Below are 144,179 nucleotides of genomic sequence, written 5' to 3'. Positions count from 1 at the left end.
GAGGCCAATTGTCAATTCCAAAGTTGGATGATATTGGTCTTCAGGTACAACAAGTGCGTCAATTCTAGCTACAGTGACTTCATGCGGATCTAAAACAAAGACAAGATCTAATTGTCTATTTAATGAATTTCGTATAAAGCTTACTTGCTGTAACGATAATTCTAAAAGGCCATCCACAAAATCATGGGCGGATAAAGGAGTGGCGACAAGTGAGTCAGTGGGAAGAGACCAAGAGATATTTGGGAGATTAAAGTCACCCAAAACAATCAAAAGGTCTCTGTTGGAAAGAAAGGATAGAACAGATTTTATAGCAGACAGATGGTGCTCATAAATTATTAAATCAGAGCCAGGAGGAATATAAGAGCAAATTACAAAAATAGATAAGGATTGAATGGAAACTTTGACACTAACAAATTCAATATCGTTAGGGATATGAATGTTAAGCCTCTCCGATATTAAACTAGAGGTAACGGCAATCAGAACACCACCCCCCCTACGCGGGGAGCGATCGGTCCTGTAGGTGTTAAAGTTCATTGACAAAACTTCAGAGTCAGATATCTCTGGTTTCAGCCAAGTCTCCGTAAAAGCCAAAATATCTTCAGTAAATGCAGAGGAGTCAGCATAAAGCTTTGGTAGCTTCATATTTAGTCCTCTAACATTTTGATAAGCCAAAAATAAACCTGTTAGTTTTTTGGCACAGTGGAAGGCCTATTATTAGGCACAGTGGAAAGCCGATTATTAGGCACAGTGGGAGGCCTGTTATTTGTTCTCGGTTTATTGGGAACAAATTCTTTTATTACCAAATCATCATTAAGCCAAAAGCTTTCAGAAAGTAGTACATTAAACACATCAGGCGGAGCAAATATTTTAAAAGAAGATATCCTACGGGCGTACGAAAATCGGAATTGTTCAACTTCAATGTCCTCGGATGGGAATTTTTCACGTATGAATTCCATAACATCCTCAGATTTGGTATCCGGGGTAAATCTAGAAACAAACAATTGCTTCCTATGTGGAACAACTGAAAGTTTCTTACGCCCCCCAGCAGCAGTCTGAACCTCACTCGGCTGGGACCCAGAAGCGGTTCCTACTGTATCTACGGTCAGCACCGAGATCTGTGGCTCAGGTTGGCATCCAGAAACAGGGACACCTCCGGAACTGGCTGTTACCATAGGCACAGGTGGCTCGCTTACCCCTGTGCCGACCGGAACTGCTGCAGCTACCGAGTTCAATGTTTTGGTTTGTTTCACGGTCTTATTAACCGCCCCCGAGCTGGCTTTTTTCCGTTTAGGCGACTCGGTTAATAATAATTTCTTATTATTAAATTGGTCGCAAACTGAGTTGATCCCGTCATTGAGCTGTGTGAAAACTCGTGAAAGGTTTAATAGTCCGTCTCGAGTCTGCCTCATAAAGCTGCTCATTTCGACTGTCATTTCCTTGCAGGACTCACATGCCCACATGAGACCGGTACGCATTTCAATGAAGTCTTTAACTCTGCCAGTAAATCCTGCACATTTGACGTGCATGACCGAATCGCAGAGCCAGCAGATAATAAAATAATCTTTGGTTGACATCGGAAAAGCACAACTCTTCTTTATACAGATAAGGGCCATTTTATAGGAAAAAAAGATTATTCAAAGAAATAGAAAATAAAATGTGGAAAATATACCTCGAGTAAATTTGGCACTGGGATCAAATTCCAAAACCGCAAAAAACACAAAACACAAAAGTATAAGAGCGCGAGATCGCGAATTAAGTCGAGAGCAAGAGAGCGCGAGAGCAAAAGGGTTCAAATCGACTGAGCGTGGCTTGTGGGGCACCAACAACAAAACGAACGAACAGTTACAACGTAAAGCGAGAGAGAGAGAGACTATGAGAAAAGCACCCAAGAGTCTACAAGAAATTTGGCAGGTTCCGAGAGAGCGAAATTACAGTTATAATAGGGCGGAATAGAGAGAAAGAAAAAGAGAGAGAATACATGAGCAAATTTAGAGAGTGCAAAATAACACCAACAAAGCCAAGATATTAAACAAATCTAATGGAAATTGTTAAAATAACTAAAACCACATACCCGTTAAGCAGGGAGATCTATTTAAAACACTAACGCGATTGTTAGGCAAACTTTGTTAGTAAGCTAAACACAAAACACTTGCGAAAAAATCACAAAAATAAATCAAAAACTCAGGGCACAGGTAAACACAACCGTTCACAAGCGACGCTAAATCAATATCAAGATCAAGATCAAGCGTACCATTTTTGTTGACGTCCTATATTTGTTGCTGCTGCCGGTAGTCTGTTCGTTAGCCAGCTCGTCAAATAAAAAAATATGTATTTTAAATAGGTGCGAATTTACCCTAAGCATAGGGTGGCGAAATTTCCCCAGACAGTAATTTTTTAGAAATAATTATTTTTCTTCCGAAATTAGGCGCGAAGTTAAAAATCACTAACGCAGAAATGCACATTATAAATCTGTGTATTATATAAAAAATCGTGTATCTTATTCCTTTTGAATTGTGGCATACAGAAAAAATTTCGTGGAGAACTAAATGTAGCTTTTGAAGTGTTAAAACACATTTAATATATATAATTATAGCTTAATTATCTTGGCCTTCTGTGCAAAAAAAATGCATTGGTTGTGTCATGCCGTCTTGAGGGACTAAAACAAAAAAAATTATATATTTTTAAGACTTATGGATTCCGAGATATTGCAGGTGACGAAATTGCCCCTGTGACGAAATTACCCCACTCTCCCCTACTGCAAGTACTTTTTAGAAAATTTCTGCACTCATGTGACTTTCAACTCCTGCCTGTCAACCACACAAGAATCTTATTCGGCCGCACTCGCCTGATCTGGGCCTATAACCTAAGGAAGATTGTGTTCCAAACAAACGCAGAATAAGGGTGAAGTTAAAGTTTTATTTGTGTCAATGCGACCAGACATAGCTAAACTCGAGAAGTGGTTCACAATGGGGACTATTTTTTAAAAATTCCGTGATGTATCATGGCTGATGGAACCTAAGTTTGTACGGGACTTTTACTCAGTAGCACCCAAATATAATGGAAAACTAGATATGGTTCGTCGACATTTTTGGCTGTGTACCCTTGGAATTGAAGCGTACTAAGCCTTTTTACTACTTCGTTTCCTATATATATTCAAACTCTAGACTATTCTAAAAATAGGTAGTAACTGTATCTTGATAAAGTTTTGATTACATTTTTTTAAAACGTTATGGTTTTTTTTGTTAATTACTGCTTATGTAAACAGTTTAGGATATCAAAAAAGAAACAGGCAATTTTTAAAGCATACTGATGCTCCAATCAACACAAGAAGTGTTCCAAAAATCGATGTTACAATAACAGCAATAAGATGAGCGTCGCTGATTACAGTCTCAACGCGTGGCAGCTCTGCGCGATTAATTTCATTAATATTTTCAAGGAACTTCAATGTATTAAAATAAAATACTTCATTTGTTGATCCAGCATTGTTGTGAGCCGTAACGCGTAAGTTGTATGAAGCTCCTGAATCTAAATCGCCAATTGTGTACTATGCCTGACAATATAAAAAATGATTAGGATTTAATTAAAAATGTTGTATATCAATATATCGTACATTTGACTCGATCTTGTTAGACACCATTATCCATATTCCGTTGTAGGTCCAAGAAATCTATATTCTGTGCTGAAGTATGTTATAGAGCACCCACCGTCTAGCAAGAAGATAAGTCCAATGAAATTGATGTTACATTTAAACGAATAAAATTCTGTTTCGTTGAAGCAATCAGTTTCATGCCTTATAAGAGCAAATATAATTAAAGTTAAACATTTTGGTTGTGTCGGTAATCATACCTTTGGTTATTATTATTTTCATATCACTTGATGCACTTCTAAAAATTTTATTAAATGCGTTTATTGTATATTTTCTAGTACATACGAGTTAAGGCGCCGATCTAATGTTAGGCTTTCCCACTGTGATGAATCCTGTCGAAACGTCAATGTGAAGCCTTGTAATACAGCACCCCCGATGTCAATTACTTTCCATTGTATAGAGACTGAGTATTTGTAAATCGAAATAATGAAAACCATTGGAAATTGAAATTACATGTCTCTTACGTTATAGATAATTTTACCTTGTACAAATAGCTGATACGTAATGTGGTCATTTCCAATGGGATTTCTAACTAAGCAAGAATAATTTCCTTCATTTTCTCGCTGAATGTTTCGAAGACTTAGTGTATTGTTATTGCTTACGTCCGTACGTAAATAATTCTTAAATCGGGTATTTGACACCTTCCACTCCGCAGTTGCTTTTGGATACCCCACAAACGCACACGATAATTTAATATCTGCTCTCCAACCGACCCAAAGCGTTTAACTAAATGAAAATATTGCTGCTGGTATAAAAGAGCTAGGCTTCAGTTTAATAACGGGTGTACTGGAACCTTGTCCAATTTTCGTACATGCAGTTACCCAAGCCTCATAGGATTCTTTCGAATTTAATTCCTTAGCTTCAAAATAGCGGTGATGTGCTTGTAAAACTTCCTTAAGTATGTTAAGCTCTAGTCCCTTTTAAGCACTCTTATGTATACATTATACTTAGTTATGAAGCCATTTGGGCGTTGAGGCGGGAGCCAGCTTACAATTACTGATGATTCTGTGCTAACAACAGTTTTGACGTTTTCTGGAGCATCTAGAACCGCTTCCTCAGTAGTGCACATTACAGCAGCACTTAATGCTGCCTCCCCAACACTGAAAAAAGCCAAAATTTGAAAGCTGTAATTGGTAAAGCGTTGCAGACCATGAATCACAGTGCTGAGGGCTGACGTTATTTTTGTTTCATGCTCTATATATCAGAGCTCGTAAAAAAGTGCTCAATCATTTTTCTGTACCCTGTCGGGCTCCGATCAGAAAGTCTGTCTTGACACTTTGTTTTGTTTTACTCGTATCAGGTGTCCCCACCTTAATAGATGGGAAACACATGAAAGTGTCTCAAAATAACAGATGGAGATAGTATAAGTTATGAGAGGAGTTGAATAACTCTCCACAAAAAGCAGCAACCAGAATAACGGATCGCCGGCCGCATACCAGTTACGGCGAACTAGCGTAGTAGCGGCGCGGCGAAGAGAGAGTGGAGACTTCAAGGTGAAGAGAGAGTGGAGACTTCATGGTGGAGAGAGAGATCTCTGATGGAGAGAGTTTGGAGAGTGAGAGTCGGTAGAACAAGGGTGCAGAGAGAGAGAGAGAGTGGAGACTTCTCTGGCAGGGCGAGAGTGCCGGGTGCAAAAGGAATTAACGGAACAGGCACCGGACTTTGGACTCTGCCGTGGACTTTGGACTAGGAGGTCAAGTGCCACATCTCGGCGACCAAGCGGCACACCGGCATGCCACATGCACCCTTGGAATCAGCGGGACAACAACAAGAAAAACAACAACTGCAGGCCGAGTGCGAAGTGCAAGGGAGTCAATCAGGAACCCTGGACTTTGGACCTGCATTGGAGAGTTGCCGCGGGCAGAGCGCAAAATAAAATAACGGAACTGCGCCGGACTTTGGACTCTGCAGTGGACGTTGGACAAGGGCCACATCTCCACAACGGAGCAACACACAAGCGTGCCTCATGCACCGTCGGAACCAGCGGGATGGCAGCAACACGCAGAACCAAAAGCGAAGGCCATGCGTGAAGGACAAGTGGGCCAAACGGAAACCACGGACTTTGGACCCGGAGTGGAGAAATGCCGCGGACAGAGCGCAAAGGGGAAATAACGGTACCCGGAGGCCCTATATAAAGCCGCCGGGCGCTGGCAGCAGGATCAGTCGATCACGATCAAGATCAGTCCAGATAACACAGTGAGCAAGTACAGTGAACTACAAGTAAACAACAAAAAGTCGAATCGCCGGAAGCAGCGCCGTAGGAGCCTACAAGGAGCAAGATCGCTACGTCGGGATTGGATCACCAGGAATCTCCGAATTGAGACACAGGTAGCTGAGGTCCAGAGGGCGTCACACGGCTAGCTCAAGGCGATCCGTTTCATTCCTGTCTCGCATCTAGCCTGGAGCGTCGAACAGAGTTTGAGTGGTGAAAGCCTGCGACAAGAAATAGTGAGCTTGGGGAGAAACCTATCAGCCAGAAAGGAGATCGGTCAATCGGCTATGGTCTCGAGCAGAGAACTCCAGGAGAGCCCTACGGTTTGAGTCGTGTGGTCCCGGAGAGGCGTGTGTCTGAACCCCGAGTATAATGAGCCAGAAGGTAGATTGGTCAATCGTCTGTGGTCTCGAGTGGAGAACTCCAGAAGAGCCCTACGGTTGAGACCAATACCCCGAGTACCAGAAGCCATGCTACGTCAAGCCATACACCACGACAGATCGAGCTACGAAGAAACGTCACGGACGATAAGCCAAAGGGTGAAGCTAGGGCGGAACGTTCGTCTGAACTAGGCGTAGAAGCGAAGTGAAGCGCTCGGCAGTATCCATGCGTAACTTGGGCTGCCAGCGCGATCTGAGTGAAACACTAGTGGGACCATCCGGGACAGAGCAAGGGACAGGCGGTGGTGTATCGACAGGAGATATTCCTGGAGGGCGCGGCCTCTGTTCACCCTAATCTGGGAACGGTGACGCTTCCCTAAACCCACGCAGCTGATCTCTACGCAGCCGAGACGAGCAGCGACGAGCATCTTCAGGAAGCGTCGAGCATCTTCAGGAAGCGTCGAGCATCTTCAGGGAGCGTCGAGCATCTTCAGGGAGCTTTAAGGATCTTCAGGAAGCTTCAGGGATCGTCGAGGAAGCTACAGAACGCTACAGCTACAGAACAGAACCCAGAACGCAAATTCACGAGGAGAGCACAGAGTCCTCAAGGTGACCAGGAGTCACCGACGGCCACCAGCGCACACCAAGGCCAGCCGAGCCTACAAGAACACTGTACTATCACACCCGCAATAAACCCACTAAAAACCCGTGAATTCTGTGCTTTCTCACTGATCTACTGGGCGGTCACGTTTATATAAATTTGGTGCGACGAACACACAACCTTACTAAGCTAGCCACACGAATCTCGTAGCGAGCAGACCTAAATATTCAGTTCGTTACATCTGGCGCCCAAAACGCGATTGTCCCAACAGTGAAAGGGACTTAAAGCAGAATGGGGAAGAAGTGGATTTACCGCCTCAAGACAGAGGATTTTGCCTACGTCGCAGAGAGGCTAAGCCCGGACAAATGCCAATTCTTCAAGAAGGAACTATTGTATCTAGGTCATCGAGTGACTAGCGAAGGAATAGGCATGGATTCGGAAAAGGTAGCAGCCATCGCCGAACTTAAACCACCATGCACAGTAAGAGAACTCCGACAGTACCTGGGCGTAGCATCATGGTACCGCCGATTCGTACTTGATTTCGCAAAAATAGTCAAACCACTCAATAATTTGCTACGCAAAGGCAACAAGTGGGTATGGACACCGGAACATCAGATGGCGTTCGAAGAGGTTAAGGCAAGACTCGTTGCAGACCCCGTACTAGCGTGCCCGGACTTCGACAAACCGTTCACCCTGCAAACGGACGCGAGCGACTACGGCATCGGGGCAATACTAACCCAGGAAACGGAAAATGTGAAATGCGAAAAGGTATTCTCTTACCCAAGCCGAACGCTCAACGGCAACAGCATTGAAACTGCAAGGATACTACAAAAAACTCCAAGGATACTACGAAACTCCAAGGATACTACAGAAATTCCAAGGATACTATAAAACTCCAAGGATACTACGAAACTCCAAGGATACTACAGAAACTCCAATGATACTACGAAACTCCAAGGATACTATAAAACTCCAAGGATGCTACAGAAACTATGAAACTCCAAGGACACTACAAGATAAATCCAAGGATGCTACAAGAAATTCCCAATGGGAAACTCGTCGAAAACGAACTAAAGCATCCAAAGACTCGGTTGGAACTGACTAGAACACGCGTTTAAATGTCTGCCGAAGGAAGGGAGAAGACGGCACAGAGAACTGAACCGTATTGGTCGCGAAGAAAGAAGGAAGGCGAAGGAAATAGCGGTACCGAAGGAAAAGTAAGACGCGAAACCGAGGTATCGTTAAAGAGCTTGGCTCCAGCGGGACAATCGAAATTAGCAAGCAACATAAGCATACGTATTACCCGCAGCGAAGCGCGTCAGATCCTGGCGACCAATAACCTCTCCGAAGGATCCAGTCCGGGGCAAGGACGGTCGACATCCCTGCCCACCCGAACTCTGAAGAGAGGTGTCCCCGATCCGGTCGTCAGTTCGGACAGCGACGTACAGGTGGTGGACGACGAGGTCGAGGAGCGGAGGAAATGGTGGATCCGGGGGCCGTCCAGTTCGGCGATGGACGAATCCCGACGGGCTCGGCAGAGGTGGAATGGGCAAGCGTGGAGCCGACCCAGGACTCGGCGACACCCAAGGACCAGGAGACGGTAGAGAAGCCGTCCCAAACCACTCCGGCGACCGGCGAGGGTGAGGCCGTAGGCAAGCCGCCTCGGGAACCGCCAAATCCCAGCAGCTATGCGGACTACATAATAGCGGCGACACTAAGAAACCACCATTGGTGCAAGGACCGGCGCAGGAGCGAGGAGCGGCGCAGGAGCGAATAAACAGCGGCGGCAGCAGATGGAGGAGTCGCCGGAGTGGCAGGCCCAGTTGCGGAGGTGGGAGGAAGAGATGCAGCAAGTTTGGGAAAATCCAGGGTACCCGCCCACGCCGAGGTACATTCCCGAGCCCCACACCCCGTCGGTCGAAGTGGCAATGGAATGGGCACCATCGCCGCCGCGGTGGCTGCCTGAGATCCCGCCAACGCCGCGGTACGAGAAGTCACCCAAGTGGAGGCCCGCACGACCACTCACGCCTCGTTTTGAACCGACGCAGCAGCAGCAGCAGCCCGAGCCGTCGCAGCAACAGCACCCCGAACCAACGCATCAGCAGCAGCCCGAGATGCCGCCGCCGTCACAGCTCGAGCCACCACAACCACAACGGTCGAATCTGGGGGAGCACCACGTCCGCACGGACATCCCAGCAGTGCACGTGAGCCATAGCTCGCGAACATTTGTGGTCGAGGGTGTGCGCTGGCGGCAGCAAACCATGACGTGCATCAGCAGCAGCCCGAGATGCCGCCGCCGTCACAGCCCGAGCCACCACAACCACAACGGTCGAATCTGGGGGAGCACCACGTCCGCACGGACATTCCAGCAGTGCACGTGAGCCATAGCTCGCGAACATTTGTGGTCGAGGGTGTGCGCTGGCGGCAGCAAACCATGACGTGGACGTGGCCAGAGGGACCCGCGGAGGACGAAGCCGCAGCCGAGGAACCGCGGATTTGGGAGGAGGAGGAGCCACGCGTGAGCCCGAGGGACCCAAGGGTCCGCAGCAGACCCGAGGCATCGACGACGCCAGCACCAACAGCCAAGGAGCCCTGAACTCCGCCGACGCCAAGCACCGGGCCGGGAACACCCGCGTCATCGAGCCCAGGAGCAGCAACGGACGACGACCCAAGGATCCGCGGCAAACCCGAGGAATCGACGACGCCAACACCAGCAGCCAAGGAGCCTTGGACTCCGCCGACGCCCAGCACCGGGCCAGGAACACCAGCGTCATCGAGCCCAGGAGCAGCAACGGACGAAGCGACGAGGAGAGCCGTTAGAGAGGGGTCCGTGGGTGTGGCCGGAACCGCTGGCCTGCCGACGGCCACCGTTGAAACAACAACATTCCGCGCCGGAGGTCGCGAGGCCGAAACAAGTGCGGCAGATGTCGGCGTCAAAAGGGCAGCGGTGGCGCGAGATTGGCAAGGGAGAATGGCCCGAAGGTATCGCCGACATGCAGGCGGTAAAGGAGGCCCGTATCCTGGGAGGCAGGCGAAGTGTGCGCATAAGGATGGACCGGCGCGCGTTCCGCGTTAGGTTGGGACCCGCGGGCATGAGTGTGTTGGAGGAGCAGCGTTGAGTAAATAAACACGTTAAAAAAAGGGGGGAAAAAAACACGAAGATCGGCATAGAGCTGGGAGCAACACGGCTAAAAGCAAAGAAAGATTAAAGGGGCATACATGGTTTAATCAGCATCTGAGACGGAAAAGAAAAGGAGTTAGCTGGGGAAGAATGAACGTAAACACACCAATACTCACCTGCCGCTTCGGTTGGCGAAGCAGATTCGAATTCCGATCTGAACTCGTTGTCAATGTTGCCAACCAAGAGCAACTAGACGAGGGCGAATGAAGGGCGAAGGAGCGCTGGAAAGGAGAAAGAAAGATAAGAGAAAAAAGGATTGAGAAAGTTGAAGAAACTTACCTAGAAATCTGCAGAATCACCATGAACTAGGGACGGAGGCGCCTCGATAAGGAGGTCGATTGGCACGGGACGATAGTGCGATCGATGGGCACACGAAAATGGAAATATCATGGTGAATATCGCTGCGATCAGGTGGCAATGCTACACCTGCAATATCGATAGCTGATGATATCGATAGATGATGAATATCAGTTCCGAGTGGAACCAGATCAGAGATCGTCGCGGGAAATTCAAAACTGCCGGCCCGCTGGCATACCAATAGCCGATGGTTATCGATGCCCAGTGTGGCCAGATGGAGGATCGGCGCGGGAAGTTCAAAATTGCTGGGGAGATGCCGACTTGCGCCGTAGAAACTCTCGGAGTTGAAAGCGTCGAGGGAGCAACGATGGAGCAACGAGGGAGCGCCGAGGGAATTAACAAGATCATCGCAAGGACTCAATGGCTAGGATACACTAGCAAACGCCAGAGAGTAGAAACGAGTTTTCTTAAAAACTTCCCGTAGTAAGGGGGGAATGTGAGGAGTTGAATAACTCTCCACAAATAGCAGCAACCAGAATAACGGATCGCCGGCCGCATACCAGTTACGGCGAACTAGCGTAGTAGCGGCGCGGCGAAGAGAGAGTGGAGACTTCAAGGTGAAGAGAGAGTGGAGACTTCATGGTGGAGAGAGAGATCTCTGATGGAGAGAGTTTGGAGAGTGAGAGTCGGGAGAACAAGGGTGCAGAGAGAGAGAGAGAGTGGAGACTTCTCTGGCAGGGCGAGAGTGCCGGGTGCAAAAGGAATTAACGGAACAGGCACCGGACTTTGGACTCTGCCGTGGACTTTGGACTAGGAGGTCAAGTGCCACATCTCGGCGACCAAGCGGCACACCGGCATGCCACATGCACCCTTGGAATCAGCGGGACAACAACAAGAAAAACAACAACTGCAGGCCGTGTGCGAAGTGCAAGGGAGTCAATCAGGAACCCTGGACTTTGGACCTGCATTGGAGAGTTGCCGCGGGCAGAGCGCAAAATAAAATAACGGAACTGCGCCGGACTTTGGACTCTGCAGTGGACGTTGGACAAGGGCCACATCTCCACAACGGAGCAACACACAAGCGTGCCTCATGCACCGTCGGAACCAGCGGGATGGCAGCAACACGCAGAACCAAAAGCGAAGGCCATGCGTGAAGGACAAGTGGGCCAAACGGAAACCACGGACTTTGGACCCGGAGTGGAGAAATGCCGCGGACAGAGCGCAAAGGGGAAATAACGGTACCCGGAGGCCCTATATAAAGCCGCCGGGCGCTGGCAGCAGGATCAGTCGATCACGATCAAGATCAGTCCAGATAACACAGTGAGCAAGTACAGTGAACTACAAGTAAACAACAGAAAGTCGAATCGCCGGAAGCAGCGCCGTAGGAGCCTACAAGGAGCAAGATCGCTACGTCGGGATTGGATCACCAGGAATCTCCGAATTGAGACACAGGTAGCTGAGGTCCAGAGGGCGTCACACGGCTAGCTCAAGGCGATCCGTTTCATTCCTGTCTCGCATCTAGCCTGGAGCGTCGAACAGAGTTTGAGTGGTGAAAGCCTGCGACAAGAAATAGTGAGCTTGGGGAGAAACCTATCAGCCAGAAAGGAGATCGGTCAATCGGCTATGGTCTCGAGTAGAGAACTCCAGGAGAGCCCTACGGTTTGAGTCGTGTGGTCCCGGAGAGGCGTGTGTCTGAACCCCGAGTATAATGAGCCAGAAGGTAGATTGGTCAATCGTCTGTGGTCTCGAGTGGAGAACTCCAGAAGAGCCCTACGGTTGAGACCAATACCCCGAGTACCAGAAGCCATGCTACGTCAAGTCATACACCACGACAGATCGAGCTACGAAGAAACGTCACGGACGATAATCCAAAGGGTGAAGCTAGGGCGGAACGTTCGTCTGAACTAGGCGTAGAAGCGAAGTGAAGCGCTCGGCAGTATCCATGCGTAACTTGGGCTGCCAGCGCGATCTAAGTGAAACACTAGTGGGACCATCCGGGACAGAGCAAGGGACAGGCGGTGGTGTATCGACAGGAGATATTCCTGGAGGGCGCGGCCTCTGTTCACCCTAATCTGGGAACGGTGACGCTTCCCTAAACCCACGCAGCTGATCTCTACGCAGCCGAGACGAGCAGCGACGAGCATCTTCAGGAAGCGTCGAGCATCTTCAGGAAGCGTCGAGCATCTTCAGGGAGCGTCGAGCATCTTCAGGGAGCTTTAAGGATCTTCAGGAAGCTTCAGGGATCGTCGAGGAAGCTACAGAACGCTACAGCTACAGAACAGAACCCAGAACGCAAATTCACGAGGAGAGCACAGAGTCCTCAAGGTGACCAGGAGTCACCGACGGCCACCAGCGCACACCAAGGCCAGCCGAGCCTACAAGAACACTGTACTATCACACCCGCAATAAACCCACTAAAAACCCGTGAATTCTGTGCTTTCTCACTGATCTACTGGGCGGTCACGTTTATATAAATTTGGTGCGACGAACACACAACCTTACTGAGCTAGCCGCACGAATCTCGTAGCGAGCAGACCTAAATATTCAGTTCGTTACATCTGGCGCCCAAAACGCGATTGTCCCAACAGTGAAAGGGACTTAAAGCAGAATGGGGAAGAAGTGGATTTACCGCCTCAAGACAGAGGATTTTGCCTACGTCGCAGAGAGGCTAAGCCCGGACAAATGCCAATTCTTCAAGAAGGAACTATTGTATCTAGGTCATCGAGTGACTAGCGAAGGAATAGGCATGGATTCGGAAAAGGTAGCAGCCATCGCCGAACTTAAACCACCATGCACAGTAAGAGAACTCCGACAGTACCTGGGCGTAGCATCATGGTACCGCCGATTCGTACTTGATTTCGCAAAAATAGTCAAACCACTCAATAATTTGCTACGCAAAGGCAACAAGTGGGTATGGACACCGGAACATCAGATGGCGTTCGAAGAGGTTAAGGCAAGACTCGTTGCAGACCCCGTACTAGCGTGCCCGGACTTCGACAAACCGTTCACCCTGCAAACGGACGCGAGCGACTACGGCATCGGGGCAATACTAACCCAGGAAACGGAAAATGTGAAATGCGAAAAGGTATTCTCTTACCCAAGCCGAACGCTCAACGGCAACAGCATTGAAACTGCAAGGATACTACAAAAAACTCCAAGGTTACTACGAAACTCCAAGGATACTACAGAAATTCCAAGGATACTATAAAACTCCAAGGATACTACGAAACTCCAAGGATACTACAGAAACTCAAATGATACTACGAAACTCCAAGGATACTATAAAACTCCAAGGATGCTACAGAAACTATGAAACTCCAAGGACACTACAAGATAAATCCAAGGATGCTACAAGAAATTCCCAATGGGAAACTCGTCGAAAACGAACTAAAGCATCCAAAGACTGGGTTGGAACTGACTAGAACACGCGTTTAAATGTCTGCCGAAGGAAGGGAGAAGACGGCACAGAGAACTGAACCGTATTGGTCGCGAAGAAAGAAGGAAGGCGAAGGAAATAGCGGTACCGAAGGAAAAGTAAGACGCGAAACCGAGGTATCGTTAAAGAGCTTGGCTCCAGCGGGACAATCGAAATTAGCAAGCAACATAAGCATACGTATTACCCGCAGCGAAGCGCGTCAGATCCTGGCGACCAATAACCTCTCCGAAGGATCCAGTCCGGGGCAAGGACGGTCGACATCCCTGCCCACCCGAACTCTGAAGAGAGGTGTCCCCGATCCGGTCGTCAGTTCGGACAGCGACGTACAGGTGGTGGACGACGAGGTCGAGGAGCAAAGGAAATGGTGGATCCGGGGGCCGTCCAGTTCGGCGATGGACGAATCCCGACGGGCTCGGCAGAGGTGGAATGGGCAAGCGTGGAGCCGACCCAGGACTCGGCGACACCCAAGGACCAGGAGACGGTAGAGAAGCCGTCCCAAACCACTCCGGCGACCGGCGAGGGTGAGGCCGTAGGCAAGCCGCCTCGGGAACCGCCAAATCCCAGCAGCTATGCGGACTACATAATAGCGGCGACACTAAGAAACCACCATTGGTGCAAGGACCGGCGCAGGAGCGAGGAGCGGTGCAGGAGCGAATAAACAGCGGCGGCAGCAGATGGAGGAGTCGCCGGAGTGGCAGGCCCAGTTGCGGAGGTGGGAGGAAGAGATGCAGCAAGTTTGGGAAAATCCAGGGTACCCGCCCACGCCGAGGTACATTCCCGAGCCCCACACCCCGTCGGTCGAAGTGGCAATGGAATGGGCACCATCGCCGCCGCGGTGGCTGCCTGAGATCCCGCCAACGCCGCGGTACGAGAAGTCACCCAAGTGGAGGCCCGCACGACCACCCACGCCTCGTTTTGAACCGACGCAGCAGCAGCAGCAGCCCGAGCCGTCGCAGCAACAGCACCCCGAACCAACGCATCAGCAGCAGCCCGAGATGCCGCCGCCGTCACAGCTCGAGCCACCACAACCACAACGGTCGAATCTGGGGGAGCACCACGTCCGCACGGACATCCCAGCAGTGCACGTGAGCCATAGCTCGCGAACATTTGTGGTCGAGGGTGTGCGCTGGCGGCAGCAAACCATGACGTGGACGTGGCCAGAGGGACCCGCGGAGGACGAAGCCGCAGCCGAGGAACCGCGGATTTGGGAGGAGGAGGAGCCACGCGTGAGCCCGAGGGACCCAAGGGTCCGCAGCAGACCCGAGGCATCGACGACGCCAGCACCAACAGCCAAGGAGCCCTGAACTCCGCCGACGCCAAGCACCGGGCCGGGAACACCCGCGTCATCGAGCCCAGGAGCAGCAACGGACGACGACCCAAGGATCCGCGGCAAACCCGAGGAATCGACGACGCCAACACCAGCAGCCAAGGAGCCTTGGACTCCGCCGACGCCCAGCACCGGCCCAGGAACACCAGCGTCATCGAGCCCAGGAGCAGCAACGGACGAAGCGACGAGGAGAGCCGTTAGAGAGGGGTCCGTGGGTGTGGCCGGAACCGCTGGCCTGCCGACGGCCACCGTTGAAACAACAACATTCCGCGCCGGAGGTCGCGAGGCCGAAACAAGTGCGGCAGATGTCGGCGTCAAAAGGGCAGCGGTGGCGCGAGATTGGCAAGGGAGAATGGCCCGAAGGTATCGTATCCGTATCCTGGGAGGCCCGTATCCTGGGAGGCAGGCGAAGTGTGCGCATAAGGATGGACCGGCGCGCGTTCCGCGTTAGGTTGGGACCCGCGGGCATGAGTGTGTTGGAGGAGCAGCGTTGAGTAAATAAACACGTTAAAAAAAGGGGGGAAAAAAAACACGAAGATCGGCATAGAGCTGGGAGCAACACGGCTAAAAGCAAAGAAAGATTAAAGGGGCATACATGGTTTAATCAGCATCTGAGACGGAAAAGAAAAGGAGTTAGCTGGGGAAGAATGAACGTAAACACACCAATACTCACCTGCCGCTTCGGTTGGCGAAGCAGATTCGAATTCCGATCTGAACTCGTTGTCAATGTTGCCAACCAAGAGCAACTAGACGAGGGCGAATGAAGGGCGAAGGAGCGCTGGAAAGGAGAAAGAAAGATAAGAGAAAAAAGGATTGAGAAAGTTGAAGAAACTTACCTAGAAATCTGCAGAATCACCATGAACTAGGGACGGAGGCGCCTCGATAAGGAGGTCGATTGGCACGGGACGATAGTGCGATCGATGGGCACACGAAAATGGAAATATCATGGTGAATATCGCTGCGATCAGGTGGCAATGCTACACCTGCAATATCGATAGCTGATGATATCGATAGATGATGAATATCAGTTCCGAGTGGAACCAGATCAGAGATCGTCGCGGGAAATTCAAAACTGCCGGCCCGCTGGCATACCAATAGCCGATGGTTATCGATGCCCAGTGTGGCCAGATGGAGGATCGGCGCGGGAAGTTCAAAATTGCTGGGGAGATGCCGACTTGCGCCGTAGAAACTCTCGGAGTTGAAAGCGTCGAGGGAGCAACGATGGAGCAACGAGGGAGCGCCGAGGGAATTAACAAGATCATCGCAAGGACTCAATGGCTAGGATACACTAGCAAACGCCAGAGAGTAGAAACGAGTTTTCTTAAAAACTTCCCGTAGTAAGGGGGGAATGTGAGGAGTTGAATAACTCTCCACAAATAGCAGCAACCAGAATAACGGATCGCCGGCCGCATACCAGTTACGGCGAACTAGCGTAGTAGCGGCGTGGCGAAGAGAGAGTGGAGACTTCAAGGTGAAGAGAGAGTGGAGACTTCATGGTGGAGAGAGAGATCTCTGATGGAGAGAGTTTGGAGAGTGAGAGTCGGGAGAACAAGGGTGCAGAGAAAGAGAGAGTGGAGACTTCTCTGGCAGGGCGAGAGTGGCGGGTGCAAATGGAATTAAAGGAACAGGCACCGGACTTTGGACTCTGCCGTGGACTTTGGACTAGGAGGTCAAGTGCCACATCTCGGCGACCAAGCGGCACGCCGGCATGCCACATGCACCCTTGGAATCAGCGGGACGACAACAACAAGAAAAACAACAACTGCAGGCCGTGTGCGAAGTGCAAGGGAGTCAATCAGGAACCCTGGACTTTGGACCTGCATTGGAGAGTTGCCGCGGGCAGAGCGAAAAATAAAATAACGAAACGGACTTTGGACTCAGCAGTGGACGTTGGACAAGGGCCACATCTCCACAACGGAGCAACACACAAGCGTGCCTCATGCACCGTCGGAACCAGCGGGATGGCAGCAACACGCATAAACAAAAGCGAAGGCCATGCGTGAAGGACAAGTGGGCCATACGGAAACCACGGACTTTGGACCCGGAGTGGAGAAATGCCTCGGACAGAGCGCAAAGGGGAAATAACGGTAGCCGGAGGCCCTATATAAAGCCGCCGGGCGCTGGCAGCAGGATCAGTCGATCACGATCAGTCCGTCTATCAAGATCAGTCCAGATAACAAAGTGAGCAAGCCAACCGAATTCCGCCCGAAGAGATTTTTGTGTCACCCCTATGCTGGAAAATCACATTTAATATGGAAAGACACTTTCGTTATATTCTGAAAGGCAAGGTGTCTTAGGAAAACAGGTTCCGAAACAGAGCAAACCGAAATGCTCAGTGAGCAAGACACTTTGAAACAAAAAACACTTTGAGAGTGTCTCTCTATTTTTTTCCATAGTGTCCTAAATTAACAGATATTTTTCTGACAGCCAGTTAAATGGGGACACGTTTGGGGAGCTCTGCTATATATATTGGCTCATACGTTAGATTAAATCCTTGAATAATTCCATTGCAAAATTCTTTTGGAGGAGACTCCCAAGATATTTTAATACTTTGTGCTGTTAGGCCAATACAAAGCACTGACTGAGGACTGCCGTAAGGGGTGTCTTCTAAGGTGCGACCTAAAGCTACTTCGCTAGGTGGTCCATCTCCTTTTACATTATAGGCTGATATTATGATTGCGTATACTTTTCAAGTCCAACTAGCCGAAAATCATTATTATTCTTCGTTTTGTGAACTGCATACTTTAGTTTGATTTTTAATGTCATTCAAAGAACTCAGATATCGATATGTAATTTTGTAACCCAATATCTCTATATTTTAAGTATCACGAGCGGGTGGCTGCCAGGTAATTAATAACTATAAAGAAACAAAAATATTTTATAATTAAATAATCTGGAAAATACTCATAATTCTCGTCAGATTTTTTCAACGCAGCGAAGGAGGCATTTCGATCTTTAAGTGTATCTTTTTGGTTCAGCCCTAAGCGCATTTAAAGAGAATCTGTTATCCCTTTATCGAACTCCATATAGTTCTGTCGTATTCTCCGAAGCCTGAGCAAGTACTGAATTTATTTTTCGTCCGATACCGGACCGATATTTGTTTTTGCTTTTCGTCAATTGCCCTTTTTTAATCTGTCATTTCATTTGTTATACCCGTTTATAGTAAAGTAAAAGGGTATATTGTATTCGTTGGAAAGTATTGAACAGGTAGAAGAAAGTGTTACCGAACCTATAAAGTATAAAATTAAGGTATTCACCAGTCCTGGCAGGTGTGGCTAATGGCAGATGTAGCAAGTCTGACAAACGGTAACATGAAGTTTGCCACGTTTGATATTAATAATATAAGCCCAGGTCGACCTACGGCAGGTGTAGAATTTTTTATTTTATGTGTTTTCATGTTGGATATGCGAAATGTTCACCTGCCACATCTTCCATTTGCCAGGACTGGTGAATACCCTAAAAGTTTAAATTAACTACGCAGATCACATGGAAACCCTAATTCAACCCTAATATATCTAACAAAATGTAAAAGAAATTTCCAAAATATGACCCCTCCTTTCCTTTAGTTTCTCCAACTACAATGAGTTGTTTTCGTAACTGTGACTTTAATAAACTTAACGATATAATATCTCAATATAATTGGACAATGTTGTACAATTGTATTTTTTTTTTGTTTGGGCTGGGGGGAAAATGACTTCTGCATCTCACACTACCGTGGTATGTGGGGCTTGCACCCACTAAAAACCCGTCCTCATCAGGCCTGTATCCACTTCGGAAAAGCTTTCGCATTACTTCAAAGTGGAGACTCTGGCGAGCAGTGCGCGTTCATCTACTCATACAAAGCTCTAAGGCTCGTCTCTACTTAGGTGCCAATGTATAGCACAGTAGATATCCATTGGTACCCAAGGAGAGGCGATCACCAGAGCACGTCTGATGTCTGCGTCCAGACTGCCCTTTTTATATCCTTTCATCAACGTCCCTTTTCTTCGATCGCAGAATGTCTCCGATAAAAGCAGCTGCTGTCCTCCAGTTCTTTTCGCTTTCGCACATCTTGGCGACTATTGTATTCGGCGTAATCTGTCCGATCACTCGTGTAAGATTATTTCGTGCCTGCGAGAATTTCGTACAATAAAACATTGTATGTTCTGCGTTGTCGGCTTCAGCATCAGCGTATAAACAGCTGGTTTGCGTGCTTTTGGCCATCTTGTTAAGAAAGGAACTGAAGTAACCGTGGCCTGTGAGCACTTGGGTAACGTAGTAGTCTTCATCACCGTGTCGTCTATCCACCCAGCTTTTAAGGTCGGGGATAAGTCTTCTTGTCCATCTTCCAGTACCTTCGCGTTCCCATCTTTCTTGCCAGGTCTTGAGGGTTTCTCTTTTTAGGTCCAATATCGATTGCTTAGATGCTCCTGCTGGTCGGAGATCGTAGAGGCTGCTGGACCCGAAACCGTGCGATATGCGCTTATTATGCGTAAGGCAGAGGTTCTTTGTATAGCCATCAAAGTTTTTAGTCTTCAATTTGTTTTTAGCGTGTCAGCCCACACTTCACATCCATATAGAAGAATTGTTCATTAACAACTTTCGTCTGGATGGTATTGGCCTCCCGATGTTTGCCATAAGTCCGCTAAGATACCTTGCTGTCTCTGCAGCCTTGGCTCTAACGTAATCAATTTGTGGCCCAAAGGTCATTCTTGAGTCCAGCCTGAACCCGAGGTACTTTATTGACTTCTGTGTCCGATTAGTTGTCTCGGTGAGCCTTAATTCTATCTCTAGTGGCATCTGCTTTCTGGTGACTAGCAATAGCTCAGTTTTTTCGGAAGCCAGCTGTAAGCCACGAGAGTTCATCCACGCGTTTACACGAATCATAACTTGGTTTAGTGTCCGTCGGGCGTGCTCAGTATTGCGTTCTGAAATAACTGCGACTAGGTCATCCGCATAACCTACGAGAAATGTGTTGTCGGGTATTTCTGTTCTGAGGATATTGTCGTAACTGATGTTAAACAGTTCCGGTCCCAGTATGGAACCTTGGGCTGCTCCCGAGGTGATGTCTATTTGTTTTTCGCCTCCTCTTGTCTGATAAATCAGTTTTCGGTTCTTAAGATAGCTGTCTATTAGCCGCATCAGATATTCTGGGATATGGAATCGTCTGTTTAGCGAATCGATCATGTCCGACCATCTGACACTATTAAACGCGTTTTTGACGTCTAGTGTCGCCAAAAGCACTATGGGTCTGGTTGCATGGTTGCTCCCTTGACTTGCCAGTGCTGCATTTACGACTTCCTGGTCGGAAACCGTGTTGTCTGCGAGAGAGGCCACCGGGTACTTCGACAGCAGAAGCTAGTCGGAGCTTGATCAGCTTTTCCAGTAGCTTTCCAGTCGTGTTAAGCATGCAGAGCGGTCGATAAGCTGATGGGGTTTTCGGGTCTCCTTTTCCTTTGCTTATCAAGACCAGCTTCTGTATCTTCCACGGATCGGGGAATATTCCATTCTGCAGGCACTTGTTATACATATTTAATAGTACATCAGGTCTGCTCTCTTCGATGAACTTCGGTTGGTATATTGTCGGGTCCTGGTGCTTTCCTATTCTTCATGCTGCGTCTTGCCTTAGTTAGTTCATCCTCGGAGAACAATTCAAAGTGCTGCTCGTGCGGCTGCGGTGCTGTGTAAGCTGGTCTGATCGGATGGAGGGGGAAAAGAGTTTTGACAATGTTATCCATAGTCCTTCATCTATATCTGGCTGAGTACTTCTTGACCTAAGCTTCTTCATAATGGGACCTTGTTAACGTTTCAGAGGGATTTCCATTTATCTCGTTTACTTATGCGAATGGCAATGTTAAGAAGCTTTTTTGCCTTCTTGTACTCCTTCTCCTGTGTAGTGAAACTTCCGCTTCTCCTAGCTCGTGTGAGATGACGCCTACAGCGAAAGTTAGGAGAAGCGGAAATCATTTATCTCCTCCGTCCACCAGTATACCTCTGCTCCTCGTCTGTGGGGATTTCCAGACTTTGGCATAGCAGCATAACAAGCCCTTTTTATGGTGGACATAGTGCTGCTAACAACGCTCTCCACGCTAGCTCTCTCATTGCTTTCAGTTTTGATCCGGTCAATTTCTCGTATTAAGAGGGTCTTGTTTAGTCGGTTAACATTCTATCGGTGACAAGTTCGTGATTGATTCCCTACATGCTGAACAGTGCTTCTTTCAGTACTGAATGATATGTTTTCGTGGTCGCTTCCATTGTAAATGTCTAGGACTTTCCAGTCTAGTATTCTGTGCGCAAAGTTCTCTGATACTAGCGTTATATCCGGTATTGTGCTCATTTGACCCATTCGCTGAAACGTCGGAGTTATGCCCACGTTAGCGGTGGTGTTGGTTGTTCGCATGCCCCAGTCTTCTGCTCTAGAGTTAAAGTCGCCAGCTACTATAAGGCTTCCCTGCATTTGCTGAGCTATGTCTTCAATGTCATTGATTTTCTGTTGGAAAGCTTCTATTGTATCGTTAGGGGTTGGATAACAGCTAAATATGGTGAATTCCTCAAGTTGTACATACACGTAACAGCTACCTCTGCCGTCACCGAGACATCGTATGTCACCCGCAGCTGGGATCCATATAGCTTATCGTCGTTTTCCAGCCAGATTACTCGGCGTTTCACTCTATATTGCTCTCAAATTATAACCAAATCCGCGTGCTGTTCTAGTACTATTTGGGACAGCAGGTCATCTGCTATACGGCTTCAGTGAACTTCTGTGACCAAGTGACCGATTCTAAACACTCTCATTTGTCAATTTCATCATCATCAACTATTTCTTAAGAAAAGAGGTATATATCTGTGTGATTCGTAAATAACTTAACTAAAGATATTCGGCTAGGCCATTTATTCCTATCATTCAGATGTTGTTGTACTATATAGGGGAGAGGTCTGTATGTTGGGACGGTTTGTAAGTTGAGACACTCAATTTTCCCAAAACTTTTCCACTAAAAAAAAATTGTTTTTATTTTTTTTTTTAGTCCTTTTTAGTGACAAAACTTTTGGGGAAAACATTATAAGCCAGGCTCTAGCCAGATTTAAGCTGTAAGAGTCGTGTACCATTTTTCACCAAAAAAGTTTTTTTCTACTTTTTTCAAAATTCCATTTAAATTTCATAACGTCCTTAAATTAACTTGGTAATAGATTTAAAACATTAGTATATTAACTGTTAACAAATTAAAAAAAGGATCAGCTTAATAAGACAGTCAAAAAAAAGTTATTAATTTTTTCCCGAAACATTCCATTTTGTGTAAGTTGGGATACTTTGGGCGTGTAAGTTGAGACACCCGTTTTTCATACAAAAAGGCCTTAGCCCGACAGAGGTCGCTTTCTGCCTAGTACATTTCTTTGATATTAGGGGAAAAGTAAATGTTTAATGAGGCTTTTCCATAATATTTGGGTGCTCCTGAGTAAAAGTCCCATACAAAATTATTTTCCATCACCTACAGGTTCCGCGGTATAGCTAAGAATACAAAAAACCGGTGTTGGTCGACATTTTGAATTACGTGGCCTATATAATTGGACTAACCTTTATTATTTTCGGTAGGACCTACTCTTAATACATCACGGCATTCCTAAAAAATAGTCCCCATTGTGAACCATTGCCCACGTCTTTGGAATTCGAGGCCAAAGTTGAAAATCCCAAAATTGTAGAGATTTTTCTGATGTAAAAACAATTCTGAGGATTAAATCTTGAATGAAAGTAATTTTAACTTTTCATTGTATCTATTGTTTATTGTATGCTTTAATTTCGGTTTAAAGCGTTTTTATGAGAATATTTTTTATTGGATCACTATGGACGGCAGTCCATGTACTGACGAAGCGCACCAGGAGAGTGTGCGAACTACTATATATACACGAAGAAATGAAAATCTACTGTGATGGTCCGATCATAATGAATGATACACCTATCGAAAGGTATTGCAAAAACTAACAGGATTGCATACCAAGACTCTAAGAAAATCAATTGGCTTGGAAGAGAGAGCGGTGAAAGTGAAAAAGTGAAAATTTCGAAATTTGGAGCTGTTGGGGCCGGTGGGGATAATTGCCCCCTCGCAATATTTTACTTGTATTCCTTTTGAAAATACCCGTCGAATGAGGGGTCGTTTGTCAAAATCCGACGCTCCGTTCAAAAGTTATAGCCAAAATAAGATTTTCTTCGTCTTCCCAAAATGAAAATTTAATTCTGTTTGTCAGTTTGTCAGTTTGTCAGTTTGTCCAAAACATGTTTTTTAAGTTTTGAAAATTTAATATGACGTTCATCACATCGATATAAAAAACTTTTGTTCTACCACTTTTGGAAAAACTCGCTAGTTTAGCGGGAAAACAGCTATAAATAGCTAAAATTCGGAATTCCGTAACTTCTATACTACTAAAGCTACAGACTTGTGCTGCATCTCGTTTGATAGGTATTTTTAAATGCTATAAACGCCCTCTATATGCAATTTGTGTAAATGTAATAGTTAAAAAGATATGAACAAAAGAATTTTTTTTTTAACTTTCTTTTTAGATTTTTTTTAATTTTTTCAAAAACGGCTCTAACAATTTTCTTAAAACCTTTAAACTGTATAGCCCTTGAGATTCCTTAAATTTAGGTATATAACACATTACTGTAAAAAGTCACGTTTAAAAGTTATTTTTATACGACAATAGCCACTTTTGCCAGCTCGAACAACTAAAGCTTCCTGAGTATTGAATTTTGTGTGAGGGTATCCGAACTGTATTTTAGGGCCATGGAATCAGTAAATTTGCACTTAAGAGTTCCATATAGGAATCTTTTGTTCTACGACTTTTGGAAAAAGCCGCTACTTTAGCGGGAAAAAAGCTAAAAATGGCTAAATTTCGTTAGTTTGTAAGTTCTACACTACTAAAGGTACCGACATGTGCTATACCTCGTTTAAAAGGCATTTTGAAATACTTAAACGCCTTTTTAACTTAATTTGTTTAAATACAATGGCTTACAAATTATGATTGACCAATTTAAATTTAAATGTATATATTAGCTCCTATGAGAGCAAATGTAAACAAACAAAAACTTCTGATATCAAATAAAAACACCTCTTAACGAGGTAAAAAAATAGTGACGATCGCACCTTCAACATACAAAAGTTTTGATATCAACATTTGTGACGAAAAATTATTACACTCGTCATTAAAAAGACTTTCTAATATTTTTCATTCGGCACGCTGCAATAGAAAATGCCTGTGAAGGGAAAAAGGCTGGAATAGTCTGCTAGGGCGGGCCGAATGAGAAAATATTAGAAAGTCTATTTAATGACGAGTGTAATAATTTTTCGTCACAAATGTTGATATCAAAACTTTTGTATGTTGAAGGTGCGATCGTCACTATTTTTTTACCTCGTTAAGAGGTGTTTTTATTTGATTTATTATACTAATAAAACCGATTTTTTTATGTTGTCAAATTTTAAAAAAGTCAAGGCATCCTACAGAATGGGAGTAAACATTTACATTTTTCTATGTATGTTCAGTGAACGTATTTTAGTTTCTTAGTTCTAGAGGTTGCCATGACTTATTCAAAATTTGACAACATTTAGGAGTAGATAATGAAATCAAAAAATAGCTTTTATTAGTATAAGAAATCCAATAAAATGTCCTCATGAAAACGCTTTAAACCGAAATTAAAGCATACAATGAACAATAGATACAATGAATAGTTAAAATTACTTCCATTCATGATTTAATCCTCAGAATTGTTTTTACATCAGAAAAATCTCTACAATTTTGAGATTTTCAACTTTGGCGTCGAATTCCAAAGACATGGGCAATGGTTCACAATGGGGACTATTTTTTAGGAATGCCGTGATGTATTGAGAGTAGGTCCTACCGAAAATAATAAAGGTTAGTCCAATTATATAGGCCACGTAATTCAAAATGTCGACCAACACCGGTTTTTTGTATTCTTAGCTATACCGCGGAACCTGTAGGTGATGGAAAATAATTTTGTATGGGACTTTTACTCAGGAGCACCCAAATATCATGGAAAACTTGAAATGGTTCGTGGAAATTTTTGGCTGTGTACCTGTGTTGTTATTTGGTCTAAGATCTTAAAAAATGGATGGGAAATAATTTAATACGAACTAAAATTGATTAAATTAACATAAATAAATAGTTTTTAAAAATTAAAAGTACTTTTGGTGTGAGTATTATTGACTTTTAAAAGTGTCCCAACTTACAGACCTCTTTTTCAAAATGTCGTTTTTTGACACTTTTCAAAAAAAATTATTTTTTAGTTTTCCCTAAGGAAAAAAAATTGTTTTTTTTCGTTTTTTAAAACTAATAGACTAACCTTTCAATCAGTACCAAATGCGTAAAGTTTCATTAGTGAAAGTCGAAATGGCAAATTAAAAACAAAAGGTGTACCAACCTACAGACCTCTCCCCCACATAATTGAATGGTGACGTCATATTACAAAAACGTCTATGGTAACTAAATGATGTTGATTCTGTTCGCGAGATATATGGTAAAGACTTTTATTTTCGGAGTGTCAGAATAAAAGTCTTTAAGAGACTTTTATTTTTGACTTTTATTAATAAAAATCAGATATAACTGTTATTGTATGAGTAAAAAAATAAAAGTTAAAAGTAACTGTTATATTTTAGAGATAATTTAAACATTAAAAAATAATAATTTTTATTTTAAAACGCATTGTTAACCGTTAAATTTTATTTAAATTTTAAAAGTTAAGAAATAATAATAACGGGTGATTATTTGATATTAGTTTTTGAAATTAACAGTTATTTTCGGGCCCTGCTTATAATCATTACGGTCCCTGTCATAAATTTTTTTGTGTCCAATCAAAGCTGCTATTGGTAACCTTTTCCTTATGTATCAAGCAGTTTGGATAGCTTTTGACCACAAAAACTCTCCTAGATCGGCAAGTACGAATGTACTTGCTCATTCAGAAATTGTCAAAAGACTTAAAATGTAATATTTTGTAATTAAAAATTGTTAAAAGGCGTTTAAGCGATAAGAAAACGTATATTCCATTAGGTTCCGATATGTGTGAGCGAGTAGCTCTACTTGCTGAAACGTGTTTTTACAGAGAAAAGCCACACTTTTTACAAAAACCGATTGTAACTAACTAACTGGCGCATATATTAATTTAAAAAATAAAAAAATGTCGTGGCGGCAATGCTTAAATAATTTTAAAAAATCTGAACCAGAATGACTTAGGGATGTGATGCTTCTCCGTTTTTTTCCATATTGTTGACTTTGCATTACCTCTTGTAATTCAGAAATGCCTGTTGCTTGTTATCCTTCTTCTAACAAATTGATCTTTAGCCGCTCCAGTTTTTATGGCGATGATAAAGTTCTTATATTATTTGGGTAGACTAGAAATCAAGATTATTACACAGATTATTAATGCTTGTCCACAGGTGAAGAAAATGTATTGACGAACTCGCACATACCGGCCTTACCTGTCACTCGCATGCTATTGTATATCCTTCAGCAAGGTCCAAGCATCCGTTGCTGCTGTGCATGCACCAGCACGCTTCGCATTTGAATTGACCAATTATCATAATTCTTTTAATCGAACGAACTTATTTACTGCAAGTGCTTTTTAGAAAATTTCTGCACTCATGTGACTTTCAACCCCTGCCTGTCAACCACACAAGAATCTTATTCGGCCGCACTCGCCTGATCTGGGTCCATAACCTAAGGAAGATTGTGTTCCAAATGTTGGGCAAACAAACGCAGAATAAGGGTGAAGTTAAAGTTTTATTTGTGTCAATGCGACCAGACATAGCTAAACTCGAGAAGTGGTTCACAATGGGGACTATTTTTTAAAAATGCCGTGATGTTTTGAAAGTAGATTTCAGCGAAAATAATTAGAGTTTTTTTTGTGGCCTATATAAGGCCACAAAATTCTAAGTATCGGCAAACATCCGTTTTTTGAATTCATAGCTATACCGCGTATCATGGCTGATGGAACCTAAGTTTGTACGGGACTTTTACTCAGTAGCACCCAAATTTAATGGAAAACTAGATATGGTTCGTCGACATTTTTGGCTGTGTACCCTTGGAATTGAAGCGTCCTAAGCCTTTTTACTACTTCGTTTCTTATATATATTAAAACTCTAGACTATTTTAAAAATAGGTAGTAACTGTATCTTGATAAAGTTTTGATTACATTTTTTTAAAACGTTATGGTTTTTTTTGTTAATTACTGCTTATGTAAACAGTTTAGGATATCAAAAAAGAAACAGGCAATTTTTAAAGCATACTGATGCTCCAATCAACACAAGAAGTGTTCCAAAAATCGATGTTACAATAACAGCAATAAGATGAGCGTCGCTGATTACAGTCTCAACGCGTGGCAGCTCTGCGCGATTAATTTCATTAATATTTTCAAGGAACTTCAATGTATTAAAATAAAATACTTCATTTGTTGATCCAGCATTGTTGTGAGCCGTAACGCGTAAGTTGTATGAAGCTCCTGAATCTAAATCGCCAATTGTGTACCATGCCTGACAATATAAAAAATGATTAGGATTTAATAAAAAATGTTGTATATTAATATATCGTACATTTGACTCGATCTTGTTAGACACCATTATCCATTCCGTTGTAGGTCCAAGAAATCTATATTCTATGCTGAAGTATGTTATAGAGCACCCACCGTCTAGCCAAGAAGATAAGTCCAATGAAATTGATGTTACATTTAAAAGAATAAAATTCTGTTTCGTTGGAGCAATCGGTTTCATGCCTTATAAGGGAAAATATAATTAATGTTAAACAATTTTGTTGTGTCGGTCATCATACCTTTGGTTTTTATTATTTTTATATCACTTGAAGCACTTCTACCAATTTTATTAAATGCGTTCATTGTAAATTGGTAACGTGTTCCGCATTGTAGATTTTCTAGTACATAAGAGTTAAGGCGCCGATCTAATGTTAGGCTTTCCCACTGTGATGATTCCTGTCGAAACGTCAATGTGAAGCCTTTTAAAACAGCACCCCCGATGTCAATTACTTTCCATTGTATAGAGACTGAGTATTTGTAAATCGAAATAATAAAAACCATTGGAGCTGAGGGTGGCACTAGCGAATAAATAAAAAATAACTTTTAATTGAAATTACATGTCTCTTACGTTTTAGATAATTTTACCTTGTACAAATAGCTGATACGTAATGTGGTCATTTCCAATGGGATTTCTAACTAAGCAAGAATAATTTCCTTCATTTTCTCGCTGAATGTTTCGAAGACTTAGTGTATTGTTATTGCTCACGTCCGTACGTAAATAATTCTTAAATCGGGTATTTGACACTTTCCACTCCGCAGTTGCTTTTGGATACCCCACAAACGCACACGATAATTTAATATCTGCTCTCCAAACGACCCAAAGCGTTTGACTAAATGAAAATATTGCTGCTGGTATAAAAGAGCTAGGCTTCAGTTTAATAACGGGTGTACTGGGACCTTGTCCAATTTTTGTACATGCAGTTACCCAAGCCTCATAGGATTCTTTCGAATTTAATTCCTTAGCTTCAAAATAGCGGTGATGTGCTTGTAAAACTTCCTTAAGTATGTTAAGCTCTAGTCCCTTTTCAAGCACCCTTATGTATACATTATACTTAGTTATGAAGCCATTTGGACGTTGAGGCGGGAGCCAGCTTATAATTACTGATGATTCTGTGCTAACAACAGTTTTGACGTTTTCTGGAGCATCTGGAACCGCTTCCTCAGTAGTGCACATTACAGCAGCACTTAATGCTCCCTCCCCAACACTGGTAAAAGCCAAAATTTGAAAGCTGTAATTGGTAAAGGGTTGCAGACCATGAATCACAGTGCTGAGGGCTGACGTTATTTTTGTTTCGGGCGCCATATATTCATGCTCTATATATATTGGCTCATACGTTAGTTTAAATCCTTGAATAATTCCATTGCAAAATTCTTTTGGAGGAGACTGCCAAGATATTTGAATACTTTGTGCTGTTAGGCCAATACAAAGCACTGACTGAGGACTTGCGGACGGGATGTCTTCTAAGGTGCGACCAAAAGCTACTTCGCTAGGTGGTCCATCTCCTTTTACATTATAGGCTGATATTATGATTGCATATTGCGTATACTTTTCTAGTCCAACTAGCCGAAAATCATTATTATTCTCCGTTTGTGAGCTGCATACTTTAGTTTGATTTTTAATGTCGTTCAAAGAATTCAGATTTCGATATGTAATTTTGTAACCCAATATCTCTCCATTCCAACTATCACGAGCGGGTGGCTGCCAGGTAATTAATAACTATAAAGAAACAAAAATATTTTATAATTAACATAAAAGCCGATAAAAAAGTTCAATAGTACACTCAGAAAAAAAAAATTCCTAGATTTAAGGAAACATGGACTACATTGCCTAAAATGGTGATTTAAGGCCATTGTGGACTTAAAAATAGTAAAAATGGACATAAATGTTCAATTTTAGGCCATAGATTTTAAGGAATTAAAATCGTGAAATATAGTCCACTACCTAAAAAATAGCACATGCCCATAAACAACACAAAAAAACTTTTTTTTTAACAAAAAATAAAAACAAATCATTTTTTATTATTCGGGAGGAAATTACGATCTTGGTACTTATCAAAATTTTACCCATATATGAGTATATTTAAAAAAAATAGTCTATAAACAATAATATATGTATTTGTTTTTATATTTTCAAGAAAATGTTTAATTAATTTTATTGTGTTGATTTTTTATATAGCGAAAATGTATAAAACTATACATTTAGTTTTTTTTTGCCATACAGTAATCATTTGCTAATTACTTAATGTATGGACAGCCACAAGTTTGATGATTTGGCTTCAATGTATTTTTAGGAAAAGTATCCCTAAAAGGAAAATAATATGCAATTAAAGACGCTCTAAATCCTTCGTTCAAGGACTAGCTATTGTTATAATAAATAAGTGGTCAATTTTGTGTCGATCGGATTAATAGTTTTACGATTTACACGATTACTAGTGTCCACCGCAAAGGTAATTTCGAAAAAACAAGATTCTGAGATAATCGCGTTTAAAGTTTCAAGTTTGTAACGGCCGATGTGCAGGTAGTGGTAGTGCGCTATAAATAGCTACAACTTCGGTTCTAATGCTCCGATCGTTCTGAATTTTTGTAAGAGTATTCCCAACAGTATATATCAGTATATTTTCATCTATCACAACTGTATATAAAAAATAGTCATAATATGCTAGCATATGTTAGCTATGCTGTTAAATTAACAATGTTTATCTTATCCATATGAGATGTTAGCTTAGTAAGAGAGTGCGGCGTACACATAATATTTTAATAATTTTTATCTAATAAAAAATTTTAAAAATGACTTTATGTGTCGCTTAGACACATGTACTTAACAGTGTCTGATGGTGTGACTGGTAAGGTGTCTGCCCCTGAAGCGAGAGGACCCCGGTTCGAATCCCACTGGTGCAAATGAGTTGAAAGTTTTTTTCAGTTGTAAAATTCATTTACTAATAACAATAAAAAATAAATACAACAATAAAATTAAAAAATAAATGTAAAAAAAAAAAAATAAAACATGTCTTGTACTGGACTCGAACCCGGTTCAAAATAACCGGGAACTGGCATAGTTTCCTCTGGGCTACGCCCTTATTAAATTTTCGAGTGGCTAACTGCTTTTGTAAGTTTAGATGAATATCTAAATGCTTAAATTTTTCATGGCCTTAAAACAAGTCAGTGTGTTAGGACTTAAAACAAGTCTAAGATTCCTTAGGTCCAAAATTAGTCCATATTACCTTAGTTTAAGTCCATTTTTTGGGTTTTAAGTCCATATTTTTTTCTGGGTGTAGTATTTGGAAAAATTCTCATAATTCTCGTTAGATTTTTTCAATGCAGCGAAGGAGGCATTTCGATCTTTAAGGGCAGTTTTCTCGTTCGTCCTGCAAAGTAAAATTTAGCTAATGGAAGGATAAATTTATCCCGGTGTGAAATCGGTTTTCGTTTTCTCGTCCGTCATTTAAAACTCCAAATAAAAGGCGCACTAATTTGAGACTATGTGGCAGCCCCACAACAGAAAAGTTAACTAATTGTCAAAAATTAATCGAAAAACAAAATTTCTAACTAATAAAAAAACAATGTTGGCAGAAAAAAAGTTTCGCCGTAAAAATTATACCGATGAACAGGAGACAATTCTTGTAGAACCGGTGTCTTCGGAATCGCGTCCGGGAGATTAAATTCTTACATGCGTGTAATCTATGGCTCCAAAGTGAAGATCTTCAATACGCGGGTACTTCATAAATTGTTTTGAAAGGACGTTATAGCAAAAGAAACTTGCTTAACAATCGCCAACTGACTATATTGTCGTTTCCCTGTAATAATGGTTTTTGCCTATATGGAATTAGTAAAATCAAATGAATACTTCCTTACTTTAGATTCAAGTTGCAAAACAATTTTTTGCAAAACAAATAGCACCGCTTTTTCTCAAGCGAAGCCTTTTAACAAATTCTTCACCACTGTAATGTTGGAAGTAATTTCTTTGGTCTTGATATCTGCGCCGATGGCAACATAAGGACGAGTAAACCATTTTTTGTTTATCGCTCCGTTGTCCCGGCAGGCAAATTAAAGTACGGACGAGAAAACGGCCCTAAGTGTATCGTTTTGGTCCAGCCTTAAGCGCATCTGTTATCCCTTTATCGTACTCCATATAGTTCTTTCGTATTCTCCGAAGCCTGAGCAGGAGCAGAATTTATTTTTCGTCCGATACCGGACCGATATTTGTTTTTGCTTTTCGTCAATTGCCCTTTTTTAATCTGTCATTTCATTTGTTATACCCGTTACTAGTAAAGTAAAAGGGTATATTGTATTCGTTGGAAAGTATTGAACAGGTAGAAGAAAGTGTTACCGAACCTATAAAGTATAAAATTAAGGTATTCACCAGTCCTGGCAGGTGTGGCTAATGGCAGATGTAGCAAGTCTGACAAACGGTTACATGAAGTTTGATATTAATAATATAAGCTCAGGTCGACCTACTGCAGGTGTAGAATTTTATTATTTTAAGTGTTTTCTTGTTGGATATACGAAATTTTCACCTGCCACATCTGCCATTTGCCAAGACTGGTGAATACCCTAAAAGTTTCTAGTGAATCAATTTGACACATTAAAATGCAGGCGAAACAGTAATTTCAATAAAACGTTTGGTATTACGTTCTAAGGTTAGATAATGATGGTACGTATATTAAAAGTATTTTACTAGAGTAGATTGGTAGTATTAGGCTTGTATCCCAGTTAAGTCCCCGTAAGGCAAATATTAAGAATTTTTTGGCACAGACTCAATCCGGTCAAAAAATGGTCGGACTAATGAAATAAACAAGGTATTTGTTACTTAGGGATCATCAAATTCCTTCGCCCACCTTTTGATAAAAGCAAGCCGGGAGCGTGGCTTTATTTACCATTGTAGTAATGTGGTCAGAAAATGTAAGTCCCCGTAAGGCTAATATTAAGAACTTTTTTGGCACAGACTCAATCCGGTCATAAATTGGTCGGACTAATGAAATAAACAAGGTATTTGTGACTTAGAGATCATCAAATTCCTTCGACCACCTTTTGATAAAAGCAAGCCGGTAGCGTAGCTTTATTTACCATTGTAGTAATGTGGTCAGAAAATGTAAGTTTAGGATCCATATAAGCTTCAACACATCATTGTTAAGACTAGAGGGAGACCGTTAATGAATAATATAAATAGAAGCGGTCCAAGGTGACTTTTTTGGAAACCCTAATTAAACCCTAACAAAATGTAAAAGAAATTTCCAAAATAGGACCCCTTCTTTCCTTTAGTTTCTCAAACTAAAATGAGTTGTTTTCGTAACTCAATATAATTGGACAATGTTGTACAATTGTATTTTTTTTTTGTTTGGGCTGGGGGGGAAAATGACTTCTGCATCTCACACTACCGTGGTGTGTGGGGCTTGCACCCAATATTTGTCTTGATTAAAAAACGGTCAGTAGCAAATTCCACCCAGAACGGATTGACCTAAAAATCTAGAAGAATCACAGTAAGTACAAAAATAATTAGGAGCCGCGTAAGGGGTACTTTTTAGAACAAAAAACGACCCCAAAGTTCCCCAAAATTCGATTTGTTTTTTTTTTAATCCTTTCTTCTGCCATTTCTCTGTTATAAATGTTGTTAAAATGGTTTAAAAATGTGATGTTCATAATATTATGGCATACCCGCAAATAACTGCATTTAAATTTCTTGGAGATTCAGCATCCTTAACCAAGTCCCCAATATTTTCAAATTTGGCTAACCTGATGTGACGTCACGCGTCCCCATATGTTTGTATGTATGTTCTGCTGGCGCATGTATGTATGTACGTATGTATGTCCTGCTGTCGCAATTTAAGTGTGACCGCGCAAGGGGAAAATGAAAATACCACAGCCAAAAAAAATCGATTATATCGCAAAACTTAAGTAAACGTTAAATTTTAAAATATCGGAAGACCTTACAGAAATCCCATTAAGCTGAATTTTACAGTAAAAATTTTCCTTAAAATTGCTTTTGTTTTTTAAAATGCAAAAGCCCGATAAGCAAACTATTTATAAGTTTTCAAATGTTGAGTTATCGACAAACTTTGGATTTGTATAAAACAAAAACAAACAATCATTTGCTCTGCTATGTACACACACACGCACAAAATAAATATATCCAAAAAATGCGTATTTTACACACACAGCCCTTAGATACATATATGCGTGTGTACGTTTGTGTGTGTGCATTGCATCTGACTAAGGAATTGAGATTCGCTCAAATTCAAATTCAAGATAATACTGATATCCTTTGGCTAAAAGAATATTTAATTTACATTTCCACAACATACTTACATAAGACATTTTGTAACCGATTTTTGTGAACTAAAATTCAAATCGCATTGATAATATTAAAACAACATTAACTATTCAAACCAATTGATTCTCTTGCTCTTTATTACACGTGCCTCCTATTGTTTAAACAAATTCAAATGTTTAAACAATTTGATTCACGGCTTCCCCGCTCACCTGCCTTCCTTATCTCTAAAGATTATAAAATGAAAGACCGATTTTTAGGGGGATACGACCACAGCCTAAACCATAAGAGCTAGAGCAGCCAAATTTTTTCACAGTATTACATTGGGGGCGTAGGCGTCCGACATGTCCCCCCAGTGGCCCCAAACAGCTCCAATATCCATATTTAGAGCAAAAAATCATTAGATTTACTTAAGCTTAGCTTCTAAAGTGGTTGGAATTTCGAAATTTTGATTTTGCAGAATGTTAGGTCTTGAAAGGGCCTAATTAGAAATCTAAAAGAAATTTCGATATCCCCCATAATGGTTATTCTATGGCCCAAATGCTTAAGTTTAATTTTTTAAGTTTTTAACATTTTTTTAAAGTATTTTTAACGAATCTATTTAGATTTCCTAAGTTATTGCGTCGCATTTTGTGGGAGCCTGCCGAGAGAGCGAAACCCAGAGAGCGGATGCCAAGAGAGCGACGGCCGAGAGAGCAACAGCCAAGAAATGGGGAGGGGTAGTGCTACAGTGAAAGGGGAGGGGAAAGAGGCAATTTAATTTAAATTTGTTTTGGATTTTAAAAACTTAAACTCCAATCAAAATGATTTTCGATCAATAGTCAGTCCCGTGGATCAAATGCTTAGGTTTTATTTTTCATTTTGTAGCAGAAGTAAGAGCCTTATTTAATTTCCACCATGGAAGAAAGTAGAAAATTACTACAAATTCTGTGAGCAGAGCCAAAATGTTTCTAAGTTAAATATTAATCTTAAGATTTGAACTTTTGACCAAATACGTATGTACATATGTATATTTGGATGTTTTGATTTGCTTAAATGTATGTACAATACATGTATATACACACAATGTGTGTTTGTTTCTATTCGAAAGTAGATAATGTGCTTAAATACAAATAAAACAAGAGAGAACGCTATAGTCGGGTTGGTGTCCCGACTATCTAATACCCGTCACTCAGCTTAAGGGAGTGCGAACGCTGTACTCGAGTTGGTGTCCCGACTAATAATCGTAACTCAGCTAGAGGGAGTGCGAGGGAGATAGATATATAATTTTTAATTGCGTATAACTTTTTAATGAATAGTCCGATTTGAAAAATGTCTTCTACATTTCGATAGGTATAAATATACACAACAAAATTGCATTTATACTTCTCGGAAATCTTTAAAGATGTGGGCGCAGGACCCATTTTAAAATCGTTAGTGGGCGATTGTGGGCGTTAGAGGGGGCGTGGCGCTCGGCTAAAATAAACTTGCGCTGCGTAGGAAGCCAAAGAATATGTGTGGGAAATCTCAACCTTCTAGCTTTTGTAGTTTCTGAGATCTCAGCGTTCATACAGACAGACAGACGGACAGACGGACAGACGACCTTAAAATTAATAATTTTCGATCAAATGTGGAATCTGAAAATAATACGTTACTTTGCTGTTTTTGTATTAGATGCCAATCTTTTACTGTGTGTACAAAGGTTTTCGTTTCATTCAAAACAAGAAATTTGAAAACAACAAATTCCAATTTACAAACAAGTATACATATTTGTGCGCAAACTAAAATTGCATTAATAACATTGTAACTGATAGAAGGTATCATTTATCTCCTCCGTCCACCAGTATACCTCTGCTCCTCTTCTGTGGGGATTGCCAGACTTTGGCATATCAGCATCACAAGCCCCAAGCAGCCGTCACCGACACATCGTATGTCACCCGCAGCTGGGATCCATATAGCTTATCGTCGTTTTCCAGCCAGATTCCGCGGCGTTTCACTCTATATTGCTTTCAAATTATAACCAAATCCACGTGCTGTTCTAGTACTATATGGGACAGCAGGTCATCTGCTCTGCGGCTTCTGTGAACTTCTGTGACCATTTGTAAACCGATTCTGAACACTCTTATTTGTCAGTTTCATTATAAACTATCAGGAAGGAATATTATGCCCTTGCAAAGGCTATTATAATTTCAGTCAAATGTTGGGAATGCAGCGAAGGAGACGTTTCCGACCACATAAAGTAGATATATTCTTGATCAGCATCACTAGACGAGTCGATCCACCCATGTCTGTTTGTCCGTCTGTCCATTTCTATGTAAACTAGTCTCTCAGTTTTAAAGCTGTCGCTATAAAACTTTTCCAAAAGTCTTCTTTCTGTTGCAGGTAGTACATACGTCGGAACGAGCCGGATCGGACCACAATATCTTAAGGCTCGCATAGGAATAATCAAAAAAGTAATAGAAAATTCATTGTAACTTTGTAGGAAGTAGTCGTTTTGATTTTTGACATTTTAAAACAACATTTTAAATAGGCATACCGGCAAGGGTATATAAACTTCTTGTTTTATTATTCCATTTGCGATGGCGGATGCCCAGAATTATAGAGGTATTTTTAAATTGTCGGCAATTCCAAATGCATTTGAACGTATTATTACTTTACATTTATGTTCCTCGCTAATATCACCGATTCAACATGGTTTTGTTAAAAGAAGCGACCAACATGAATTGTCATCTTTTATAATAATTTTTTTTTTAGCGGCATTTTTTGTTGAATCTTCTCTCTTAGAGACTAACGACAAATCTTAATCTAGCTTATATATTTTAATTAATTACAAATTAATTGTTTAGAATAACGGCCCTAACTAGTTTGGCTGGGTGGGGAGGGCTCTTCGCCGGAGTCGTGTATAGCTAAGGGTCCAGGTTAGAGACCGCGCAAGGTCATTAGGATGGGCCTGGAGCTTAATATTGTACTAGTGAATATTTTCATTCCGTATATACCACGGTGCTCCTGGTATAGTTCTCAATATCTTTGATTGAGCTCTCTGGATTATTTCTGGCTGGCACATGCGTTTCCCCATAGCTCGGAGCCATATGTCCAAATTAGTTTTAGGACTGCATTATACAAAAGAATTTTATATTCTAATTTTAGATTGCTGGCTTTAATTTTCAAATGGTTTCTATTAGCTTCGATATTTATTATAATAAATGGATTTAACAATAAAATCCGGAATGACGTTTTATATTAAGATTTCAGTAAAGCCCTTGACTCTGTTAACTACTGTCTTATTTTATTCAAGATAGATTTTCTTGGGTTTCCATGTAATCTATTAACTTGGATTTCAAGTTATTTGATGGGGACGAATCAGAGAGTTATATTTAAAAACGCTGTTTCTAAAATGTTCCATGTGACATCTGTTTAATTTGTTTGTTAACGAACTTTCTTTCGCATTCTCGTATATTAATGTATGCTGCTGATGTTAGCTTTGTTTGACATATAATAAGAGAGTCTGATTTTGGATTACAATCAGATATTGATCATTTTCAGGTATGGTGTGAGTATATAAGTTTAAATACCCTCTTAATCTGAACTGACTTAAATGCAACGTTGTGACCTTCTGACAGACAGACAGACAGACAGACAGACAGACAGACAGACAGACAGACAGACAGACAGACAGACAGACAGACAGACAGACAGACAGACAGACAGACAGACAGACAGACAGACAGACAGACAGACAGACAGACAGACAGACAGACAGACAGACAGACAGACAGACAGACAGACAGACAGACAGACAGACAGACAGACAGACAGACAGACAGACAGACAGACAGACAGACAGACAGACAGACAGACAGACAGACAGACAGACAGACAGACAGACAGACAGACAGACAGACAGACAGACAGACAGACAGACAGACAGACAGACAGACAGACAGACAGACAGACAGACAGACAGACAGACAGACAGACAGACAGACAGACAGACAGACAGACAGACAGACAGACAGACAGACAGACAGACAGACAGACAGACAGACAGACAGACAGACAGACAGACAGACAGACAGACAGACAGACAGACAGACAGACAGACAGACAGACAGACAGACAGACAGACAGACAGACAGACAGACAGACAGACAGACAGACAGACAGACAGACAGACAGACAGACAGACAGACAGACAGACAGACAGACAGACAGACAGACAGACAGACAGACAGACAGACAGACAGACAGACAGACAGACAGACAGACAGACAGACAGACAGACAGACAGACAGACAGACAGACAGACAGACAGACAGACAGACAGACAGACAGACAGACAGACAGACAGACAGACAGACAGACAGACAGACAGACAGACAGACAGACAGACAGACAGACAGACAGACAGACAGACAGACAGACAGACAGACAGACAGACAGACAGACAGACAGACAGACAGACAGACAGACAGACAGACAGACAGACAGACAGACAGACAGACAGACAGACAGACAGACAGACAGACAGACAGACAGACAGACAGACAGACAGACAGACAGACAGACAGACAGACAGACAGACAGACAGACAGACAGACAGACAGACAGACAGACAGACAGACAGACAGACAGACAGACAGACAGACAGACAGACAGACAGACAGACAGACAGACAGACAGACAGACAGACAGACAGACAGACAGACAGACAGACAGACAGACAGACAGACAGACAGACAGACAGACAGACAGACAGACAGACAGACAGACAGACAGACAGACAGACAGACAGACAGACAGACAGACAGACAGACAGACAGACAGACAGACAGACAGACAGACAGACAGACAGACAGACAGACAGACAGACAGACAGACAGACAGACAGACAGACAGACAGACAGACAGACAGACAGACAGACAGACAGACAGACAGACAGACAGACAGACAGACAGACAGACAGACAGACAGACAGACAGACAGACAGACAGACAGACAGACAGACAGACAGACAGACAGACAGACAGACAGACAGACAGACAGACAGACAGACAGACAGACAGACAGACAGACAGACAGACAGACAGACAGACAGACAGACAGACAGACAGACAGACAGACAGACAGACAGACAGACAGACAGACAGACAGACAGACAGACAGACAGACAGACAGACAGACAGACAGACAGACAGACAGACAGACAGACAGACAGACAGACAGACAGACAGACAGACAGACAGACAGACAGACAGACAGACAGACAGACAGACAGACAGACAGACAGACAGACAGACAGACAGACAGACAGACAGACAGACAGACAGACAGACAGACAGACAGACAGACAGACAGACAGACAGACAGACAGACAGACAGACAGACAGACAGACAGACAGACAGACAGACAGACAGACAGACAGACAGACAGACAGACAGACAGAAGGTTGACGATTTTAAAATGGGTCCTGCGCCCACATCTTTAAAGATTTCCAAGAAGTATAAATGCAATTTTGTTGTGTATATTTATACCTATCAAAATGTAGAAGACATTTTTCAAATCGGACAATTCATTAAAAAGTTATACGCAATCAAAATTTATATATCTATCTCCCTCGCACTCCCTTTACCTGAGTGACGGGAGTAGCGTAGTAGAAACTACACTGTACAAAGTTTTATATATAATAATCTAGATATATAACTCCTCCCCTCTTAAGAATGATTAACGTCCTCGTTATATATAATATTCACTTAAAATAACATGTTAAAAACAAAGTTCCATTTTATAATTTATACAATAATTCTTAAACTAATCTTGTTCGCTGCGACTTTCATTTGAGTTACATTTTCGTTCCTTTCGTTTTCATTTGAGCATTTCGAATTCCTAATTAATTTTGTTTAAATTTAGATCTGTGCCGCCTTATATTTCTATTGTTTATGTATTCCTTATAATGAGTATCATCAAGCTTAGATATTTCTTTAGTTTTTCGAAATGGGTTATCAATTTTTAATTTTCTTTTCAGCTTCATATCAACTTTAGCAAAAGCTGTATCTATTTTATGTTCCTTTCTCTCTTTATTTAATCGCTTAATTTTATTTTCCTTACTTTGCTGTACGTCTATCGTTGGCTCTTCGTTATATAAATGGATGCTGGCGTTTTGCCTGTAGCACTATGAATAGTTTTGTGATTATAATTATAAATAACTAGCTGTACCCGGCGCGACTTCGTTCGCTTAAAATTAGTTTTGAGTACGGTTGTCAAGACTTTCCATTTCCACACCACCCCTGAGGTCCAATTAGACCAATTCCACTGAAACTTTCTGGTTTAATAATGTTAATTAATAGATTACTTTAAAACCTCTGTGTAAACCTTTCTAAACAAACTTCGCTGAAGACGGTCGTGCTTTTCAATCGCTCCCGAAAACGTTTAGCCTATCGTTGAATTAAGTCTATCTTCATAACCCAACTTGGAATATCTTATCACTTTCGATACGCCGCTTCACTGTGAAAAGCCAACTTTGTAAAGACTTTATTGTTAAATTTTAACAAATTAAAACAAGTGCTTCAACAAGTTGTCAATCCTAAAAGTGTTGTTGTTGTTTGGCTTTATCGTCTCACACGCAACGCTCTCGTTTACGGTTCGCTCAGCGTTGCAGCTTTCCGTTACATAGCTAGCATTTCTCGGGTACGAAACCGCGCTCAGAACATCGCCTGCATATCACGCTCTCCCGCTGTCTCCTCTCTGCGCCCCTCTTCGTTGGATAAACCGCCGCTGGACTTATAGCTCTACTGCTCTCTTATCCGATCTCGCTGCTTTTTCTCTTATCAATTTTCAACTACTCTTGAACTACACAAAAATGTCTTTAATTTGCTGCGCCAAGAAATGCAAATTTAGCGGCACCATCTCTGGTGATAACTACTTAATGTGCCGGCTGTGTGATAACTGCTCACATGTTAAATGTGGCGGTGGCGGTCATAATGGTAGAATTGGCGATATTGTTGGGAAACATAGGCAATTTTACTGGACTTGTACTTCATGCCTAAGCATTACCATGGAAATAAGAACTTTCATGAGGCAAACGAGATCTGCGTTCCAAAAGGTTCGGACTCAACTCAATGTCCTCTCTGACATATTTTGTTCTGTTGAATCTTCATTTCTGGGCCTCAAACTTATAAATGAATCTCCCAGAGGAAATATTCAACCCAATGCTGAACTTATTGCCGATAATGCACTGCTCTCTGTACCTCGTTCGCCGTTGAACATCTCTGCTACATCGATCACCATCAATACACCTGTACCAGCCTTACCCAATGCCTCAAACAATGATGACCCAGCTACAGCTACTACTGCTAATGTTCCTGATTCCGCTGACGCCGATCGCACTCTACTGGATTCAACTTCCCTACATACTGAAGTTACAGATGTTGGTCCTGGCACCTTAACTTCCGCACCACGACCGCTTATGGAATTCTCACCTTACCGACCGTCGGGATCTGCTGGCAACACCAGCGCTACCGCAAATGTTCCCAATCCCGATGAACTGCCGCTAACATCTGTTCCTCGCCCATCTGAATTACCATTGCGCTCAGTCAAACTTCGGAAAGCAATATTTGTGTCCCGCTTGTCACCTGATACTACGCCGGGAGCCGTCAAAAATCATCTATGCTCCAAGTTAAAAGCTACTCCTGATAATTTTATAATTAACAAATTTAATTTTAATCACACGCGTAAAATTTCCTCATTTAAAATTTTCCTTCCCGACAGTCTCCTATCAGAAGCTTTGAATCCTTCATTATGGCCTAATTACACTATTGTTCATGAATTTCTGCCTAAAGACTCGACCCGGGCACCTAAGATTACCGGTTCAAAAAACTAAGTTGCTTTTTTACCGTCATTTATCAAAACGTACGCAGTCTTTTGGGTAAACTTAACCAAATTCACACTAACAGCGCGTCATTTGACTTTGATGCCATCGCTTTTACCGAAACCTGGCTTAACTCTTCTGTTTCCGACCATGAAATCTTTGTTCATAAGTTCTCTACTTATAGAACGGATCGTTCTTCCTTTGCTGGTGGTGTCCTTATCGCGGTAAACAACAATTTCTCCTCTGAGTTGTTTCCTGTTGCTAACGAGACTGGTATTGAATTCGTTGCTGTAAAAGTTTGCATTGGCTCGACTTTTATCTTTTTGACCTGCTCATATATTCCCCCAACGTCAGATTCCTCAGTATATTTAAACCACCTATCTGCCATTCAGTTTGTGATGTCTGCCGTGGGTCAAGCTGACCAAATAATTGTGATGGGTGACTTTAACCTCCCACATATTTCCTGGATTCCCTGTGATGACTCTAATCTTTTGCTACCGACTTGCTCTTAGCTCAAATCAACTCAGTTAAAAATAATCGAAATAGACTTTTGGACCTCATGTTTGTAGGTGATGCCGCTCTTGCAACAGTTTCTAGAGTCAATGCAATTTCCCTTCCTGAAGATCCTTATCACCCCACTCTATCTATATCTGTTGAGCTTTTAAACCAATCTTACAAATCGACTGCACTAGCCCCCTGTCCGATCAAATGTTTTCGCAAAACAGATTACACTGGCTTTAATATGTACCTTTCGAGGATTGACTGGTCATTTCTATTAGAAATCCAAGATATGGACTCCGCCGTCCTACAATTTTACAACTCCATTTATCCGGCCTTGGATGCTTTTGTCCCAACACTGGATATATCCCCTTCTTCCAAGCCCCCGTGGTTTTCCAAACATCTCTCGTACCTAAAAAACAAAAAATCCAGGCTTTATAAAAAATATCAAAAATCCGGCTCTCTACTCGACTTTGCCCGTTACTCCACCATCCGCTCCCAATTCCTTACTGAAAACAGTCAATCCTATAATCTATACCTATCACAGTGTAAAGATAACTTTCGCACTAATCCAAAACAATTTTTCTCTTTCGTTAACTCCAAGCGAAAATCTAATGCTTTTCCCCCGTCACTTCGCTATCTCAATAAAACAGAAAACTCTGCTCCCGAGATTTCCAACTTATTTGCATCTTTTTTCCAGTCAACTTATTCTTCTAGACCCTACAACACCTCAACACCGTATCCCTATTACATTCCGCATGCTAATAACATATTTTTACCCCCTTTCACAGAGAGTGTCGTTCTGGAAGGAATGTCCTCTATTGCCATTTCATACTCAGCTGGCCCTGATAAGGTGCCAAGCTGCATTTTAAAACACTGTGCCCAAAATCTGTTATATCCAATTACACTTCTTTTTAACTTATCAGTCTCTTTGACCTGCCTACCTAGGATCTGGAATGAGTCTTACATAATTCCTCTTCATAAAAAAGGTTCTCGAGTGGACATCGAAAATTACCGTGGCATTGCCAAACTATCAGCCATTCCTAAACTTCTGGAAGATCTTATCACTCTTCAATTACAACATCTCTGCAGTTCCTTAATATCTCCTTCTCATCATGGGTTTATTAGGCATCGATCAACGACGACCAATCTCCTTGAGTTCTCTCACTTGATTAATCAAGGTTTCCTGCACCGTCTACAAACCGACGTTATATTCACTGATTTTAGCAAGGCTTTCGACTCGGTAAACCATTCACTGCTTCTGCTTAAACTTTCTTATTTGGGATTCCCAAATAACCTTCTAAAATGGATAGAGTCGTACTTAACAAATCGCACCCAACGAGTTCTCTTGGACCGTTACTTTTCATTCTTTTTATAAACGACCTACCTCAAGTTATTTCATACTCGTCTATTTTTATGTACGCCGATGACGTCAAAATTTGTTTCTCCTATTCCGATTGGTACCTTCATTCTCACCTTCAATTTGACCTTAACGAATTTCATAAGTGGTGTGTCAGTAATCTCCTTTTCCTAAACCATGCAAAGTGCAAGCTTATGACTTTCCACCGTTCCTCCCCACATCTTGTCTCCTACAGCCTTGGCAATCACAACCTAGACCGCATTACCACCTCAAACGACCTTGGAGTCCTTTTTGACCATAAACTATGCTTCAATAGCCATATTACTGCAACGGCAAACAAAGCCAAGGGTGTGTTAGCTTTCATAAAGCGATGGTCCAAAGAATTTGACGACCCGTACACTACCAAAACACTGTATGTAGCTTTAGTACGTCCTATTCTGGAATACTGTTCCTGTGTGTGGAGCCCGCAATATAAGGAGCCCCAGAACATTATCGAATCGGTACAAAAGCAGTTTCTGATCTTTGCACTGCGTAATCTTGGATGGGATTCTGGCAGACTACTTCCATCTTATCGAGCCAGACTTAAATTAATCGACTTGCCGTCTTTACAACACCGTAGAGTTTGCAATGCCATAATGTTTGTCCATAAGCTTCTTTTGGGTCTCGTTGATTCTGAATCACTCCTTTCCTATATACAATTAAACGTCCCATCTAGATTTACTCGTTCATTCCGTCCTTTGCGCTTGCCTTTGTGTAGGTCTAATTATGCCCCACATGAACCTTTTCGCGCACTATGTAACAACTACAATAGCCTATACAACATTTTATCTTTTGAATTACCTATCAGCACTCTTCCGTCTAATATTTTAAGTCACCTCGAATCGTTAGAATTGTAATAAGTTAGTGTATCCCTAGTCAAGCATATGTTAGCAGATAATTGTTAACCAACTAAATAAATAAATAAATAAAACAACATTTTTAGAAGATCCTTTGGGAGCCAGAATAATAAGGCTACTGGCAGAGCTAACTCTAGAGCATGCGACATAAAATTGTCCATGAGAGAAGCAATCTTCTCTAAGATCTAGTCCAGCCAGCTTTAAAGTCTGCCCCTGCGATTTACTTATAGTTATTGTAGCCTTTTAAACTGAAACGGCAGACTGGATGGTATTAATGGGATCCTGGGTAGAAACACTGTTTCCCCCTTCGCGCATCCCGTAAATACTATTGCTTCAATTACATTCTTATGAAGACCTTTTATATGCAATCGTGTCCCATTGCATAACTTTAGGGGACTTAAATATTGCAATAACATTACGTGTGCTCCAATCCTAAGAGACAGATTATACTGAGGAATTCCTGGAGGATTCAAAGAATTTAAAAATTCAAAAGGGTAATGAACAGCATTATCAGCATCAGGAACAGAGTCGACCGATTTATAGGAGACTTCTAAACCATCAAATGAGTTTAGCAATAAATTATTAATAGTAGTTGCTCTTTCATTTTTCGTTGTCAAAATGGCGCGCTCAGATAGCCAATCTAAGCTTTTACTTGATATGTTAGAAATGTCAGGAAATATTTTGGATGTAAGGTCTTGAACGTTTTTGACTACATTTCCTAAGCGTTATAACTATTTTTCCATCAACTGTTTCGTGAGCGCTAGTTTTTTTATCTGTGGCCAGCTCTTGCACCTCGTTGCACAACAGGAAAGGTTTGGCGAAAGTCTCCAGCTAGCAGGACTGTAATACCACCCATCAACATAGTATTCTCATTAATATCTTGCAGGGTTCTATTTATGGCTTCAAACCCACCTTTATGTGACATGGTGCACTCATCCCAAACAATTAACTTACAATTTTTAAACACATTACTTTGCTTTGAAATAGAGCAATTAGGTGTTTCTAAATTAACTAAATCCAAAGGAAGTTTAATATGTATAATAATAAAAATAGGCCTCTTCTAATTGCCTGCTTCCCACTCCCAAAAATCGAATTGTGGCAAGGTAGAGCAAGTGTATTTTTTGCATACGCCTCTTCTAATACTTGCGATATTAATTTGTTAAATCGTCGATGAAAATATATATCACCTTTTTAGATTCCTTATAAACATATATTAAATTCAGATTGTTTAAACAAATGTACATACATGTGAGATATTATATGGTACTGTTTATTAATATTATTTCGAGATGCACAGATTATGAGTATAACAATTGGCTTTTATTTAACTGCTGCTGCTATTCTGCTGATGTTTCACACGTTCGTCTGCTTCGATTCTCTTCCGCTTACTTCTCTATTCGCCTGCTTCTTCTTCAGTTCTTCTTATTCTTCTTCTGCTGTTACTCTGCTGTTATTCTGCTGTTACTCTGCTGTTGCTACTCTGCTGCTGTTAACCAGTGTGCCTTTAGTAGATCTACTTGCCTACTCTCTGTTACATTCGGTCATCCTGATTAGTCATCAGTCCCTGATGACCATGCCTCCTCGTTATGTACAGAAAAACTCCATAGTTTCATGTTGTCATTGCTCGTGCTCGTATTTTTGGGTCCCTCGACGTCTGCTGCTTTTCGTAAATTATAGCGTCCACCTCGTTTCACTTCTGTTATTTCGTATGGACCTAAGAATTCGCTAGCCATCTTTCTCCCAGCTGCGAATTGCGTTCTACGGATGGCGACGAGATCTCCAACTTTGTATCCGTACTCGCATTTTCGCTTTTTATCAAATTGCTCCTTATATTTTGTCTGTGCCTCCTGAATATTGTCTTTTGCTTCTTGTCGCATCTTCTTTCTTTCGTCATCAAAGTTATCAACCATCTCCTTTTCTATAAGTTGAAGTATATCGCTATCTGGTCTACAACGCATTTTTATCCCGATCAGCAGCTCAAATGGAGAACGCTTTGTAGATTCATGAACTGTGCCATTGATAGCCATCTGAACTCGGGGTACAAACTTGTACCATCTTCCAGGTTCCTCCGACGACAACTTTGAAATAATGCTCAGGATGGATCGGTTTACACGTTCTATTTGTCCATTACCTTTTGGAACTCCCGTGGTGCTCCAAACGTGTTCGATGTTTTCTTCCTTCACAAATTCCTCAAAGCTAGACGACGTAAATGCTGCTCCGCGATCGCTTACTATACGAGCCGGATTACCAAAGATGTCCGACCATTCCCGTAACTTCTTGAGGACTTCGTCTGCACCTGTTGTTTTGGTGGGATACATCCATACGAACTTGCTAAAGCTGTCAACCATTGCGTAGATGTACTTGTAGTGCTTTGAAGTCGCATCCATTGGCCCCAGATGGTCTACGTGTATAGTATGAAGCGGCTCTGATCCTTTATCGATTTGATGCAAAAATCCTTCTTTTTTGCCAAGCTTTTTGTTGTAGATTATACATTTCATACAGTTTCCTAGGATCTGCTGTACCTTCCCTTCCAGATGTGGTATCCAATAACTCTGCTGTATGGCATGCATTGTCTTTTGTACGGCAAAGTGGCCTGCGTTGTGTGCCTCTGTAATTATCTCTCTCTCCAGCGATTTCGGAATTGCTAACAGATCCGTTCCCTGCACAACCTTGTATACCAGGCCAGCCTTTAATTTAAAGTTGTCATATGGTTTACTTTTCAGGATTTCGGAGACTGCTTTAATCATCGTGTCCTCCTGCTGGGCTTTCTTGATTCTTGCTGTGACTTCCGACGATACCATCATGACATCAATTGGGTATCGACTCAGGCAATCCACGTGCTTCAGCCGCTCTCCTGGTCTGTGTTCCACCACGAAACTGTAGTCCTGCAAGTACAGTACCCATTGGGCTACCTCTCGCGGAACGTCCTTCTTGCTTAACGTTTGTTTAAAAGCGGCGCAATCAGTTACAAGCTTGAAGTTGGTACCGAGTATGTACTGACGGAATTTTTTGCATGCGAGAAAAATAGCTTTGGCTTCTTGTATATAGCTATGCTGTCGTGCTTCAGATTCCGAGGTTTTTTTGCTCCAGAATAGGACCGGATGCAATTGTCCTTCATGCCACTGTAACAGCGTAGCTGCGAACCCATCCTTCGACGCGTCGGTGTGTATCTCGGTTTTTGCATCCCTGCGGTAGAGTCTTAGCACCGGCTCGCTCACCAATGCTTCCTTTAATATGGCGACCGCCTGCTGCTCTTCCAGACCCATTTTAAATTTAACGTCTTTTCCCAGCAAATTCGTTAATGGTTTTGCGATCAGTGAATAGTTTTTTATAAACTTACGGAAAAACCCAGTTAATCCCAAAAACGACTGCACAGCCTTGATGTTTTGCGGCATTGGGAACTTTCTAATGGCTTTGGTTTTCTTCGGTCCTGGCTTAATTTCTCCTCCTCCAACTTGATGTCCCAGAAATGTTATTGAGGACTGCAGGAATCCACATTTCTTCCACTTCATCTTCAGCCCGTATTCAGCTGCTGAATCTAAAACTTTCTTTAGCTTTCCCAGGCATTCGATGGCAGTTTCGGCGTGTATAACAATGTCGTCCATGTAAAGATCCAGAATGTTTTCGTTTATGAGGTTTTGCAATACATGACCAATGAAGCGGATGAAGACTGCTGGCGAATTGCAAAAACCGAAAGGCGCTCGATTGAATTCAAAGAGGCCCTCCTTCGTTATAAACGCTGTATACTTCTTGCTGCTTTCTTCGAATGGAACGTGGAAGAAACCATTTTCCAAGTCCATTATGGTGAAAATTTTTGCATTTTCCAGTTTTTCAAGCACATCTTCAACGATTGGAACGGGGAAGCAATCTTTTAGCACCATCTTGTTTAACTGGCGATAGTCCACGCAGACTCTGTTGCTCCCATCTTTTTTCTTGACGATGACTGTGCGGCTGGCGAAATTTGAGGATGAGCGCCGTATTATTCCAGCGTTCAGCCATACATCGATCTGCAGCTTGACTACATCAGCTTCGCTGATAGCCACTCGGCTTGGAGCATGTCGAAACGGTGTTATGTTTTCATCTGGTAAAATTTTCAGCGTAATCGGGCACACAGCAGTCTGTTTCTTTTCCGAAAATTCATCTATCATCGATTGGACGGCATCTCTGTACTGTGGGGGGACATCTATATCAGTTTTTTCTTCAACTACATTGTAGATACTTAACTGATTCGTGTTCACAGTTTCCTCCTCATTCAGAGGAGAAAACTGATATCCTTCCGGCGTCGACCTCATTGTGAATTTGGATATAAAGTCATATCCCAGCAGCAAATCGCATCCGATGGCATGATTGGCCACCACAAGAAGCTTGTGTACCAGACACATTCCGTCGATCTCCACTTCTGCCATAAATTGACCGGCGGAGCGTGTGATATTGTTTCCAAGTCCTCTTAAAGTTGCAGAGTTTGGCTGCAAGAAGGCGCTACCCATTTTCTCAAACACAGACATTTTTAATAGGGTAACATCTGCACCTGTGTCTATGAGCCCCTTGACTTGCACATTGTTGATTTTGAGAGACTTAAGACGTTTTTCCTCGTATGCTACGTTTACGGCAGCCGTACCAGGGCAATCTTTCGACATGTGGCCACTCTGATTGCAGCGGAAACACTTTAATGCAGCTCGGCAATCCCTGCGTAGATGTTCCTGGGATCGACAATTGTAGCAGTGTTGTTTCCTCATATAGCTGTTGTGCTCGGGCTTCATTACGAGCGGATGTGACTCCTTCTTCTTCACCATCACATTGTCATCGATCTGACGCATTCGTTCGTAGATTTCGTATTTCTCTTTTAGCTGCTTGTAAGAACTGCATCCATACAGGGTGTACTTGTAATCCGTTTTAAGCCTCAATCCGTCGAAAATGTACCGAATTACCGACTCCGTGTCTAATGTCCCACGAGCAGCAATGCGTTTCATCTGTAGCATGTATTCGTGGAAGCTTTCGATGTTTGCTTTCACTCGCACAGACAGTTGATTGTGAATTTGGGCACTGCATAAACGATCGCACTCGAATTCCGTTATAAGTTGGTGACGCAGCTGGCTGTACTCGTACACTTCTGTAGACTCGAGAAAAAGAGCGGCTGTACATGTCATTTTGGCACGAGCTTGTACGTATTTTTGTTTGTCGTTAAGTCCATATGCTTCGGCGTTTAATTCGAAGTTATTAAACCACTGCTGCGCTGACATATTTTCTCCACTGAACTCAGGAATTATTTTGGCAAAATTTTCCACTACCAGCTTCGCATCATTTTTTTTGTCAACCTCGTCGGCGTTAATTTTCAACGTGAGAAGTTTAACCAAATCTTGGAGAGTCTGTGTGTTTTCTTTTAAGACGCTCATGTCGTTTTTGCGATTGTTTCCACCTGTCCCTGATCCACTTGGGCCGTCGTATTTTTCCATTTTCTCATCTGGTGGTTTCTTTTCATTTGTCATAATAATTCTGTTGCGCAATACCTTTACCGGTAGTCTGCTTGCCAATACCGTTTTCTTTTTCTGATCCTCTTTCCTCCTGGTTGTTGTCGCGCTTCCTCTGCTGGCGGCTTTTGAGGAATGCGGCACCAAACTGTTTTTTTGTCTCGCTTTATCGGCTAAAAGTTTCTGAGACATGCGGCTTGCGCATTTTATCACTTTTCACTGGCAATTTCCGACTGGTTGAGCCCCCAAATGTGAGATATTATATGGTACTGTTTATTAATATTATTTCGAGATGCACAGATTATGAGTATAACAATTGGCTTTTATTTAACTGCTGCTGCTATTCTGTTGATGTTTCACACGTTCGTCTGCTTCGATTCTCTTCCGCTTACTTCTCTATTCGCCTGCTTCTTCTTCAGTTCTTCTTATTCTTCTTCTGCTGATACTCTGCTGTTATTCTGCTGTTACTCTGCTGTTGCTACTCTGCTGCTGTTAACCAGTGTGCCTTTAGTAGATCTACTTGCCTACTCTCTGTTACATACATTGTGTGTATGTATTGTATTGTACAAATCAAAACATATCCAAATACCTATACATACGTATTTGGGCAAAAGTTCGAATCTTAAGATATTTAACTTGGAAACATTTTGGCTTTGCTTACAGAATTTGTAGTAATTTTTTATCTTTTTCCATGGTGGAAATTAAATAAGGCTCTGCTACAAAATGAAAAATATTTTTTGAAAAATAAAACCTAAGCATTTGATCCACAGGACTGACTATTGATCGAAAATCATATTGATAGGAACAGCAGTTTAAGTTTTTAAAATTCAAAACAAATTTTAACTTAAATTGCCCTTTTTCCCTCCCCCTTCCACACAGCACTACCCCTACCCCACGACAGTTTTCTTGGCTGTTGCTCTCTCGGCCGTCGCTCTCTTGCCATCCGCTTTCTGCGTTTCGCTCTCTCGGCAGGCTCCCACAAAATGCAACGCAATAACTTAGGAAATCTAAATAAATTCGTTAAAAAGACTTTAAAAAAATGTTCAAAATTTAAAAAATTAAACTTAAGCAATTGGGCCATAGAATAACTATTGAGCCAAAACTCATCTTGATCGGAGCAGCGGTTTAGATTTTTTAAATCGAAAAGTTAATTTTAAATGTAGCCCCCAAATTATGGGGGATATCGAAATTTCTTTTAGATTTCTAATTAGGCCCTTTCAAGACCTAAAATTCTGCAAAATCAAAATTTCGAAATTTCAACCATTTTAGAAGTTAAGCTTAAGTACATCTAATGATTTTTTCTAAATATGGACATTGGAGCTGTTTGGGGCCACTGGGGCGCCTACGCCGCCAATGGAATACTGTGAAAAAATTGGGGTCCTCTAGCTCTTATTGTTTAGGCTGTGGTCGTATCCCCCTAAAAATCGGTCTTTCATTTTATAATCTTTAGAGATTTTTTCCATATCCATTTCAACAGTTTCTAGTTTGTTTCCTGTTCTAATTATACGCATTTTTTCATTTATTATTCTATGACAACGTTCAATATCAGCTATTCCATTTTTAGAGCTTGTTAATTCAATGATTATATTTTCTTTTTCTAACCATAAACCTAAGGCTCTACTTGTCATACCTGGATCTTGATCCATTTTCAGTACTTTGGGTTTACCTAGAAAATTAAAAACCTTTAACAATGCCTTTTTTGTTTCGATCCAATCAGTTGATGTGGTTTCGGTTGCTGACAAAAATTTTTATTTTTTAATCAATACAAGTTAAAAAAGATCTATTATTTGTGAAGAAATTATCAAGAATGTATTTATCTCTTATATTATTTGGTGTTGGAGTAATTTCATATGGTAAATCTGTTCGCCTGTTTTAATGTTTACTTAAATTACATGTATTGCATTCGTTAATTATGTTTTGTATTAATTTTATATAGTCCGGGTAAAAATATGAGTTTCTAAAGTCAATTATCATTTTTTGTATTCCTTGGTGAATTTTATCTTCGTGTATTTTAATAACAAGGTCTTTAAATTCTGAATAGATACTTATTTTTATAAGATTTTTTGTAGCTTTATAGAGTTTAGTTCCAGTGTTTGGTCGAATTATTTTCATATATTCATTTTGAAATATAACAAAATCATTAATATTTTCGAACAAAATAGTAGAGGTTCGTCCGCAAATGGCTTCTAGTATTTTGTCGTTTGCCTTTTCACTGGTCATTTCAGAATAGAATATTTTAAGAATAGTGCGATTAAATATTTTTTCCACCTCGACTTTTTTCTCGTCACCTTTAATGAATATTAATTGCCTTTTGTAAATATTAAGATGACGCTCTGTAATTGGAATACCTAGAAAGCCATTTTCTTCTGCACTATGAATTGTAGGGACTAACGATTCAAAATCTTCGGTTCTTGATACAGATGAATCTAATTCATTGTTCATAAAGTTTGAGGCCGTTTCTTGACTACTATCTAAAATATTTACTCTGGAAAGAGCGTCTGCTACATAGTTTTGTTTGCCTCTAATGTGTTTAATTTCAAAGTCGTATTCGTTTAGTCTGATTTTCCACCTCTGTAACTTCATGTTTGGCTCTTTTACATTGTGTAATCAGGCCAAAGGCTTGTGATCGGAAATAATTTTAAACTTTCTACCGTAAAGGTAACATCGGAAATACTTGGTTGCCCACAATATCGCCAATAATTCTTTTTCTATAACAGAATACCTAGTCTCATGTTCGTTGAGAGTGCGGCTTGCGAAACAAATAGGATTTTGGTCTTGCGACAAAACAGCACCTAACGCAAAGTTGCTGGCGTCTGTTGTCAATGTAAATTGCTTATTAAAGTTCGGATAAATTAGAATGGGATCACTTGTAATCAAGAATTTTAATTTGTTAAATGCGTTTTTATATTCTATGTTATTTATATCGATTGACTGACCCTTTTTTAAGCATTTTGTAATAGGCTTAGCAATTTTAGCAAAGTTTTTAATGAACTTTATATAAAAACCACATAAACCAAGAAAGGATTTAATTTGTTTGTCTGTTTTTGGGATGGGAAAATCTAATATGGCTTTTATTTTGCATGGGTTCGGCTTAATACCATTAGGTGTAATTATATGCCCAAGAAAGTTTGTTTCACGTTTTAGAAATTCACACTTTTCCAATTGTAATTTTAAATTAGCTTCTCTTAATTTATCGAAAACTTTAGTAATAGAAAAGATATGTTCCTGCAGGGATGTAGAAAAAATAACGATATCGTCGAGATAAACTAAGCAGTAAACACCAATTAAATCTTTTAGAATCTCATTCATACACCGTTGGAACGTCGCACAGTGGCGCATTGGGCCACGGATTGGTGTGTTAGTTAAGAGTAAAAAAAAGTAAAACATATTGCAGTTTGCCATCTGCATCTCTTAGTTATGCGTTATTTGCGAAACGTCCATTTTTCCATATTTTTCAACTATGATGGAAAATAAAAAAAAACTATTTAATACTATTTTTTTATACTTCCGTAAAACGTTATTTGGACTTTCTTCTTGATATTACGAAAGTTGTAACTGCGTCCGCCTGCGTCCGTGGTTTTAAGAGCCAAAAAAGGTAAAAAAGTCATGGTCCCAGAAATTGCATATGGCGCAACCTTGTGAAAGATTTGTCCAAAACATGGTTTTAAAGTCCTGAAAATTTTATATGATGTTCAACAGCTCGATATAAGAAACTTTAGCTCTACCACTTTTGAAAAAACCCGCTAGTTCAGCGGGAAAACAGCTAAAAATAGCTAAAATACGAAAGGCCGTAACTTCTAAACTACTGAAGCTATAGACTTGTGCTTTATCTCGTTTGAAAGGTATAAAGGTATAAAATGCTATAAGCACCTTCTATATGTAATTTGTCTAAATGTAATATTTAAAAAGATATGCACAAAACAATTTTTTTTAAAATTTTTTTTTTAAGCTATTTTTAAAACCGCTCTAACGATTTCCTTTAAACTTCAAACTGTATAGCCCTTGAGATTCCTTAAATTTTGGTATATATCATGTTACTGTAATGTTCATGTTCATGTTCAGAAACGTAAATAGCCACTTTTGCCAGCTCAAAACAACTTACGCTGCCTAAGCATTGAATTTAGTATGTGCGAATCCAAACTGTATTTTTGGGTCACAAACTTGTCACAGAGTTAGAATCTAGTAATTATAGTCCAGAAATGTTAAGTCTATTGGATTTACAAAGTTTACCAAATTGTGACCATTATTTCAAAAACCATGAAATATAAAAATTTTTATTTTTAAAAAAAAACTTGAACTTTTTTTTTTTTGTTTTTTTAGTTTTTTAAAATTAAAATATAAAAAATAAACTAAACAAAACAACATTTAAAAAAAAAATTTTTTTTATCTTCACTGGTTCAAAAGTTATGATTTATTACCAAAAAAAAGTCAAAAGGCAACACTGTGCGTCGCTGGTGCATTTTTCAACCCAAAAAGCATTCGAGTGTACTCATAATAGTAGTATGTTAATGGGGGTTCTGGATACAAAGGCTGGATACAAAAGTGGAGGGGGAGGTAATTAATTATGCTAATTAGGGTAATAAATCAGGACAATGTGACAGGTGTGGGGGTAATTAAAGTTAATGGGTGCGTGACGAGTGATCGTTAATTAGGGTCCACAATAGTTATATCCAGCTTTTGTATGTAGGGTTTGTATTCAGGAATCAGGAATCCCGAAATTCGGTCCAGAAATCGGGGGAGATATTACTGGGGTGTGACGGGTGATCGTAAATTAGGGTGATAAGTTGCTTATATCTAGGAATTGTATTCAGGAATTCGCTCCCCCGAATTTCGTTTAAGAAATCGGGACTCTTATTAAGCGGGAAGAAGTTACTGGGGTGTGACGGGTGATCGTAAATTAGGGTCCACAATAGTTATATCCAGCTTTTGTATCTAGGAAATGGGGTGAAAAGAGGGGAGGCATTCTGCTTAAGTGGCTGACGAGTAGGTTGACGGGATCGAACGTGGGAAAAGTTAGAAAAATAGGGTGAAACGAGGGGAGGGAATCTAGTTAAGCGGGTGAGAAGTTACTGGGGTGTGTCAGGTGATCATAGCGATATATTTGGGTTATCCTAGTTAATGGGGAGAAATTACTGGGGTGTGCCGGGTGTCCTTTGCTTATCTGGGTTATCGTAGTTAAACGGGGAGAATATACTGGGGTGTGTCAGGTGATCATAGCGATATATTTGGGCTATCCTAGTTAATGGGGGAGAAATTACTGGGGTGTGACGGGTGTCCTTTGCTTAGACTCAGATAATACGAGGGAACTAAATTTAGTGGTGGATAAAAAATTGTTCACGGGCCAAATATGTGTAATCAGAGTGGCAACAGGTTGTTAATAGCAAACGACCCTTTTAGTTGCTCAGTGGCTGTTTCACACGTGCACGGGGTCACTTAATTATCATACTGGATAACATCACGGGATGGTGGGATCAGACAGAAAAACATGTTGTTAAGAGCAAGCGACACAAACCCTTAAATAGGGGATCCCTTTGCTTGCCACTGAGAAACAATCACCTACCCCAAGCAAAAAGAATATGTAAATTTGAATTTAGCTCATGTTTATTTGGAATTTTGTAATAGGTTCTTTTTTATACACTAAATATGAAAACATTAGTTTAACTCATAAGTTAAAATATATGAAAGAGTTCTAAATATAGTCCCCAAATTAGTAAAATTAATTAGGGAAATGGATTATGAGAGTTGGCCGGTGGTGTTTCCTGGAGTACGGCGGGTGACCGATACTTAGATATAAAAAATACGACGGAAGGAAATTCTATATGCTAATATGGTGTGATCAGGATGGCAACAGGTAGTTGTTAGCGACCCTTTTAGTGGATCAGTGACCTTTTACTTAGCATCAGCACTAGAAAATGTCACGGGCTGTTTACGTCACAGGCTGTTTACACGTTCACATGTGATCACTTTGGTCACTTAATTAGTATAGCCAAGAACACCCTTGAACAGGGGTCCCTTTGCTTGGCATTGAAAACATTTATAGAATATTTTTAACTGAAAAGAAACAGCTAAAAGCAAACACCCACCCCCATAGCAAAATAACATTCAAAAGAAATAGCTGAAAACAAACACATCCCCCAAACAAAAAAATATACAAATTTAAAGTTCAAATATATTTTTATTATATATATATATTTTTTTTTATTCATTTTACATATATATATAGCTATAGATTTTTTAAATTTTTTATTTTTAAATTTAAGGTTAAGATTTTTGTATTTGTTAATTAATGCAATAGCTTTAATTCTAATGTATGGTGCCTGGTGACATTGACATGTATCTGGGCTCTCTCTTACGTCATCGTCGGCCCAGGGACATGTTAGCATATGTTCACCATACCTAGTTTCTCTCTCACCGACTTGATCCATCCCTTGAAGTTTGGAGAAAATCTCCAGGGAGTGCCGATGATCCTCAAAAATTAAATCACCATTTTCTTTAAGGAAACACACGTGGTTGTTATTCATGATGTTTTGTTGTTAACTGCTGGATCTTGATGATGTAGTTGTTTCTTGATGATATAGTTGTTTCTTGATGTTGTTATTGCTGTTTAACTGATGTTTCTTGATGTTTAACTGTTGTTTGTCCCTTGTTGTTTAACTGATTACTTGTTATTAGCTGATTGTTGTTTAGCTGATTAGTTGATATTAGGTGTTTGTTGTTTAGCTGTTTAACTTGTTGTTGTATAGCTGTTTTTTGTTGTTTAACTGATTAGTTGTTATTAGCTGGTTTCTAGTTGTTTAACTGTATAGCTGTTTTGTTGTTTGGTTGATTATTGATGTTTGTTTGTTGCTGATGTTGCTGATCCAGTGGTCTTTCAGTTCGAACTAAAGTTCCTTCACAGCAACTTCGCACAGAAATCCCCCCTTCATATGGGGGATCATGCTATTCCACGACCATCCCTTCCTCGCAATCATCACCTTTAAGAAGTTTTAGACAAATGCTAAATTTGCTAGAAACTTTTTCCTCATTATGAGTAATTAATATTCAACTAGGCTTTCTATGTAGGCCACACACCCACGTGAGAAAATGTCGCTCACCTTCCACCCATCCACCACATCGCCATGTAGCAATATTGATCACAAGATGTCAGAAAAGGGACTCGCACAAGGGGTACCCAAAGCTGCGCACCTGTTACAGTTTCCGACCGCAATAAAAGACACAAGCCTCAAAGGCGCGTGCTCATTGATAAGATCATTAACGTTACGCCAATGCCCAAGGCTAACTCTAACACGTGCCATAATAGGGGTTGAAATCGCGATCCCGCAATTAGTCCATTCTCCATTCTCCAAAAAGACTTTGTTTCATTTGTAACACAATAATATATTTATTCATTTATTTTGGGATTCTAAAAATTTTTCATTATATATTGAAATTCATTTTCTGGCTCCATCCCGACGATTTGCATAGAAGTGGCAGGCGCATGTTGCTGGTGTCAACTCGGGATTACAAAATGTAAAGTGCTCACCATATTTCATAGTTTTAAGATCATATCCACCTTGACTCATAAACATCGTTTTTGTGTTTAGGAGGAATTGAAAGTCCTCCTTAAAATCTTGAATAAATTTTAAAATAATGTATGCATTGTTTAGAGCACAAACCCCGCCCTTAATATGTGTTTCATAATATGGAAACCGGTTTCCCCCTAAACCTGTATAGGGACGGACAATCAATTTCCTCAATATTAATGAGCTGACGATGTTGACGATGTTATGATGTTTATTGCTTAACCAAATTGCAGTCTTTCGAGATTTTGTATTTAGTAAAGTGAAATCCTTTGGTTGTTTCATTACAAAACTATTATTCAAGTTAGCATCTTGTTCAAATACTATTCTCATTTCCTATAGAATGAAATTAGTAATATTATCAAAGAATATTATCAACTGAAACAATATCTTTCATCATTATCCTAATGTTAAACAACTCGTTGTACAAGTCCGTTTAAAGGGTTATTCTAAACGATCATTTATGAGAGACAAAAAGCTTGGGTATTTTCATGACTTGGTATCCTCAGTTCTGTTGAAATTCTCACATCAATAGAAACAGTTTTTATTGATTCGTTTTGATTTGAAAGATCAATAACAATGATAAGGGGCTTTCAATTTATATTCATTTGGTGCTGATCACGTGACCTTTTCCTCATTATGAGCAATTAATATTAAACTGGGCTTTCTATGTACATTGTACATACGTGAGAAAGTTCGTACACCCACGTGAGAAAATGTAGCTCACCTTTCGTCCATCCTCGACATCCCCCATGCAACAATATTGATCACGTGACTTTTTTCCTCATTATGAGCAATTAATACTCAACTGTGATTCCTATGTACGTGAGAAAGGTCATACACCCAAAGTATTTAAAGATTGTTAACTAAGACAAACATGTCCGATCATTTTAGGGAAATATGTATCCTATTATTGTAAAACTAGTAAAGAAATTAAAACAACGTCCAATGAAACAAATCTCACAAGTTAATGATTCTCAGATGTGGGAAAATATTTTCAAATACCGATTTTTCTTTCCGCCCCAGAACGTGTTAAATTGATTCTAAGGTTATTTCCTTTCAACAAATGGCCAATAAAGATTTGATAAAAAAGACTCGCATAGAGCTTGTAGAAATTTTGTCGTATTTATTGTAATATTTTTTGTTTGTTTTTTTTTTTTTAGATAATTTTGTTTATTAATTTTAATTAATTTATTAATATTTAATTGTTTATAAATTTCAATAATTTTACTTATTAATTAATTTATTGAAGTTAATCTTCTTTCTCTATTCTCTTTCTCTATAAAATATCTTTAACATCTCACAACAAATAAAACAGATAGTAACAACTAAAAACCAGCTAATAACAGCTAATAGTAACAAGGCATCAGTTAAAATAATTCTTGAACATATTAATCAATTTCATAGTTATATTTCTTATCATATCTGGTCTCAAATTTATAATGATGTATATAACATTAACTTCCTGACATTAAATTACTTAAAAACCAATGCTTAGAGAAGAAAAACCGCCCTTAAAATGTGTACACAATATGGAAACCGGTTTCCTTAGACCTGTTAAACATAACACATTTTCTCGTCATTGATTAGCTAACAATTATCATAAAACTTAACATCAAAATTTTTAACACACAGAATAATACTAATATTTGAGATATTATTCTTATTATTCAAACCTGCTTAAACATAGAAAACTAATAAATGAATATTGAATGCAAAATATAGATAGAATATTAATATAAAATACTATTTTACCTACACCTACTCAATACTCATTACATTGTTGTAACGAAACAAAAACAAGAAAGTTAAGTATATCACGCCTATAATTTGATCATAAATACCATTAAATCTTTCCATTCCGATTATTTGCAAATATCTCCCAACAAGATTAAAAAGTATCATATAATCTCATTCCACAAGTGTATTATATCAGCTATTATTATTTTAGATATTTATTATTTTCATTCTTCCTTCCTATATATCTCGGTTCGTATCGCGGATTCCATTATACATTTTTCACTATCGCCACTTGCTAGCCTTGTATCCCATAACCACAGTTATTAACAATATTACAAGGTCTAAGAATAACAAAGAGGTCAAGTGTATAATAATCCCAATGTCAAGATTGTCAACAACAGTTTAACACAGTCGGAAACAAGAAGAACAATTTCTTATGAATGTATCTATTCATAAAAATAATATAAAGATGTAGTTAACAGAATATAAATAAAAAACGGTCAGAGGGTTAGTAAAAATTTGTCATCCATAATTTTAAAGTCATTAAGCAGGAGAACTATTGATAACCAGGTAATAATCCTAAAGTGATGGTTACCGACAGCAATACAGAAAGTGATGATACAAAGGGTTGTACAGCAATATCTATATAAGGTACAATTCTTGTAAACTTAACATCCATAAACAAATATCATACAAAATCAGCTTAACAGGGATAAAACAATAGACGGTTGTCCTAACCATAAACTTTTTTATCAGCACACCCCATTCTTTTAATCATCATCTGTTTAAAGGTCAAATGTTGGTCACGATAAATAGCAAATTTGAGTGGAAAAAAAGATGTATTGTTATATGAAATGACAGTTGGGCACTTGAAAATTATAAATATGGAGCCAATCATTGGAAAATCCCTCGAGCTGTTAAACGAGAAATGTGAGAAGTGGATTAAGATGGGATTCATCAAAAGGAAGAAGTAGCTGAAAGGAGATCGAGTGTGTTCAACAAACATGCTTAAGGAATCTGCGAGTTAATACCTATTGAAAATCTCACCTTTGACCAGCAGGCAAAGCTGGAGACGCTTTTGAATCAATCAAGAGAGGTCGATTCTTCTAAAGTAGAACAATCCATACAGGAGGTAGGAACGATGAAGGCATCGATACTATCATTGGAGGATAATATACTCCTGCTCGAGGAGGAGATTAAATGGTATAGAGAACTCGATATCCAGTACAGCTGGATAGAGGAACGAAAACGGAAATCCAATCGGAAATGAGGAGGATTACGGAAACCACGCAAACTTCGTAGAAGAAATTAATTTAATATATAAATTACCCCATTACAGAGGAATTTATACTATCCTTTAATAGAGAAAAATAATATAAATATGGAAAGAAAACCTGTTTTTATTCGAAAATTGCCACTGTCTGAACATTTGATGAAAGGTCCGTTCCCGTTAAATACAAATAAAAATAAAAATAATTAGAAAACAAAAATGTACACATCTTAAAATGTCGTCGCATTTTGATATTTTAGACTACTTTTATGATAGTAGAATCTTTTTACACTTTATAATCTTAACACATACTAAACTACTTGATGATTAAAATATTAAATTTCTTCTAATTGAAACAATTATTCTAGATTCAACTCTTTCTTTCCTTTTCTAACCACGCCTACCACAGCAAACATCTATTTTCTAGACACTCTTTATATTTCATATATTTCTATTCTCCGACCTGGTTATGATTTTTTTCTTTTAAGGCCTAGTACTCACTTCAATCGAAAAGCTTACAAAATGAAAATCTCCATACAAAATTTTGATCACGAAATTTTCCGCCTGTCATTCTTGTATAGAAATTTTCGTTTCGTTGCCTTTTTGATTGAAGTGAGTACTAGGCCAAAGTCTTTTATTTTGGCTACCTGTAGTTTCAGTAGGTTCAACATATTTCCCTCTCATTCAATCTAAACAATATACAAAAATGCACTAGTTAAAATAAATATCTGCATATTGAATGCAAAGATTCTTAGTATATATGTATATATTTGAATTAAATATAAAATCATTGCATGATATAATTTGAAAACATTTCAATTAAGGACCAATATATTAGATTCATTGTTAATCATATTTACTTTAATTATTTTACGTCATTAAAAAAGAATTTCATATTTAAATCACAGATTAAAATATTTAAATTAACTATAATTGTTTAATGTAATAATTTCATATTTAAAATTAATAAAAACCGAAATGGATGAAAAGCATACCGAAAAATCCTTCGTAGATCATTTCATATGCTTACTTAACTTATCAAAAATTAAATGCATTTATCATTTTTATTTTGTTCTCATATATTCAGAGTTTTCATACAATCCATATATCCATCTCCCTCGCACTCCCTTTAGCTGAGTTATGCGTAAGTGATAGTCGGGGCACCCGACTTCCCTCTTGTTTTTATTTTGTTCTCATCTATTCAGAGTTTTCATACATTCAGCAGGGATCGTAAAATATCCCTCACAATCTGTCATTTTGATAAAAATCACAACTGCTATACTGCTCTCACCTCAAAACATTTTAAATAAGCAATTCATAAGTTTGTAAACGCAGGTCACATCTTTTGTAACTTCTGTTAAGTCTACCATCGACTGTGGATCAAATTATTTATTTCTCCCCATTACTCATCATCTTCTTCAGCTGGTTTTTTATCTCTATCATTATATTTTTTTTGATTTCCCTTTCTGTTTTAGATAATAAATAATAATAATAAACTTAAGTTTATGTTTATTTTTTTTTATGATAAAGTTGTATAATGGCATCATCAGATTAATTATAACTATAATTAATTTTAGAATTTACAATGAAACTACGTTAGATGATAAAAGGTGAACATATTCAACTGAAATGATAAAGAGATAGAGAGAAAAAATATAATTAATAAAATTACTAAGGTATTTTAACTCACCTTTTGTTTTGCTTAAAGTTGTGAATGCGGGTCTGATCATATTCAATCCGAATAAGAGTTGCTCTATAAAATATTATCTTTAGATTCCCAGCTATCATATTTTTTTGAAAACCCCAACCAACGTACACGGACTTTATTCCCGTCTCTCTTTATTATTTTTTCCACTAAATATTTGTCTGGGAAACGAGTTTTTTTCAGTTCTTCTTTGTAAAATCCACCTTGTATTGGAGTACCTTCAAAGTCTTCCAACAAGTATGTGGTAGGGTATGTGTTTTTCACACTTGTTATTTTAAAAATTTCTGTAGTCCAATTCGGTGTATACTCCTTTTCAAACACATGTTTATATTTACTGATGCGTACATAATCTCCATTACGCAATTTCCCCACACTAAACATTTTGAGATGATTGTAGGCTGTTTTCAAAATGTGTTTTTCATTGGAAGAATTGACGTCAATTGGGGCGACCTTAATTGTTCTATGTGGTCTTTTGTTGTATATATCAATTAATTTTTTATACATATCAACCCACTTGTATGTTCCGCTAAAACTAAATTCACGCCACATAAGTTCCTTCAAACTTCTGTTGAAGCGTTCCACAATTGAAGCTTTTACAATTGAATAGGTAGAATAATGGTTTATTCCATATTGTTTCATTAACGCGTTAAATTGTTTGTTAAAAAATTCAGTTCCATCATCCGTTTGTAAATTTTTTGGTGTTCCACGTCCAGATTTGAAAATTTTTTCCATTGCCATTGAGACATCTTTAGCGCTTTTTGATTTTAATGCTTCTCCCCAGGCATATTTGCTAAAACAATCCACAACAGTCAAAATATAAAAATATCCTCCGTTAAGCTTTGAATACTTTCCCATTTCCACTAAATCTGCTTGCCAGAGGTCATTTATACCCTTTGTCACTACCCTTCGACGTTTAAAATTACGTCGACACGGAGCATGAATTTCTTTAACAATACCCAATTTATCACTCATATTTTTTGGTACTAGAACTTTCTTACTATTGGAGTTGCAGTACCTTCTATTTCAACTGTCTGTGATTTTAAAACTGATTTCGGTTGAGTAACATATTTATAAACATAGCTCTCAATACTATTAATCTTTGTTAACATATTGGATAGGATTTTATCAACATTATCAACCCTCCCATTATTAACTTGAACTAAATTTTCCAAAGAAGTTATTTTAGAAAGTCTTCGATTAAGGGATGTATTTATTTTCGTATTAAGGTCTTTCTTTAACGTCTCCAAGTTTTCATCGACATATTTTTTCGTCGTTGCATCCGAATAATCTATTGGGTTCCCACAATTTTTAATTCGTTTCTGTTGGGTATTCAGGTTTTCGTCGCCATCAATGTACAACCCCACAACAGTTTTAATATCCCTTTTTAAAATATCTGTGTGCTCTTTTTCGTCTGAAAAGTGACCAAACTTGTCGACAGACATTTTGCTTATAAGGTAATTTAAAGTTTGTGAACCTTATTTATTCAATTAATATATAATTTTAGCCTCTCGCAGTTCTTCTATTATAGACATGATCTCGTTATTGTGATTAGTGTTGCCAGCGGCCTTTGAAGCTATTAAAAGCTGCAATCTTTCAACTAATTCATTGACGTCATCCCAATAAATATAATTGGGTTTTGCTCTTTGTAGGGAAATGTATCCAAATCCCTTTTTATTTGATTTTTTTTGTTTTGATTGAATTGGGGTGGATATAGCTGAAGGATGTATATTTTCATTGCTCATGAACTTTTTAATAATGTTTGTATACTTGTATCCTCTAGTTCCTTTTATTCGCTTATTTGGATCAAAATCTATTCTATGTGCACTTGTCTCAGTAATGATATCTTTATAATTTTTCAAGTCTGTGGCACTGAATTGTGTAGGTTTATTATGAACAATCAGAGAATAAAGCCCAGGAGTCAAATCCCACGTGCTTCCACTTGATAATTGAATTTTATTATGATTTATATGTAATTCACTATTCCCCAAATTTAAGGATTTGGGGGTTGATGAACTTTTTCTAGGTCCATAAGCAGAACTTTATTTCTCGATAGACTGCTAATATTAAAATCATAGTCTGCATGAATTAGACTGCTAGCATCTGCTTCTTTTTCTAGCTGTGTTTCTAAAGGTGTTTCTAGCGGTGTTTCCGGCTCTGATCCCAATTCAATATGTGACTGTGAAAAAAATTTATCATCTGAGTCACTAGTAACATCATCATTATACATTTTTGTTTCTTCATTTCGGCTATTATTATCATCATATTCGTAATGATGATCATCATCGTCATCATACCTTAATTGATGTTTCTTAAGCTTTTTACTGGGGGTTTCATTTTTAAATATTTCACTTTTTATACCCGTTACTCGTAGAGTAAAAGGGTATACTAGATTCGTGCAAAAGTATGTAACAGCTAGAAAGAAGCGTTTCCGACCCCATAAAGTATATATATTCTTGATCAGGGTCACTAGCCGAGTCGATCTAGCCATGTCCGTCTGTCCGTCTGTCCGTCTGTATGAACGCTGAGATCTCAGAAACTACAAAAGCTAGAAGATTGAGATTTCCCACACATATTCTTTGGCTTCCTACGCAGCGCAAGTTTATTTTAGCCGAGCGCCACGCCCCCTCTAACGCCCACAATCGCCCACTAACGATTTTAAAATGGGTCCTGCGCCCACATCTTTAAAGATTTCCGAAAAGTATAAATGCAATTTTGTTGTGTATATTTATACCTATCGAAATGTAGAAGACATTTTTCAAATCGGACCATTCATTAAAAAGTTATACGCTTTATAAATTGTCAACATATATCTATCTCCCTCGCACTCCCTTTAGCTGAGTTACGATTATTAGTCGGGACACCAACCCGACACAGCGTTCGCACTCCCTTTAGCTGAGTGACGGGTATTAGATAGTCGGGACACCAACCCGACTATAGCGTTCTCTCTTGTTTGCTTTAGAACCGTTGATTTATCTTCGTTTGTATTCATAAACTTTCGTTTTTTATTTTCACTAACTAGTTCGTTTAAGGGATCTGTTATTGGCTTAAAAGTTTCTTCCAACTCGTAAGCATTTTGTGATTTAAAATGTTTTAGATCATTAAACTTTTTCTTTAATATATTTCTCGTTCTAGTAAGCTGACTTAAAATAAATTGACTCATTTTGGGTACTTTCAAAACTTTCACCACCGTCAGCACAAAAGATGTAATACCAGTTTATGAACTATACTTGACAGGGTTACATTTCATACTAATGAAAGTTATAAAATATATATATTATTTATATGATTTTATTTTTGGCTGAAAAAGAATCATTTTACATTGTTTAAATTTCCTCTTCAAATAAAAGAATTTAATGTGGGTGTGTGTGCATGTTTTATTGAATATAATAAATGATTATGTACAAATGTTATAAATATTACAAAGTGATAAGTGGATTAAACAATTGTATTTAACTCTAGTTGCAGGGAATCATTGCTTCTTTTTATAACTCGATATTCCTTGTCCTTGAGCAACTTCAGATGACCATCTTTCATTGTGTTATATCTCTTTGGTAGATATAGAATATATTTATCCAGTTCCAAGGCAATGGAGTCCCCATAAACAGTTTTCTTCCTCTGCGCATTGATAATTGGGTAGCTGACGTTTATACCCATCTTGTTTTGTGATAGCAAGGGCTTCAATGCTCGAGTGTTGAACTCCTTTAAAACCCCGCCTCGAAGAATTTCCTCCTCCATAATGGTGTCCAGCTCACTTTCTGATGGAATTGATTGATTCATGATGTTGTTGTTGGTATGAAGTTTGTCCTTGAAGAAGGTGGTTTCAGTGAGAAGCAAGCTGATCGACTTGACAAGTTAATGTTAAAGTTCTGACTGTAAAGACTAAACGATTTCCGAGCTCATTTTATACCAGTTCTCAGACCGAGATTTCCATAGCAACAGGTTGTTGTTTTTCCACCCTTGTTGTTTTCCACCCTTGATGTTTAAAAGTCGTTAAATCAGTTACTTTATGCAACAGGCTGTTGTTTTTCCACCCTTGTTGTTTTCCACCCTTGTTGTTTAAATGTCGTTAAATCAGTTACTTTATTTGAATGAAAGCAGGAATTCAATGCACAGGTGTCCACAATTGTATGTTCCAAAACGTTGTACCTGTTCATAGTTATATTTGATTTTATCCCCTAAGTATTTCACAACTTCTTTTGGTGGTTGTAAATTTCCAAAACTATCAAAATAGAATATGCTGTTTTTGTTTTTGTGGTAAGCTACCCAATGTGTACCCCTTGATTTTGAGTCACCCAAGTTAATCACTCCACTCTCATTATTTTTAGGTGTTTTAGGGAGAGAGTCTCTCATAAACACTCCCCTAAAATGCGGTATATTTCTGTCTTTTATTTTCTTCTAGCTGTTGCTTAGCAATTTTCGCGTTTGTTATTAATTTTGCTACACTAGAAGTTCCTGAAGCTAAACTACCTATAGCACTTAATGCAGTTAAGATGGGTACAAGTGGTAAAAAACCCCCCATTTTGGGAACATTTATTATTCGAGGAACTTTAACGTTTTTCTTAGATCCGATTAAATTATGTATTGCTTTACGTGCAATTTTAATTGCATTAACCACATCCAGGGGTTTTCGTTTTTTCAATTCCCGACTCGCTTCTCTTACAACAGATGATAGTCTATTTATTTTCATCCTCCTACGCTTCCTCTTCTTCTGTTTTTTCTTATTTCGCTTCCGAACACCCATTCCAAAATGTTTCTTTGCTTTCATAATATTAGTTACAAAATATGCTGCTGCTCGCTCCTTAAGAGAACTATCCTTCGCCTTTACTCGCTCCCAAGCCTTGTTAATTAATTCAGAATCTGCCTTATGTCGATTGCTTAGATCGTTGTTTTGTGAATAGGCAATATCGTGAACCTTGCAAGCTTCATCCAACTGATTAATTCCGTGATCTCCACGCTGTAATCGCTCTGCAAGCTTTGTACCGGGTCCACAATAGTTATATCCAGGAATGTGAAACTCAATCGGAAGAGAATCTATTAACTTAATTATAAGACCACTTCCACGTTTACGGTGTAAATAATGACTGATGTGATTATAAAAACGTTTCCCCATTATATATTGTCTTTATTCATTGAAGATTTATCACGGAATAAACATATTTATAATAGGATGCGATTAATAAAGCAAAAAAATAACATTATTGTTCGTAACATTGAGAACGTGAATAATGTTAAACAACCACCACGTCACAGTGAATTATTACCAAACACAATTAGAGCTCTTGTGGTTGGTCCATCCAACTGCGGGAAAACTAATGTAATGATAAGTCTTATTGAGAGTCCAAATGGCTTGAGATTTGAAAATATATACGTGTTTTCAAAGAGTCTATACCAACCGAAATATGATTACTTGGAAAAGCTATTTAAACCGATTAAAGGTATGGGATATCATACATTCTCTCAGAACGAAACTGTTTTACCACCCACCGAAGCAAAAAATAATTCAATCATGATTTTCGACGATGTGGCTTGTGAGAAACAAGATAATATTCGATCATATTTCTGTATGGGTCGTCACAAAAATATTGATTCTTTTTATTTATGTCAAACATATACACGGATACCAAAACATCTTATACGGGACAATGCAAATGTAATTATTATGTTTAAACAGGATGATTTAAATATGCGATACATATTTCGGGATCATATCATCCCTGACATGAATTATGAGACATTTACGAAAATTTGTCAAAAATGTTGGGAGGATAAATATGGATTTTTATTTATAAGTAAGGATGACAATATTGATAAGGGACGATATAGAAAAGGATTTGACCAATTTATTCTTCTTTAATTTTAATATAAGATTGGGGCGGGGTTGTATGACACCCAGTTGAACAACAGATTTCAAAATGGTTAGATCATTGACTCTATCAGTGAATGGAAATAGTTCCGTTATAAACACAGTTTATTTTCCACCAATTGAATTAAACGGGGAATATGAGTGTGCGCTAGTTGAGTTTAACATGTACAACTCAATTCCCAACGTGGATGTAAATAACAACCTCTTTCATATTGGTGATAAAGTTATTATTATTCCCACCGGCTCCTATGAACTCAACGATATTTCTCAATTTATTTACAACAAGTTAAAGGATTATAATCTGGAAAATACAGTGAAAATTGTAAGCAATAATAATACACTTCAAGTGGAAATAATTAGCAGTAAAGAAGATATATACTTTAATAAGGAGAGGTCAATAGGTCATTTGTTTGGTTTTAAGCAAAGAGTGTTAAAGGCAAACCAAAATCACTTGTCCGATAATGCTGTCAACATTTTAAGAATTAATTCCATTCGTTTGGAATGTAATATTGTGAGTGGCTCTTACGTTGATAATATACCAAATCACGTATTACATGAGTTTGCAATTTCGGTTCCACCGGGGTATAAAATGACTGTGACACCACACAATCTCATCTATTTACCTATTAACTGCAGAGAAATAAGTACTCTCTCAATACATATCGTTGATCAGAACGGAGATTTATTGAACTTGCGTGGTGAAAACGTATCAATTCGCATACATATTCGCGCAATAGAATGATAATTTACAATAAAAGCAACGGTATACTTCATCAACCGCGCACTAGCAGTTGTAAAGCTAAAGGAACAGGATTAAATCGAAAGGGTCTTACATTAAAAAACAAATTGTTTTTAAAATCACTGGGCTTCAAAATTCAAATTTGATAATAATAATAATAAAAAGCATTAAAAATGAATGAAATTTTAAATGTTCGTGAGAGACCGTTTTCAGATGAAAGTATTTCGAAAAAGGAATATCATACATATTCCTCGTATCATCAATCATTTAAAGCAAATGATGAAATACGTATTTGTATTCAAAATCAGGACTTGTATGTACTCCCTCACGAAAGCTATCTTAATTTTCAAGGAGTTGTTAAGAGAGTAGCAGCCGATGGTACAAGCACCACTGATAATATCGAGGTTACGTTTCGCAATAATTGTATGGCAAATTTTATTGATGAAATTAGATATGAAATAAATGGATACGAAATTGATAGAACACGGTTTGTTGGCATGAGCAGCACCCTTAAAAATTATCTATCGGAAAGTCGTCAGGAGAGTCGCAATCTTTTAAATGCTGGGTGGAGTGGTGGAAATGATATTATTACAAAAGGTAATTTTAATTTCTCGCTACCCTTAAAAAATGTAATGGGGTTTGCTGAGGATTATAGAAAAGTTTTACTGAATTGTAAGCATGAACTTATACTTTTGCTCACAAAAAATCTGGATGATGTATATGTTAAAAACAAATCAAACCATACATATGTTTTGGAAATGACTAATATTAGCTGGAAAATCCCTCATGTAACACCCAGTGATGCTGCAAAAATTAAAATGTACAATATAATAAAAAGTGGCGTAAATTTGACGATAGCTTTCCGTAGTTGGGATACATACATTAACCCAAAACTGATACAGGGAAATCAACACGTCTGGAGTCTAAAGATAGGAAGTAATAGAGAAAAACCGAGATTTGCTATTATAGCCTTCATGTTGAATGGAGAACTAGTTACAAATAATTTATCCAACCTGAAAGTCCACTTGAATTCAGAAACGTATCCATATGATGACTTAAATGTAAACTTTGAAAATGATAAATATGCCCATCTTTATGATATGTATGCAATGTTTCAAAAGAGTTATTACAACCGCCCAGCAGAACCATTTTTATCACCGACAGAATTTAAAAGTAAACCTATTATTGTAGTTGACCTTTCATATCAAAATGAAACAGTTAAATCGGGACCTATCGACGTGAGAATTTCAATCGATTTGAAAAAAGCAAACAATGAAAACACTCAAGCATATTGTCTCCTTATTCACGATCGTTTAGTTAAGTATAGTCCTTTAAGTGGGTTAGTTCAAAGAATTGTCTAACAATATATCAATCACATAAAATGGAGAAAGAACTAGTTGCAATTGATGTACAAGGATTTTTTGATAACAACGACAAGTTTATTCTAAAGGAAATTGGAGTTGTATTTAGCAAAGAAAATAAGTTTAACAATAATTTCGTTATACAACCTCCATTTGATTTCACTCGTCTTAATAACAAGTCCCGAAAAACTGCTCTCTGGCTTACCAAAAACCATCATAAAATTTTTTGGAACGATGGAATAAACAACTTTAAGCAAACAAGAAAATATATTAAACAAATCACTTCGGGAAAGGTGGTTTTATGCAAGGGAATTGAAAAGAAACGTTTTCTACAAATCTTTCTCAGATCACCGCACATAAGAGATGTTGAGGAATTGGGTTGCCCACCATTAAACACCGTAAACATAAACCAATTCCCATTTTGCTCAATACATATTAAAAGCGGTATTTGTGCTCTGAATAATGCGCACAATATTTTAAATTTTTGCAATGGAACTATGGTCTAACACTTATACATATACAATGGATAACAGACAAAGTGGATTAATAAACCGAATTAATAATTTCACATCCCAATTTGGTGAGGAAATTTTTAAAGAAGATTTAAAATATCTCATTGATACGAGGAATATGTTCATGGATAAAGGAGAAGACGATCTTAACAAAACGGTATATGGTAATCATTTTACGTTTTGTAATAATGGATTCGGCGAAGACGCGTGTGCCTGCTTTTTCTATAAAAATCATCGAGACGGAGCCTTAAAACTAATGTCATCATATTTAGTGTATAAGAAAAGTCTGTTACAAATTTCCAAATAAACATGAGCTAAATTCATGACCTAAATTCAAATTAACATCTTCTTTTGTTTGGGGGATGGGTGATTTTTTTTTATTTCAGCTATTTCTTTCAGCTCAAAAAGTTAAAAAATAAAAATATACTTGAATTCAAATTAACATCTTCTTTTTGTTATTGGGGTGGGAGTTTGTTTCTCAGTGGCAAGCAAAGGGATCCCTTTTCAAGGGTGCTTGCTTTCAGCTGTTTCTTTGGGAGTTTGTTTCTCAGTGGCAAGCAAAGGGATCCCTTTTCAAGGGTGGTTTCTTTCAGCTGTTTCTTTTGGACGTGACAACAGCCCGTGACATTCTAACACGTACCCGTGTGAGCACCACACTTTCTTAATCTAAGCAAAGGACACCCGGCACACCCCAGTAATTTCTCCCCCATTAACTAGGATAACCCAAATATATCGCTATGATCACCTGGCACACCCCAGTAACTTCTCACCCGCTTAACTAGATTCCCTCCCCTCGTTTCACCCTATTTTTCTAACTTCTCCCACGTTCGATCCCGTCAACCTACTCGTCAACCACTTAAGCAGAATGCCTCCCCTCTTTTCACCCCATTTCCTAGATACAAAAGCTGGATATAACTATTGTGGACCCTAATTTACGATCACCCGTCACACTTCAGTAACTTCTTCCCGCTTAATAAGAGTCCCGATTTCTTAAACGAAATTCGGGGGAGCGAATTCCTGAATACAATTCCTAGATATAAGCAACTTATCACCCTAATTTACGATCACCTGTCACACCCCAGTAATATCTCCCCCGATTTCTGGACCGAATTTCGGGATTCCTGATTCCTGAATACAAAACCTACATACAAAAGCTGGATATAACTATTGTGGACCCTAATTAACGATCACTCGTCACGCACCCATTAACTTTAATTACCCCCACACCTGTCACATTGTCCTGATTTATTACCCTAATTAGCATAATTAATTACCTCCCCCTCCACTTTTGTATCCAGCCTTTGTATCCAGAACCCCCATAAACATACTACTCATAATGCCCGTTTTGCGTTGAAAGTGCAGTTTTTTCTATTGACTCCGGGTCCATTTCGATCTGATGAAATCCTTTGGTAAGGTCAAGGGTCGTAAAGTATTGACATTTCCCCAGCTTGTCTAGTATTTCATCAATATTAGGAATTGGGAATTTGTCGTTAATTGTAACATTATTTAAGTTTCTATAATCGATCACTAAGCGAAATTTCTTTGTCCCCGAAGCATCATTTTTCTTTGGGTCTATCCATATTGGACTACAATACGGAGAAGATGATTTTCGAATTATACCCTGACTAATTAATTCTTTTATTTGCTTCTCGACCACATCTCTATAAATGTATGGGTATCTGTATGGTTTTACATAGACAGGACTTTCATGTTTAGTTTTAATTATATTGTTGCGTCGGCCACTTAAATATCGCCGCCGCGACCATGCATCTTGTCCCATTCGCACTCACAATTCATCGCCCCGTACTCAACGCGCCCAAAACCGCGGTGGCGCAGATGTGCCCCTGCAAGATCGCGAAAATTTTCGAGAATTTACCGCTTCGAAGCCGCGGTACTGACATCTCTTTCTCTCTTGCACGTCTCCGCTGCCAAAGCCACGCAGTGAACTTGCGCAGTTGTAAAAAGTTGGCGAACGGCGTAGACGTGCAAGCAGACGAGGAGAGCACAAATGTAAGATATTATGTAACTGAATTAACACAAATGCTAACATGAAATAAAGATTTCAGTTGTTATTTTTCTGATCGACTGTTTCTGAAGTGAACTACTCGAAGTCTGTGTTTTACGTGGAAGGAACGTCTCTCGCACCAGTCGCGAGCCAACATTCTGAAATATTTTTCCCAACTGAAACGTGGAGCCATCAATCGGAATCTAACCGCGTGACTGCAACCTTCCGGGGCAAGTTCAAGTCAGCCTGCGCTACAGGAAAAATATTGGAACCAGGCGCAGCTTCAGCGCTGAGCGAGGAGCCCTAACCTAAACGCGGTTGCGGCTCAACATAACCTAGAGGCTTACGTAACCCGAGTCACGTGAGGAATCGACCATGTCACCCCCAGGGGAAAACAAGGACACAGAGGAGGACAAATCTGAAGGTGATTTTACCACGCCTCCGGGCGGACTCCCCACTGACTCAACGTTAACAAGCATGCCTGAAGGACCAGGTGGAGCTGATCACTCAAGTGCAGATCAGCCAGTCGGGCTGATGTCCACGCCCCAATCAGTCGGCGCGGGAGTCATAAAGAAAACAAACGGCGAGCAATTGTTTAATCAAACCGGCGAGCTCGACATCACCGCCATTGGGAATCACCTGACCCAAAGCAACAAGTGCGGGCCAAGTATCAGTTTGCCCTTTCAGGCCAACACGGCGCACTTAAACAGCTCGACGAACACATGGGGCTTGAGAAAGCCGGACCCGGTGCCAGATCCGTTTCATAACCAAGCGCCGCTACTAACGCGTGGCCACGGAGGCGCGTATGAGGAATCAACACCGCGTAGGCAAAGCGGCTCCGGATTATCGGCTATGCACATAGCCGCAAGACAAGTTCTTCACAGAGAACTTCCTGTATTCACCGGCAAGCCAGAGGAGTGGTTGCTTTTTATTAGCAACTATGAACAGTTTACAGACAGATGCGGGTTCAGTAATGAGGAGAACCTGATACGCCTTCAAAGGTCCCTTAAGGGAGCGGCACTTGAAGCCGTACGTGGTAAGCTAATGTGCCCGTCCACAGTTCCTTACGCGATTGGGACTCTTAGGATGCTATATGGACGTCCTGAGGTTATCTTCGCTAGTCTCCAGCGAAAACTAAGAGACGAACCCGCCGTGAGATCCAACAACGTGGATTCGATAATCCGAGTAGCGCTGGCCGTGCAGAACTACTGCGCGACAATATCAGCGATAGGTCTACACGAGTACCTATATGATCCAGCTCTGCTATGGGAACTTGTTGAAAAACTACCGACGGACCTGAAGTTCGACTGGGGCCGACACCGGCTCTCAACTGGAGGAATCACTGCCAATCTGTCAATGTTCGACAACTAGCTGTTCAATGTCGCTATGTGCGCCAGCATGGTCACGCCATATGCGCCAAACATAGGGGAACGCAGAACCACAAGAGAACGGATACTTGTACATTCAGAAATTCCACCACCAGACGAACCCCAAAGGCAAACCCGTGATCGGACCAACAGAAGTGCATCTTGTCGTAAATGTGGACGCGGTCACTTACTATCACTATGTCCCGATTTCCTATAGATGTCTCGGAATCAGCGTTGGGACTTCGTGCGAAATAAAAACCTGTGTTACTGTTGCCTAGAAGAACACACAGTTCGAAGCTGCAGGTCGAAAAGGGATGCCCTGTTGCACTCCTACCAAGCAACCGAGGAAGCAGGAAACGCTACAACAGGATCCCGAAGGCCTCCAGCCGTGCTGTTTCATGGAGGAGAATCATCGAAGGCGCTGTTCCGCTACATCAAGGTGCAGCTGTATGGTCGAAACTGCTACATAAATACCTTTGCGTTGGTTGATGAAGGCGCCGCTTGCACCCTGATAGAGAAGGATCTGGCCGACGAGTTGGGACTAGACGGCCCGGAAAAGGAGCTTTGTCTGCGCTGGACTGGGGAAATTTCCCAAACGGAACCGGCCTCCAAGTTGGTGAACCTTCAAATCTCGGCTGCAAACCAGGGTGCAACACGCTATGATTTAAAGGGAGTAAGGACCGTCGCTCATTTGGACCTGCCTATCCAAAGCCTAGGAGAAAAACTTATAAAGTCGCGATCTGATCTTAAATCCATCCCAATGCCAACCTACCGCAATGCGAAGGCGAGACTCATTATCGGTCTAGATAACATCAAAACAAGAGAGAACGCTATAGTCGGGTTGGTGTCCCGACTATCTAATACCCGTCACTCAGCTAAAGGGAGTGCGAACGGTGTACTCGGGTTGGTGTCCCAACTAATAATCGTAACTCAGCTAAAGGGAGTGCGAGGGAGATAGATATATAAATTTTGATTGCGTATAACTTTTTAATGAATGGTCCGATTTGATAAATGTCTTCTACATTTCGATAGGTATAAATATACACAACAAAATTGCATTTTTACTTTTCGGAAATCTTTAAAGATGTGGGCGCAGGACCCATTTTAAAATCGTAAGTGGGTGATTGTGGGCGTTAGAGGGGGCGTGGCGCTCGGCTAAAATAAACTTGCGCTGCGTAGAAAGCCAAAGAATATGTGTGGGAAATCTCAACCTTCTAGCTTTTGTAGTTTCTGAGATCTCAGCGTTCATACAGACAGACAGACGGACAGACAGACGGACATGGCTAGATCGACTCGGCTGGTGATCCTGATCAAGAATATATATAGTTTATAGGGTCGGAAACGCTTCCTTCTACCTGTTACATACTTTTGCACGAATCTAATATACCCTTTTACTCTACGAGTAACGGGTATAACCAGCGTTCCGCTCGAGGGGCGAGAGCTAGAGGGAGACGACTTCGTGGCAGTACGTTGCAGACTTGGTTGGTCCGCTTATGGACGGCAGTGTTCTGGTGAAGCTTCGCGCCCACGTATCTTGCACGTTTGCGAGTGCAATAACGGGGACCGCCTGCACGATCTGGACGAGGCTATGAGAAACCACTTTGCGCTGGAATCTCTGGGCGTAACCGTCGCCAATAAGCCCCTTAGATCGAAGGAGGATGAACGCGCTGCTTGTATAATGGAGGCTAAGACAACCTTCGACCCCGAAGCTAAGCGTTGGCAAACCGGGCTACTCTGGAGATACGATAAAATGATACTGCCTAACTCGTATCCTATGGCGCTGGGGCGTCTACGATGTCTGGAGGCTAAGATGGCAAAGGACCCGGCTCTTAGCCAATTCTTGATGGAAAGTATGAAGAGCTATCAGGAGAAAGGCTACACCCGGCAGTTAGTTCGAGAGGAGATAGTCTCCAATTCAAACTCCTGGTATCTCCCGATCTTTACTGTTACCAACCCAAATAAGAAGAAAACCCGGATGGTATGGGACGCAGCGGCTGAAGTCAACGGATTGTCCCTCAACCATGCTCTGCTGAAAGGTCCGGACATACTGGTGTCGTTAATGGGAGTGCTGATACGGTTTCGCTAAGGAAAAGTAGCAGTCGCTGGGATGTTCCACCAAGTAAAGGTGAGGCCTGAAGACCAAGGGTCCCAAATGTTTTTGTGGAGAGGAGGAGATACGTCACGCGATCCTGATATTTATGCGATGCAAATCATGACGTTCGGAGCCTCATGTTCTCCTGCCCTGGCCAACTATATACAAAATCGAAACGCGGAGCGCTTCTCCAAACAGTCGCCGGAAGCTGTCGCGGCTATATGCAGGAACACCTTTGTCGACGACTTGCTCGAGTCCGCCGATTCGGAGAGCGACATGATATCACTCGCCGGCGCAGTAAAGAAAATCCACGAAGAAGGAGGATTTGAGATGCGGCGATGGGTCTCAAACTCGTTAAAAGTAATGCGCGAGCTAGAGAACGGCGCCGACACCTCTGCCAGATGTCTCGCAGCAATTAACGAAAATCAAGAAAAGGTTCTGGGATTATGGAGGATGCCAGGTTCTGACCTCCTCACGTATGTGGTCAAGCCGGAAATGACAGCGCTAGGATCGACAAATAAGTACTCAAAGAGGAGAGTTCTAAGTATAATCATGACCATATTTGACCCACTTGGCCTATTAGGATTTTTCATCATCCAGGCCAAAATCAAATTGCAAAACATTTGGCGATCCGGTGTAGTATGGGACGATCCGCTTCAAGACAACGATGCAACCGAGTGGAGGCAATGGCTGGACCTATTGCAGCGACTAAAGGAAGTCAGAATACCCCGATGCATCCCACGGAAAAGCGGCTGCCTACAAAGTCAGCTACACACCTTCGTAGACGCTAGTCTTAATGCGTACGCTGCTGTGGTGTTTTTACGAACCGAGGCTGATGGCGAAGTTCAATGTTCCCTGGTCGCCTCCAAGACGCGCGTAGTGCCTCTAAAGCCAGTATCAGTTTCAAGGCTTGAACTATTCGCAGCGTTGCTGGGCTTGCGGCTGTGAAAGTCCGTGGAGGCCGAGATGACAATCCATATCAATCAACGAATCTTTTAGTCAGAATCAAGAGACGTTCTATGTTGGATACGGTCTGATGCGCGCAAATTTAAACAATTCGTGGCAGTACGAGTTGGGGAAATATTGGAAAATTCCGACGTGGCGGCCTGGCTTGCTGATAAGATCCACAGCGTTATATGCATAAGCGAGCGAAAGAACGGAAAGAGAAACTGACAAAAGAGTGCCACGCCCCCTCTGACGTCCAAAATCGAAAACGATTTTCAAATGTGTCTGGCGCCCACACCTTTATATACGAAATCGAAACGCGGAGCGCTTCTCCAAACAGTCGCCGGAAGCTGTCGCGGCTATATGCAGGAACACCTTTGTCGACGACTGGCTCGAGTCCGCCGATTCGGAGAGCGACATGATATCACTCGCTGGCGCAGTAAAGAAAATCCACGAAGAAGGAGGATTTGAGATGCGGCGATGGGTCTCAAACTCGTTAAAAGTAATGCGCGAGCTAGAGAACGGCACCGACACCTCTGCCAGATGTCTCGCAGCAATTAACGAAAATCAAGAAAAGGTTCTGGGATTACGGTGGATGCCAGGTTCTGACCTCCTCACGTATGTGGTCAAGCCGGAAATGACAGCGCTAGGATCGACAAATAAGTACTCAAAGAGGAGAGTTCTAAGTATAATCATGACCATATTTGACCCACTTGGCCTATTAGGATTTTTCATCATCCGGGCCAAAATCATATTGCAAAACATTTGGCGATCCGGTGTAGGATGGGACGATCCGCTTCAAGACAACGATGCAACCGAGTGGAGGCATTGGCTGGACCTATTGCCGCAACTAAAGGAAGTCAGGATACCCCGATGAATCCCACGGAAAAGCGACTGCCTACAAAGTCAGCTACACACCTTCGTAGACGCTAGTCTTAATGCGTACGCTGCTGTGGTGTTTTTACGAACCGAGGCTGATGGCGAAGTTTAATGTTCCCTGGTCGCCTCCAAGACGCGCGTAGCGCCTCTAAAGCCAGTATCAGTTTCAAGGCTTGAAATACTCGCAGCGGTGCTGGGCTTGCGGCTGTCAAAGTCCGTGGAGGCCGAGATGACAATCCATATCAATCAACGAATCTTTTGGTCAGACTCAAGAGACGTTCTATGTTGGATACGGTCTGATGCGCGCAAATTTAACCAATTCGTGGCAGTACGAGTTGGGGAAATATTGGAAAATTCCGACGTGGCGGCCTGGCGCTGGGTACCTTCGGCCGATAACGTTGCCGACGACGGTACCAAATGTTTCGACGGATCCTTACGTTGATTCGTCGGCCCGGGATTTCTGTATCGGGGAGAAGACCAGTGGCCGGATATGAATCCCACTACAAAGAACGAAGAGATCATCATGCACCACGAGAAGAGCCACACCGAAACACCCGCAATAGCCTGTATTGTACCGGATCCGCTACGCTTTAGCAAGCTGGAAAAACTGCGCTCCACGCAAAGCAAAGTTCTTCAATTCCTGCGTTTGCTAATTAAGGAACCCAAAGATGGCCATCTACAACAGCTGCTACACCTGAAGCGGGCAGTGGACTCGGATGTCATTCTGGTGCGAGTCAGTCAGGAAATGGAGTTTCCCGAAGAAATTAAAACCCTAAGAGCGGGTAACAACGTATACGATCGCAAGAGCCCATTGTTCAAGTGCTCCCCATTCCTAGACGAATCTGGCGTGATGCGAGTAAAAGGCCGCATAAACGCGATTGAGGGAGTAGAGTTGGATGTGAAGCAGCCCATAATCCTATCGAGACGTCACCGGGTGACATATCTTATTGCGGATTACTACCACCGACGGTTTCACCATTTGAACAACGAGATCGTCGTCAATGAAATGAGACAGCGGTATTGGATCAAAGGACTAAGGGCCCTCGTAAGGGAGGTTGCCAAGGATTGTCCGAGGTGCCGCATACGTAACGCCCGACCCGCGCCACCAGAAATGGGAAGTCTACCGTAGGAGCGTCTCTCTCCGTTTACATTCACCGGGGTGGACTACTTCGGACCTATCGATGTCGTAGTGGGACGTAGACGGGAGAAAAGATGGGGCGTGCTGTTTACCTGTCTCACAACTCGAGCAGTGCATCTGGAGGTTGCGGTCTCACTTTCTACGGACTCCTTTTTATGTATCCTGAAAACATTCGTAGCCCGGCGAGGTGCCCCGCGGCGGATTCTATCAGACAACGGAACAAACTTTCGAGGAGCAAACGGAGTCCTGCAGCATCATATAGAGCGCATATCAACGTCCGCAATCGAACGAGAATACCCAACGTTGGAGTTTAGCTTCAACCCTCATGGTGCCCCCCACATGGGCGGGGCTTGGGAACGACTCGTCCGGTCAACTAAGTCTATACGAGATTCTCCCCGCAGAAGGTCTACGAGAGGAAGTACTTCGAGCCGCCTTTGCTGACGTGGAGCACACCCTGAACTGCCGACCGCTTACCTACGTGCCCCTGGACGACGCGGACGCGGAAGCTCTTACGCCTAACCATTTCTTAGTGGGCAACTCAAGTGGTTTGCGGGAAAGAGGATCACTGATCCAAGCTGGTGATCGACTGGCCAAAAGTTACAGAATCGCAAGTCAGCTAGCCGATCGCTTTTGGAAGAAATGGCTACGGGAATATTTTCCAACGCTCACGAGGAGAACTAAATGGTTCCAGCCCCCGCCGCTGCCGCTCCCTATTGGGAACCTGGTAATTATTGTAGACGAAAATGCCAAAAAGAACACGTGGCTGAGAGGTCGGATCGTTAACGTTCACCAAGGGGCCGATGGCCAAGTTCGCAGCGCCGTGGTGCGCACTGTGGACGGACTGGTCACCCGACCGTCGGTAAAGCTGGCCAAGATGGACATATTACCTGGTAACCCACCGCGAAAGCAGGTGAATTACGAGGGGGGGAATGTTGCGTCGCCCTCTTAAATATCGCCGCCGCGACCATGCATCTTGTCCCATTCGCACTCACAATTCATCGCCCCGTACTCAACGCGCCCAAAACCGCGGTGGCGCCGATGCGCCCCTGCAAGATCGCGAAAATTTTCGAGAATTTATCGCTTCGAAGCCGCGGTACTGACATCTCTTACTCTCTTGCACGTCTCCGCTGCCAAAGCCACGCAGTGAAGTTGCGCAGTTGTAAAAAGTTGGCGAACGGCGTAGACGTGCAAGCAGACGAGGAGAGCACAAATGTAAGATATTATGTAACTGAATTAACACAAATGCTAACATGAAATAAAGATTTCAGTTGTTATTTTTCTGATCGACTGTTTCTGAAGTGAACTACTCGAAGTCTGTGTTTTACGTGGAAGGAACGTCTCTCGCACCAGTCGCGAGCCAACATATATGTTTAATGGTATGTGTAAAGGTCAAATTGTCACCTTCAACAAATTGTAGATCTCTATATGTTTTTATTAAATGCATTATTGATTTCCCTTCTTCACTATTAAGATGACTAATTCGAATTTTACTATAATAATTAATTTCTTCATTAAGCGCATAATTAAAGTCATTATTCTCTAATTTTTTGTCCAAATTTTCGACTTTTTTAATTGTGGTATAATTATGTTTAATTTCTTTATTTAAATCGCTTGGAAAATATTTATTGTAATTAGGTTTTTTAGAGGTGAAGTCTTCGAAGTTTATTTGGGCCTTAGTTAAATCTAGAATATCTCTTCCAATCAAAATATCATATTTTGTCAAAAAATCATGGATAAAAAGTTTAAATTTTCCAGGTTTGCCAGTTAAAGGTTTGGCGTTTATTTCTCTAAAAGTACCTAAAATTACTTTACCTATCATTGTAAATATTACTTTCGGACTTGTTTCATGCCACGGAAGAGTATTTAATATATCTGGCCGTATTAGACTAATACTAGATCCTGTATCTACGAGACATACATATTTTTCATTTTTTATTTGTATGCAAATTGTGGCGTTCTTTGATCGACCGAGGCTTCTATTAGAAAATTTTCATTAGTATCCATCGCTTCGACTCGCTTGTACTGACCAGAATCTGACATACGTTTTCTTTTCTGATTGTGAAATTCGAAAGGCCTAAAATCGTTTCTAATTTGCCTAGCTTGATTTCTAAAATAATTTTGACTTTGGACTTGCTGATTAATATGGATATGGATGGTTATTATTTATATTTTGAATCGGATTCTGATTAAATGGATTAAATCAATTTTGGTTTTGCATAAGTGGGGGCTGATAGTCAAGATTAGACAGCATTTGAGGGTTGTTATAACATTGCTTAATATTGTTGTTATAATTTTCGTATATTCCTAGTTCTTGAGCAACACGTCTTAGTTTACTTGGGGTACTAACATCAAATCTACACACATACATAAATATTCGGTCTGGTAATTCTTTTCGAATAATATCACAAATAGCAGAGTTCATTGCTTCGGTGAACAGGTATCTATTATTTATACTATTATCTAAGTGTAATTTATTACAAATAATGGATGATTTTAACTCTAAGTCATCGACAAATTTTCGAAAATTTCCAGAATATTTTGTTTTGTAAATATCAATAAGTAAGTGAGGGACTGGTGTTTGGGTGTTATACTCTCCGATTAGTAGCTCCTTTAGATCCGTCCATCCTCGTGGTGTAGACCGCATGAGCAAGTGTTGAGCGTTTCCAACGATGAGGTTCTCGAGGGTTCCATAAATATTGCTGGACTGGACTGGGTTATTGGTGGAGTACAGGCCAAGTTGTTGTTCGACTCTTTTGATAAAAGGGGCCGGGTAGAGTACGTCGCCATCAAACGGAGGTATTTGTCGGATCTGTGTTAAGCATTGGGATAACGCTTGATCCGAAAGGACATGATCTCCTCCTATCCTGTGTTGTTACGATTCGCAATTTAAACTTTTACTCAGCTGGCTGATTTTTGTTTTAAATTTTGGTTTGCGAATTTTTCATAAGCCGTCCACGTGTTTGGGATTTGATCACGAGGTACTTTTGCGGGTCTGGGTTTTTTTCAGACCGCACCGACTGCGCCAATTATATATAGTTATTTTAACTCGATATTTTATTTAATTTTATATTTCATTTATTTTATTTCGTTTGATGGTTTTCTTTTAAATTTGTTTGGACAGAGTTTTATTGTGGGATCTACTCTCGTTGACGTTGACATAAGTACTCAAGCTTAAAGTTAAATTTATAAAGAGGTACAGCCTAATTGACTGGCGCCTCATGGTAACATAACCGTTTATTCGCTGGCTTATCTGGAGCTTGAGCTTGCTGATAAGATCCACAGCGTTATATGCATAAGCGAACGAAAGAACGGAGAGAGAAACTGACAAAAGAGTGCCACGCCCCCTCTGACGTCCAAAATCGAAAACGATTTTCAAATGTAAATGCAATTTTGTTGTGTATAATTATACCTATCGAAATGTAGAAGACATTATTCAAATCGGACTATTTATTAAAAAGTTATGCTCAATCAAAATTTAATACATCCATCTCCCTTGAACTTCCTATAGCTGAGTGACGGGTTTTAGATAGTCGGCACACCAACCCGAATATAGCGTTCTCTCTTGTTTCTTTTTTGGAAAATGTTATATTTTGGTTATATGCTCATTTTTTTAGTTGTAACTTCGTTGTTATAAGCTGAACAGCTGCAAATAAGGTTTAATATTAAAGATAGTTTATAACAAAAGCAAAAAAACTTTGGTTTATATTTATACCCGTTACTAGTAGAGTAAAAGGGTATATTGTATTCGTGCAATATTATGTAACAGGTAGAAGGAAGTTTTTCCGACCCCATAAAGTACATATATTCTTGATCAGGACTACTAGCCGAGTCCATCTAGTCATGTCCGTCTGTACATCTGTCTGATCGTCTGTCCGTCTGTCTGTCTGTCCGACTGTATGAACGCTGAGATCTCGGAAACTATGCATGCAGATTCTAGGAGTTCCTACGCAGTGCAAGTTTATTTCAAAAAGGTGCCACGCCCTCTCTAACGCCCACAAGCGCTCTCTAACGCCCACAGTTTTGAAGCTATTATGAAAATAGTAACTGATATGTATTTGTTTCGTCAATACCTATCGATTGGCCAAGAAAAAGTTTGCCCACAAGCCCCCTCTAACGCCCACAGTTTTCAAGCTATTATGGAAATAGTAACTGATATCTATTTGTTTCGTCAATACCCACTCTAACGCACACAAACACATTAAACGTTAAAACATGTCTAGCGCCTACATTTCCGCCAATATCAGGCGGTAGATGGCGCAATACAATATACAATAGTGCCATCTAGGGAATGGCATTGGAACCGCTGGCAGATGTATGAGATCGCCGAATTTAAATGCTTAGTTTGAACTTTTTGTCTTTTTTTTCTGTGGTAACTTAAATTTACATTGTGTTAATGCAAAATTTAAAATATCACCTGCGCTAAAGAGAGAGACGCAATATGTCCTAGGCAGAATTGAAAGTTCTAGAAGGCCTCCACGTGGTGTTCCCTTGGTACCGATTGTAACTTAAAAACCGGGAGCTAATTCGAGCGGCATAAGAAGAAGAAGGCATATTTCTATTAAGTTTTTTAGCTGAGTAACGGGTATTTAATAGTCGAGGCCCTCTCTTGTTTTAAGGTTTTTTTTAAATGGTACTTTATAGAACTTTATAGAAAATGTTTAATAGCTAGTCGAGTGCCTCGACGAGTTCATAACATGAATACAATTTTGGACAAGTTTTTAATGTCTATCATTTTTTGACACAAATCCTTATAGTTTAAATATAGAATATCATACTGGGTTGAGCATGTATTTAAATTCTAAATCGATTAGCGTGCAAATCTAAAAAATAAACTTGTTTTCTTAAAAAAGAAGTAGAACAAAATATTGCTAAAAGATAGATCTCTCTTGAAAAGATAGCTCTCGAACAACAACAAATAAGATAATTTTGGTTAAGATTTATGAAATTAAAGGGTATATTATTTATAGGTAACGAAAAGGTAAGTAAAAACCAAATACTCTTGGCGAATTACACTAGTTTACAACTTTAAATTTTTTTTCGAGGTAAGTCTTAATACCAATTTTTTTTTATTAGTTTTTAGTTGATTATCACGCTGAACTAATTAAAAAAAATTCCCAAAGAACCGTTCTGAAGATATTCGCAAAAATCCAGATTTTCGGACCTTCTTTTATAAAACCTAACAGATCTCAAAAACCATTAGACCAATAAACTTGTAACTTACACTATTTTAAAGGCATTAGATGAGCCTTTCCGAAAAGCTATTATTCGTTCTAATCGGGTCGCAATTAATACAGGTACAACCTGTGAAAGTTTAAAAAAAGTTTCATTTCTGGCGCTTTTTTGTTATAGCTAGTATTCATTTACTTAAAAAAAAATACAAATAAAAATGTTTTAATTATTTTGAGCCTAAGGCCCTTTCGTTGTTAAGAAGTTAAGGCCATATATTTGCGACATAGTTTCTACAACAATAATGGATGATGAACCACCTAACACGCCCCTTTTTAAATTCCCATAATTGTTACAGGTCCAAAATCACTATGCACAATAATGCTTTTATCGGGGAGGGTTTAACTTTATCTCTTATCGAAGGGGAAACAGCCGAATTGCTGGGTCTCAAAGGATCGAAAAGACATTAAAGTGGATAGGTATCAAATCAATCTTTTTGCCATAAGAAAAATGTAAATGTAAATGTAAATTTGCCAAAATTTTAAAAATATTTTCCATGCCTAAAAGATTTGCCTATTGAAAATTATAATAATGCTACACTGAAACTAATAATTGGAATGCCACATATGAGCGGTTTTTTATATTATAATTTTTTTTAGTTTGCCAATAAAGTCATTAAATAACTGTATCTCCGGTAATTCCTCTAAATCCTATTCTCCTAAAGAAACTTTTTAAAAAAATTGAAAAAAATGCGTTCTGGGTGATTATAATCTGTCATCGCTATAGTGGGTGCAGGATGAAGATTCTTCGACTATGATTCCCAGTAATGTTCATCTGCCTCATGAAATTCTACTAATTGATGATCTTCTTAGTATGGGCTTAATTCAGATTAACTGTATATTCAATAAGTTAAATATGCTTTTATATTTAATTTTTATTAGCCCGGATTTAGAAACAAAACAGGAGAGAACGCTATAGTCGGGTTTGTGTCCCGACTATTTAATACCCGTCACTCAACTAAAGGAAGTGCGAACGCTGTACTCGGGTTCGTGTCCCGATTATAATCGTAGCTCAGCTAAAGGGAGTGCAAGGGAGATAGATATATGTAGATATTTTGATTGCGTATAACTTTTTAATGGATGGTCTGATTTGAAAAATGTCTTCTACATTTCGATAGACATAAATATACACAACAAAATTGCATTTATACTTCTCGGAAATCTTTAAAGATGTGGGTGCAGGACCCATTTTAAAATCGTTAGTGGGCGATTGTAGGCGTTAGAGGGGCGTGGCTCTCGGCTGAAATAAACTTGCGCTGCGTAGGAGGCCCAAGAATATGTGTGGAAAATCTCAACCTTCTAGCTTTTGTAGTTTCCGAGATCTCAGCGTTCATACAGACAGACGGACAGACGGACATGGCTAGATCGACTCGGCTAGTGACCCTGATCAAGAATATATATACTTTATAGGGTCGGAAACGCTTCCTACCTGTTACATACTTTTGCAAGAATCTAATATACCCTTTTACTCTACGAGTAACGGGTATAATTAAGTTGTAGTAATATTCGACTCTCAGAGTGTGATGCTAACAAATCACCCACACCTTTAATTTATATAAGTGCTAATAGTTTAAACTCTATTCGAAATGATATTTCTAATATTAATTGGGTCGATAGCCTTTCGCATGCTAATGTTGATGCTAGCTATGATCATTTTATTTCTGGGCCTTCTCTTACCATTAGTAGGTATACTAAAAAAAGAGTTCAAAGGTCTATAATCTGCCCTGGTATACGCGGGAACTCAAAAAATACAAAAATCTCCGTAATAAGTTCTACAAGCGTTACCTTGAGAGCGGTGACCCTGCAGATCTTGAAAGATACAAGCTACACAAGCGTGATTTCGAATTCTTAAATAAATTTTTTTATAGTCAGTATATGTCAGATGTTGAAAGTAAATGAATGAATCCCAAATCCATCTGGCACTTTGTAAACACCAAAAGAAAAACATCGAACATTCCTTCCCACATGTCACTTAATAGAGAAATGGCTTCCTCGGACTTGGAGGTTTCTAACTTGTTTGTCAAATTTTTTTCGTCCAACTTTGAGCCAACTTCGTCTTGGAATGATGATGAATCGCTTCTTTCCATCGACTCCCTATTAAATATAGGAAATCTAAATGTGTCCGACTTTGACTGCCATATCACCAAATAGATGTAGTCTATACTGACTTTGCCAAAGCCTTTGTCATACTGCTTGATTCCACTCTCTAATCTTAGATTTAATTAGGTCCTACCTAGCCAATAGAGAATACAGACAGGAAAATAATGGGGTTTTTTTGAACCCGTATGTGGCAACGTCTGGCCTCCCTCGAGGAAGTGCTTTGGGCCCTTTCTATTCATTATATATAATACCCTTGCAGAGGGTATTATAATTTCAGTCAGATGTTTGCAACACAGTGAAGGAGACGTTTCCGACCACATAAAGTATATATATTCTTGATCAGCACCAATAGCCGAGTCTATCTAGCCAAGTCCGTCTGTCCGTTTCTATGCGAAATAATCCCCTCAGTTTTAAAGGTATCGCGATAAAACTTTCCCGAAAGTCTTCTTTCTATTGCAGGTAGTACATATGTCGGAGCGAGCCGGATCGGACCACTTTATCTTAGGGCTTCCATAGGAATATTCAAACAAATATAAGAAAATTCATTGTTACTTTGTAGGAAGTAGGCGTTTTGATTTTTGCCAACTTAAAAACAAAATTTAAATAGAAACGCTGAATCTGGAATCCCTGCAACTGCACCGAGTGAGGATTAAACTATAGGTATTTACTTTATCTGCAAGGGTATATAAGTTTCGGCTTGCCGAAGGTAGCTTCCTTTCTTGTTTTATTTATAAATGATATAAGTAACTCCATACATGACTCTGAGTTTCTATTATTTGCAGATGATTTCAAATTATTCAAGTCCGTTAATTCAACTTTAGACTGTTTACTCCTCCAGAATGTCTTAAATAGATTAGGTAATTGGTGCTCCCGAAATATGCTTCCCTTAAATTTTTCAAAATGCTTTTTAGTAAGATACAGCAAGCGTATAAATAATCTGCTCGTACTCAATTAATTCTCATCTCCTTGCCACAAAAAACAAGTGCCTGGATTTAGGAATTGTTTTTGATTTTAAATTTCTCTTCGTTGAACACATTAACTACATTATTCCAAAAGCATATGCAATGTACGGATTCATTAGGCGCAACATAACTCATTTCTCTAACCCATACACCAAGCTTACCCTATTCTTCTCATTTGTTCGTTCTAAATTAGAATTAGCGGCATTTGTTTGGAACCCGACCGCGATCCCACCCCTTCCTATGCTGCTAGGTGTCGTTGTACAGCATGTAACACTACAAGATCGTAGGAGTGTAAATTCGCTGCTTTTTATATTAGATCTACTTTCTGGTAAAATTTATAATCCTATCTTGCTAAATATTATTAGCCTATCCGCGCCTAGTAGGGCTCTAAAAACTACTGAACCTTTTTTTATCCCTACACACAGAACAAGTTACCCTCTAATGGAGCCTATTTACAGAGCTTTACATCTCTTCAACAGTCTGCCACTTAGCATGCGGGATATCAATAAGAAGGCCTGTTTTATATTTTTCTAGATTTAGTAACTAGTTAAGAGTAAGTTAAGTAGGCGAAATAAATAAATAAGAGTGAACCTCGGACTTTCTGGGATTTGCAAATTTCGTTAGGTCGTCAATGCTAGAATCAATTGATTTGAATATTTAGTTTTTTTCGAATACTGAATGCTATTTGCATTTTAAAACACAAAAATCTATAAGAAAATTCGATCTGTTGTAGAAATGTAAATGCAATTTTTTGTATGCAAAAGGATATGAGTATTATCACAAATTTGAATTAAGGCTAATCTAACTTCCTTAGTCAGCTGCAATGCACACACACGCACATAAATAGGGATTGTGTTTATGAAAAACTCATTTTGTGGCTTTTATATATTTCGTCCATGTGTGTGTGCAACGGTGCGAAATAATGTTTTTTACAAATCAGCAACTTGTCAATATCTCAACGTTTCAAAACTAATAAATAGTTTGCTGATCAGGTTTTTGCATCATAAAAACAAGAAAAGAAGTTATATACCCTTGCAGGTATGCGTACTTAAAATGCTTTTTTTACATTGTAAAAAATCAAAACGCCTACTTTCTACAAAGTTACAATAGTTTTCCTATTATTTTTTTGATTATTCCTATGGGAGCCATAAGACATAGTGGTCCGATCCGGCTCGTTCCGACATATGTACTACCTGCAATAGAAAGAAGACTTTCTGCCGATAGCTTTAAAACTGAGGGACTAGTTCACAAATCCTTATAGTTTAAATATAGAATATCATACTGGGTTGGGCATGTATTTAAATTCTAAATCGATTAGCGTGCAAATCTAAAAAATAAACTTGTTTTCTTAAAAAAGAAGTATAACAAAAAATTGCTAAAAGATAGATCTTTCTTGAAAAGATAGCTCTCGAACAACAACAAATAAGATAATTTTGGTTAAGATTTATGAAATTAAAGGGTATATTATTTATAGGTAACGAAAAGGTAAGTAAAAACCAAATACTCTTGGCGAATTACACTAGTTTACAACTTTAAATTTTTTTTCGAGGTAAGCCTTAATACCAATTTTTTTTTATTAGTTTTTAGTTGATTATCACGCTGAACTAATTAAAAAAAATTCCCAAAGAACCGTTCTGAAGATATTCGCAAAAATCCAGATTTTCGGACCTTCTTTTTTAAAACCTAACAGATCTCAAAAACCATTAGACCTATAACTTACACTATTTTAAAGGCATTAGATGAGCCTTTCCGAAAAGCTATTATTCGTTCTAATCGGGTCGCAATTAATACAGGTACAACCTGTGAAAGTTTAAAAAAAGTTTCATTTCTGGCGTTTTTTTGTTATAGCTAGTATTCATTTACTTAAAAAAATACAAATGAAAATGTTTTAATTATTTTGAGCCTAAGGCCCTTTCGTTGTTAAGAAGTTAAGGCCATATATTTGCGACATAGTTTCTACAACAATAATGGATGATGAACCACCTAACACGCCCCTTTTTAAATTCCCATAATTGTTACAGGTCCAAAATCACTATGCACAATAATGCTTTTATCGGGGAGGGTTTAACTTTATCTCTTATCGAAGGGGAAACAGCCGAATTGCTGGGTCTCAAAGGATCGAAAAGACATTAAAGTGGATAGGTATCAAATCAATCTTTTTGCCATAAGAAAAATGTAAATGTAAATGTAAATTTGCCAAAATTTTAAAAATATTTTCCATGCCTAAAAGATTTGCCTATTGAAAATTATAATAATGCTACACTGAAACTAATAATTGGAATGCCACATATGAGCGGTTTTTTATATTATAATTTTTTTTAGTTTGCCAATAAAGTCATTAAATAACTGTATCTCCGGTAATTCCTCTAAATCCTATTCTCCTAAAGAAACTTTTTAAAAAAATTGAAAAAAATGCGTTCTGGGTGATTATAATCTGTCATCGCTATAGTGGGTGCAGGATGAAGATTCTTCGACTATGATTCCCAGTAATGTTCATCTGCCTCATGAAATTCTACTAATTGATGATCTTCTTAGTATGGGCTTAATTCAGATTAACTGTATATTCAATAAGTTAAATATGCTTTTATATTTAATTTTTATTAGCCCGGATTTAGAAACAAAACAGGAGAGAACGCTATAGTCGGGACACAAACCCGTCTTCTTAATACCCGTCACTCAACTAAAGGAAGTGCGAACGCTGTACTCGGGTTCGTGTCCCGATTATAATCGTAGCTCAGCTAAAGGGAGTGCAAGGGAGATAGATATATGTAGATATTTTGATTGCGTATAACTTTTTAATGGATGGTCTGATTTGAAAAATGTCTTCTACATTTCGATAGACATAAATATACACAACAAAATTGCATTTATACTTCTCGGAAATCTTTAAAGATGTGGGTGCAGGACCCATTTTAAAATCGTTAGTGGGCGATTGTAGGCGTTAGAGGGGCGTGGCTCTCGGCTGAAATAAACTTGCGCTGCGTAGGAGGCCCAAGAATATGTGTGGAAAATCTCAACCTTCTAGCTTTTGTAGTTTCCGAGATCTCAGCGTTCATACAGACAGACGGACAGACGGACATGGCTAGATCGACTCGGCTAGTGACCCTGATCAAGAATATATATACTTTATAGGGTCGGAAACGCTTCCTACCTGTTACATACTTTTGCAAGAATCTAATATACCCTTTTACTCTACGAGTAACGGGTATAATTAAGTTGTAGTAATATTCGACTCTCAGAGTGTGATGCTAACAAATCACCCACACCTTTAATTTATATAAGTGCTAATAGTTTAAACTCTATTCGAAATGATATTTCTAATATTAATTGGGTCGATAGCCTTTCGCATGCTAATGTTGATGCTAGCTATGATCATTTTATTTCTGGGCCTTCTCTTACCATTAGTAGGTATACTAAAAAAAGAGTTCAAAGGTCTATAATCTGCCCTGGTATACGCGGGAACTCAAAAAATACAAAAATCTCCGTAATAAGTTCTACAAGCGTTACCTTGAGAGCGGTGACCCTGCAGATCTTAAAAGATACAAGCTACACAAGCGTGATTTCGAATTCTTAAATAAATTTTTTTATAGTCAGTATATGTCAGATGTTGAAAGTAAATGAATGAATCCCAAATCCATCTGGCACTTTGTAAACACCAAAAGAAAAACATCGAACATTCCTTCCCACATGTCACTTAATAGAGAAATGGCTTCCTCGGACTTGGAGGTTTCTAACTTGTTTGTCAAATTTTTTTCGTCCAACTTCGAGCCAACTTCGTCTTGGAATGATGATGAATCGCTTCTTTCCATCGACTCCCTATTAAATATAGGAAATCTAAATGTGTCCGACTTTGACTGCCATATCACCAAATAGATGTAGTCTATACTGACTTTGCCAAAGCCTTTGTCATACTGCTTGATTCCACTCTCTAATCTTAGATTTAATTAGGTCCTACCTAGCCAATAGAGAATACAGACAGGAAAATAATGGGGTTTTTTTGAACCCGTATGTGGCAACGTCTGGCCTCCCTCGAGGAAGTGCTTTGGGCCCTTTCTATTCATTATACCCTTGCAGAGGGTATTATAATTTCAGTCAGATGTTTGCAACACAGTGAAGGAGACGTTTCCGACCACATAAAGTATATATATTCTTGATCAGCGCCAATAGCCGAGTCTATCTAGCCAAGTCCGTCTGTCCGTTTCTATGCGAAATAATCCCCTCAGTTTTAAAGGTATCGCGATAAAACTTTCCCGAAAGTCTTCTTTCTATTGCAGGTAGTACATATGTCGGAGCGAGCCGGATCGGACCACTTTATCTTAGGGCTGCCATAGGAATATTCAAACAAATATAAGAAAATTCATTGTTACTTTGTAGGAAGTAGGCGTTTTGAGTTTTGCCAACTTAAAAACAAAATTTAAATAGAAACGCTGAATCTGGAATCCCTGCAACTGCACCGAGTGAGGATTAAACTATAGGTATTTACTTTATCTGCAAGGGTATATAAGTTTCGGCTTGCCGAAGGTAGCTTCCTTTCTTGTTTTATTTATAAATGATATAAGTAACTCCATACATGACTCTGAGTTTCTATTATTTGCAGATGATTTCAAATTATTCAAGTCCGTTAATTCAACTTTAGACTGTTTACTCCTCCAGAATGACTTAAATAGATTAGGTAATTGGTGCTCCCGAAATATGCTTCCCTTAAATTTTTCAAAATGCTTTTTAGTAAGATACAGCAAGCGTATAAATAATCTGCTCGTACTCAATTAATTCTCATCTCCTTGCCACAAAAAACAAGTGCCTGGATTTAGGAATTGTTTTTGATTTTAAATTTCTCTTCGTTGAACACATTAACTACATTATTCCAAAATCATATGCAATGTACGGATTCATTAGGCGCAACATAACTCATTTCTCTAACCCATACACCAAGCTTACCCTATTCTTCTCATTTGTTCGTTCTAAATTAGAATTAGCGGCATTTGTTTGGAACCCGACCGCGATCCCACCCCTTCCTATGCTGCTAGGTGTCGTTGTACAGCATGTAACACTACAAGATCGTAGGAGTGTAAATTCGCTGCTTTTTATATTAGATCTACTTTCTGGTAAAATTTATAATCCTATCTTGCTAAATATTATTAGCCTATCCGCGCCTAGTAGGGCTCTAAAAACTACTGAACCTTTTTTTATCCCTACACACAGAACAAGTTACCCTCTAATGGAGCCTATTTACAGAGCTTTACATCTCTTCAACAGTCTGCCACTTAGCATGCGGGATACCAATAAGAAGGCCTGTTTTATATTTTTCTAGATTTAGTAACTAGTTAAGAGTAAGTTAAGTAGGCGAAATAAATAAATAAGAGTGAACCTCGGACTTTCTGGGATTTGCAAATTTCGTTAGGTCGTCAATGCTAGAATCAATTGATTTGAATATTTAGTTTTTTTCGAATACTGAATGCTATTTGCATTTTAAAACACAAAAATCTATAAGAAAATTCGATCTGTTGTAGAAATGTAAATGCAATTTTTTGTATGCAAAAGGATATGAGTATTATCATAAATTTGAATTAAGGCTAATCTAACTTCCTTAGTCAGCTGCAATGCACACTAGAGCCCTGCATGAATGGATTCAATAAATTATTTTGAATTTTTTCTTTTATATGAATGAATTAATTAGAATTTTGAGTTTAATAGAATTGAATGAATTTGAATTTTGAGTTTAATAGAATTGAATGAATGAATGGCATGAATTCCGAAATAATTCAAACGACAATTTATTTTGAAGAAGAAAGGGCCATAATTTTGTGATTAAATCTGCCTGAATTTTATTTACTATGCAGTTAACATTGATTTGTTAAAAATTTTCCACTTTTTGTTCTCAAAAGAAAGCACAAAAAAAATCTGGAAAATTCAAAAAATTCATAAAATAATTCATTCAATTCACTCAATTCTAAATGAATTAGAATAACATTCAATTTATTTCACATAGAATTGAATTAAACAAATCAGAAATTTCATGGCATACTATGATAAAACAAAAATTGAATGATTCATGCAGGGCTCTAATGCACACACACGCACATAAATAGGGATTGTGTTTATGAAAAACTCATTTTGTGGCTTTTATATATTTCGTCCATGTGTGTGTGCAACGGTGCGAAATAATGTTTTTTACAAATCAGCAACTTGTCAATATCTCAACGTTTGAAAACTAAAAAATAGTTTGCTGATCAGGTTTTTGCATCATAAAAACAAGAAAAGAAGTTATATACCCTTGCAGGTATGCGTACTTAAAATGCTTTTTTTACATTGTAAAAAATCAAAACGCCTACTTTCTACAAAGTTACAATAGTTTTCCTATTATTTTTTTGATTATTCCTATGGGAGCCATAAGACATAGTGGTCCGATCCAACTCGATCCGACATATGTACTACCTGCAATAGAAAGAAGACTTTTGGGAAAGTTTTCTGGCGATAGCTTTAAAACTGAGGGACTAGTTCGCATAGAAACGGACAGACGGACAGACTGACAGACGGACAGACGGACATGGCTAGATTAACTCGGCTATTGATGCTGATCAAGAATATATATATTTTATGTGGTCGGAAACGTCTCCTTCACTGCGTTGCAAACATCTGACTGAAATTATAATACCCTCTGCAAGGGTATAACGAGAGAAAACGCTATAGTCGGGTTGATGTTCCGACTATCTAATACCCGTCACTCAGCTAAAGGCAGTGCGAACGCTGTATTCGGGTTGGTGTCCCGACTATCTAATAACAATTTTGATTGCGTTTAACTTTTTAATGAATGGTCCGATTTGAAAAATGTCTTCTACATTTCGATAGGAATACATATACACAACAAAATTGCATTTATACTTCTCGGAAATCTTAAAAGATGTGGGCTCAGGACACATTTTAAAATCGTAAGTGGGCGTTAGAGGGGGCGTGGCGCTCGTCTGGCAATCGTGTTCCTTCTAGCTGTTACATACTTTTGCACGAATACAATATACCCTTTTTTTCTGCGAGTAACGGGTATAAATAAAAGCAATTTTTAGGAAAATTTCGACTGGAAAATTCAGCTTAATGGGATTTCTGTAAGTCTATCGATATTTTAAAATTTAACGTTTACTAAAGAAAAGGCACAAAAGAATAGACTTGCGATATAATCGATTTTTTAACCGCGCATTTTAAACGTGTTATGACTGTGTATTTTCAATTGAAATGTGTTGACTGTGGTATTTTCATTTTCGCCTTACGCGGTCACACTTAAAGTGCGACAGCAGGACATACATATGCACATACATACATGCGCCAGCAGAACATACATACATATATATGGGGAGGCCGTGACGTCACATTAGGTTAGCCAAATTTGAAAATATTGGGGACTGGGTTAAGGATGCTGAATCTCCAAAAAATTTAAATGCAGTTATTTGCGGGTATGCCATAAGATTATGAACATCACATTTTTAAACCATTTTAATAACATTTGTTGGGCCACTATTGAATCTCGAGATAAACATGAATGTAATTTTGAAGTATTGATCTATCTTGAAGGGTATTGATCTAATTTGTTAACCTGAGCTGCGCTCTCAGTGGTAAAGCTTTAGTTCACGCTCTCATGTAATTCACCACACTGGCCACGAAGGCTATTATACGACGTTAGAATAAAGAGTTCAATTTTGGTACTGCGACAAGACGGTTGTATTTGCTTCACTAACTTAACTATCCCCCCGACTCCCTAGAATCTCATGTGGGTCAGAAAAACGCTCCAGCTCCATCAAACATTTTGGCGCCCAACGTGGGGCTGGATAGTTAATTTAAAAAATTAAAAGTCCTTAGTGTTCAAATCAACCCGATCGCTCAAAGTTAATTCCGTAAACCGCGCATTGTTACGTTACGAATCGCTCTACTTCTTAAGTGTCGCGCTGCTCGCCGTTCACCTAACGACACACGCACACTTGCATCCGTAGACACGGCAGTACACCCCCCATACACCATCGTTGGAAAGCGCGGGTTGCTCAGATGATCTGGATAACGCTACGCTGTTCCCAATCAGCTACGCCACCTATATTCTCGATTGCGGAGCCGAATCTCCATCGCCCCGTCGACAATATCATCTCTAACCTAAAAACCGTTTCGCTGGACGACGTAACGCCACAACGGTAAGGTTACGTCATCAGTGCCAACGCCGCCAGAGCGCTCACGCCAATCGCTGAGTCTCTTTTGGTCTCATTCCGCCGTCACTGCAGTGCTTTCGGTTTTAACCTGCAAGTCCACTGTACACGCATACAGTCACCACGAGTCCCAATAGCAGTAACCGCGCAACGCACAAACCTGGAACTGGTTCATTACGGAACCAGAGCGTTGCCAGACATTCGACTACTTAAGTTGGCAGCATACGTTTATAACCACACATCAGAAGCTCTAATTTATAACTACATACACTTTACAAGGGCTTATTGCAAATGATCCACAATAACCATGTGTCCCACACGGCTGGACGTATTAAAACAGAAAGCGATCCAACATACGCAGGAGCATTTCCCGCATTGGAACAGCTGTCGCCAAGACGGAAAAGGTTGAGAAGCCAAATGCCGCGCTGACGCCAGCCGAACTCACGTGTCGGCAAACTATTTTGGAGGCATATGTCAAACAAATCATGGCCGTCCAAACCGAAATCGAGGCACTCGACTCAACAGAAGAACAGCTAAACTACCGGGCAGAGCTGGAAGATATGTTCATCGCTATAAAGGTCACCATAAAGGATCAGCTTAGAGACAACGTGCACAATTCTACGCCGCTTCCCCACGACACGTTTCTCAGGCCTGGACCACCATCATCTCTCAAGCTGCCAACTCTTGCGCTCCCGACCTTTGCTGGCGAGTACTCGGAATACAAAAACTTTATTACTACGTTCCAGCAAGTTGTAGACCAGCAGGAAGCGCTATCGTCGATCGAGAAATTTAATCACCTCATATACTGTCTCAGAGGCGCCGCCTTAGAAACCATCAAGGCGTTTCAAGTCACTCCAGAGAATTACACCAAGGCCTTAGTTCGCCTAAAGAGCAGGTACGATGACCCCACCATCGTATTCCTGGACAACATAGCGTCACTCTTCAAACTGCCAACTGTGACCACTGAAAATAGTGTACAGTTGCGCACCCTGGTTGACAACGCATCAGCCTTGTTCAACTCGATGCGATCTTTAGGATCCGAAGCGCAGATAGCTCAAACGATGTTTATTACTATTGTCATGGAAAAGGTAGACAAGAGAACTCGAAAGCTCTGGAAAGAATCTCTCACGTTCGCCACACTACCCTCTTGGAATGCCTGCTTAACTTTGATTGAGCGGCACTGTCAACACTCAATACATCACTTCGGCAATACGAATACGGCTCAAAATACATCTCGCAGAATGCGGCAATCGCAAGCTCCACGCATGGGCCACAGCTTTGCGTGCTCCACGCAATCGTGTCCTATATGCTCCGGCAGGGATCATCGGATTTTTAGATGTCCGCGACTTCAAAACATGACGCCTGCCCAACGCCTAGAAGCTGTCCGGACAAAATCGCTGTGCACAAACTGCCTAGGAAAGGCTCATCATCCATCAAACTGTCCGTCTTCAAATAGGTGCAGAATATGCACCCGACTGCATCACACTATGCATCACTTCGATCCGTCAGGAAAGGAATCAAGGAGTCCTCGACGGCCAAGTCCGCCTAACGCGCCACCTCAGCACCATGTCGCTGAGGCCGTCACTCACGCTCACTTGGATACCCACCACGACCAAGTCATTCTGGCTACAGCCATAATCCTAGTGCAGGATGCTGTGGGCAACTACGTACCAGGCCGTGAGTTAACATGCCCCTCTCACCGGCCACAGGCAACAACACAGAAGCGACAACTACAAGCCTAACCCTGACGGACAATAATAAGGATTGCCAACATGAGAAACCCAGGGTACACTGAAAGAGTGGACTCGTACACACTTTGACATAATAAACAGCATTCTTATTTGGTACTCCAAGCAACACAGTCGTTTATTTCGAAGGCTTCGTTCCAGCATTTTCTAAAATAATACTCGCATATAAGACCTCCTCTACTCCCTCGGTCACAGGACGGTAACTGGCGCAGCCGGACTACGAACAAGGGATTAATCAAGCCCACTACGCTCATAGTTCTAACTTCATTGTAGGCTGAGGTGAGTGAACAGGTGACAGTGGTGGTTGTGGAAATTTTCGTAGTGGAAAAATAATAATAAATTGTGCAAATAATACATGTAAACAAACCAAACAAAAATCAAAATTCTAATTGCCACGCAAGCGACCGCATATGTGTACATCAACCGCTGATAAGGCACCGGGATCGCTTTTGCAGGACAATTTACAACAATTATACAAAGTTGCTGTATGCGATGACCGTATATGTGTACATCAATCGCTGATAAGGCACCGGGATCATCCATACACAGCAACTCATAAAAGAGAAAAAAAAAAAACGATAACGAAGTCAAAAAATTTGACATTCCAAACTGCTGTGTGTGGTGACCGTCTGTGTGTGTCGAAAATCACTTGGTGTGCATGTGTGAATTCTCTATCATTGCTTTTGATTTTGCATCGTCATTGCGATTGATTTTTGTAGTTTTGTAGTTGAGAGGACAATCATTAGGACGCAACAAGCCTGGTGTCACTGTCGTCGAGTGCGTTTTGTAGCTTTGAGAGGAACCGAAATGTCACGGTGACAGCCTGTCGTCGAGTGTGAAAATAAATCAGTCGAACATTGGACTTCCTTGTGACCAAAACTAACTGCGCAAGAAGCAAATTTTAGTATCACCGAAGCACCAAAGTGTATATCAATCGCCGACAAAACACCATGACCATCTGCACACAGTAGTTTGCAAGAAAAATGTAAGTTGTGTGATTAACGACCGTATATGTGTACAACAATCGCTGTTAAGTCACCGGGATCGTTTCCATTAATCAATTTACATGAAAGCAAAAGTATTATTATAAAATACATACTATAAAATTAAAAAAAAAAAAAATTTATTAATTCTGCACAAATATAATACAAAACTAAAAAAAAAATAAAGGTCATACACAGTGAGACAGTTGCATCCGGCAAATATAAAGTGAACATGCATGTGTTTGTGTTACGCATACTTTTGAAATTATTGCTATGTCACTGTGCATTGGTTGCCGGCGAGAGCTGATGACTTGCCAGAGTGGCGAAGCGAGACTTGATGTCTCGTTAGCTTACACTGCTGAATCCTTTTTGCACACTACGCACTACGAAAAAAGAACTACATCCGAAAATAAAATCAATAAAATGAATTAAATTAAAAACAATCCACAACCAACCTAACCTATTGTTGTCGCATGTTCACTAACCTCTAAAATATATTAAAAATCTATTAAATAACATACATTACAGCTGAAGCCGATAACATCCGATAAAAAAACACAGGGAAGCAAATAAAAAAGGAAACTGTGTAGCGGATACACACATACAGGTTTTCTTTTACATCAGAAAAAATACATACGAATATTTTTACATACAAACACAAATACATATACTTAGCACTAATATATATATAATCACTAATTCACATATAATTACTATATTATTATACTATACACATTACTAGTGATTATTTTCAAAGAACAACACAGATTTCTTCTCAATACACATACATGCCAAGACAAAAAGCCACCACTAGTAACACAGTTAGGAGCAGATTAGGGCTAAGAAGCGGGTCAAGTCTAAACTATCTAAACTAAGTTTTAAACTATGGATTCCGCTAACTTATCAGGGCCAAGTGGTTCCATCGCTAGTAACTCTGCAACTACTACAAACACAAACCAGTTGGTTCAACCCCAAGACAAAAATCCCACCAACACTTTGGATTCCGGGAACGCATCAGGGCCAATATGTCCCACCGTTAACAATTCAAGCCTGAATCTTCAACAAATACTTGCCCTTGTACATCATCTACCCACCTACGAAGGCCCGCCTGACAATCTTGATAGATTTGTAGGTAGAGTAGAACAACTACTTTCGTTAGCCGGATCAGTGGACCAAGCAACATGCGGACAGTACATACTTGGAACTATCCGTGACAAAATTATAGGCAGGGCAGCCGAAGCGCTGAGTGTTTGCGATGTATTCCTCAGTTGGGACGACATCAAAGCAAACCTCAAGCGACTATACTCTAGCAAGAAAACGGAAGAAATGCTGGTAAGAGAGCTACACAATCTCCCGGACGGACTCAGTATGGGAAAGCTTTATTACACGGCCACGAAAATAAGAAACGAATTAATGTCACTGGCCAGAGAAGCAGACCCTAGTGGACACTCCCTCATGGCCAAACGTGACCAATATGACAGATTCTGCCTGAATACATTCTTAGTTGGACTAAAGGACCCACTTAGGTCAGCCATTAGGAACCAAAGGCCAGAGACAATCGAGAAAGCGTACGAGTACGGGCAGATCGAATTAACTTTCTCTCGAAACTTGAATAAACACCAAGAAAACCGACGACGCGACGGCTCGATATATAGGAATCACCCATACGCGAAAGGATTAGCCAATAGTGACTACAATAACCGCTACATACCACAACAACAAAACTATAATAATGGTAACAACGCCAACAACACCAACAATGACAATAATGGTCGCTTTACACAGCGACAACAAAATTACAACAATAATAATAGTGGGCGTTATCCACTGCACCAACAGAACTTTAACAACAATAATAATAAACGCTTCTCACGTCAAAATAATTCCAATAACAATAGTAATGGTCGATACGATAAACAAACTTTGGGCGGGAATCCCTTCCATTATAACGAAAATCAAGATAAGATAAATAACCACCAAGACAGGAACAACCATAATCAAAGCGGTTCCCTATGTAACATCAATGATGATGGAAATTTTTTGCTAGAAGCCTCGGGAAGCCAATCGGTTACATAAGCAAGAAGACTCACGGATCTTCCTTGCCATTTGTTTTCCTATCACCAAACTCCATGGTGTCGAACCATCTCAAATTCCTAATAGACACTGGATCTACCTACTCATTTATAAATCCAGAACTTATTAATAAAGACCACATCAAAAAACTAAGCTCCGATATTAATATTCACACTGTACTCAGTACATTCCAAATTGGGGAATATACAGATGGAATAAATTTCAAACAATTCGAAGAAATACCAAATTTTAAATTCTTACTGTTCAATTTCCACCCCCACTTCAATGGTCTCCTAGGCATGGATTTCCTATCCGGCCTAAATGCGAAAATAAACTTTGCCGACTACTAGAAACACCAGAAACTGCCATCCCAATCCTCACAAGGGCTAACCCTGTAGACTCATTACATACCCTGCCACAATATACCAAAATGCTATTACCGCTCCCAGTAAATTTCATGGAGGGAGACTTTATATACGAAACAACGAATTTGGATAATCAAAATTTCTATAACAGGCGGCTTATACACCGCAATCGCAGGACCTGCTTATTTCGAAGTCTGCAATAACTCAGACCAGATTCAAACACTGTACCTCGAAGAACCGTTACAGGCAGAAGAGTTCTCTCCACGAACCCATCAATACTTAAACTGCATGTGCGCAGCAACAGATACAGAAGGACTAGGCGACCAACAATTAAACATTCAGATGGAACACCTTAACAACGAAGAAAAACAACAAATACTTAAACTATGCAAGTCGTTCAAAAAACTCTTTCACGACGAGAACAATCAACTAACGTTCTCGAACGCAGTCAAACACTCTATACCCGCAACAGATAACATTCCGATTCACACAAAATCTTACCTTTACCCATTTGTACATAAAGACGAAGTTCGAAAACAAATTTCAAAAATGCTCGAACAAAACATTATTGTAAACAGCCATTCCCCTTCGAGTGCACCCGTCTGGGTCGTACCTAAGAAAAGTGACATCACAGGCGAAAAAAAGTGGCGCTTGGTAATCGATTTTCGGAAATTAAATGAGAAAACTGTCTCTGATAGATACCCTATCCCGAACATTGCAGACATACTAGACAGCATAGGCAAGACCATGTATTTCACAACGTTAGACTTAGCAAGTGGCTCCCACCAAATCCAAATGAACCCACGCGACGCAAGCAAAACGGCATTCACAGTCGAAAATGGGCATTATGAGTTCACGAGGATGCCCTTCGGTCTAAAAAACGCCCCTGCCACGTTCCAGCGCGTTATGGATAACGTCTCAGGTGACTTAGTCGGGGACGTCTGTCTCGTCTATCTCGACGATATAGTAGTATTCTCACCATCACTGCAAAAACATATAGCAGATATAAAATCTGTATTCACAAAACTCCAAAACGCAAACCTAAAAATCCAACCGAGCAAGTGTAACTTTTTAAGGAAGGAAATCGACTTCCTTGGCCACATCGTCACCCAAGAAGGAGTCAAACCAAACCCACTTAAAATTCAAGCAATCAAGGACTTCCCCTGCCCAAAGACAACTCGGGAAATTAAGTCATTTCTAGGACTTTTAGGGTATTACAGGAAATTTATAAAGGACTTTGCGAAAATAACTAAATCAATAACGAGACAATTAAAAGGAAAGAAGTCAATAATAATAGATGAGGAATTTAAACAAGCAGTCGAAACGTCGAAAGATCTTCTTTGTAATGATCCCATACTCATATACCCTGATTTCAACAAACCGTTCACGTTGACCACAGACGCAAGTAATTATGCAATAGGCTCTGTGTTGTCACAAGGCCCAGACACTAATGACAGACCAATATCCTTTGCTAGCAGGACACTATCGGACACGGAAATCCGCTATTCTACGATAGAGAAAGAAATGTTAGCTATCATTTGGTCTGTAGGTCACTTCAGACCATACCTCTTCGGGCGTAGATTCAAAATAGTCACGGACCATAAGCCATTAATCTGGCTAGAAAATCTTAAAGGCCAGAATCCAAAACTACTCCGATGGAAAACTATCTTGGCCGCTTACGACTATGAAGTCGTATACAAAAAAGGGTCGCAAAACGTAGTCGCTGACGCACTCAGCAGAATTGAGCCAAACCTGAATATAAACGAAGACCCACAAGTTATAACAATCGCTTCACAACCACTAAATCACTTCAATAATCAAATAATATTTCGTACCGGATCAACATCGTCAAAACAAGTAGAAACACCATTTGCCCATAACCCTTGCATACTTTCGACTCCATAACAAACACCCTTCAGACAATCCTGAAACCGAATAAAACATTCGCAATATTTGCGCCAGATGATATTTTCAAAATAATAGAAGAATCTTATAATAACTACTTCTTTGAAAATGACTTATACAAAATTTCACGCTGCAAAATATGGCTAACCGAAATAACTAATCCCCCTGACCAGGAAATCAAAATTCGTGAATACCACTTTAACACCAATCATAGGGGGATAGATGAAACATATAACCATCTAAAAAGGGACATTTATTTTCCGCATTTAAAAGACATTATCACTAAAATTATACAAAATTGCGATACCTGCTTAACCCACAAGTACGATAGACACCCCCATAGACCATTGATGCAAACACCAACCGCCCCAGAGGGACCATTGGCGGTCGTCCATATAGACTTATATTTCATTAACAATACTTGTAACCTGACAAATTTTCCAAACTAGCGCAAGCCTACCCTGTTAGCAATAGGAATTCAATAAAAGTTGCCGATGCCCTATTAAAATTCATAAGTCACTACGGAGCACCAAAGGAAATAGTTTTCGACCAGGGCGCGGAATTTTCGGGCAGTCTATTCAACGACCTCTTAACTCAATTCCAAATAACAGCTCATAAAACATCATTTCAACAATCAACGGGCAACGCTTCGGTCGAAAGACTGCATTCCACCTTAACCGAAGTATACAGGATAATCATAAAAAAAAGGAAGGAAGCACGCCTAGAATATGGACATGATCAAATACTAGCAGAAGCAGTTGCAACATATAACAATGCAATACACTCCAGCACTTCCTATACCCCTTTCGAACTCTTCCACGGAAGAACTCACATATTCGACAAAACAATAACATTCCACAATCACCACGACTACCTTAACAAGTTAAACGAATTTAGAAAAGATATATACCCAAAAGTTCAAGAACATTTAAACGCGACCACAGAAAGAAGATTGGCAAAACTAAACGAGGACAGAGAGACACCAGTCCACGTTGAGCCTAATGATACGGTATTTAGAAAAGAAAACCGTAGAAACAAGGCGACACCGAGATTTTCAATACACAAAGTAGATAGAGACAAAGGCGTCACACTGGTAACAACTAAAGGACAAAAGTTACACAAACAAAAAATTAGAAAAACAGTTAAGAAATTTACGAACATTGGATCACCAGCAACACATACTAACACCGACACATAATATGTAAACAAAATGTAACACTAGAATTAGATACACAAATTTTTATATTATATTCATTCATATACTTTCAACAAGAAACTTATGTTAACATTAAGATACACATATTTGAAACAAATTGTTAAATTCAAAGTATCGTCGGAGTTCGTGGCGTACACCAACAACACCTCGCCTAGCCGCCTTTCTCCGATCAGGCCATTACCCCTTTATGGCCTTTCTCTTCGGACTGGGGGGGGAGGAGCTAACATGCCCCTCTCACCGGCCACAGGCAACAACACAGAAGCGACAACTACAAGCCTAACCCTGACGGACAATAATAAGGATTGCCAACATGAGAAACCCAGGGTACACTGATAGAGTGGACTCGTACACACTTTGACATAATAAACAGCATTCTTATTTGGTACTCCAAGCAACACAGTCGTTTATTTCGAAGGCTTCGTTCCAGCATTTTCTAAAATAATACTCGCATATAAGACCTCCTCTACTCCTTCGGTCACAGGACGGTAACTCGTGCCCTACTGGACTCGTGCTCCCAAGTTAACTTCATGTCCGAAACTTCGCTCAACAACTTCGTTTGCCCCGAAGCAAGGGACACATCGGCATTCGAGGCATCGGCGATTCTTTCACCCGCATCAAGCATCGCACTTCGACCGTTGTCAAGTCACAATTCGGTGATGCAGAGTTACCCGTCGAATGCTGTATAACCTCGAGAATCGCCTATTAACCTGATGCAGAAATCGACATTTCATCATGGAACCTCCCAGACAACGCTCCTCTGGCTGATGAGAGATTTTATCAGTCTCGCCATATCGACCTAAATTATGTTGGGTCCCCATCTCCCCATCTTGCAAAAGACGATCTTTGGATGGGTAGTATCAGGGCGCACTGGCAATCAAGGCCATGCCGCCCAAGCCCACAGTTTCCTTTCATCAGAGGCTTCAATAAACCTGATCTTGGAGCGCTTATGGCGCATAGACGAAATTTCTACTACGCCATTAACACTTACTCCAGCGCAAGCTAAATGCGAATCGATCTTCCAAAAATCTGTCTGTCAGGTAGCGGATGGAAGACTGATGGTTCAACTGCCTTTCAAGGATGACCCTAATCTGTTGGGGAGGTCTCTTGAAACAGCACGACTAAGATTTGCATCGTTGGAACGTCTCTTAAGCCGAAACGCGAATTTGCGAGCCGAATAGACAAAATTCATGGATGAATATGAGCGCTTGGGTCACATGGAATTAGTAACCAGTCCACTCCTCAACGAACCCCACTACTAGATACCACACCACTGCGTGTTTAAGCTCAACAGCACGTCAACGAAACTAAGGGTAGTCTTTGACGCCTCGTACCCGACAGGCACCTACAAGTCCCTAAACGACATCCTTCTAGTTGGACCAGACTTGTTTACACTCTTACAAAATTTAACCAGCGAGTTAAGCCAATACAAAAAACTTATTCCCTTTATGGGATAAATATACAAAACTAAGGTTCGGGACTCATCGTTATGTAATAACTGCTGACGTCGTCAAGATGTACCGGCAAGTATTAATCGACCCAGCTCATCGTAAATTTCAGTACATCTTATGGAGAAGCGACATCGACCAGACTCGCACATACCAGCTGAACACCGTTACCTACGGCACCGCATCAGCGCCGTATCTAGCAGTTCGCAGCCTGTCTCACCTCGCCGATCAACATGCAAGTTCACATCAAATTGGAGCTGAAGCCATAAAATCGTGTTTTTATGTGGATGACTTTCTCGGTAGAGCAGATACGTTAGATCAATTGAACAAGATGGCAAGATGGAACTGGCAAAATGGCACTCCAACCATCAGGATTTCGTCAATGATACAACGGTCAAGGAGCTAAATCTCGACTACGCCACGACAAGCACATTGGGACTGAAGTGGCACCAACGAGAAGACGTCTTCAAATTCTCATTCAACTGCAGCACAGCTCCGGCCTCATCCCTCTTCGATTCGCTGGGACTTGTCTCGCCAGTTATTATGGTGGCAAAAATCCTTCTACAGGAAATTTGGCTTCTTCGACTACAGTGCGATGAATCAGTCCCAATGACACTCCAACAAGCGTGGCTATCGTTCGTGTCGTCGCTACAGCATTTGGACTCTCTGCTCATCCCACGTTTCTGACTGCAGCCCCATTCAGATTAACTACAACTTCACGGCTTTAGCGATGCTTCAATAAGGGGGTATGGATGTTGCAATTACGCAAGAACAGGGCGTGCCGATGGCCACGTGGAAGTTCCTCCAATCGTCTCAAAGTCGCGTGTGGCACCAACGAAGAAGAAGACGCTGCCGCAGCTCGAGTTCTGTGGAGCGCATCTTCTAGCACAACTCTATAACCAGATAAAGGCAGACTTTCTAGTGTCTTGGAAGCCCTTCACAACAAGGAATCACACCAGTCTGGCCTAAAACTGGTAGCATGGATGCTTCGATTTTGCGACCGATGTCGGAAGAATAAACCCTTTACTACGGGGCCACTTTCCCCTCTGGAACTGCGAAGGGCCATGCTTTGCGTCGCATGGAACCAACAACAGCGTTATTTCATCAAAGGGGCGCGCCGGTTCGTAGCCATCTTAAATTCTTTTCGCCCTTCTTGCAGATCACAGATGGATTCAACCTACTTCTCGTCGGAGGACGATTGGAACTCGCATCGATCCCAGACACTCACAAGCATCCCATATTGCTTCCCGCTAAGGATGTTGCTGTCGTCAACTACGTACGTCATCTACACCTGCGGAACTACCATGCTGGTCCAAAGGTCCTGGTGGGACTAATGCGGCTGGAGTTTTGGGTCGTTAATGCCCGAGATGTTGCTCGTCGTGTCGTACGCAACTGTGTCCACTGTATGCGCTACAGGCCTAAGTTGCTGCAACAACTTATGGGCAACCTCCCAGTCGAGAGACTTACCCTGTCAAGACCATTTGCTCGGTGTGGGATAGACTTCTGCGGGCCGGTTCATACCTATCTACGTGTTCGAGGAAAGATGCCCGTTAAAAGCTACATCGCAATATTTGTGTGCTTCGCCACGAAGGCGGCGCACATCGAAAACGTCGGAGAACTATCAACTGATTCGTTCTTGGGTTTTTTTTTTTTATAGGCGCGAGCAACAAGTTGCAAAACCTGAAGGACTTTTTTTTTAGCACCAAGAACCAGCAAGACATTACATCGTACTTACAAACGAATTTGTAACGTTCCATTTTATACCTCCTAGGGCTCCACACTTCGGCGGCCTCTGGGAGGCTGCTGTTAAAAGCGCCAAAAATCTCTTGTGCCGCACGCTCAAGGATGCCCGACTAACCTTCGAGGAGCTCTCAACTGTCGCTGCTGAGACTGAGGCAATCCTAAATTCTCGCCCGCTCTCTCCACACTCATCGGATCCTAGTGATTTGGCCGTCTTAACGCCTCGTCATTTCTTAACCGGGGACTCCCTTCGAGCACTCCCAGACTGGCCTGTCAAGGATGATCAGCTCAACAGCTCTCAACGATGGAATTGTGTCAGCGCCATCAAGCAACACATCTGGAGGCGCTGGTCTACGGAGTATCTTCACGAGCTTCAGGCCAAATCAAACTGGACGACTGGATCTTGGAATATTGCAGTCAACGAAATGGTCCTAATCCACGAAGACCATGTCCCTCCTCATCGATGGCTGTTAAGTCGCATCGAAGCAGCTATACCAGGAAAGGACAACCACGTCCGTGTCGCTGATGTCCGGACGTCGAAAGGAATTATAAGGCTACCGATTCACAAATTGGCCCGTTTACCAATTAATTTAAAGTAACTAGGTACTTTCAATGGGGCCGGAATATTGGGCCACTATTGAATCTCGAGATAAACATGAATGTAATTTTGAAGTATTGATCTTTCTTGAAGTGTATTGATCTAATTTGTTAACCTGAGCTGCGCTCTCAGTGGTAAAGCTTTAGTTCACGCTCTCATGTAATTCACCACACTGGCCACGAAGGCTATTATACGACGTTAGAATAAAGAGTTCAAGTTTGGTACTGCGACAAGACGGTTGTATTTGCTTCACTAACTTAACTATCCCCCCGACTCCCTAGAGTCTCATGTGGGTCAGGAAAACGCTCCTGCTCCATCAAACAACATTTATAACAGAGAAATGGCAAAAGAAAGAATTAAAACAAAAAAAAACAAATCGAATTTTAGGGCACTTTGGTGTTGTTTTTATACCCGTTACTCGTAGAGTAAAAGGCTATATTGTATTCGTGCAAAAGTATGTAACAGCTAGAAGGAAGCGTTTCCGACCCCATAAAGTATATATATTCTTGATCAGGGTCACTAGTCAAGTCGATCTAGCCATGTCCGTCTGTCCGTCTGTATGAACACTGAGATCTCAGAAACTACAAAAGCTAGAAGGTTGAGATTTCCCACACATATTCTTTGGCTTCCTACGCAGCGCAAGTTTATTTCAGTCGAGCGCCACGCCCCCTCTAACGCCTAAAATCGCCCACTAACGATTTTAAAATGGGTCCTGCGCCCACATCTTTAAAGCTTTCCGAGAAGTATAAATGCAATTTTGTTGTGTATATTTATACCTATCGAAATGTAGAAGACATTTTTCAAATCGGACCATTCATTAAAAAGTTATACGCATTCAAAATTGTTAATATATATCTATCTCCCTCGCACTCCCTTTAGCTGAGTTACGATTATTAGTCGGGACACCAACCTGAGTTCGCACTCCCTTTAGCTGAGTGACGGGTATTAGATAGTCGGGACACAATTTGCTACTGACAGTATTTTTGGTCTACAATTATATTGATATAGATTAATTAATTTAGCTGAATCCCGTTTTCCTTCCGGCCGCAAAGGCTGTTCTGCGGCTGATAGCAATTGATCCTCATCTATCGTTGACAATAAGTCTGGGCTTTTCCTTTTTTGTGTTCTAGGACAAGACTCAGAAATGGCTTTTTGTGCCCTCCCTCTTGTACTTCAGGTGGAATCTATGACATCATCGCCATTCAATGTGACCTGAAGCCAACTTGTATTATAAGCATCTCTCCTAGATCTATCAAATCTGTTTTTAAACTCAATAGACATTTTACTCATGTGTAGTTCCAATTTGGAGTGGTCAATGTCATTGCCAAACACCATCACTGCGTGCTTTACAAGAGCGTCTCGCTGGGCGGTTTTATTTTTTTCGACCAAACCTCGAAAAATGCAGCACGGCTTATTTCACCTTTTTCTAAATAGAAGGTCTTTGGGCCAGATTTTATTTTAGATTTTTTGAGCCTGTTTTTGTAATAGTTGAACATTGTGTGCTGCTTAAAGCTCATCGACTTCAAAAATAGTTCAACTTTTGCTAAAAGTAGGGGGACTAAGGGCCATTTTGACCTATGGTTGGCACTGCGGGCCGTCATCAAGCCTTCTAAATTTATTATTATCTTCATCACTACCTTCAGATAAGGGAAATATGTTCATGTTGTAACTATATTTAAAATTAGATTTTTTGCTAACTAAAGACTCTGTTTTCCCAGAAGATGCCCAAAATGGCAGCCCAATTTTTTTAGAATTTATAGTTAGGTAAGTTTAGGGGGCCCCGAGGTATGTTTTTCTTGCTCGTGAGAAAGCCGGGCAATTGCAGATAAGATGTTCCAGGGTTTCAATAGCCCCCGATTCATTGCATTTCCTCGGGGTGCGGCTGTTGAGTATTTCGAGGGTGGTTGCGTGTGATGCGGCCAGACAATGTCCTGTAAGGATTCCCACTAACAGTCTTTCCGTGGTAGACGCAGTACATACTGGCTCAGTTTGTCGTTGCTCTCTCTGCATATAGTTCTTGAGACTCGGCAAGTCTTGGTATTCCTCCACCGACTTTTTGCTCGCGTGTCCGCCTGCTTCTCCAGGGCGCTTTGGAGCCTTTGGAGGGAAACAGGCACGTTCTCCGTTCGTCAGCTTTATGCCCTTCTTTGCAAGAACGTCAGCTGTCTCATTACCATCGATGCCCTGGTGGCTGGGAACCCAATAGATCCGCACTAACTTTGTCGTGCTATGGCTATCTAGTGCCTCCCTGCTCGCCATCACATTTTTGGAACTGTTCGTTGACGACTGCATGGATCTAATCGCCGCTTGGTTGTCCATCAACAAGTTGACCACATCGTGTGGTCGGTTGATATTTGGAGCCACTTCTGCGACTTTCCTTAAGGCGAAGACTTCTGCCTGGAATATGCTGCCATATAGGACATATAGGACATATAGGTCCGTGCAGTAAAAGCCCGCTCCTACTTCTCTTTCCATCTTGGAGCCGTCTCTGTATATATTGAGGTGTTTAGTATGGTCCCGACCCGTTTTTCAGTCATCTGGGCCCATCAACGAGGTTGTTTTAACCTCCGGGCACGTTCTTGGGTCATATAGTCCGTTTTATTGATCATGCTTCGGCCGAATAAACTATGCCCGAACCTTTGCGTCGTCCTGATACCTGATGCAACTAGACGTTGTGCTTCCTTTCCTGGAGTCAGTTGAGCGTGGATGTCTCCGACTCCGAGTATAGTTTCTAGAGCTTTAGTTGGAGTTGACCTCCCCATAAGGCCGGTGTAAGACGTCTTATCAGTGGCTTGCCACCACATTAAGGCTCCGTACAGTATGGTCGGACACACCACCGAGATGTAGATGCTATGCATCAGAGTAGGTGACAGGCCCCATGTGCTGCTTAGCATTTGCTTTGATGCATATAGCGCAATGGTGGCCTTTTTCACCCTTTCCACTATAATGGGTCTTCAAGCCAGTTTTCAGTCCATTACTGTGCCTAGGTACCTGACCTGTGTTTCAGGAGTCAGCCTGCTTGCGCCGATTTTTGGGGGTCTCCATTTTGGTACCTTGCATCTCTTAGTAAAGGTTCGTCTTGTCTGCATTGATCCTGAGTCCCACCTTTTCCGCCCACTCATATATCCCCTGAGTGTTGATTCCATTATGGAGCTGAGGGTCGATGGACAAACTCCCGTAATAACTTTGCCTATGTCGTCCGCATAGGCTGTTATTTTTGGGGCTCTCCTCTCGGATCTCCTAATAAAATCATCGACTTTCTGAAATTTCAGCAATTCAACATCCTCGGGGCTGTTAAAAATGTTGTTGAATTGCTGAAAAGCCAGAGCTGTCACCTTTTTTATTAAAAGTCATGGCAACTTTGTAACATTTTAGTATCACCAGTACGCATTATTTATTCAAAAATCAACTTAGAAAGCATATTTATTAGGGCGGGCCGAAAAAAGTGATAAATTGTATAGGGGGAACGTAATCTTTAAATGATTCTAAGCCATACTGGCGAACATACTTATGGTCTAAAATGACGTTTGACCCCCCAAACGCGAATGAAAAATACAGCTTTTTTTGAGGAAAATATCATAGTAGTCAGCTCAGATTTATTACAAAATTTGAAATAAAAATTTGAAATTGATATTCAGTAAGATATCTGTGCTGACTACTATTATATTTCTCTCAAAAAAGCAGCATTTTTCATTCGCGTTTGTGGGGGGTCAAACGTCATTTTAGACCATAAGTGTATTCGCCAATATGGCTTAGAATCCTTTAAAGATTACGTCGACCCACCCTAATATTTATGGTTCTTTTTACCTTAATAACAATATAAGACAGTACTAGCAATAATAAATAAAATCTTACATGTTTTAAGTTCCGTGAAACTTTTCAACAAATAACAGCTGTTTGAAAATTCAACAGAACCATTTTGGGTCGTTCCCTTAATTGCTGAAATTTTTTGATGAATTTTCAACAATTCGGCCATTAAACAGTTTAGGGAATACCCTGAATGACTCGCGTGCGGCTTTATTTTGCCTGAGATGTCATGGCAGTAACATTGCCGCTGGGATGACCTGCTACCGTCATCCCAGGGGCTCGACGTTTGGACTGAAATCCCTGCCCTGATTTGCTCCTTATCAACGTCCATATTGGTTTGTTTTTCAGGGGAACGACCCACTTGCTTTTTATTTTAAAATTTTAAATCGTTACATATACAACTTAGGGCCGGTTTCTCGAGTCCCTGTCAAAGTCCCTGATAGCTATCTGTTCGAAAAACTTAAATACCAGATAAACTGTTCGTAAAAGCAAATCCGCTTTCTCGACTACTTTAATTTATCTGAACGAGAAACAATTACAGAGTGCTGTTAACGCACAGAATTGTGCTGTGAAGCGCAAAAAATGGCTTGCTTCGATTATTTCATCAGCTGTTTGGGTATAATTCAAAGGAAACGTCAGCTGTGATTTCGTTTCTTCTTCATAGTTGGCTTTGGGAAATCAGCTGTCATTCTATCGAGCCGAAAACGCTTAACAGGGACTCCGAGTCCCTGTCAGAGTTAGCTCTCACATTGGTGTTCGAGAAAGCCAAAATGCCTTAGCAGGGACTTTATCTGTTCGAGAAATGTTAGCCGGCACTCGAGAAACCGGCCCTTAGACCCTTAGGCGCTTTCAAAACAATTTCAAATAAGTATACAAATACTTGATTTTTTAGAGGCGAAAATTCTTTTTCGAAAATTCAACTTTGAATAATTGTAGTGGAAAAACAAGAAAGGAAGCTACCTTCGGCCAGCCGAAGCTTATATACCCTTGTAGATAAAGTAATACTTACTCGGTGCAGTTCCAGGAATTCCAATTTTGTTTTTAAGTAGTCAAGAATCAAAACGCCTACTTCCTACAAAGTAACAATGAATTTCCTTATATTTGTTTGAATTTTCCTATGGGAGCCTTAAGATATAGTGGTCCGATCCGGCTCGCTCCGACATATGTACTACCTGCAATAGAAAGAAGACTTTCGGGAAAGTTTCATCGCGATAGCTTTTAAACTGAGAGACTAGTTCGCATAGAAACGGACAGACGGACAGATGGACAGACGGACAGACGGACATGGCTAGATAGACTCGGCTATTGGTGCTGATCAAGAATATATATACTTTGTGTGGTCGGAAACGTCTCCTTCACTGCGTTGCAAACATCTGACTGAAATTATAATACCCTCTACAAGGGTATAACAAGAGAGAACGCTATAGTCGGGTTCGTGTCCCGACTATCTAATACCCGTCACTCGGCTAAAGGGAGTGCGAGGGGGATGGATATATAACATTTTTTTGATTGCGTATAACTTTTTAATGAATGGTCCGATTTGAAAAATGTCTTTTACATTTCGATAGGTATATTTATACACAACAAAATTGCATTTATACTTCTCGGAAATCTTTAAAGGTGTGTTCGCTAGACACATTTTAAAATCGTTATTTGGCGATTGTGGGCGTTAGAGGGGGCGTGGCACTCGGCAGAAATAAACTTGCTCTGCGTAGGAATCCCAAGAATATGTGTGGGAAATCTCAATCTTCTAGCTTTTGTAGTTTCCGAGATCTCAGCGTTCATACAGACAGACAGACGGACAGACAGACAGACGGACAGACAGACAGACGGACAGACGGATATGGCTATATCGACTCGGCTAGTGACCCTGATCAAGAATATATATACTTTATGCGGTCGGAAACGCTTCCTTCTAGCTGTTACATACTTTTGCACGAATACAATATACCCTTTTACTCTACGAGTAACGGGTATAACTATGCGTCTCAGATTAATTAGCAGAACTACAGTTGCATTTTGAAAAATCTTAAAAAAAATGTTTAGCAGGCTTTTTTTTTAAGTTGCACTTTAGTTGAACAGTTTAGAGTGTTATTAATAAATTACCTGCTGGGGGCCCAAGGACTCGGCAGTTACACCTTGAGGAGGGGCTGATGGCACTTCAGATTCTGTTTGTATGAATAAAACATCACTTGGAGCACTAGTGCCTAAATTATTTTCTGCATATATTCGAATATGATAGGCCTGTGATGGTTTTAAAGATCCCAATAGTACAGATGTCCGATCTCCAGGTAACCGTTTTTCAATATAGTGTTCTTTCCAAATATCTAAAATAAAATATATAGATATAATATCGAGTATTACTTTTAAGGTTGATGTCGATTTACGTCATGTTCCCCCAGCCCAAAACATAAGACCTAAAATTATGGAAAAATTGAGGGAGGGGTGCACTGAGAAAGGTTTTTTTTTTAATTCAGCTCCTAAGGACTCCCAGGACTCTCGAAAAATGCGAGATTTCTTGACTAATATCACTAGTTTACAGCCAAAAAAGGTAAGCCTTGAGGCCAATTTTTTTGATTAGTTTTGAGTTGCTAATCACGCTGAACAAATTAAAAAAAATACCCAAAAAACCGTTCTGAAGATATTCGCAAAAATACAGATTGTCGGCCCTTCTATTATAAAACCTAACAGATCTCAAAAACCATTAGACCAATAAACTTGTAACTTACACTATTTTAAAGGCAATAGATGAGCCTTTCCGAAAAGCTATTATTCGTTCTAATCGGGTCGCAATTAATACAGGTACAACCTGTGAAAGTTTAAAAAAAGTTTCATTTCTGGCGTTTTTTTTGTTATAGCTAGTTTTCATTTACTTAAAAAAAATACAAATAAAAATGTTTTAATTATTTTGAGCCTAAGGCCCTTTCGTTGTTAAGAAGTTAAGGACATATATTTGCGACATAGTTTCTACAACAATAATGGATAATGAACCACCTAACACGCCCCATTTTAAATTCCCATAATTGCACAATAATGCTTTTATCGGGGAGGGTTTAACTTTATCTCTTATCGAAGGGGAAACAGCCGAATTGCTGGGTCTCAAAGGATCGAAAAGACATTAAAGTGGATAGGTATCAAATCAATCTTTTTGCCATAAGAAAAATGTAAAGAAAATGTAAATTTGCCAAAATTTTAAAAATATTTTCCATGCCTAAAAGATTTGCCTATTGAAAATTATAATAATGCTACACTGAAACTAATAATTGGAATGCCACATATGAGCGGTTTTTTATATTATATTTTTTTTTAGTTTGCCAATAAAGTCATTAAATAACTGTATCTCCGGTAATTCCTCTAAATCCTATTCTCCTAAAAAAACTTTTTAAAAAAATTGAAAAAAATGCGTTCTGGGTGATTATAATCTGTCATCGCTGGTGTGGGTGCAGGATGAAGATTCTTCGACTATGATTCCCAGTAATGTACATCTGCCTCATGAAATTCTACTAATTGATGATCTTCTTAGTATGGGCTTAGTTCAGATTAACTGTATATTCAATAAGTTAAATATGCTTTTAGATTTAATTTTTATTAGCCGGATTTAGAAACAAAACAGGAGAGAACGCTATAGTCGGGTTTGTGTCCCGACTATTTAATACCCGTCACTCAACTAAAGGAAGTGCGAACGCTGTACTCGGGTTCGTGTCCCGACTATAATCGTAGCTCAGCTAAAGGGAGTGCAAGGGAGATAGATATATGTAGATATTTTGATTGCGTATAACTTTTTAATGGATGGTCCGATTTGAAAAATGTCTTCTACATTTCGATAGACTATATTTAAATTAAATTGCATTTATACTTCTCGGAAATCTTTAAAGATGTGGGTGCAGGACCCATTTTAAAATCGTTAGTGGGCGATTGTAGGCGTTAGAGGGGGCGTGGCTCTCGGCTGAAATAAACTTGCGCTGCGTAGGAGGCCCAAGAATATGTGTGGAAAATCTCAACCTTCTAGCTTTTGTAGTTTCCGAGATCTCAGCGTTCATACAGACAGACGGACAGACGGACATGGCTAGATCGACTCGGCTAGTGACCCTGATCAAGAATATATATACTTTATAGGGTCGGAAACGCTTCCTACCTGTTACATACTTTTGCAAGAATCTAATATACCCTTTTACTCTACGAGTAACGGGTATAATTAAGTTGTAGTAATATTCGACTCTCAGAGTGTGATGCTAACAAATCACTCACACCTTTAATTTATATAAGTGCTAATAGTTTAAACTCTATTCGAAATGATATTTCTAATATTAATTGGGTCGATAGCCTTTCGCATGCTAATGTTGATGCTAGCTATGATCATTTTATTTCTGGGCCTTCTCTTATCATTAGTAGATATACTAAAAAAAGAGTTCAAAGGTCTATAATCTGCCCTGGTATACGCGGGAACTCAAAAAATACAAAAATCTCCGTAATAAGTTCTACAAGCGTTACCTTGAGAGCGGTGACCCTGCAGATCTTAAAAGATACAAGCTACACAAGCGTGATTTCGAATTCTTAAATAAATTTTTTTATAGCCAGTATATGTCAGATGTTGAAAGTAAATGAATGAATCCCAAATCCATCTGGCACTTTGTAAACACCAAAAGAAAAACATCGAACATTCCTTCCCACATGTCACTTAATAGTGAAATGGCTTCCTCGGACTTGGAGGTTTCTAACTTGTTTGACAAATTTTTTTCGTCCAACTTTGAGCCAACTTCGTCTTGGAACGATGATGAATCGCTTCTTTCCATAAACACCCTATTAAATATAGGAAGTCTAAATGTGTCCGACTTTGACTGCCATATCACCAAATAGATGTATATACTATACTGATCTATACTGACTTTGATTAAGTCTGTCATACTGCTTGATTCCACTCTCTAATCTTAGATTGAATTAGGTCCTACCTAGCCAATAGAGAATACGGAAAATAATGGGGTTTTTTTGGCAACGTCAGGCCTCCCTCGAGGAAGTGCTTTGGGCCCTTTCTATTCATTATACCCTTGCAGAGGGTATTATAATTTCAGTCAGATGTTTACTTATTTTAAATTTAAAAAATTCTAATTTTTATTCTATAAACCGAGAAAAGATTTTATCAGAACTTTTTCTCTTGATATCCGTAAAAACAAAAATATTTTGTCCCTTGAAAACTACTTAAAAGAACATGTGTTTTTTTTAAATCTTTTTAAAATTATTATGGATTGTTTACATAAGTTAACAGATGGACAAAACAGAAACAAACAGATTCCTTTTTCGACACAAATCCTTACACTAATTGCATTCAAAACATTAGTATTTTGTCCAAAACATATTATTTAAATTTAGAATGTCATACTGCGTTGAGCATGTAGTAAAATTCCCAATCCATTGCCATTAAAGCCTAGAAACCATAGCTCGCAAATAACTGTTGACCGATTCGTGCGGTCCCCAAATAACTGTTTTTGTTTGAGACTTTGAGCAAACAATTAGAGAGCAACCGATTGAATTGTTCGTACAGAAATTTTGCTCGCACTCAGCCGACGAGCAGTTTTTTCGGCTTTCTTTTGCTCGGCTCGCTTACAGACCGATTGCTCCTGAACGACGTTTCAAAAAGTCTTTTGCGCATGTGTTAACGTTAACGTGCTTGGGCGATATTGCTCTCCCTTTCACTCGCACTTACTTTCAAAGGGAATACATTGTATAGTTGTATTAGTGAAAAGACTTTTTGCGATGACTTTTTCAGTCAATCGGTCTTTTAATAAGTCTCCCTGTGCGAGCGACATTCGTATCTCTCATTGAACGAGGTTCGTAACAGAGCGTCTCACGAACAGCTCAACGTAAAAGGCTCAACCGAAAACCAAATCGAAAGGAAACGAAGTGTGCTGCGCAGAGAGAGAACGAGGGGCATGCTATTTTTCGGTTGTTCTCGGGAGTAGAGCGTAAGGAAAAAAACGGTTAACAGTTATTTGCATGCTTTGCTAGAAACATTATTTGAAAAAAAATTTCTTTAAGAAAAAAATAGATAGGATACGAATTTGATTAAATTTATATGTTAAAAATATTAAACTCTTTTTCGATTTCGGAGAGTTTTGACTATTGCTGTCTCGCTCTTACCCAGATAAATTTATGCATTTTTTTGTATGAATTAAGAGTGCAAAAATATGAATTTCAAAGCAGTACTTTATCGAAAACAAAGCAAAAAACTGCCAAAATATGGATTATTACGCCGCGATAAGTTTGCAATTCAATTCCAAATCGATTAGCGTTTAACTCTGGAAAACAAACTTGTATTCTTAAAAAAAATTGCTAAAAGTTTTACATAGCTCTCCAACAACCAATATAATAATTTTGATTAAGATTTAAAAGATTTGAGGGAGTATTTTTAATTAAAGTTCGCCTTGAAATGTTACAACCGCTTCAAAATGTGATGGGATGTTTATCCTTCGACAGTTAAAAAAAAAAATATAAATGTCTCCAATTCTTATTTTAAAAAAATGAATGCCAGAGATAGGATAATTTTAGGCTTAATTTTATTTCATCGGTCCCTTAAAACAAATCCTGTTGATATTGGCCTTGCTACCTCGTTCTACATTTTCTATTTCTATTTCTATTTTTTGTTTTTTAAAGATGCAATTTTTAAACTATTTATTTAAACTAATACAAACCAAATTCTCTTGGCGAATTTTCTACCGGGGGGTTTTTGGAAGGTATCCACAGTAGACAACTATTATAAGGGAAACAAATATGCGGAGCAATGTTTTGCTTTATGTATTTGACTAATTTAAGAAAAGACATCAAGAAAGGCAATTCCAAATTACTGCATTTTATCATTGATATTTTGTTTCAGTATTTTTGTTTTCCCATTAATTTTTCACCTTGATTAAAATTATATTAATAATAGGGAAGGCAGGTGGGCGGGGAAGCCGTGAATCAAATTGTTTAAACATTTGAATTTGTTTAAACAATATGATCACGTGTAATAAAGAGCAAGAGAATCAATTGGTTTGAATATTTAATGTTATTTTAATATTATCAATGCGATTTGAATTTTAGTTCACAAAAATCGGTTACAAAATGTCTTACAATGTAAGTATGTTGTGGAAATGAAAATGAAATATTCTTTTAGTAAAAGGATATCAGTATTATCTTGAATTTGAATTTAAGCGAATCTCAATTCCTAAGTCAGCTGCAATGCACACACACAAACGTACACACGCATATACATATGTATCTAATGGCTGTGTGTGTAAAATACGCATTTTTTTTATATATTTATTTTGTGCGTACATTAGGGTGGACTTATTTTGTATGAAATTTCTAAGGCCATGCTCTCACCCCTTCATATATAGCATTTTTGTATCCTTAATCCATTAAAGAAAGAAAAAGTAAAAAATAATTAGTTTTAGGCGGTGCGCAACGGCTTTAAAGTTTATTACGCATATTTCAGATTCATCTAGATGCCGTAGACTTAATTTTATACTTTGACAGTATTTTAAAAAGTATCTTAATCACTTTCCCGAGCTTTTTAACAAGGGATGTAGTCGTTCATCGAGTCCCTGGGAGACAATTACAACTTAAAAATAACAATAATAACGAATAATCAAGGACTTTTAGAGTAAAACTTATAAATATTACGGTCTCTGAAAAATAAGAGTCAATATCGTTGTATCCTAAATGCTGTCTTTCTTCTTTGACGAAAATTTGTATTGGCGAACGCAAAAGTGATAGTTAATCTTCAAAATTGTAAAATAGAATCTCTATTTTATTGTGAGTCACAAAAAAAAAATGATGAGTCGGGGATCGAACTCGGTTTTTTTTGTACGGAGACAGAAGCTCTACTGGCTAGGCTACGTCCAACTGTTAATATTCATGAAATAAATTTCTACTTGACTCTTTTATTCGAGCGAAACCAAAAAGTTGACATGTTAAAATCTGACAAGAAATGGAATGGGGTAAATTCCTAGTTTTACACTTAATTTTCAGCGAAACTTTAGGGCCATTGCGCACCGCCTAAACGATGAAATAAAATTTTTCTGTTTTCGCATAAATTTATTGGACACAGAAACCTACCATTTAAGATGCTGAGCTCAGTTGACCTTAAAGAAGTCCACCCTAGTGTACATAGCAGAGCAAATCATTGTTTGTTTTTGTTTTTTACAAATCCAAAGTTTGTCGATCACTCAACATTTGAAAACTAATAAATAGTTTGCTGATCGGTCTTTTGCATTTAAAAAAACCGAAGCAATTTTAAGGAAAATTTCGACTGTAAAATTCAGCTTAATGGGATTTCTGTAAGGTCTACTGATATTTTAAAATTTAACGTTTACTTAAGATTTGCGATATAATCGATTTTTTTGGCTGTGGTATTTTCATTTTCCCCTTGCGCGGTCACACTTAAATTGCGACAGCAGGACATACATATGCACATACATACATGCGTCAGCAGAACATACATACAAACATAAGGGGACGCGTGACGTCACATTATGTTAGCCAAATTTGAAAATATTGGGGACTTGGTTAAGGATGCTGAATTTTAATGAAATTTAAATGCAGTTATTTGCGGGTATGCCATAAGATTATGAACATCACATTTTTAAACCATTTTAACAACATTTATAACAGAGAAATGGCAAAAGAAAGAATTAAAAAAAAACCAATCGATTTTTGGGGAACTTTGGGGTCGTTTTTTGTTTAAATCTCTACGTCACACTCTGCGCTTAATTATTTCCGAATTAATTTGATTTTTTTTAGATTTTTAGGTCAATCCGTTCTGGGTGGAATTTGCTACTGACCGTTTTTTAATCAAGACAAATATTGATATAGATCTACTTTCTGGTAAAATTTATAATCCTATCTTGCAAAATATTATTAGCCTATCCGTGCCTAGTAGGGCTCTAAAAACTACTGAACCTTTTTTTATCCCTACACACAGAACAAATTACCCTCTAAAGGAGCCTATTTAGAGAGCTTTACATCTCTTCACCAGTCTGCCACTTAGCATGCGGGATAGCAATAAGAAGGCCTGTTTTATATTTTTCTAGATTTAGTAACTAGTTAAGAGTAAGTTAAGTAGGCGAGATAAATAAATAATAAATAAATAAATTAGTGATTTTAATCGACCTATGTTTACTATAACATATAAATATAAATAAATAAATACAAAAAATTAATAAATAAATAAATAAATAAATAAATAAATAAATAAATAAATAAATAAATAAATAAATAAATAAATAAATAAATAAATAAATAAATAAATAAATAAATAAATAAATAAATAAATAAATAAATAAATAAATAAATAAATAAATAAATAAATAAATAAATAAATAAATAAATAAATAAATACATAAATAAATAAATAAATAAATAAATAAATAAATAAATAAATAAATAAATACATAAATAAATAAATAAATAAATAAATAAATAAATAAATAAATAAATAAATAAATAAATAAATAAATAAAGGGTTACAGAGGGTTACATAAATAATTGTTCTTTTGTAATTAAAACATTACTTTTGGCTTTTTGTTATTCACAAATTGTCAAAACACTTAACACTTAACTTTTAATCATTAAAAATTGTTAAAGGACTAGTAAACGATGAGAATACATGAATTCCATAAGGATCCTATAGGCAGAATTTTTTTTTCTCAAATTGGTAGAATAGTTTGTTAAGAATGTGTCATGAAAGTTTCACATAGAAATTCGAACTATTTTTGAACTTATACCAGGATATCGACACACACCTTCCTTGTGCAGTACTTTAAATGCTTTTTTCTCGAAACAATTGTTACGTACGCCCTCTTCTTCAATTTATTTGACTGAGAAAGTTGCACGTAGAAAGCAACAACGAATCTCAAGGCAAAGGCAAATCGAGCAGTTAAACAAGCAAAGCAATGTGCAATTTGACGATCTTTTGGGTGGCATACGGTCAGAACAACGACCGCGATCGACCTACTGGTAACCCTACGCCAGCAGCTGGTATAAAAGACCGTAGCCGGATAGAGAAGGGAGGCAGAATCTATTCTGGTCTCATGCTGACGGTAGCCGCTAGCTCCGAAGGAGGAGGATTTTCCTCACAGGCTTCGGGCATCTGCTCACGGAGCCCAATGCAACCAGGACACAGGACCCGTTGTCCTCTTCTATTGTCCTCGATAAAGACACGCCTACCGATTAGCAAGAATTGGAAGAGACGGACACCGCCGCCAATATCACCAAAACCGTGGAGAAGATCAGACATAAGGACGACATCTTGCAAACGAACAATACTCCAATGTAAATTTCCGCAACACTCGCGATCCCCACGCAACTTAATTCGAAGAAGTCATAGCAGATATCATAGCGGAGTAAGTAGTATCCGGTACCAAATGTGTTAAAACCAAAACGAGTCAATGAAAATGAATGGTGAACAAGTGAAAATCAAGAGATCAGAATCATGATGCGTTAGTGAAGATAATCACGATAATAACTGAACGAATTGTGAAACAAGTTTGAATGCCAATTAACTGAACCGATTTAAAAGCGCATCGAGTGCACAGTGATGAGTAATTTAAGAACCGATTCTCTCCACCAGCCGTTCAAGTCGTCGCATGCAGCTAACATAGTTTATATGTTTGTGTTTAAGTGAAAATAATGTAGTTAAGAACAACAGTGGTTTGGTGCACGCATATATATATATATATGTTTCTAATGTCTTAAAAAGCCCAGGATCCAGCGCGTCGAGATCTCATCGCTCAGGACTTAAAGAGGTAAGTTTGTAGGAACACGGTTCCTTTATCAACCCACTTTTGGCCTCCTTAAGGCATTACAATAGTTTATATCAATCAGTATACACTTTTTGTTTTACTTTATATAATATAATAAAACATTGACTTTTCACCGGCGAGTATCAGCCTTGTGTTTGTATGAACAACCACAAGAGCCCTCAGAGTGACGTTCGTAGTCGTGAATAGTCAGCAATTTGCTGACACCTTGTACGGGTGGTAAATTCAATACTCTCCGCTAACAAACTTTGTTATTCAACTACAATTAAATTCATATGTATCCTTAATAATAATATTACTCATAAATGCCACTAGCCAATATTTTATTCAATAAATTTATAATGTGAAAACGAACTCAAAATCATGAAGTGCTAAGTTTCCAAACGGGGGTTGCTGACGCGATAAGTGAAGTAGGTGAAGAATAATGACATAACTTTTGACGGACAACCTTGACAATAGAGAATCAATACGGCACACGAATGTGTGAAGGGGAGGGAATGTGGCAGAAACATTGCCCGATCGTGTTACGATCAAGCTAAAGCTAAGCTTGTGGGGCAATGTAGACTGATGACCGACGGACTTTACAACTCTTACTATTTTTCAGGCATCTTAATATTTATTCTAGTTATGTTGGAGGGGAGAAAGTCTTACCAAGAACCAACCCCATCCGGCTTGCTTATGCCGGCAAAATCGGTGCCTGAATATCGGATGACTTTTCCTCGGCCCAAGTCCTTTTCAGGACTAGGGCACTAATATGCCCACGTAACACAATTAAACAAAAGTGTAAAATTGGTAAGTTTTCCAGACAAAAATTGTGAACGATCCTTGATAATAGTCTAGAAGAGAGGCCTTAACCCCAACAATCGCGAAAAAAATTACCCTGTACGGAAATTGTTTTTGGAACTGCTAACACTTTTACACTTTTCAAACGTTTGCAACGCAATTGAATACCCTAAATGTTTTCTTTGCTGCGGATCGTGTATCTCAAGAAGTAATGTTTCGATCATCATTATGCTTTTATAGAAATGTGAAAAAAGTTATTTAAATAAGTGACGCAACAAGAGTTTTTGAGATATTTTCTGTAAGTTACGTTCAGAAAGTTTCTACATTATTTCTAACCAAAACAGACATGGTTTCATAAAAATCGGATCTACAGAGCGACCTGTTGACTGGTAGATACGCAAGTGGCCTGTTTTTTTTAAATCTAGCCTGACAGAAAAATTCCCACGGCCGCCATTTTGTAGGATAAAAGAAATACATGTGTAATCAACATAATCCCTTATTAGTTAAAAAAAGGAAACAAATTTAAAATTATAGTTGTATATGTACATTAGGGTGGACTTATTTTGTATGAAATTTCTAAGGCCATGCTCTCACCCCTTCATATATAGCCTTTTTGTATCCTTAATCCATTAAAGAGAGAAAAAGTAAAAAATAATTAGTTTTTTATACTTTGACAGTATTTTAAAAAGTATCTTAATCACTTTCCCGAGCTTTTTAACAAGAGATGAAGTCGATGATAAAATTCGAGTCCCTAGGAGACAAATTCAATTTAAAAATAACAATAATAACGAATTATCAAAAACTTTTAGAGTACAATTTATAAATATTACGGTCTCTGAAAAATATTGTATCCTAAGCCAGCATTTCTTTGACGAAAATTTTTATTGGCGAACGCAAAAGTAATAGTTAATCTTCAAAATTGTAAAATAGAATCTCTATTTTATTGTGAGTCACAAAAAAAAAAGTGGTGAGTCGGGGATCGAACTCGGTCCTTTTTGTTCGGAGACAGAAGCTCTACTGGCTAGGCTACGTCCAACTGCGCACTTTGCGCTTTTATACTGAAATATGTTGAATAGTGTAAGGCGGGAGCGGGAGCGCAATAAAGCTTTAATCGCGCTCGCGAATTCGCCCCGTCTCTCGCCCCTTTCGTTAAGTTAGGCTTAAGCGTTTATATATTGAAATTAAAGATTCAGTTGTTATATGAATCTCATTGCGCAAACTCCCTTTCGTCGTCGCCAAAAATAAAATATCAAATTTCCCTGCAATCACAAGTATTCGCGTTGTAATACAAAATAGTATTAAATTTTCATGGTGACCCCGACGTGATTAGCAGTGGAACTCGAGTTGTTATTTTTTTTTTTTGGTGAAACAAACAAATTAATCAAATAAATCGCGCCGGCCCTCTTTTTTAAACATTAAAGTGATTTGTTGCTGCCGATTTAATAGTTTGGAAACTGCAGTTTCTTCGATTTTCATTGCCGCTGCTGTTCTTTATCGCCGTTAGCTGGACCTGTGTAGTTGTTGTTGCCGCTGCTTGTCGCCTGTTGCTGCCGATTTACTTCGTGGTTGCTGCCGCCAATTTAATTTCTGGGCCAGTAAATTGTTGTTGCCGCTGAAATTCGTCAGTTGCTGCCTACTGAAATACGCCTTTGCTACGGCTGGAAAATTTTGGCCGCTGCAGTTCTCAACCGCCGTTATCGCCAAATTCACCGCTGTAATCCCCTACGCACAGGAAGAAAGGCATATGGATTCGAAGAGGGAAGTTACCGACGGATGTGAATCGTCCCACCAGGTATAGAGTGCTAAAAGTTGAAAGTTAATCTGTGGTGTTTTGTAAATTGTGTTTTTGGCCCATCTTTCAACTTTTTGCATTCGTGTGAAAAATTCGGTAGATAGCGAGCATTCTAACCAAGAAATAAATAAAACTTGCATGCACTAACGATTATAATTCTGATAATTCCATACAAATATACATATTTCGAATTATAAATACATAAGTGAATCGCTTTGGACCAAAATCAAACAAATATTTGTCGGCATCCTGGTTGTTCAAAGAATAAAATTCCCCCATTTCTCGTCGTAGTGAACACCAATTATAGCTTTGCAAAAATTAAAAGGGTAAAAGTTGGGAAGTGTGAAAATTTCTAATTCGAGAATTAAATTCCCGGCAAATTTTCGGCCACGCATTTTTCTCAAATTTCCCTCGCTTTTCGCCATTTCCCGCGCTTTTGGGCGTCAGGTTTATATATTCGTTGCCCTTAGTTATCGGTCAGTGCATCATTCTCCGTTAGCATTGCGTTGAGCACCGCCACCCGTACACATACACACACACGCACAGACAGCGCAGCCCGTTCTTTCGAGTTCTCTTTCGTCGTTTTCGTTTTCGATCGCTGGAACGGTGCAAGCATTGCCGTTGCCTAAACGCTTGTTCGTTTTTTGGTGTTTGAGCTTGGCGTGTGCTTCCCTACACGACGTGCGCTCGGCATATTATAATTATTGAATTATTATAATAAATTAGGATTCCTTAAATTAATTCCTCAATTCATTTAAATAACTCCCCTACACTGCTTGCGTTCAGCTTATTCCTCTCGTTGGTTATTATTTTTAAATTTAATAAATTTAAAAAAAATTTGTGTATACATTTACATAAATACAATTTAAAAAAAAAAAAAAACTAAAATAAATTAAATTATAAACTCTTCGATACCAAAAAAAAAAATAAAAATGGTGCCAAAATCAGAAAGTAACAACAAGGACATCGAAGGGTTGAAAAACCAACGAGATGGATATATGAAGAGTATAGAGCGAACGCAAAAATATTTAAAGGAGGGTCGATACTCCTTAAATACGGTTGAGTTACAATGTCGATTAGAAATCCTAAATACGCACATTGAAAATGCTTCGCTTATACAGAATAAAATTGAAGCGAAAGATGGAGATGATGAGTACCGCGAAGAGTTAGAAGAGACTGCGATAATAGCAAAATCGTTGCTAATTTCCCTAATCGCGGAAACAAAGCTTAAGAGCGTTGACAATTCCGCTCCGCCGGCAACGCGCACACCCCAATGCCGTTTGCCGAGCGTCGCTCTTCCAACCTTTAGCGGAAAACATTCCGAATTTAAAAATTTTATAAGCCTTTTCGAAACTTTTGTTGACAAAGATGACACGCTGCACGATATCGAAAAATTTAAATATCTAATATCGTGTTTGGCTGGAGACGCGCTAGGAACAGTCAGGGCATTCCAAGTTACAGCGAATAATTACCCAAAAGCCCTGGCTAGCCTACGGCGGGTGTACGATAATGATTGTATAATTTTTTTTGACAATATATCGACACTGTTTAATCTGCCAAAGATTTCCCAGCCATCAGCTACAGCCTTGAGAAACCTGATCGACACAGTCACAGCGCTATACGATTCTCTTTTGTTCATTGGGGATGACAAACGTATTACGAATGCCATCCTCATCCATCTAGTAATGGGCAAAGTCGATGCAGGAACTAAAAGAAAATGGGAAGAACAGTTAGATTTTACTTCGCTTCCTCTTTGGAGCGAGTGTGAGTCGGCCCTGAACAAGCGCTATCAGCATATGGTTGCCGAAGAAGCGTGTAAGCCAAAAATTGTCCAGCAGAGCCAGGCTTATCCTAAGAAGAATGGAAATAGGAGTTTTTCGTTTGTTGCTGCCATAGACGACCCCGAAGTATGTGTGTTTTGCAACTCAGCAGAACATCAAGTAGGAAGTTGCACTGCTTTTGCTGCCCTAACAGTTCAGCAAAGATTCGATTTTGCAAAAAAGGCTCCTTTATGCATTAACTGCCTCCGAAAGGGCCACACGGTAAAAAGGTGCAAATCGAAAAGATGCAGGGTGTGTAAGTCCTCACACCACACATTGCTGCACATTTACTCGCCATCAAATCTCGCATTGCCAGCTCCTCCTCAGCCCACGCTCTTGCAGAATACTCCATCCACTTCGCATGTTATGCATGCGACTGCATCGGATAAAGTTATTCTTGCCACAGCCATCGTGAGCGTCCAAACAAAAAGTGGCGAATTAGTTTTGGCTCGAGCGTTGCTCGATTCTGGTTCACAAGTAAATTTTGTGACCGATGAGCTCGCTCAGAGACTTCAGATTAAGAGAGAGGACGTGTGTTTGAGCTTGCGGGGCATTGGTGGAACTAATGCTCAAGCAACCAAGAAAATTCACACGATAGTTAAGTCGCGAGTGGGTAGCAGTCAATTGTCGTCCGAATTTTACATACTAAAAAATATTTCTGGTTATCATCCGGATCAAACGGTGAACACCAGCGGCTGGAGGGTGCCTGAAAATATTCAATTGGCAGATCCATTCTTCTTCAAGCCCCAAAAAATACATATGCTTATAGGCGCAGACTCGTTCTCTGAACTATTGTCAGTCGGCCAGATAAAGCAAGGGCCTGAGTTTCCCATTTTGCAAAAAACAGTTCTCGGCTGGATAGTGTCAGGGAGATGTGCCTCAGAAAAAATAAGAAATACGGAAAAGTTGGTACATCTCAGCTGCCAGGAAGAAGTGTTGGAGTCAATCGACACAACCCTGCAGAAATTTTGGTCTGTGGAGGACTTGCCGCCCAAGGCCAAGGTCCATACTCCTGAGCAGCAACTTTGTGAGCAACAGAAAAACACTCAAAGATTGTCGTCCGGGAGATTTTCGGTTCGTCTGCCGTTCAAATCTGACCCAAACACTCTTTGTTCATCATATGAAGTTGCGAAACGTAGATTTTTGTCGCTTGAAAGAAGATTATCCAAAGATCCTTCTTTAAAAAAGATGTATCTGGAATTCATGGAAGAATATGAAGCGATGGGCCATATGTCTTCTACGAACAATAAAATCCCAGACAGTCCGCACTATTTCATTCCGCACCAATGCGTGCTGCGACCTCAAAGCACCTCGACAAAGTTGAGAGTGGTATTCGACGCCTCGAGCCGAACATCGACGCAGGTCGCGTTGAATGACATCTTGATGGTTGGCCCCACCATTCAAGAGGAGCTGTATTCGACCCTGCTTCGGTTCAGACTGCACAAGTTTGCGCTTGCAGCAGACGTAAAAAAGATGTATCGTCAAGTAATGGTTGACGAAGCTGACCGAAACTTTCAGCTCATAGTGTGGAGACGAGATCCATCTGAGTCTCTAAAAATCTTCAAGCTGAACACCGTGACTTATGGTACTTCGCCAGCCCCCTATCTGGCGATTCGGTGTTTAAATCGGCTTGGAGAGATCGCGCAGGATTCGTGTCCAAAAGCCGCCAAGGTCATTCAGAATGACTTTTATGTTGACGATTTGTTGACTGGCGCCAGAAGCGTTGAGGACCTGCTAATCCTTCGAGACGAAGTTTCTCAGGTATTGCAAGAGGCAGGATTTGAATTGGCAAAGTGGTTTTCTAACTGCCCAGAGTTATCCGCATCTGAAAGCGCTGTCATGCCGCTAACGGCAGACTCAGACGTAACTAAGACCCTTGGCGTGGTTTGGTTGCCGGGTAAAGATTACTTTCAATTTCGGTTGGATGACTCTTTCCTGGATCTTCGTGCGACAAAACGAAACATACTGTCGGTGACTGCCCGACTTTTCGATCCGCTTGGCTTGTTGTGCCCTCTAGTGACTAGGGCAAAAATGTTGTTGCAGGAACTGTGGCTTCGAAAGTTAGACTGGGACGAGTCGCTGCCGATGCAACTGCAGACATCATGGGAAGCTTTTAAGGGAACGCTGTTGCAACTGCCCAAGATCGAGGTATCGCGATTCGTTCATACAGACGCCAAAGTCCCGGCAGAAATACATGGTTTCGCTGACGCTTCCATGCGAGCATATGGAGCGTGCATCTACGTTCGCACTAGTACCGCTGAAGGTTTAAAAGTATCTTTATTGACAGCAAAATCCAAAGTAGCTCCTCCTCAAGACGAAAACTTTGCCCCGCCTTGAGTTGTGCGCAGCTCACCTTCTTGCGGATCTTTATAATCGTGTAAGACCATTGCTTAATTTTCCGATCACAAAGGTGTTCCTATGGACGGACTCGGAGATCACTCTGCATTGGATTAAAACGCATCCGTCGTCGTTGTCGGTTTTCGTCTCAAACCGAGTTGCAGAGATCCAAGAGTGGTCGGAAAAAGCAATTTGGCGACATGTCCCCACGAAAGTAAACCCAGCGGACATCGTGTCACGGGGATGTGACGTTGAGGAACTCACAGCTTCCATTTGGTTCGCTGGGCCGTCGTTTTTGCTCGATGCAGAAAAAGATTGGCCTGTGAATCGACACTTCGAAGTACCTGCTGATGTCGTGTCAATGGAATTACGCAAATCAGCTTTGGCGCTTGTGGTTATCCCTGAGCCTAATTGTGTGCTTCAGAAAATAGAATCCTTTTCGTCGCACATAAGGCTTCTAAGGGTTTTCGTGTGGGCCTTTCGGTTTATTCAAAGGTGCAAAAAAGTGTCGCAGCCTTTTGAAAAAAGTATTACTCCAAGAGAACTGAATTTTGCGTTCGAGAAAATAGTGGAAGTGATTCAATCTCACGAGTTCAGTGACGACATAGGCAAAATTCGGAAAAATAAACCGGTTGCAACGAATATTCAAAAACTAAGCCCTTTTCTCCAGGAGAAAAAACTAAATTGGTGTTCCTCGACATTGCTGCGAGTTGGGGGTCGGTTATTGAATGCTCCTATCCCTTACGAAGCCAAATTCCCGTTGTTGTTGTCGAAAGGCTCACAGTTTGTTAAAGCCTACGTGTCCTACCTGCACGTCACAAATTGTCATGCTGGCCCTCGAGCTCTTGTAAGTCTGTTGCGAGAAAAGATATGGTTGGTTAATGCGCAGGAAGTTTGTCGCAGAACAGTTCGGTCTTGCATTCGTTGCTTTCGGTGCAAGCCTCAACTTTTGACGCAAATCATGGGGAACTTGCCATCAGACAGACTTCGAGCTCTCCGCCCCTTTAATATCTGTGGTGTTGATTTTTGTGGCCCATTTAACACAACGTATCGTATCCGTGGTAAGCCGCCGTACAAATCATACGTGGCATTGTTTGTATGTTTTGCGTCCAAAGCGGTACACTTAGAGTTAGTGTCCGACCTCACCACTGATGCGTTTTTGTTGGCATTCCAAAGGTTCGTGAGTCGACGCGGGATTCCGGAGAAGGTGTGGTGCGACAACGCGACGAACTTCGTCGGAGCCGATCGCCACATGAAAGAGTTCCGGGTCCGTCTGGAGGAGCAGGGGGGCGGTATCGCAACATTCGCATCAAGAAGACGATGCGAGTTTGCGTTCATACCGCCCAGAGCACCTCACTTCGGCGGACTTTGGGAGGCAGGTGTGAAGTCTGCAAAGCACCTGTTCTTTCGGACGGTCGGCGAAGACATCCTGACCGCGGAGGAGCTCGGAACTCTCCTCACCAGCGTGGAGGCCGTTTTCCAGGCCCCTCGGAGCGATCAGCATGGATCCCAACGACGGCAAAGCACTAAGCCCAGGCCATCTCCTGATCGGCGGGCCCCTACTAGCTCCACCCTCAGCATCGCTCCCGGACCAAGTCAGCCCAACCTGCTTGCGACGATGGCGCAGTGTCTCGTGTCTCAGGCACAGGTTTTGGCAGCGATGGTCCCGGGAGTACGTCTCGAGCCTCCAGGCGAAAAACAAGTGGCACCAGGAGGTTCCAAACGTCACCGTGGGAGCTCTCGTCGTCGTCGCCGAGGACAATCTTCCGCCGCAGCAGTGGATGATCGGTCGGATCGTGGCGGTGCACGTCGGCGCTGACGGCAAGGTCCGAGTGGCGGACGTCAAAACAAAGGATACGACGTATCGGCGAGCGGTCCATAGGCTGGCTGAAGACGTGGTCCTTCAGAGGGGGCGGTGTTTGCGCACTTTGCGCTTTTATAATGAAATATGTTGAATAGTGTAAGGCGGGAGCGGGAGCGCAGTAAAGCTTTAATCGCGCTCGCGAATTCGCCCCGTCTCTCGCCCCTTTCGTTAAGTTAGGCTTAAGCGTTTATATATTGAAATTAAAGAGTCAGTTGTTATATGAATCTCATTGCGCAAACTCCCTTTCGTCGTCGCCAAAAATAAAATATCAAATTTCCCTGCAATCACAAGTATTCGCGTTGTAATACAAAATAGTATTAAATTTTCAGTTAATATTCATGAAATAAGTTTAAACTTGACTCTTTTATTCGAGCGAAACCAAAAAGTTGACATATTAAAATCTGACAAGAAATGGAATGGGGTAAATTCCTAGTTTTACACATAATTTTTAGCGAAACTTTAAGGCCATTGCGCACCGCCTAAACGATTAAATAAAATTTTTCTGTTTTCGCATAAATTTATTGGACACAGAAACCTACCATTTAAATGCTGAGTTCAGTTGACCTTAAAGAAGTCCACCCTAATGTACGATATGTACAATGTACATATCTGCTCCATTAACCCTACAAAAAAGAAAGAACGCTATAGTCGGGTTAATGTCCCGACTATCTAATACCCGTCACTCAGCTAAAGGGAGTGCGAGGAAGATGGATATATAAAATGTTGATTGTGCATAACTTTTTAATGAATGGTCCGATATGAAAAATGTCTTTTTTTGTAGGGAACCCGTTAAAATTTTTTTTAAAATCTTAATTTATTTTTTATTTTAAAGAAATTAAAAACTCATTTAAAAAAAAATTGTCTAAGAGAAGAGATTTTAGAGGAATTAAATGGATTATATAATTATATAATATAATAATATTATATATTATATAATAAAATGTTTGCACCATAAGTTTAATATAAAAAAAACTTTATATAATTTAATTTTAAACTAGTTACAATATTTTTTATATATGATGGACGTTGATGCACTACGAGCAGTACAAACAAGTGGCCCAACGATACCAAGCACGTGCTTGTTACGCGCGGGACCCTTTATCAATTAGGGCAAAAATGCGAGTTCGCGAGGAAAATACATGAAACAAATACTACAAATACTACAACTAAGATTGAAGCAAATGAGATACAATTTTAGTTTTTAATACGGGGATAGGTGTTGAAGTGCAAATTAAATAATAAAAATAATAATAAATTAAATAATAAAGATTGTTATAATTTTTACATAGAACACGAAAGGGCTCATGCAGAGTAAAAGTTGATGTACATCGAGGCAAATTAAGAGGGTAATAATTTCGTGTTAGTCTAACGGGAACATTAAAAGTTAAACGGTTTACCAGTTCTACAGAATCAATATCACCTCTTATAAGATTTTGCATAAAAATAGTACCAAGCATTATTCTACGGTTTTCAAGTATAGGTAAATTAAGCAATAGTAATCTACTCTGGTAGGAAGGTAGCCTTACGTTTTGATCCCAGTTCAAACTACGAAGGGCACATGCCATGCCCACATGAGACCGGTACGCATATCAATGAAGTCTTTAACTCTGCCAGTAAATCCTGCACATTTTACGTGCATGACCGAATCCCAGAGCCAGCAGATAATAAAAGAATCTTTGGTTGACATCGGAAGAGAACAACTTTTCTTGGGGCACCAACAACTAAACGAACGAACAGTTACAATGTAAAGCGAGTGAGAGAGAGACTATGAGAAAAGCACCCAAGAGTCTACAAGAAATTTGGCAGGTTCCGAGAGAGCGAAATTACAGTTATAATAGAGCGGCAAAGAGAGAGAGAGAAAGAGAGAGAATACAAGAGAGACCTGCTAATCCTTCGAGACGAAGTTTCTCAGGTATTGCAAGAGGCAGGATTTGAATTGGCAAAGTGGTTTTCTAACTGCCCAGAGTTATCCGCATCTGAAAGCGCTGTCATGCCGCTAACGGCAGACTCAGACGTAACTAAGACCCTTGGCGTGGTTTGGTTGCCGGGTAAAGATTACTTTCAATTTCGGTTGGATGACTCTTTCCTGGATCTTCGTGCGACAAAACGAAACATACTGTCGGTGACTGCCCGACTTTTCGATCCGCTTGGCTTGTTGTGCCCTCTAGTGACTAGGGCAAAAATGTTGTTGCAGGAACTGTGGCTTCGAAAGTTAGACTGGGACGAGTCGCTGCCGATGCAACTGCAGACATCATGGGAAGCTTTTAAGGGAACGCTGTTGCAACTGCCCAAGATCGAGGTATCGCGATTCGTTCATACAGACGCCAAAGTCCCGGCAGAAATACATGGTTTCGCTGACGCTTCCATGCGAGCATATGGAGCGTGCATCTACGTTCGCACTAGTACCGCTGAAGGTTTAAAAGTATCTTTATTGACAGCAAAATCCAAAGTAGCTCCTCCTCAAGACGAAAAATTTGCCCCGCCTTGAGTTGTGCGCAGCTCACCTTCTTGCGGATCTTTATAATCGTGTAAGACCATTGCTTAATTTTCCGATCACAAAGGTGTTCCTATGGACGGACTCGGAGATCACTCTGCATTGGATTAAAACGCATCCGTCGTCGTTGTCGGTTTTCGTCTCAAACCGAGTTGCAGAGATCCAAGAGTGGTCGGAAAAAGCAATTTGGCGACATGTCCCCACGAAAGTAAACCCAGCGGACATCGTGTCACGGGGATGTGACGTTGAGGAACTCACAGCTTCCATTTGGTTCGCTGGGCCGTCGTTTTTGCTCGATGCAGAAAAAGATTGGCCTGTGAATCGACACTTCGAAGTACCTGCTGATGTCGTGTCAATGGAATTACGCAAATCAGCTTTGGCGCTTGTGGTTATCCCTGAGCCTAATTGTGTGCTTCAGAAAATAGAATCCTTTTCGTCGCACATAAGGCTTCTAAGGGTTTTCGTGTGGGCCTTTCGGTTTATTCAAAGGTGCAAAAAAGTGTCGCAGCCTTTTGAAAAAAGTATTACTCCAAGAGAACTGAATTTTGCGTTCGAGAAAATAGTGGAAGTGATTCAATCTCACGAGTTCAGTGACGACATAGGCGAAATTCGGAAAAATAAACCGGTTGCAACGAATATTCAAAAACTAAGCCCTTTTCTCCAGGAGAAAAAACTAAATTGGTGTTCCTCGACATTGCTGCGAGTTGGGGGTCGGTTATTGAATGCTCCTATCCCTTACGAAGCCAAATTCCCGTTGTTGTTGTCGAAAGGCTCACAGTTTGTTAAAGCCTACGTGTCCTACCTGCACGTCACAAATTGTCATGCTGGCCCTCGAGCTCTTGTAAGTCTGTTGCGAGAAAAGATATGGTTGGTTAATGCGCAGGAAGTTTGTCGCAGAACAGTTCGGTCTTGCATTCGTTGCTTTCGGTGCAAGCCTCAACTTTTGACGCAAATCATGGGGAACTTGCCATCAGACAGACTTCGAGCTCTCCGCCCCTTTAATATCTGTGGTGTTGATTTTTGTGGCCCATTTAACACAACGTATCGTATCCGTGGTAAGCCGCCGTACAAATCATACGTGGCATTGTTTGTATGTTTTGCGTCCAAAGCGGTACACTTAGAGTTAGTGTCCGACCTCACCACTGATGCGTTTTTGTTGGCATTCCAAAGGTTCGTGAGTCGACGCGGGATTCCGGAGAAGGTGTGGTGCGACAACGCGACGAACTTCGTCGGAGCCGATCGCCACATGAAAGAGTTCCGGGTCCGTCTGGAGGAGCAGGGGGGCGGTATCGCAACATTCGCATCAAGAAGACGATGCGAGTTTGCGTTCATACCGCCCAGAGCACCTCACTTCGGCGGACTTTGGGAGGCAGGTGTGAAGTCTGCAAAGCACCTGTTCTTTCGGACGGTCGGCGAAGACATCCTGACCGCGGAGGAGCTCGGAACTCTCCTCACCAGCGTGGAGGCCGTTTTCCAGGCCCCTCGGAGCGATCAGCATGGATCCCAACGACGGCAAAGCACTAAGCCCAGGCCATCTCCTGATCGGCGGGCCCCTACTAGCTCCACCCTCAGCATCGCTCCCGGACCAAGTCAGCCCAACCTGCTTGCGACGATGGCGCAGTGTCTCGTGTCTCAGGCACAGGTTTTGGCAGCGATGGTCCCGGGAGTACGTCTCGAGCCTCCAGGCGAAAAACAAGTGGCACCAGGAGGTTCCAAACGTCACCGTGGGAGCTCTCGTCGTCGTCGCCGAGGACAATCTTCCGCCGCAGCAGTGGATGATCGGTCGGATCGTGGCGGTGCACGTCGGCGCTGACGGCAAGGTCCGAGTGGCGGACGTCAAAACAAAGGATACGACGTATCGGCGAGCGGTCCATAGGCTGGCTGAAGACGTGGTCCTTCAGAGGGGGCGGTGTTTGCGCACTTTGCGCTTTTATAATGAAATATGTTGAATAGTGTAAGGCGGGAGCGGGAGCGCAGTAAATCTTTAATCGCGCTCGCGAATTCGCCCCGTCTCTCGCCCCTTTCGTTAAGTTAGGCTTAAGCGTTTATATATTGAAATTAAAGAGTCAGTTGTTATATGAATCTCATTGCGCAAACTCCCTTTCGTCGTCGCCAAAAATAAAATATCAAATTTCCCTGCAATCACAAGTATTCGCGTTGTAATACAAAATAGTATTAAATTTTCAGTTAATATTCATGAAATAAGTTTAAACTTGACTCTTTTATTCGAGCGAAACCAAAAAGTTGACATATTAAAATCTGACAAGAAATGGAATGGGGTAAATTCCTAGTTTTACACATAATTTTTAGCGAAACTTTAAGGCCATTGCGCACCGCCTAAACGATTAAATAAAATTTTTCTGTTTTCGCATAAATTTATTGGACACAGAAACCTACCATTTAAATGCTGAGTTCAGTTGACCTTAAAGAAGTCCACCCTAATGTACGATATGTACAATGTACATATCTGCTCCATTAACCCTACAAAAAAGAAAGAACGCTATAGTCGGGTTAATGTCCCGACTATCTAATACCCGTCACTCAGCTAAAGGGAGTGCGAGGAAGATGGATATATAAAATGTTGATTGTGCATAACTTTTTAATGAATGGTCCGATATGAAAAATGTCTTTTTTTGTAGGGAACCCGTTAAAATTTTTTTTAAAATCTTAATTTATTTTTTATTTTAAAGAAATTAAAAACTCATTTAAAAAAAAATTGTCTAAGAGAAGAGATTTTAGAGGAATTAAATGGATTATATAATTATATAATATAATAATATTATATATTATATAATAAAATGTTTGCACCATAAGTTTAATATAAAAAAAACTTTATATAATTTAATTTTAAACTAGTTACAATATTTTTTATATATGATGGACGTTGATGCACTACGAGCAGTACAAACAAGTGGCCCAACGATACCAAGCACGTGCTTGTTACGCGCGGGACCCTTTATCAATTAGGGCAAAAATGCGAGTTCGCGAGGAAAATACATGAAACAAATACTACAAATACTACAACTAAGATTGAAGCAAATGAGATACAATTTTAGTTTTTAATACGGGGATAGGTGTTGAAGTGCAAATTAAATAATAAAAATAATAATAAATTAAATAATAAAGATTGTTATAATTTTTACATAGAACACGAAAGGGCTCATGCAGAGTAAAAGTTGATGTACATCGAGGCAAATTAAGAGGGTAATAATTTCGTGTTAGTCTAACGGGAACATTAAAAGTTAAACGGTTTACCAGTTCTACAGAATCAATATCACCTCTTATAAGATTTTGCATAAAAATAGTACCAAGCATTATTCTACGGTTTTCAAGTATAGGTAAATTAAGCAATAGTAATCTACTCTGGTAGGAAGGTAGCCTTACGTTTTGATCCCAGTTCAAACTACGAAGGGCACATGCCATGCCCACATGAGACCGGTACGCATATCAATGAAGTCTTTAACTCTGCCAGTAAATCCTGCACATTTTACGTGCATGACCGAATCGCAGAGCCAGCAGATAATAAAAGAATCTTTGGTTGACATCGGAAGAGAACAACTTTTCTTGGGGCACCAACAACTAAACGAACGAACAGTTACAATGTAAAGCGAGTGAGAGAGAGACTATGAGAAAAGCACCCAAGAGTCTACAAGAAATTTGGCAGGTTCCGAGAGAGCGAAATTACAGTTATAATAGAGCGGCAAAGAGAGAGAGAGAAAGAGAGAGAATACAAGAGCAAATTTAGAGAGTGCAAAATAACACCAACAAAGCCAAGATATTAAACAAAATCTAATGGAAATTGTTAAAATAACTAAAACCGTTAAACAGGGAGATCTATTTAAAACACTAACACGATTGTTAGGCAAACTTTGTTAGTAAGCTAAACACAAAACACTTGCGAAAAAATCACAAAAATAAATCAAAACCTCAGAGCACAGGTAAACACAACCGTTCACAAGCGACGCTAATTTTAACATTTATTTGGAAGAACACTGACTGTCTTAAGACAAGTCTCAAACTGAACTCGCTTCTTAACTTAAACTTCTTTGATGATCATACCACGGTTCTGAGCTTTAGAGCTTTCTATGAGTGGAGTTAGCTTTAATTGAGTGAGTTTTAAAATTGCCCTTTGGATTGTTGATTGATAATGCACCGGCGACTCAATCCGATTGTTTAGTCTAAATCTGTGGGGATTCTTTCTCATGGTAATTTTCCATTGAGGGTGCGAATTTGAATCGTTCTGGATGTTTAGTCTAAAGCCTGGGTACATTTGCAATTAGATATTGGCTGGTGGCGTACTAAGGTTATCTGAAGGGAGAATTCTGGGATGGTGTATGTGTGTGTAAGTGTGTGGGCGTATTGACATGTGCATAGAGTTATGTGGAACTATGGATATGTGACTCCCCCATTCCTTGAATTTGACCTGTCCTCAGGTGGATAGTGTTGGGTATAGCATTACATTTTCTTCTATGTTAATTTGCCTTGGTAGATCATTTACAATTTCTGTACTCTTTTGTGTATCTTCCTTTGGTTTTACATATTTTACAATAAGTTTTCTTGGTATGCTCTTAAATTTATACAATAAGTACAATAAAATGCTTATAATAATGATTACAAATGTTGTTAAAGTGATTATTTGGAATACTTTATAATATTTTGTGTGTGATTCTATTATCTCTTTCGTTTGAATATAAGATAATGGTTCTAATTTTGTCACATTGTTATTTACGTAAACGCTCTGTGTGTAATCTAACATTGTATATGAAAGAGTTAATTCATCTAATTGTACTGAACAATTAAGGATTTTAACGAGGTTACTTCCAACTATAGAAATTTCTTTATTAATGCAATTTTGATTTGATAATGTTTTAGGGATATTCCATGTCAATAAAATATTTGGTTCAACATAATTAATTTGGAAATTTTTATATGTTTTGGTATACTTGCATTCAGTATTTTCTTGTTTAATTATTCCAATTATACATTCGTCAAATACAATTTTTCCTGTTTCTTTGTTAAATACTTTATCTTCATATAAGAAATATTTGTCGAATATATTTTCTGTTAAAATGTTATTGTTTTCATCGGGATAAGGGATAATTTCAAAAACGGGCGATTTAACTATCTCTGAAGGAATATGGGAAATGATCAAAATTTCATTTGTGTCTGTTTTAAGCCAAGTGGAAGTTTTGATTTTCAACAATTTCTCAGGGCTCACTTTTTTTAAATAATCATGTTTTAATAATTTTGGATTGAATAAACCTAATCTTGTCAGTTGCATCCCTAATTCGATATCTTTTACGTATTCTGTAAAGTGTTGTAAATTAAATATTAAAACGCTGGCTTGTTGTTCCCTTTCTGCGTCTGCCTTTAATTTATTGATTACTTCAATTCCATTATTTATGACATCGATAATCATATTTAAATCGGTGTTCTGAACACTAGTATCTACTAAATTATTAATTTTTTCTTCCATCTCATCTTTATCATCTTGGTCTAATGTTCCGAATAGGTATTTATATACTGATCCTAAAATATTGAATAAACCTCTCTTACTGCGTTTTGCTAATGTAATTCCGTTAATTTCTCTTTTAAGTTTTTCTACTAGATATCGGATTTGTATTACGTCATTAAATTCATCAGCTTCTTTCAAAAGACTTTCAAAAGTTTGTTCAGTTTTTGTTATGTTTACACTTAGATAATGATATTCATGATTAATCGGGATATCTATTGATCCTGTTTTAAATACAAGATATCCATTTTGGGCCTTAATGGGGTTTATTTCAATGCTCTGCCCGATTGTTAGTTGAATTATAGTTGTTAGTATTATGGAGAAGGTCATTGTTTTCATTAAGTTGTTGTTGTTGGGTCCGTTCATTTTCTTCTTCTTGCCTGGAACTATCATCGTACTTACTTTTATTAATGTTCTTCTTCTTTTTAAATTTCGATTAATAATGAATAATCTTTCTTCCCCTATTTGTTACCTCAAAATGTTTTTCGTCCATTTTTCTCAAGGTTCCTGTCTTCTTTAATGGATTTGTAGTTTTGGACTTTACTAAAGGTGCTTGTCTATATTTTGTGTCTATTTCGTAATCATGACGTTTTTCATTAAGCTTTTCAATTCAATTTATTTTATTTTCTTGTGTATCGTAATCAGGGGTTCCTGCATACATAAATATGTTGGCTGGAACTTGATTTGTAGCATTATGTTTTGTTTTATGATTATAAATATACAGAATTAATTCAAATTTGGTATATCTGTTGTCAATGTCCGGTTCACTTCCTATGATTCTCAGCTTCTCATTTACCATTTTATGAAATCTTTCTATGTCCGATATACCGTTTTTACTTGTTGTTACTTGAATTTGTACTCCTTCTGAATTTAACCAATTGTGTAAAGCTACACACATAAATGCTGAGTCCTTATCTGCTTTGATTTCTTGTGGTTTTCCCATTTCGTTCAATACTTTCATGATAGCTCTTTTAGCTTCTAACAAATCCCTACTTGTGACTTCTACCAAAGTAGCAAATTTTGAGTAAACGTCGATACATGATAAAAATTGTTGGTTAGCCACCATATAAAAATCCATGACAAATTTCTCCCTTATATTTTGAATTTCTGGTGTAAGTTCGAATGTCAATTTGGTATTTCTATGTTTCGTTTTATCAATGTTGCAAATTTTACATTCATTTATTACATTCTGAAGTCTTGCCGTACATCTTACTAATTTCGTCAAATGACTTGCATTTATAATTTCCACATAGGCTTTTTGGAATATAAGGAAATCTGAATCGTTATGGAAATATATTGCGCTTTTCTTGGTACATAGGTATTCTTTAATTATCTCTTTAGCTAAAGTTTCCGTCATTTCTTTATAAATAATTTGAATTTTTAATTTGTGGAAATAATGCGTTACTTCTGTTTTATCTTCATCTCCTTTAATTACTTCAATTTGTCGGGAAAAATAATTAAATGGTCTCTCAGTTATAGAGATATAGTTCTGGTTATCTTCTTGAGCACTATATGCTGTTGCGTTTCCACTACTGGCTGTCTCTTCTAGTACATTTTCCTCAATATCATCTGTAAACATATTTTCTCCTATTTTGGTCCTGGATAAAGCGTCGGCAACATAATTTTCTTTACCTGGCAAATATTTAATCTGATAAGCAAATTCGTTTAATTTTATTTTCCACCGTTGTAGTGTAAAGATGAGTTTTTGTTCCCGCCATCAATAATAATTCATTTCCAATTTATTCTTGTAATTTTTATTAAAGATAGAGTTTTTTATTAATTTGAGGATTGAGCTATAGGAGCAGACGTTGTTGCCGCTCCACGCTCGCCACAGGTTCTTGTCGAGCCCAATTTACTTAGGAGGTAAAAAGGTCTAAATCCCGTAGCGGCGCTGCCAACAGCGGCAGCGGAGAGACGGCCTGTATATTCTTATATTCTAAAGTATATAGCTATGCTCTCTTAGTCGGGAGCGCGGAGATATATGCAAATGCATGAGGTCCGTTCGTGTTGCAATTATGCTGACACTTGCACTTTCAGCGTGCAGGCCAAGGCACAGCGAGCGGTTTGTATCTCGGGCATTTATGTTGATGACCGAGACCTTGAATTGTATAAACACTGTACTCTTGGTACAGTGGGTGCTCGATATATATATTTGATATGTGTGCATACTACATCTCCCTCCTTTTGAAAAATAACGTAATATAATGGAGTTATTTTCTAGTATTAATTTTACAAACTTTGAAAAAAATGATATTATTTATAGCCAAAAATTTTCTTTTGTGTTATTAATTTGTTTTTATATTTATTTTTTTTTTACATTTTTTTTGCTTTTTTTTTTTGAATTAGTGTGTATTCTTAGTTTGGATTTGGTTATCTTATGTGCTCTTACTACGCTATAAGCTTGCGACCCAGGTCGGCTCAACATTTTGTAATATTTGAAAATTGGCGCCAGTTGATTTATTTGCTGTTTGTGAACCCAGCTGCTTTACAATAAGACCATACTACACGCAATACGGATTAACTCTGAAAACTTCGGTCACACTACAAAAGAATAATATTTTTCGACTAGTGCAACTCTAATGAACTCTGAAAACTTCGGTCACACTACAAAAGAATAATATTTTTCGACTAGTGAAACTCTTAGCCGAACTGAGTACTAGGCTTTAATCGCAACTTAACCCCGCACTAACCTCACCTTATTCCCACCGTAACTCCACCGTTCTGGTAGTATATATAATTTTTGTTAGCTTAGCGAATGCAGAGAAAAACTATTACTATTTTTTTTACCGTTTTTCGAAAAGATCTAAAGTCCAAAAACCTTAAAAACTTAAAAAAAATATATTAAAAATAACACACAAATACCAATGAAAGGCCAAGGTTTTAAGCGAAAAACGGATCCGCTCGCAGATTCGGTAGGTAAACAAAAAAAGTAAAGAAGTGCCCCCATGTCGGCTGGGGATCAACAGCTGCAGTTAAATATTTCCGGAAATAGGAAAAATTAAAAAAAAAACGAAACTAAGGCTCCAACTTTTTTAGGTGAAAACTGTGGGTGTAATTCTAAATTTTTTAAAAAGTTTTGTAGGTACGTTTTGGTTGGTACAATTTCCAGATTGTCAACGTTGTGCGAATACGACCTTTTCTTAAATTGGAATGTTATTTGTGCACGCATATATTTCATTTTATGTTTTTAAAGTACATAAATGCATATGTTCATATGACTGTGTGTATACGCATATCTCAATAGTTTTTCTAATTTCTTTACAGTTTTAAAATAGAGACCAGAAACTAAAACTCCTGAATATTTTATGGGATACATTCACATTTCGATGAGGAATTGCATCCGTTAGGTGTTTTATCCTAATTTAATGATCACATACTTATGTACATGCCAATTAGTCGATGTGTTTGAGTGTCATTGCGTTTCTTACATTCAAATGTGAAAACCAATCAACAATTTTTTTTAAATCAAAACAAAAACTCCTTATGCATTTTATGGGCTAGTGTAAAGATGAGTTTTTGTTCCCGTCATCAATAATAATTCATTTCCAATTTATTCTTTTAATTCTTATTAACCCTCTAAGACTTGCGTGCCTGAAGGCACGTATTACGTTTTTGGTCTTAACAAATAAACTAACATCTTTTCAATTGTTTAAATATTTTTTGGCGGTTGATAAAAGGCAGACAAAATTATGAGTCTCAGGCTTGAAAGCTCTCCGAAGCTTCTAACGAGACTTATCATTAATTTATGTTTTTTCGAGCGAAAATAATACGTGTCTTAGAGGGTTAAAGATATAGTTTTTTATTAATTTGAGGTTGAGCTATAGGAGCAGCCGTTGTTGCCGCTCCAAGCTCGTCAGAGGTTCTTGTCGAGCCCAATTTACTTAGGAGGTAAAAAGGTCTAAGTACCGTAGCGGCGCTGCCAACATTTGACATTTTTTTTTTAATTAGTGTGTATTCTTAGTTTGGATTTGGTTATCTTATGTGCTCTTATATTATGTATGGCCATACGTGATATATTTAAAAATTGATTATGAAATAAAGAGTTTTAATCTATCTTTATGTAGGGGAGAGTGGGGGAATTTCGTCACAGGGGCAATTTCGTCACCTGCAATATCTCGGAATCCATAAGTCGTAAAAATATATAATTTTTTTGTTTTAGTCCTTCAAGACGGCCAGACACAACCAATGCATTTGTTTTGCACAGAAGGCCAAGATAATTAAGCTATAATATTAAATGTGTTTTAACAGTTCAAAAGCTACATTTAGTGCTCGACGAAATTTTTTCTGTATGCCACAATTCAAAAGGAATAAGATACACGATTTTTTATATAATACACAGTGCTATAATGTGCATTTCTGCGTCAGTGATTTCTAACTTCGCGCCTAATTTCGCAAGAAAAATAATTATTTCTAAAAAAGTACGGTCTGGGGAAATTTCGCCACCTTACGCTAAGGGTAAATTCGCACCTATTTTAAATACATATTTTTATATTTGACGAGCTGGCTAACGAACAGACTACCAGCAGCAGCAACAAATATAGGACGTCAACAAAAATGGTACGCTTGATCTGTGTAGCATATTTTCAGGCGTTAAACTCCCTACATTTTTCAGGTGACGAAATTGCCCCGGTGGTGTGGTGATTTTACCCCCCTGTGTGGTGAGATTGCCCCAGTATATTGGTTTTACATTTTATTTTTTTATAAATCACCAAGCTAATTAAAAAAATAGGGGAATGTCACATTTTAAAGCTTGGTGCTAACCGCATTCAACAATAAATATAGAAATATGATAACGTGTCTCAAGATGGACAAAAAATAGCTTTAAAAAATGCTGACGAAATTCCCCCACTCTCCCCTACTATTTGCTTTTTATTTTTGTTATTTATTATGGTTATGTTATCTCTGTCTCCTATTTGTTCTACCTTATAAGGATATATATTTGAAATCTAACTTATGCCCTGTTTCATTTTTTAATAAAACCTGATCTATTTCTAAATCGAAATCGCAACTTGTTTTGTCGTAATTAATTTTCTGTTTTATCTTATGAGATTCTAGCATTAGTCTAGCTCTTTTAAATGCCTGTTCTAATCTAAATTTGGATTCCTTTGCATAATCTTCAATATTATAAAGGGGTTTTATTTTATCTATGCTATTAAAATGTTTTGGTAGATTTGAAGTTTTACCAAAAACTAGCTCATATGGACAATAGTCATGTGCCATAGATGGGGTCGTGTTAAAACAATATACGAAGTATCGCAGCCATACATCCCAATCTGTTT

General features: G+C 39.7%; 5 protein-coding genes across 6 annotated transcripts; 4 read left to right on the top strand and 1 right to left on the bottom strand.

Moving 5' to 3' along the window:
• The first annotated feature begins 14,427 nt into the window (after positions 1-14,427).
• Positions 14,428-15,281, top strand: LOC138914935 (uncharacterized). The gene is made up of 2 exons (XM_070219644.1): positions 14,428-14,979; positions 15,012-15,281. Exons 1-2 carry the CDS (start codon positions 14,428-14,430, stop codon positions 15,279-15,281), a joined length of 822 nt encoding a protein of 273 aa, XP_070075745.1.
• An 11,918-nt stretch (positions 15,282-27,199) lies between these two features.
• LOC138913569 (cell adhesion molecule Dscam1-like) lies at positions 27,200-113,626 on the bottom strand. 2 transcript variants are annotated; one of them, XR_011419349.1, is made up of 5 exons: positions 113,612-113,626; positions 28,234-29,365; positions 27,888-28,166; positions 27,653-27,831; positions 27,200-27,592 (listed from the first exon to the last, which is right to left on the bottom strand). XR_011419349.1 is itself a non-coding variant. In XM_070217570.1 (4 exons), the coding sequence occupies exons 1-4, from the start codon at positions 27,949-27,951 to the stop codon at positions 27,424-27,426; spliced, it is 354 nt and encodes a 117-aa protein (XP_070073671.1). In that variant the 5' UTR covers positions 27,952-28,131; the 3' UTR covers positions 27,213-27,423. The 2 variants fall into 2 exon arrangements, 1 of the variants encoding a protein (XP_070073671.1); XM_070217570.1 differs by lacking the exons at positions 28,234-29,365; positions 113,612-113,626 and having other exon boundaries at positions 27,213-27,447; positions 27,506-27,592; positions 27,888-28,131.
• On the top strand, positions 74,319-76,187 carry LOC138914934 (uncharacterized). The gene is made up of 2 exons (XM_070219643.1): positions 74,319-74,941; positions 75,521-76,187. The coding sequence occupies exons 1-2, from the start codon at positions 74,319-74,321 to the stop codon at positions 76,185-76,187; spliced, it is 1,290 nt and encodes a 429-aa protein (XP_070075744.1).
• On the top strand, positions 78,508-79,146 carry LOC138914933 (uncharacterized). The gene has a single exon (XM_070219642.1). It carries the CDS (start codon positions 78,508-78,510, stop codon positions 79,144-79,146), a length of 639 nt encoding a protein of 212 aa, XP_070075743.1.
• A 14,255-nt stretch (positions 113,627-127,881) lies between the features above and the next one.
• On the top strand, positions 127,882-129,030 carry LOC138914932 (uncharacterized). The gene has a single exon (XM_070219641.1). It carries the CDS (start codon positions 127,882-127,884, stop codon positions 129,028-129,030), a length of 1,149 nt encoding a protein of 382 aa, XP_070075742.1.
• Positions 129,031-144,179: the final 15,149 nt, after the last annotated feature.

The sequence above is a fragment of the Drosophila takahashii genome, chromosome 2L (assembly GCF_030179915.1).
Source record: "Drosophila takahashii strain IR98-3 E-12201 chromosome 2L, DtakHiC1v2, whole genome shotgun sequence".
Taxonomy (NCBI): domain Eukaryota; kingdom Metazoa; phylum Arthropoda; class Insecta; order Diptera; family Drosophilidae; genus Drosophila; species Drosophila takahashii.
This window is presented reverse-complemented; position numbering and strand designations above follow the sequence as displayed.

What these genes read in the sequence shown, in the direction of transcription:
- LOC138914935 (XM_070219644.1), top strand. Translation starts at nt 14,428, where the DNA reads ATGGAGGAGTCGCCGGAGTGGCAGGCCCAGTTGCGGAGGTGGGAGGAA. An exon ending in GGGAGGAGGAGGAGCCACGC is followed by an intron (nt 14,980 to 15,011) that starts GTGAGCCCGAGG and finishes GGTCCGCAGCAG; the next exon opens with ACCCGAGGCATCGACGACGC.
- LOC138913569 (XM_070217570.1), bottom strand. Translation starts at nt 27,951, where the DNA reads ATGAACGCATTTAATAAAATTGGTAGAAGTGCTTCAAGTGATATAAAA. An exon ending in CTAACAAGATCGAGTCAAAT is followed by an intron (nt 27,593 to 27,652) that starts GTACGATATATT and finishes TTATATTGTCAG; the next exon opens with GCATGGTACACAATTGGCGA. An exon ending in ATGCTGGATCAACAAATGAA is followed by an intron (nt 27,448 to 27,505) that starts GTATTTTATTTT and finishes TTAATCGCGCAG; the next exon opens with AGCTGCCACGCGTTGAGACT.
- LOC138914934 (XM_070219643.1), top strand. Translation starts at nt 74,319, where the DNA reads ATGTCTCGGAATCAGCGTTGGGACTTCGTGCGAAATAAAAACCTGTGT. An exon ending in AGAGAGAACGCTATAGTCGG is followed by an intron (nt 74,942 to 75,520) that starts GTTGGTGTCCCG and finishes GGGTATAACCAG; the next exon opens with CGTTCCGCTCGAGGGGCGAG.
- LOC138914933 (XM_070219642.1), top strand. Translation starts at nt 78,508, where the DNA reads ATGAATCCCACTACAAAGAACGAAGAGATCATCATGCACCACGAGAAG.
- LOC138914932 (XM_070219641.1), top strand. Translation starts at nt 127,882, where the DNA reads ATGTATCTGGAATTCATGGAAGAATATGAAGCGATGGGCCATATGTCT.